The 127,325-nt window shown below is 37.4% G+C and overlaps 3 protein-coding genes and 1 long non-coding RNA gene across 8 annotated transcripts; 2 read left to right on the top strand and 2 right to left on the bottom strand.

The window, feature by feature from the left end:
• The first annotated feature begins 1,558 nt into the window (after positions 1 to 1,558).
• Positions 1,559 to 2,813, top strand: LOC129448422 (type-4 ice-structuring protein). Its single transcript, XM_055210801.2, has 4 exons — positions 1,559 to 1,704; positions 1,820 to 1,888; positions 2,068 to 2,194; positions 2,514 to 2,813. The coding sequence occupies exons 2-4, from the start codon at positions 1,843 to 1,845 to the stop codon at positions 2,728 to 2,730; spliced, it is 390 nt and encodes a 129-aa protein (XP_055066776.1). The 5' UTR covers positions 1,559 to 1,704; positions 1,820 to 1,842; the 3' UTR covers positions 2,731 to 2,813.
• Positions 2,814 to 44,509: 41,696 nt separating this feature from the next.
• On the bottom strand, positions 44,510 to 90,008 carry LOC129448656 (uncharacterized). The gene is made up of 7 exons (XR_012371628.1): positions 89,880 to 90,008; positions 84,413 to 84,588; positions 79,262 to 79,386; positions 78,632 to 78,872; positions 74,277 to 74,480; positions 47,440 to 48,052; positions 44,510 to 44,596 (listed from the first exon to the last, which is right to left on the bottom strand). It is a non-coding gene; the product is annotated as an uncharacterized lncRNA (long non-coding RNA).
• On the top strand, positions 47,733 to 86,339 carry ntrk1 (neurotrophic tyrosine kinase, receptor, type 1). Of its 4 annotated transcripts, none has more exons than XM_055211202.2 (17): positions 47,733 to 47,953; positions 54,836 to 54,910; positions 55,043 to 55,114; positions 60,644 to 60,712; positions 60,890 to 61,041; positions 61,329 to 61,471; positions 62,741 to 62,879; positions 67,135 to 67,467; positions 67,553 to 67,570; positions 68,859 to 68,917; positions 69,000 to 69,102; positions 74,345 to 74,509; positions 74,619 to 74,749; positions 75,564 to 75,736; positions 78,639 to 78,879; positions 79,268 to 79,426; positions 84,366 to 86,339. In XM_055211202.2, exons 1-17 carry the CDS (start codon positions 47,733 to 47,735, stop codon positions 84,549 to 84,551), a joined length of 2,439 nt encoding a protein of 812 aa, XP_055067177.2. In that variant the 3' UTR covers positions 84,552 to 86,339. The 4 variants fall into 4 exon arrangements, with proteins under 4 accessions (XP_055067177.2, XP_055067176.2, XP_055067179.2 ...); XM_055211201.2 differs by having other exon boundaries at positions 68,856 to 68,917; XM_055211204.2 differs by lacking the exon at positions 67,553 to 67,570.
• Positions 90,009 to 90,615: 607 nt separating the features above from the next.
• paqr6 (progestin and adipoQ receptor family member VI) lies at positions 90,616 to 126,805 on the bottom strand. Of its 2 annotated transcripts, XM_055211206.2 has the most exons (9): positions 126,393 to 126,805; positions 105,756 to 106,000; positions 103,697 to 103,717; positions 103,465 to 103,592; positions 99,971 to 100,176; positions 96,139 to 96,265; positions 93,956 to 94,052; positions 93,671 to 93,815; positions 90,616 to 92,828 (listed from the first exon to the last, which is right to left on the bottom strand). In XM_055211206.2, exons 1-9 carry the CDS (start codon positions 126,400 to 126,402, stop codon positions 92,548 to 92,550), a joined length of 1,260 nt encoding a protein of 419 aa, XP_055067181.2. In that variant the 5' UTR covers positions 126,403 to 126,805; the 3' UTR covers positions 90,616 to 92,547. The 2 variants fall into 2 exon arrangements, with proteins under 2 accessions (XP_055067181.2, XP_055067182.2); XM_055211207.2 differs by lacking the exon at positions 103,697 to 103,717 and having other exon boundaries at positions 126,393 to 126,785.
• Positions 126,806 to 127,325: the final 520 nt, after the last annotated feature.

Here is a 127,325-nt window from a genome sequence, read left to right as displayed (position 1 = left end):
AAGGACCACAAAATATAACGACTTAGAGTAAGAAACACCTTGAATATGAAATGCAGACATTTAATTTCATTTGGTATTATTAAAGCCACTTGTGGTTCACTTCCCACAATTAAATAATTGGCTTTTATTTGTTAATCATTTAACTGTAAATATACCTCAGTTTACAGGTAGACCCATACGACAAAAAAATTCTATTTTAAATATATGCTAAATATATGAATTTGGAAATATATTTATTTTTAACCTTCATATATCAACATGTATTTCAAAATGTATTCCAAGGTAAAGCAAATACATTTCTAATTTTACATCCCATATTGCAAAAAAAGTATTCTTTACCAAAATATATTTTAAATATATGCTAAATAAAAGTTCATTCTATAAAGTATATTTTTTAAGTTAAAAATATATTTAATTTTAATCTTTTTAAAACTGTTATGTTTACAGGTTCGTAACATAAACAGAGGACTGTTGATATAGTAGGCTAGATATATATTTCATTCTTCAAAATGTATTTATTTTTAAAATATATTTTCAAAATAAATCAGCGAAAAATCTTTTTTGTAAACATATTCCAAAATACATTTTAGGAAATATATTTTTTGGCCATTTTTTTGTATATATTTTGAAATATATTTTTGCCATGGGAATATTTAAAAAATGTTAAAGGTACAAAAAGGTAAAGATCAAAGATTCAACATAAATAGGCCTACAAATTCTTGAATGTACACCATTTTTGCAAGAACAGAAAGATGAACTTTCTAAAATAAAAAATATGTTATTCATTATTTTTTCTCAAAATGTTTTGCAGAGCAGTTTACAAATGCAAACCCAATATACAAAAAATGGCCAAATAATTTCTTTGCCGAAATATATTTTATGATATGTTTACCAAAATATCTTTGGTATATTTTGAAACATTTTAAAAATAAATATATTTTAAAGCATTCATGTTCATGTCGCATTGAGAGAAAAACCTTATGTTTTATGTATATGTTAAACTGCAAAAATATAGTTCATAAAATTAACTTCACTGTTAATACAATGTATTTATCATATATGTAAAGTATATTTTGGCCAGGACATTTTTTTTCTGTATGGGTTGTAAAATTAGAAATTTATTTGTTGCCTCTAAAATTTATTTTGAAATATATAAAGATAAAGTAAATATGTTATCAAAACCAAATATCTTTACTTTCTACAAAGTGTATTTATAGCATAAATTTAAAACATATTTTGGCCAGAGATTTTGTTTTGCCATATAAGAACCTCTACATTATAAAAACAACAGCAATTAAAGTTACATCTATTTTCTTCTTAATTTTCTGTGGTTTAAGAGTCATAGACAAGTTGTTTAGCCTGTCAGCAGAGGGCAGTGTAAATAAACACAATGTTGTGATTACTCACTGTATGCGTAAGACATTCTGTCTTCTGCAATGTGGCCAAATCAAACTGATGAAGTCATCTGGTGATTGAAAAACAAAAGAAAAATGCACCAATCAAGCACAAAATGAGATTAGTTTTGAACTTTAAGTTGATCGCTTCAGTGTCAGCTAAAGCATAAAGGTTCAGTGTGTGTAGATGATTTCATCAACACAAGATCACCCTTTGCACGTCTGAAATCCTTTTTGGCAAAGGACTATAAAAGCTTGCGGATCCTCAAAGCAAAAAGCATCTTCAGGTCTACAAACTCCTGGACTTCAGGTAAGTCTTCACGCGACCATCTTATTCGAGCAAAGCTTTGGCTTTTTAAGGAACAAAATGGGAAACTGTATAAAATAGATTATTATAATTGAAACATATATGATTTATTTCACAGATAAGTCTTACCCAGCAGCAAGCATGAAATTCTCTCTCATCGCCGTCCTTGTTGTTGCTCTGGCCATCGGTAAGAGTTTACACTGCTAACTACCATGATCTCAGGACGTGTTTTATATCTGTGGATGTAACATACTGTAGTAACTTTATAAACTTATTTTGGTTCACTTTGACTATACTGGAGGTAGTGAGAGTAAAGCTATTTAAGATGCAAGACTGTATTGTTCAACATCTTTGTTTCGGTTCCAGGTTCAGAATCAGCATCTCTGGTCAAGAGAGACGCTTCAGCCGAGCTTGAAAAGATCGCCAAGTACTTTCAGGACCTCGTGGACAACCTAAAAAACGTTGAGGCCCCTGAGATGGCCAACAAGGCCAAGTAAGTCCATGAGCAAAATGCAAAAATAAATGGTCAAAAAGTGCTCCCTGGCTTTCTGTCACTGGGACGGTACCCTTTAAAAAAGTAGACTAAATAGTTCATAATAGTAGCCTACCTTAGATACCAAAGAGTGCATATTAGTACATATTTGTACCTCATAGGTGTTTACTGGTAGCAAATGTATACATATCTGTAACCAAATGTTACATATTAGGACCTTTTTAAAGGCTACTGCCCCAGAGACCCCTTATTTTTTGTGAAGTCTGACCTGTGATTGGTTAATGTTAAACATGATTAATTCTGTGTTTTGTGTTTTTAGGGCTTACTTTGAGGAAAGCCGAGCTCAGATCCAGCCTATGGTTGAGAAGCTCCAGGAGCAGCTGAAGCCTCTTTCCAACATCGAAGACCAAATCAAACCACTGGCCGCCTCCGTCCAGGCTCAGGTCGCCCCTCTGAGTGATTTGGTGCAGAGCCAAGTTGATGATATGCTTAAGTTTGTGGTTGAAAAGACCAAATCCATCCTGCCCCCCAAGTAAACACAGGATGGACCATTCTTTATTTTGACACGATATGTTCATGTTTATGTATGTTTGAAATAATAAAAGGGCTTGAAAGTTGACATATTTATGCTGGCTGGTTATTTACATGCAAGGATTAAGTAAATCCAGGAATATAAGACACAACAAACAAATGTAGGCCTGCAACTTACACATAAACGGAAGAGAAATTTAAAGAGCACCTATTATGGCCTTTTTACAAGATGCAAGTCTCAGGTGTGCCCAGAATGTGTCTGTGAAGTTTCAGCTTAAAATACCCTACAGATCATTTATTATAACATAATGCCCCTATTTGGGTGGGAGCAAAAATGCGCTGTTTTAATATCTGTACCTTTAAATGCAAATGAGCTACAGCTCCTCACTTCCTTATAAACATACAGTGAGTGCTTTAGTTCAAATAGATCTGATTAATACAGTCTGAGACAATAGTATCTAGTGAACAGAGTACAATTCGCTGAGGGTGGAAACTAGTAATGCTGTAAGTGGGCGGGGCTTTATCAATGTGACCTCACATCGATAAGAGAATCAAAACAGCATGTCTAATTAGACTACTTTGGTTTAATAAGGAATAAAAAACAAGGAGCGGGTAGATTTTTTTATCGTAGGGTGGTTTGCAACACCTTGCAAAAATGGATTTTGCATAATAGGTGCCAAAGTCTGTGTAAAGTCTGATAAAGTTGAATGATTAAAAAAACAACTAAATAAAATAAGACAGTATTCTCTGCTCTCTGCTCGTGGGAAATATGCCATGTCTTTTAACTTTCAAATACCTACAACCTGAATGGATGCTTGCAATTGTGTTAGAGGCGGAGCCATGTTCTGTGGCTCCAGTGTGTCATCGAGCCACCGTTTTAGCCCCGCCCTAATAATCCTGCACTGCAAAAAATGATTTTCAAAAAAAAATTCTTAGTATTTTTGTCTTGTTTTTAGTAAAAATATCAAAAAATTCATAAATTAAGATGCTTTTTCTTGATGAGCAAAATGACACAAGAAAATAAGTCTAGTTTTTAGACCAAAAATATCAAACTTAAGTGATTTTGTGCATAAAACAAGCAAAATGCCAATGGGGTAAGCAAAAAAATCTTAAACACTAAATTCAAGAAAAAAATGCTTGTTTTAGGCTCAAAATCAATTAAATTTTATATTTTTGGTCTAAAAACTAGACTTATTTTCTTGGGTCTTTTGCTCATCAAGAAAAGCATCTTAATTTAAGAATTTTTAGATATTTTTACTGAAAACAACACAAAAATACTAAGAATTTTTTTTCTTGAAAATCATTTTTTTGCAGTGTGAACACAGAAATATGAAAAAACTGTTTAACGGTGTAACTCAGTACTACATAGTTCACAGTCTTTGTAACGTGTTTAAGCAATACATTACTAATATTTATAATGTGTTTAGAAACAATTCCCTGAAATGATAATTTCGTTAAACATTGCGAGAAACAAATTTGTATTATTTTTAATTTCAATTATTTAGAAAAAATATTTTGTGCATGAGCTTAAATAAAATGTAGTTTAATTTGATTTTACAGACGGCATTTAAATAGCCACAATATTCATTTGGTGTTTGCTTCAGCGAATACACTGTTTGTCATGCTTGTGTTTCTTTAAATGTTTTTTCGGAAGATGTTTGCAGAACTGTTATGCTACAGAAACACATACAAAATCCTGTTGCTGTACTTTATATATATATACATATTTGCTGATGTCACATTGAATAATTTAGGATGTTCTGTCATCATTACCAAAATTAACTGCATTTATTCAGATCCACTGCTGATAGATTACAAAGAATAAAAACAATACAATGAGATCAATAAAACATTTATTATCATACATATTTTATGCTATAAAACAAACTTCCAAACAATAACAACAAATAGATAGAAAAAGTTGCATGTGTTAGTTTAGCTATAAAGTACATCGAATACACATTTACATCATAAAAGATTCCAATAACCACACAAGCAAATCTGACTTCATTTATTAAAATACACGTCAATCAATTAGTTTGACAGCAGAGGGCAGTGTACATAAATAAACATCATTTGCAAAGATGATTTCATCTCAGAGCTGTGAGGTAGACTATGATTTGTTGTTCTCTTTGACAATAAAAACAACAAAATCACTAGTCTTCCAGACGGCAGTGGACGTCAAACACCAAGTTTAATACCAAGTGACTTACAGTGCATTACAAGATATCATTTTTTTTATCATTATGTGTGTTCCCTGGGTTCAAACCCATGACCTTTTGTGCTGTTCATGCAATGCTCTACCAATGAGCAATCAAGTTAGGTTAAGTTTAAAGTCAATGCCATTAAATAATACCTAAATATTGATACATTAACAGATTACAAATCTTGTTTCGGGGTCTTGATTTGGTCTCTCAGTATAGGTGTTGACCCCTCGTTTAATCCAAACAATGTTTAATAAAGTGAATATGCAACAAAAATCTGATTTCTGTCAGCTGGCATCACTACCAGCATGAATTTTGTCTCTCTGAAGGTCGCACTGTCGTGAAGGACACACTGTTAGTCCGCAGTGACCTTCTCCTTGTACAGCGAGATAAATACATCAAGCTTTGCCAGTTTTCATAAAGCACATTTTCAGTATATGCTCCTATTGAACTCTACACAGGTCCAAAAAATAGATATTTTAATAAATTAAAGATAATTTATAGTAAAAAACAAATAAATGTGTTCATTCAGTGTCTCAGATGATAGTTGAAAGTATATCTCTAAATTGATTTAACCCCTTATTAGGCAACATCCAACTTACCAGAAGGCAAACATTTTAATTATTGACGCAGTTCATGCACATAAAAAAAAAAAAAAAAAAAAAAAAAAACCATTATTGGAACAAACTGTGTCTCTCTTCTGAATCATTAGTCCACATCAACTTGGTCCATATCTTCTGCAATACAGTAAATATTCAAATTTCTTAATAAAATGGATGATTTATAATAGATGAATTAGAATCAACAGATTGTTTTACAAATAAAGCCTGCATGCATGCATTAGTCACCATTCGTATAATATCGGCATTATTAAAGCGTAGAAAATAAAACGTTTGGTACTCACCATTCTGCGTCCCTCAAAAGAATGGGTTTGGAGTCGAAAGGACTTGTCTTGACAAAAAGACAGGAAAACCGAAAAAGAAAAATACGGCTCCCGCTGATCATTTGAGGAGTCTCCGCAGCACTTGAAAATAAAACAGAGGCCGGTTGAATAGAGTATTGATACCAACTCCAGTTTGGGGGAAATCTACAGGTTTGCTTTGGAAGGACCGTAGGACCAAGGGTCTCGGTCTGGTGGTCCTGATGAGGTCTGTGATCTTCAGGGGCCTCTGCTATAAAGAACCTTCTCCGTCTCTGGTCAGCGGTGGATACTAATGGGTAGGTTTTGCAGACATGGGTTATGTTTTTAACTCAAAGCTGACAGACAGACAACCCCCCCTGCACACAGGTGCTATTCAAGGATATTGTGTAAAAATGACGTCAACCAAATTTTACTCAGAAAACCTTTTCAGCGTAAAAGTCCCGTCCTCTCTTTCCGGCGTATACGAGTCTGTATTATAAGACATCTAGTGTTTTCCTGACTGCTATGACATCTATATATTCTATATGTTTCATTTAAAGCACACAATTCATTCATTTATCCATCAGGATGTTTTTTATCTGTCAATCATTGTTGTGTATTTACATACAGTATTTTAAATAGGCCAAACATTTATTTTAGTTAAATCTAGAGTAGTACATTCAGATGGATTTGAAGACAAACAGAGGCAATGCAGGCAATCCTGTGCCTCAGCAACAGTGAAGCGGTGGCCTTGGTGATGGTTGCTAAGCGATGGAGGAAACACAATGGCATCCTTGGAAACCAAAGGCCATTTTTGGGCGAAAAGGAGCAGCGCCGAGCAAATTAAAGTTGATGTAGCGAACTAAACAGCTTCTGAATGAGATTTTAGCAATGATTTAATAATAATTCAGTCACCAAACAAATCATAAATGTATCTACATGAGTCAGTTTTAATTTGAACATTTTAAACAAACAATCTGAATGAAGTTAAACAATAAAATGACATCTGAGTCATCCATTCAATGCATTATCACTAAATAGAAATACATTTATAGCACTGCCAGTTATGGTTTTCAGAAATTCACAATAAAAAATACACTGAAAAAAAAATGATTCATTCAGAGGCGGTTTCCCAGACAGGGCTTAAAACTATCTTAAATGTTAGCGTTGTCTTGACAAAAACCAACTTGCTCTGACATATCTTAAAATATATCAGTATGAGTGTTGTATCTGAAAATGCACATCAGTAATGTTCATTTATAAATTATGATTTTAAAAAAATCTTAATTTATCTAAGGCCTTGTCCTGGCTTAAGCTAATCCCTGTGTGGGAAACCGCCCCTCAATTTACTCACTTATTTTTAGGTAAGTGGTTGCAATCAATTTATTTAAGCTACATTTAAACAAAAGTTTTTTTGTTTTGTTTTGCCTTTCAATTTTTTTTTTTGTTTAAATGTACAGTGTAGGTTATTAAAAGCCCAACAAGATTTTATTAAAAAAAAAAATATTTTTTTTTATTATTTCTGATTAACCACTAATTAATGAAACCGAGAGCATCAATCCACGCATATCTTTCCATATGAAATCAAAATCCTCTCAAATAAAAGCTATATTCACATATTTATTGCATTAAACAGACAATTGGCATTGCCACATGAATTTCATTGTTTCTTTAATATTTCTTAATTGACTAATAATGCTGGCGAGCAATTTAAATGGTCAGATATTGTTAATACATTAATTGATGATTATGCTATTTATCATTTATAAATCATGCATTTATTTATTTATATGTTTGACAAAATCATGCCAATAATGTAATCTACACTGTAAAAAATACTTTGCTGCCTTTTTACTCAGATTTACAAGTCATGTCAACAGAAATGAGTTGTCACAACTTATAAAATATAGTTGATAAAAGTCAACTTAATTTTATAAGTTATAGCAACTCACCTGTAGTTATAACAACTCATCTCTAGTCAAGATAAATAATAGTAAGTTGAAATGACTTGTAAATCTGAGTTGATTCAACAAAAATTTTAAGGCAGCAAAGTTTTTTTTAATGTGTACAGATTCTAATCCTTCGTTCTGTATGATTACTGCACGGATTGATGAAAACTGAGAAGTTTTGGAAGCCAATATGATTGAATGGCCGATTCTGCTTTTGACATCAACGTCACTTGCAGATCGTAAAAAAAAACACATGCGAATGTAACAATCAATCCCAAACTTCACCTAATTCAAGTTAAATGTATATTCTATCAAAAGTATTGAGTTTGAAACCAGAAAATACTCGCCTTCAGAGCGGATTTTGATGCCAAACACGAGAGAAATTTTGCTTCGCTTATAACTTTCTTTTTACGGCAGCGATCTTGGAAATTTGAACGTGAGAATCAATGTGAGGAAGTAATTTACATCACTAGTATACACTGAAAAAAAAAAACTTGTAAAATTTACTTAAAAAAATCCTCGTAACAATTTGCATTAACTTTTTTTAAGTAAAATTTACTGCTTTTTTATAAGTAAAACTTACCTACTAAAATCAAATAAAATTTACCTAAAATTGCATGATAAAACATATGTTAAATAATTAATTAAATGTTACTTAATTATTTTATTTAGAAGTTAGATTTTATTTTAATCGTTTAGGTAAAGTCTATTAAGTTTTTTTTTTGAAAATTGAAGCATTGCTGTCCTAATAATATTAAATAAATCGTATTTTCTGTTTGTTATTTTCTTTAACATATTCCTATGGACCTAGTTATTTTTAGTGTTATAAATGGCATTATAACACAAAATTCATGACTGAAAACAAGTCAGTCATTAAATAAACTTGATTCAGAACAGAAACGCACACAAACTGTGTTTCTGACATGCATTATCAGCACTGCGGAGAGAATTACAATACAATGTTCTGAACAGTGTTCATGTAAAGAAACACAGATCACCTGAACGGTGACTTCACAAAATTATTATTTACAACAAAACAACATCAATAATATAAGAGCTTAAACCTTTATGACATTTTGCTAACAAATATTTAAGTAGTTAAAGATCTTATCAGTTCTTATTCTGTGATAAAGCTTAAAAAATTAAAATATTCAGGCGCAAAGAATTGTGGGTATTCCTTACAACATGTGCAAATAAATGAAAGTAAATTTTACTTAGATTTTTTAGTTTAATGGATTTAATATTTTTAAGTAAAATTAACTAAGATTTTTTTACTTGAATCTGCTAAAGTTTTGATTAAAATTTACTTAATTATTTTAGGACTATGTGCAGTGACTATAAAACAGTTAAATAATACAAGAAAATATCTAATAAGACTTAGTATTCCCACAGAGTTCATTTTTTACATAAATTAATTGTGTATTTATCATCATTTTACTTAGGAAAATCTAGTTCTCAATAAATGTTAATATTATTATGTAGAAATTATGAGAGTTAATCTAATAAATATTTCTACACCAAAAAGTTCGTTTTTTCAGTGTATGGGCTTTATAAGTATTCACAAAGCAAAGATATGACAGATTTCCTGAGTCACCAACGCGTCTGGCGCTGATTACCTGCTGGGAACACAGCCCTGGGTGCGTATATAGGTCAGTTTGTCACATACCTATTCAATGGTTACAATCAGCTGTGTGCTTACAATTATTTATTATTTCAATTATTTCTTTTATGTTCATAAAAAAAAAAAATCATACGGGTTTAGAACAACATGTGGATGAGAAAAGGATGACACAATTTTAATTTTGGGGTGAACTATCCCTTTAATAATTTTTTTGCACTTGGCAGATTTTTATCCATATGTGTTCCCTGGGTTCGAACCCATGACCTTTTGCTCTGCTAACGCAATGCTCTACCACTATACAGGAGCATCATTACTTCTTTAACATTTTGTTAAAAACTCTGTTAAATGTAGTGATCAATTTGCTAATTTTTTAATCATTTTCTATTTATGTTATGTACAGTGTCAACAAGAGCAAAGTCCACCCCAAAAGCTTAAAATCAGTTCACCGGGTCCATTTCTAAGACTATTCTAAGCTTTTTCTTTTCTGAAGTTATTCAACTTAACTTATGCGGTAAAGACGTGCAATTTTCTAAGGCAAACGCGTCGCAATTAGAAGACCATTCTTTCATTAAGTTGAGGTCACTCCATTAACGGCAGAAAAAAATGAAAAGCGTAATGCAAGTTTGACGCACCCCAGCGAGTTTTAGACAGCTCTCTAAAATAGGACCTGCAGCAAAATGTAAATTACACTAAATTGCTCTAATACACATCCAGTGGTCCTAAGAGGCACAGTGGGTCTTTTGTGTCCGTGACTGATGGGTCCAGCTACAAAGTGGAGGTGAATTAGAGCATAGACTTGAAAACAGTCAAGAGTCAGTGGTTGAACAGAAGTCAGACCAGTGAAGGATTTTTCCTTTGTATTGATGGAGGAAGTCGGTGCACTTTGCGAGACAGTAAGAAAGACGTCGACTGGGTAGGACATAGTGCTTCTAAGATTAAAAAGGACAATTAAACAAAACGTGTTTACCTGGAGTGATCCACATTTCATTATGGAAATTTAATGTAAAGGGTTAATGCTTTACAATGCATCACCTGCACTGACAGAAGTGGGCATCGAAATATACAGTACTCCTTAAAAGTAAAGGTGCTACAAAAGGTTCTTTACACCGATGCCATTGAAAAAACATTTTTGGTTTAAAGGTTCTTTAACTCTTTTGCCGCCAGGATTTTTCATGATTTAATGCCTTCCAGAAAATGTTCTTCTTAAAATATATAAATATGGGTCGGTTTCTTCAAAAACACAAAAAAAGCTGAGATAATTCCATTTTTGTGAAGGACTTTTGATAGAAAACAGATTCAGCGCGATCCTCAAAACATACACTGAGTTCTTACTCTCATGCTGCGTTCAGACCAGCCGTGGTAGATGCGCCAAACGCGAGTGATTTCAATGTTAGGTCAATGTAAAGACGCGTTGACGCACATCTACAGGTTTCACAGCGTGAATGAGGCGTTTTGCGTGGTGCGGTAGACGCAATTCTGCCTCAACGGCGCGAATTGAGTGTTGCCGCGGCGCGTTAACCAATCAGGAGCTTGCTCTAGTAGTGACGTGATTACAGGAAGCGTACTGAGTCGCAGAAGCTCCTCCCATGACGCGAATTTCCACGTGAATGTCCCGATGACTAGAATTTCACCCACAGCTCAAAATGTTCAAGTGGCAAACTAGATGCGGTAGACGCGAATTGGACCCCCCAAACGCAGCTGGTGTGAACCCACGGTTACATGTGAGGCGTTACTTCTGGGTTGCATAAATTCCGGTGGATAATAGCGGTATTGCGGAAATATTTGTAATTGGCAGTGAAGCGTTTTCTCGTAATTGATAAGTTAACTCGACGAGTTAACTCGTCAATAGCGAAAGAGTTAAAAAACATTTATTTATTACATTGTTATAATTTAAATAACTTTTGTTTCGCACTTGGTACGTGCTTTATAAAAACTAAGGCTGCAAAACGATTAATCACGACTAATCGTTTGCAGAATAAAAGTTTTTGTTTACATGTTTGTGTACTGTGTATAATATTTATGTATAAATAAATACACACAGATGCAAGTATACATTTAAGAAATATTTACATGTGTACAGTATATACATTTTTATATTTATATATAATTATATATTATATTATATATAATTATAAATAATTTTCCCCTTATAATTATACATGCATGTGTGTGTATTTATATATTCATAATTATTATACACAGTACACACAAATATATGATGAAAACAAAAACTTTTATTCTGCGATTAGTCGCAATTAATCGTTTTGCAGCCCTAGTAAAAACCTAAAAAATTTAGTATTAATCGGTTTGATATGAGGATTAATATGTAGATATAAATAAATAAATGCAACCCTGTCTGTGAAAACCCAGTTGAAGTCATTTTTGTGATTTACATTATTTAAGAACATTCTGTAAAAAATATAACATTGATATCTTTAATATTGACTGAGTAAGATCATGTCAAAGATTGAAATCAAACTTTGATGCACATAATCTCAAAAATAAATTGTAAAACTTTAACCTCGACTTCACAGGCAGGGTCACAAATATTATAAAATAATAAAACCTATAAAAATCTCCATGTTATTGTGTTTGAAGGAAACGGCTGAATGTGCTCACAATGCATCTCCATTAAAGCTTCTTGTACCTGCTGCTCTAATACTGCAATTTCATTTTCCTTTTGCCCGGCAGCTAAAGGAAACACTGCCCCCCCCAATCCCCGCCCTCCCATCAGCACCACACGCAGCCCAAACCAGAAGTGTTCCAGTCTTTTAGGGCTCTTAATGTAAATTCCATTTCAGTGGCTATTATCTCTGCTTATTTTCCAGAGCTTGTGTTAGTGTACATGCATCTGCCCCCGTGGCACCCTTTGAAGCGTCCTCGTCCAGCATCGCCCACCCCGGGGAGCCCTGCAAAATGCTTATTCAACAATTGCTTGCCATAAACATGCGTAATGACATTTTAGAGGCAAAAAGGCCTGTGTGGTTTTTAATTCATATTTAATGACCGTCAGGCTAAATAGGTCCACTATCCTAAATGAGGACTGTGCCTCTCTCTCTTTCTCTCTCTCTCTCTCTCACTCGCTCGCTCACTTTCACTTAGGCCTGATGCTGTAAAATCTTACAAACATCTGAGATCACTCATTGAATCTAATTTAATACATTTTCATTACAATTTTTTTCCTAAATCAACAGAAGAAAAGTTTATTTGAAAAATTATTTTAAAAATGCTGTAAATTTCTGCTACAGTATGACCCTCATTTGCTTTAATGCCAGCATACTTGGGCTGATATGGACTTCATGAGGTTGTACAAAACCTAAATGTTAATCCAGGATCTGAGGATGTTCTAATATCTTAAGTTTGTGTTAAGCCAAGATCTTATTTAAGGCATTTAACTAAAACCCCATTTAAAAAATACAGTGACTTCATAACGAGAGAAGTGTAAGGGGCTCATTATAGTTGTGTGTAGGTCCCTTTGTTGCAGTTTGAGTCCAACCACCCCTCAACCTGGCCCATCCCCGCTCTTAGGGGTTGTACACACCAAAACGTTTAAACACGGCAACAAAAAAAATGCTTGGACAACGTTGAATGCTAGCAGTTTTTCAGCTGAGTGCCAGCTTTCTTCAGCTGAACGCTTTGGTAGCTGTGATACTTCAGCTGCAAGCCGATTGGTTGCTGTGGTAATGGCCCATCCCTAAAAATCTCTAATTTCTTTATAGGCATTTCCGCTTGCGACGATAAGAACAAAGATGGGCCAAGTTGAGGAGTGATTTAACTCAAACTGCAACAAAAGTCACTGTTTATTTACTTCCATCATTGCTGGTCTTCTCAAATCATAAACATGATAAACATCATTGCTGTTTCTTCTACTTTTGTGGGTTTATTGGCCAAGCTGCTGCTTCTTTGGCTGTTGCACTGCTACTGTGGGTTACACGCATGGATACTGCCTACTAGTGGTCTGCATGTGTAATTGCACATCGACGCGGAAGACGGCCGAGGTGCAACCTTCCTGGCTGCATCCGAAAACTTAAGCAGCTGACCCGTGAGGCAATGACCTCAGAGGCACGAAGGCAGCTCAGAAAAACGCCCTCGGACACACCCCACAGACAGCATGCTTGAAATACAAACAGAAAAAACGAATCACATATTTGAAAACTACAATAGTAATTGCTCGCTATAAATGCAAGTAAAAGGTGTAAAAGTGAAAATGTACATTTATTTAAACTAAATTTGTGCACCAGACGCTTTCTTGGCCGCCATTTTGCTTCTTCGAATAATGCTTTTTTCTGCACAATTAAGGACCACTTGAGTGACAGTTGAACAGGAACTGCTGTCACCAGAGTTGAGCTAGGTGGGCGTGGTTTCAGCAACCAGCCACTTCAGCTTTACTCACGTCCCGCCTATTTACCCATTTTCGGAAATCCGCGAGCGATGCGCGGCCAAGATGGCGATGGCAGGAACCGCCTACTATTGGCTTCAAAAACAATCTTCAGTAACCTTTGGGTGACATCACGGACACTACGTCCATTATTTTTTACAGTCTTTGAAGACAGCGCAGAAGTATAGAATGAAAACTGATGCGTAGAACCTATGCAGAACTATAATGAGCCCTTAAAGGAATAGTCTACTCATTTTCAATGTTGAAGTATGTTGTTGCCTTGGCTGGGAGCTGTTGGTGCATCCCTCTGTCGTCTGTGTGCGTGCGCGTGGGCGCTGGGGCGCGCTGCGGCGCTTCGATGGCGTTTGGCTTGGCCCCATTCATTCGGTGGTGCCATTTGGAGATAAAGTTAGAAGTGACCAAACACATCAACGTTTTTCCTATTTAAGACGAGTAGTTATATGAGCAAGTTTGGTGGTACAAAATAAAACGTAGCGCTTTTCTAAGCGGATTTAAAAGAGGAACTATATTTTATGGCGTAATAGCACTCCTGGGAGCACCTCGACACGGCGCAGTAACACCCTCCCTCTCCCATTATGAGAGTGAGAAGGGGAGCGGACTTTTCAGGCGAGTCGAAGTACTCCCAAAAGTGCTATTACGCCATAAAATATAGTTCCTCTTTTAAATCCACTTAGAAAAGCGCTACGTTTTACTTTGTACCACCAAACTTGCTCGTATAACTACTCGTCTTAAATAGGAAAAACGTTGATGTGTTTGGTCACTTCTAACTTTATCTCTAAATGGTACCATTGAATGAATGGGGCTAAGCTAAATGCTATCGAAGCGTCGCAGCGCGCTCCAGCGCTTACGTGCACGCACACAGATGATAGAGGGATGTATCAACAATTCTTAGTTAAGGTAATAACATATTTTAATATTGAAAATGAGTAGACTATTCCTTTAAGTGCTAAAATGCTTCTAAGTTTTGATATCATAAAGCATCTGTGGCTATCTGTATCAAGCAGAAGTGGTATCTTAGAAAAAAATGTCATATTGATGACATTGAAGATTCACAGGGAAACAGATTTACATGGAAAGAGTTGTGTATTATGCCATCAAATGGCATCCAACCCATTTGACTTCTGTTTTCTGACATATTTCTGAGTAAAACAGCAAATGCAATATGACAAAAAGTAGGGTGGGATTCTATTTTATCTAATGGGAATTAACCAAATTGTGAAAAGAGAGTGTTACCTACAAAAATGAAGGTGGATGACTGGAGTAGACTAGAAACATAGCTTTCTAATGCATTAAAAAAACTATTCAAGCTAAATAAGACCATAAATGCGCATAAAAAAATGTAAACAACGTCGATTCAGATGTCATGTTTAGAGTCTACAAGAAAATTAGATGTGTAGCCAGCACAAAGAGCTTCGAACAAAACATGATTATTGCCAAACAATGCCATCTCTATTGGTCTCTCTCTCTCTTTCCAGACATGGTTGAGGCGCTGAAATGTAAATAAATCTATCAGGGCCAGCAACTCTAATATCACGTTACCACTCCTTACAATCAAGAGGCTTTTCATGCCACCCATGAGGCCTATTCTTGTAATGCTAGCACACAACAGAGGTCTGCAAATCTCTCTCTCTCTCTCTCTCACTTTAATTTCTCTTTATAAATTCTCCTTCGATATCTCCCTGCTCTCTCTCTATGTAGACATCTTGTTTGTTTTTGCATAACAGATGGCGATAGAGTTGGTTGGGCTCCTTATCTGGACTGTGATTGATATCTGCCTGAATCTACTTTGGGCTCATGTAGACACTACACAAACATGTTGGAGTACATCTGAATGATGAGACTATCTCTAGCCATGATCAATGTCAGGCTCGGCCGGTATTGATCTGTCCTTGTTGGCACAGCAGCGCTCTGACCAGGAGCGGTAAAACTGCTTACAAGGGTCAGCGCTGTTTAGACAGACAATTCAAGAGGTCAGTAGCTACTGGTAAACACGGAGCCGGGAGGTTTTTAATCACATCCTGTGTTAAGCATGAAGTAGAAGATCAAAAGAAGGGTAGCTTACTACATTTATGCATTTGGCACGGGGGTTGGAATATTTGGGGACATTTGTATACTGGGAATCGAACCCATGACAAACCTCTTAGCACCACCAGCTAAGCTACAGTATAACAAAGCATTTACATTACGTTTACATTTGGGCAAATAGCAGACACTAAGTCAAATGAGATATCATTATTGATTTCAGAGAGTTTTTTCTGATTACTATTTCATAGCCTGGCTGACACCACACCAGTCTCATAGAGAATGAGACGTGATCTGGGAACCACATGCTAATTTTTTCGTATTTGAGGCGTGGTTTATAAATGCCCAGAGCCGTTTATTGGGCGCTACGAATGTCTATCAAATACAAAGCTCATAGCCAATCGTTTTAATTATACCAGATGACGTATGTAGAGTGACATAAATTCAAACGTAAACAACTTTTATCGGGTATGTCTGCACACAGCTGAAAGCTATGCAACTAAGCTGTATATTAATATTGAAAAGCAACACAACTTAGTGGCACTGTGACAACCAGGCATAAATGACAATATGATATTAATAAATACCATTTACTATTTAAAAGTTAATTGTACTTCGTTAACGACAATGTCTAGCAGGTTGGTCCAATAAAACTCAGTGGCTATCATGTCTTCCATATCCAAACATCGTTCTTGGATATGAAATTGTTTAACGCAAAAAGTTGCTCTTTTTTTTAAATAAACGTGCGTTCAAAACTACTTAGAACACTATCTAAGGCTGCATTGAAAAGTAACTTCACGTTGGCTGCCGTGTTAGATAAACAAAACTGCTTCGGTGTGTCGCGTAGACGTCGTCATCGTCTTGCTGCCCCCTCCCCGTTCTGTGATTGGTTCCCTATTTCAGGGGCAAAACTGGTCCATAGTTTCCATGCTAAATTTGCGCGCAAGGCAGCTTGGGAAAACCCAGGCTAACAATTTCAGCTGATCGTAAAATCAATAGCTGGGTTTCCATCACCCTGATATTATGTGCATTTTGAAGTATCGCATAAGAACCGAGTGATGGAAACCCCCAAATTTTGAATAAAAATCCCATAATTTGCAAAAAGTTTTTACGCTTGATTAAGGTGGTTTTTGATTGACGAGGAAAAAGACTACATGCGAATAATGGGAGATGAACACGCATTTAATTCGCAACGTTACTTCTGACGTAGTGAACATTAAACCCACGTGACTGATCTGAAATGCCTTCATTGTTCTGTCCCACAGTTCTATGTGTGGAAGTGCGCAGGGAATGTGATTGGTCGACCCTGGTCGAGTTCGAAAAAATAAAATGGCGACCAAGAAGCCTCTGGATCACAAATTTAATGTAAATAAAACTTTTTACATCTTTTCATTGCATTTCTAGCGATTTTTTTAATTGTAGTTTTCAAATATGGGATTAGTTATCACAAAGGGGCTCTCTGTTTATATTTCAAACAGAATTCCATTACACTGCCTATGAAGGCTGTTCAAATGTGTTTCTCGGAGCTGCCTTCATGCCTCCGAAGTCATTGCCTCATGAGGCAGCGAGGCTGCCTAAATGTACATTGACATCATGGGCCCTATTTTAACGATCTGAAACGCAAGTCCGAAGCACAAAGCGCAAGTGACTTTGTGGGCGGATCTTGGGCGCTGTTGCTATTTTCCCGGCGAGAAATAAGTCTTGCGCCGGGCGCAAATCAATAAGGGGTTGGTCTGAAGTAGGTTCATTATTCATAGGTGTGGTTTGGGCGTAACATCAAATAAACCAATCAGAACGCTATCCAACATTCCCTTTAAACGCAACGGCGCAAGTTCCATGGCGGGTTGCTATTATTGTGACGGATTTGACAGGCGCACGCCAGGAGCGGTTCACAGCCGAGGAGACCAACGTTCTTGTAAGAGCAGTCAAAGACAGAGAAGTTGTTTTGTATGGGGATGGGAGAAACCCGCCCAAATCAGCGTCGGTTAAACAGGCATGAGAGGAAATAGTCTCATCATCTGCGCCAAGCACTACAATGATGTCAGGAGACGGGGGGATCCCAAGCTTGCCAGCATAAATCGGGCACACCGGGCACACAGGAGGACATCGCTGCGTCCACCCTCACCGCTGAAAGGGTTTGGGAGCTTTGAAATCGGACACAAGAAACGCAAGCAAGGTCCAACCCCAAAGTACACTTACAAATCAAGTTCACATACATGAATGTTTCTTATGAAAACATTTTAATTATTATTTAGATAAAATAAACGTAATACAGCCACACAACAAACTTATGAAAATATTTTAATCGTTATTTGCATGATAATTGTTTAACGCTGCCACACAAAATAAATAAAAACTATCACAACAATGCTCACCACAATGATTTCCCTTATCTCATGTATTAATATTTTTTATTGTAACAATTTATGATTTAATTGTCACGGTAGGAAAATCCATTGTTTTCCTCCGTGTCATGTTTGTGTGTGTGTGTTGTTCACTTACCCTGCCATGTGCTCGTTAGAGCGATCCCTTTCACCTGTGTGTTGATTGTCTCGCTCCAGCTGTTCATCATTACATCATCTCCATAAAAACTCACCTGACTTTCTGTTCCCTGCCAGATTCTATTGTTTGCTCAGTCTCCGTGTTGTTTGGTTGTTCCCTGTGCTTTGGATTACGTGTTTCAGTTGGATGTGTATTGTCGTCGTCGTCTTCGTGTGGATGTTCCGTGTCAGCCTGGATTTCACCACTGCTCACCACTCCACCAACGTCGCACTCAAAACACCAACTTCCACTGTAGTCATCGTCACCATTGCCATCAACAACACCGGACTGGATTACTTCCGCATTTGACTTTGAATACTCTCTCTTTGTTTATATTTAATAAACATTGTTCATTTTTACACCTGCGTTTGCTTCCGTCTTTTACAAGTCATTACAGAAGAATCTGGCCAAACATGGAAGCAGCAGGTGGCCAGCCGATCTCCGCGTTGGAGGAGTTTCTCCAGCGATCTCTGGCTCGTATGGATCATCAGGATCAAACCATCGAGGACATGCGGAGGGCCGTCCAGGCAATGGTGGCGAAGGTTTCCGAGCTCTCTCAGCGATCTCCGAACATCACGCCTCCCACTGCGCCACCCATGCCGCCCGCACCATCTTCACCTCCAGGGGGTAGTTTCATCCAGGAACCGAGACTGCCAATCCCGGAGAAATATGCCGGTGAGCCCAACTACTGTCGTACTTTTCTCTCTCATTGTTCTCTACATTTCGCCCAACAGCCCCGGACATTCTCGCTCGAGGAGACCAAAGTGGCGTTCACGCTCTCGCTGCTCTCGGGCAAGGCTGCCCTCTGGGGGACGGCGGTATGGGAAAACCACGACAGCTGTTGTTCCTCGTTCGCCTCGCTTTCCGAAGAAATGAAGAGGGTTTTCGATCGCTCCGTCGCCGGGAGGGAGGCCGCCCGGCTCCTCACGGATCTCCAGCAGGGGGAGCGGTCGGTCTCGGACTATGCCATCGAGTTCCGTACCCTGGCGGCGGAGTGCAGGTGGAACGAGGAAGCGCAGTGGGACCATTTCCTGCATGGGTTGGCGGATCGGATCCATCGAGAGATCATCACGGCGGAATTACCGAAGTCGCTCAACGGTCTGGTGGACTTGGCGATCCGGGTTGACGCACGCCTGTCTACCGTTGCCAGAAGGAAGACTCAAGTTCTGCCCCTACGTCAAGCAGAGTCCACGGATCCTCCCATCGAAGTTTCCGCCGGTGGTCTCTCAGATCCGGAACCCATGCAGGTGGGTCGAGCTCGGTTACCCTGGAAGGAGAGGAATCGGCGGAGATCCTTGGGTCTTTGCCTATACTGTGGTGAGTCGGGTCACCAATGTCAGAGGTGCCCGGTAAAAGACCAAGCCCGATAGTAAAACAGAGGCTACTATCGGGCAGGATCTCCGCACAGAAGACCTCTACTACATCCACTCTCCTTCCGGTGAGACTACGGTGGTCCACTATGTCACACTCGGGGCACGCACTTCTGGATTCGGGGGCGGAGGGCAACTTCATCGACAGCTCACTAGCACGTACGCTCAAGTTACCTTTCACTGCACTCACCCACCAGATTGCGCCCTTCGCCCTCAATGGACATCAGTTACCCACTATCAAGTACACCACAGCACCTATCACACTCATCACTTCCGGAAACCACACAGAGACTATTTCATTTTTTATTACTGACACTGCTCTTTCTCCCATAGTTCTTGGTCATCCGTGGCTTCATTCCCATAACCCAAGAATTGACTGGAAACTGGGTTCTGTTACCAGCTGGAGCGAGGAGTGTCATAAGTCCTGTCTTGTCTCTGCTTGTGTTTCTGTGTCTGAGTCTGTGTTTCAGGGGAAAGCAGTGGATTTGTCTACCGTGCCCGCGGAGTACCATGACCTGAAGGAGGTGTTCAGTAAGTCGCGGGCTGATTCTCTTCCTCCTCATCGTCCCTATGACTGTGCGATAGACTTATTGCCAGGTACGTTTCCGCCTAAGGGCAAGTTATACTCTCTGTCTGTTCCGGAGATGGAGGCCATGGAGAAATATATTTCTGATTCTCTGGCAACGGGGTTCATTCGCCCTTCCTCATCTCCAGCGGGGGCGGGGTTCTTTTTTGTGGGGAAGAAGGACGGATCCTTGCGACCTTGTATTGACTACCGAGGGTTGAACAACATCACGGTAAAGAATACTTATCCTTTGCCGTTGATGTCTTCAGCTTTCGAGAGGTTGCAGGGAGCGTCCGTTTTCACTAAATTGGACTTACGTAATGCATATCATTTGGTTCGCATCAGGAAGGGGGATGAATGGAAGACTGCGTTTAACACCCCTCGTGGCCATTTTGAGTACTGCGTGATGCCTTTCGGTCTCACGAACTCGCCGGCAGTCTTCCAAGCACTCGTTAATGACGTGTTGCGAGACATGGTAGACCAGTTCATATATGTTTACCTGGATGACATATTGATTTTTTCTTCGTCTCTCCAGGAACATTTGCAACACGTACGACGAGTGCTTCTGCGGTTGTTAGAGAATGGGCTTTTTGTCAAGGCGGAAAAATGCGTTTTTCATGCACAGTCTGTTTCTTTTTTAGGACACATCATTTCGACTGAGGGTGTTCGCATGGATCCTGAGAAAGTTAAGGCTGTGGTAGATTGGCCATCCCCAGAGTCTCGCAAGGCCCTGCAGAGATTTCTGGGGTTCGCCAATTTTTACCGGCGTTTCATTCGCAATTTCAGCCAACTAGCCGCACCTCTGACCGCTTTGACTTCCCCTGGTTTGACGTTCAGGTGGTCAGACGCAGCTGAGGCTGCGTTTGCCAAACTGAAAAGCTGCTTTGTTTCAGCTCCCATTCTTGTAACCCCTGATCGTTCACGTCAATTCATAGTGGAGGTCGACGCGTCAGAGGTGGGGGTAGGAGCAGTGTTGTCCCAGCGCGCATCCTCAGACGGAAAGGTTCATCCTTGCGCGTATTTTTCCCATCGTTTATCTCCTGCGGAAGTTAATTATGACATTGGCAATCGAGAGTTGTTGGCGGTCAAGCTAGCACTGGAAGAATGGCGTCACTGGCTTGAGGGGTCGGGTGTACCTTTCATTGTATGGACGGACCATAAGAATCTCGAATACATTAGAACTGCCAAAAGACTTAACTCCAGGCAGGCTCGGTGGGCATTGTTTTTCGGACGTTTCGATTTTACACTTTCTTACCGGCCGGGTTCCAAAAACATCAAACCCGATGCTTTATCCCGTCTTTTTGAGCGTTCCGATCGTACTGCTACTCCCGAGCCTATTTTACCAGAGAGAATCATTATCTCTGCGCTCAGATGGGAGGTCGAATCGAAGGTTTTGACAGCCTTAGAAGGGGTAACGCCCCCGGCTCGCTGCCCACCGAACCGTTTATTTGTGCCGGAAGGGTTACGGTCAGACGTTCTCCAGTGGGGTCATGGTTCCAGTGTTGCTTGTCACCCAGGGGTTAGTAGAACTAGGTTTCTAGTCAAGCAACGATTTTGGTGGCCTGGTATGGCTCGTGACGTTCACGACTTCGTCTTGGCTTGTTCGGTTTGTGCCGTTGGTAAGACTTCCAATCGTCCTCCAGATGGGTTACTTTTACCGCTGTCTGTCCCTTCGAGACCCTGGTCCCACATTTCGCTAGATTTTATTACCGCCCTCCCACCCTCTAAGGGTAATACGGTGATTTTGACCGTAGTGGACCGGTTCTCGAAGGCGACCCATTTCATTCCCTTGCCCAAATTACCATCAGCCAAGGAAACAGCGGTAGCTGTCATTGACCACGTCTTCCGAATACATGGCCTCCCGACAGACGTGGTCTCTGACAGGGGTCCCCAGTTTGTGTCCAAATTTTGGCGAGAGTTCTGCAAATTGCTAGGGGCGACTGTTAGTCTTTCATCCGGGTTTCATCCCCAGAGCAACGGTCAAACCGAGCGAGCCAATCAGGACGTCGAAAGGGTGTTGCGATGTCTGGTTTCCAAGAATCCTTCGTCCTGGTGTCAGCAACTCTCAATTGTGGAGTACGCACACAATTCTCTGCCGGTGTCATCTACGGGCATGTCTCCATTTAAGTGTAGTTTAGGGTACCAACCACCTAATTTTGTCAGTACTGAATCCGAGGTGTCGGTTCCCTCCGCAAACGCACTAGTCCAGAGGTGCCACCGCACCTGGACCAGAGCTCGCAGAGCTCTGCTCCAGGCAAGGTCACGCACCAAGGCCAAGGCCGATCGCCACCGGTCGAAGCCTCCCCGATACGTCGTCGGTCAAAGAGTGTGGCTTTCTACCCAGAATATTCCGATGCGTTCCGTCTCGAATAAACTTGCTCCCAAATTTATTGGCCCGTTTTCTGTTACCAAAATCATTAATCCGGTAACAGTGCGTCTTAGCCTTCCTCCTGCTTACAGGAGGGTTCACCCCGTATTTCATGTCTCCAAAATTAAACCGGTGATTTCTTCCCGTCTTAATCCGCATACCCCGGTTCCCCCTCCGCCTCGTATCGTTAATGGGGAGACCACTTATTCGGTTAACCGTATTCTGGACTCCAGACGGAGGGGACGCGGATTTCAGTACTTGGTGGATTGGGAAGGTTACGGTCCGGAGGAGAGAAGGTGGGTTCCTGCTCGGGACATACTGGATCACCGCTTTATTGATGAGTTCAATCAACAGGTAAAGCAGGCTGGGAACGCCGAGGGGCGTTCCTAGGGGGGAGGGTACTGTCACGGTAGGAAAATCCATTGTTTTCCTCCGTGTCATGTTTGTGTGTGTGTGTTGTTCACTTACCCTGCCATGTGCTCGTTAGAGCGATCCCTTTCACCTGTGTGTTGATTGTCTCGCTCCAGCTGTTCATCATTACATCATCTCCATAAAAACTCACCTGACTTTCTGTTCCCTGCCAGATTCTATTGTTTGCTCAGTCTCCGTGTTGCTTGGTTGTTCCCTGTGCTTTGGATTACGTGTTTCAGTTGGATGTGTATTGTCGTCGTCGTCTTCGTGTGGATGTTCCGTGTCAGCCTGGATTTCACCACTGCTCACCACTCCACCAACGTCGCACTCAAAACACCAACTTCCACCGTAGTCATCGTCACCATTGCCATCAACAACACCGGACTGGATTACTTCCGCATTTGACTTTGAATACTCTCTCTTTGTTTATATTTAATAAACATTGTTCATTTTTACACCTGCGTTTGCTTCCGTCTTTTACAAGTCATTACATTAATGATTTCCCTTATCTTATATTTTTTATTGTAACAATTTATGATTTGCAAAAATAACTGTTGCATCTGTGTAGATTAGATAAGCAATGCGCGTTGTGCACGCTATACATTATGGTCAAGCATGCGCTCTTAAAATAGCATAATGAACCACGCGCAACGCGCCACTGACTTTAGACTAGTTTTTTTTGGTTAGTAGCGCAATTGCTTTTTGAAACTGCAAAATAGCATAAGAGATGGTTTGCGCCGGAGCACGCCTCCTTTTTTGCGCTGAACCGCCCAGGGAGCGCAAGTTCATTCCCTAGTTTGCCGACGTGCGTCTGTGGAGGGAAAAACACGCTGTGCGCCAGTGCAAAATACGAAATGATACATGCGTCACTGACAAAGTCAATTGCGCTGGGTGCAAGATAGGGCCCTATAAGCGACTTCGTCGCTGTGTCTCGCTTGTCTCTTTCAAAAAAGGGCATTTCTAAATCTGGTTGTCATAAACAAATGAGTACCCTCCTGTCTAGTAACTGACAAGAGACGGATAACGTGAACTCCACTGCTTCTCATTGATGGTTGCTCCAGAAAGTCGCTCATAATTTGTATAAAGTTAAACGTTGATGCGTGACTGGACACGCCCCATCCAGCTGCCAACGGTCACTGTCGCTCGTGTTGCTGAAAGTCGGCAACCTTACATTGAAATCAATGAGATCGTGTAGCTCGGCTACTGCTAGTCGCTGCTTGTCTGAATGCAGATTAAGCTTTCGCAGCCGTTGTCTTTGCCATATATGAGCCTGACGTTGTCGTAATGCATTTGCCTGCATCAAAAAGTCTGCATTTCTTCTGTTCACAGCACTCAGTTTGGCAATTACAGTAAATTTATAACTTGCCCAATCATAACTAAATGCATTTCTGTCTCCATTTTCAAATCGTGTGTTGTTTTATTTACTGTTGGTTACTAGGTTACTACCAATACCACCGTAAAACTACTTGATGGAAACGCACATAATTTGCATTTCCTTTATTTTCTTTTTTGCAAATTTTGAAAACGTTTGGATGGAAACCCAGCTACTGCACCTATAGCAAAACCGGAGTGTCCAATATCTCCATGAACTACATCTCTGTTTCAAAATCTAGCGAGCTGTCCTACTATCTGTCTCTTAGTCAGGCACCTGCAACATTTCATGTAGAACAGCCTCAGTCATTGTTTTTGATTCAAATCCAGTCTGATCTGTGCAGATTTGTACCTTTCAGTGGTTTTGTATAAACTCTAAAAAGAAGATCTCACAGTTAGTCATGAGTGATGTCAAAAACAGAGCACTGCTAATGCAGGAGATCTCACACATCTGTCAGAAGAAGCTCTCAAAGACAATTCATGTCCATTTAGACCACATTCAAACTTCAGATCCTCTTTAAAACTGCACATGACTCATAATTTTTCTTTTCTAGACACACAAAATGGCTGTTTTTTAGCATGAACAAGTGTACCATGCAGCTCTCCATCTGTGTTTTATTCCCAAGAGAGAATCCATGCTGTCTCACTATTAGCTCATGGTGCCATGTAACATTCCTGCCTGTTTCCACAAACAACACATCAGGTCCCATTAATTATCCCAATGTCAGCTTATGCATTCATATCAGAAAGGAAAAACAAGGAACTCAGGTTCTTTTTCATGCAACTCAGTTCTGACCGTATAGTACACCAGGACATTAGCGCAAAGTTTTAATAGGAGAAGAGTACCATCATCGTCAGGCCGTCGCCATGCTCCGCTCATCCTTTATTAAAAATGATTTGTGTCTTTTCCCAGCAGTTCTCTATCCTGAACCTCGCTGACCTCCGCCGGTCTGTGCATCTGCTCACCTGCACGAAACCAAACACAGTGGAGATAGATATTATGTTAACAGCACAAGTCAAATTTTCCAAATTATTATTCAAACAGCTTATTAATCTCATTCTATTCATATTTATTTACTTTAAAGGTGTAATAGGTGAATCTCTATAAAATGATTTTCTGTTCAGCTGGTTGAAAGTCTCCTCATATCCTGACAGCAATCAGTATGTAAGTGATCTAAATGTATTTTTTATAAATATATATTATCTGTGGACTATAAAATCTTCGTTCAAACATTGCATTCGCCTCAATTGTTATGATAGTATTTGTTCACTGTCAGACAGTTCGTGTTTGCATACCACTGCGCAGCCTGTTCACGCAGTCATCTGCCCGTTCATGCACTGCAAAAAATTACTTTCTTACTTAGTTTTTTTGCCTTGTTTTCAGTACAAATATCGAAAAATTCTTAAATTTAGATGTATTTTCTTGATGAGCAAAATGACCTAGGAAAATAAGTCTAGTTTTTAGATAAAAAATATACATTTTAAGTGAATTTGTGCTTAAAACAAGCATAAAAATCTGCCAATGGAATAAGAAAAAGTTATTAAGAATTAAGTGTTTATAAAAAAAATGATTATTCTATTGGCAGATTTTTTTGCTTGTTTTAAGGACTAATTACCCAAAGTTTATATTTTTTGTCTAAAAATTAGACTTATTTTCCTAGGTCATTTTGCTCATCAAGAAAATACATCTAATTTACATTTTTTTATATTTTTACTGAAAACAAGACAAAAACTAAGTAAGAAAGTCATTTTTTGCAGTGCGTACGCCAGGGTTTCCCAAACTGGGGTTTGAAAACCCCTTGTGGAAGAGGTCTACACAGAAGACCCGAGACCCGGGACCTAACCCGAGACCCGTACGGGTTCGGGTCTATATTTTAAATGATCAGCCGCGTCCGGGTCGGGTCTCAATCTATTACTTCGGGTCCCGGGTCTGTTTAACATTGTGGGTAATACCCGAGGTCGATCGGACTCGGAGAAAACACACTCACATTTAAATAAAATTTTTCAAAAACAGCAACAAAAACTTAGATGAAATGTCGCATACATTTTTTCTATGATGCTAAAATTGCGTTAAAAAGTTTATATTTGGTTGCTCCAACCAGGCAGCTAATGCGCATGCGCTCTTGTAATGTTTCTCTGGCTACCAGTCAGAAGCTTCTGCAGTGAGACGCAATGACTTCACCTTTGACAATTGGCTCTTTTATTTAGAAGGCGGGACCTATTCCGCCGTACCGCGCATTTTGCACTGACTTCTCTCATTTTTATAATAATATTATAAATTGACCATCTTGCTGTTATATCTTAAGTTTTCGCGATCTGCTCAAAGAGCACAGAGATGATAGCAAAGAAGTAAAGCTAACGAAAGCAGCCATGGCACTGAACGAGCAATCGTTATTTTAATCCAAATGGGCAAACATTATTAAGCAAGTTGACCCGATACACAACAAATGACTGTAAAGTGGACTTTTAAAGCTGGAATAAGCATTAAACATTTCAATCGTCAAGAGAGGAATAACATGATGGAACTTTCTTGGAAATAAGGATTGTGCATCACACAGTCAGGTACAAGGAGGGAGAAGACTTACTTCTATGGGTAAGACAAAAAGTTTAAATTTCGCTACTTGTTTATTGACTTATTAATAACATTTAGCTAAAGAATATTTGCCGGTCGGGTCTGTGTCTTCCCGGATGGGTTCGGGTCCAGATTTTAAATAATAGACAGGTCCGGGTCGGTTCCGGGTCCAGCTTTCAAAACAACAGACGGGTATGGGTCGGTTCAGTGTAGCACATTTACGGGTCTGATCGGGCTCGGGTAGGAATTTTTGGACCCGTGTAGACCTCTACCTTGTGGTTCGCAAGGGAATTGCAGTGGGTTTGTGAGTGGATGAAATACATTTAATTAATTACTTAAAAATAAAAAAGAATCTTAAAAAAAAAAAGTTTTAACAAAGTCGATTTTTACCAGTTAAGGACATTTATTATTTGTTTAATCTGCATGTCATGTGGCCATTACACAACATTACAAAAAAAGACCGGGGGCGTCATTTATATAGCGTGCCCTGACATGACGCTAAGCACTTTTCATTAAAAAAACTTTTTTATTTATGTGAATGTTGCTCTGGATTTTTGCGTATGCACACTCTACAATCAAATCTGTGTGTACGCAAAAATCCACGTTAACGTTCACATTTATAAAAAACGTTTTTTTATTTTGACGTGGAAAAGGGCTTAGGGTCACGTCAGGGTCTGAGCATTTTTGCTTGTCCGATTGCTGCAGGTTTTTGGAAATATAAGCCATTCTTGCTGCTTGAAAAGGATTTGAACATTGACAGTCGCTCTTTTATTTGTCAATGACATTAACTGGGCATCGTTTTAAGGCGGAGATCTGAAACTGCTCAGCTGCGCACAAGTTCAAGATCATTTGCACTTTATAAATTTCACATCTGAAATAAAAGGGGTACGTGCGTTTTCTGTGCATAATTGTGATTGTGAGATCAAATTTAGGATGGCTTCTACGCAGCATTTTATAAATGAGGCCCAAATGAAGGTAATAATAACAATAACTACTTAAAATGGATGAAAATGTAATAAAAATTAATGAAGTTAAAACTGCAATTGTGCAATTAAATTATTTTAATATTTACTTTGCTTCAATGCCACGAGGCTAAATGGGTGATCCTGTAATAACAAACAAAAAAACTGATTTTACTCTATAAACACTGATCTCCTTAATAATATAATGAAACAATCATGTGTTTGTGTGGAAGAGAGAGAGGCAGAGAGAGAAGACTTATTATTGAATTCAAAGAGATTTTCCCGATTACAATATGATACAATTTCAGCTGGTCTCAGGAGACTCGTGTGACAATCGCTTTTTGATGTTTTGCATGCACAGGCCGATCTTTCTATAGTATGCAATGGCACACACATCCCTAGTTATGTTTTAGACAATAAAAAAAAAACATCCCGGCTGTATTTTGGAGTAGCTTCTGTTTACTGCAAAATCATTGTGGACTTATGAATAAATCATTATGCATAAGATTATAATGCACCAAGCTATATTGCACCTAGACCTTTAACCCTTGGTAGTTTACGAGATTAATCAAAGAAAATGCACTCACTCACATTTGGTTAATGTTTGAACCCAAATATCAAAGCACTGAAGGGATTCCCAAGACACTTGACGAGATGTGTTTTCCTTCAAATCTCATTAGATCATCACCAAAACATTGAATTTACTGAACCTACACTCTTGAAAGTTAGGGGGCATGTACACTAAAGCATTTAAATATGGCTGCAAATGCCAGGAAGACGCCAACTGTGGGCGCTTGCCAGCTTTTTTTCAGATAAACGCTTTGATTGCTATGATACTTCTGCTTTGCATTTCAGTCGTAGAACGATGCACCGGTTGGTTGTTGGGATATTTGTCTCGCCCCTGTTCCACTGTGATTGGACGACCAAGAAAGCATGGGCACTCAAAAATGCCAGCTGCTGCCGTTTTTTAAAAGCGCGGTGCATCCTTTGGAAACAATTGAAATCATACACCACCAGTCGCCGGTGTCAGGGGCGCTGCTAAGGATTTTGGGCCCCATGAAAAGAATCTTGACAGGGCCCCCAACACAGCTGAGACTTCATATTAATTTACATAATATCATGCGCTTTTATGGTATTTTGACTACCAATGGGGTGAGAACATTTTACTTGAATTAAGTGTTTAAGAAAAAATAAATCTTATTTCACAATTTCACTTAAATTGTATATTAATTTGTCTTAAAACTAGACTGATTTACTTAGGTCATTTTGCTCATCAAGAAAAAGCATCTTAATTTAAGAATTTTTAGATAAGTAAGAAAGTCATTTTTTGCAGTGTTGAATGTTTAACTAAAACTGTGTATTGTTATTTTTTCCAGCGTTTTCTTGACCTAACATGAGGAGAAAATTGAGTTCCCTTATCATGGACTTTTAACACTAGAAGGGCCACCAGTAGTCATTCTTAGTATTTTTTTCTTGTTTTCAGTAAAAATATCTAAAAATTCTTAAAGTAAGATGCTTTTTCTTGATGAGCAAAACGACCCAAGAAAATAAGTCTAGTTTTGAGACCAAAAATATTAAATTTAAGGGATTTTGTGCATAAAACAAGCAAAAAAATCTGCCAATGGGGTACGCAAATTTTTCTTGAATTTAGTGTTTAAGAAAAATGTTCAAGATTTTTTTGCTTACTCCATTGGCAGATTTTTTTTGCTTGTTTTATGCACAAAATCCCTTAAATGTAATATTTTTGGTCTAGAAACTAGACTTGTTTTCTTGGGTCGTTTTGCTCATCATAAAAAAGGATCTCCATCCAAGCAATTCTAGATATTTTTACCGAAAACAAGACAAAAACACCAAGAATCCTTTCCTGAAACTCATTCTTTGCAGTGTGGTAATTATCTTTAACACTAGAATGAACAAGGCGTCATTTTGACAGTTTGAAATTTGCAATAACTTTGTCTAAATAAATCACGTGCATAAATAAACGTGCTTACTTGTCTAAAAATGCTACCGTAGAGACCTGGGGCCTTGTGTACAAAGCGTGCGCGTTAGCACAGAAAAGTGCCGTAGGCTACGATCATTGTCACGGACGGGCGGTCCACTAACAATTTAGGCCTACTTACAAACCCACCTTGGTAACATAATGTCGACCCTTTGCTTCTTTCACTTCTTATTTTTTTCTCTTTCCGTTTTTGACTTCCAGATTTTTTAGGCATTTTCACTTCCTTGTCAGTGAAGTTGATATTCTGCCGGCACTATAAGTGAAGTCAAGCTGTGTTGCCTGGATTATACAATTTGGGCGGACTAAACCATTTTATGACAATTGAGAGGGGGGAAAGGGGCCCACAGACGTTTGTGTTTCCTAAACAAAAACATTTTTTGATACCAGGAAACAGCAAATAGAATAATTTAAAGTTAATAATTTTTACTATTAAATATTTTAGCACCACAATTTTGGGGGCTTCTCTGGGCCCCCTCTTACTCGTGGGCCCCGAGAATCGTCATTGTTTACCCCCCCTTTACAGCACCCCTGGCCGGTGTTAACGCCTTACGGTACATTCACACGGGACGAAAGCGTTAACGCTTGACGGAAGGCTTGTCTGAAGCGTGGCCAATAGCCAACCATAGTGGCCGCAACACATGCTCTGGTCTTCCATAAATGTAATTGGCTGGCTCTGCCTAGGTTATTTGCATAAGGCGATCTGAATTGCCTGACGCACGCATTGCCGATTGAAAAGTTGAGAAATGTTTAACTTCTTCCGCGAGGAACGGCAGTGACGTGGCGCCGACGGATCCACAATTCAGTTCGGCAACGCATGATGTCACCCATTAAAAGTGAATGGGAAGCGTTAACGCTTAAACCCCGTGTGAATGTACCATTAGTGTACACGCCCCATTAAGGCGCTTAAAGGTTCTTCATAGTGATGCCATAGAGGAACCATTTTTTGGCAGAAGAACATTTTCTTTCATACCTTCATATAATATAATTTTGTGGAAGTTTACTATAGACTTTATAAAATTAGATTGTAATATTTTATGAAAGCAATTTGCTGTTATAAAGCACAGCAGATGCAAAATGCATTTTAAAAAGATGAAGAAGAAGATGCAGCACATCTTCTTGTGAGCATCAATCGACCCCAGACGTTCTGAACCTTTATTCAGACTCACAAACAAGCCGGTTGTCCGGCCTCGCGGAGGACCTTGGGTTTTTTTTCGAGCTCATTCATTTAAACAAAATTGAAAACTATTTCTACATTGAGGTCAATCACATAATTGGGCTTTTTCATAATGATGCATTCTTATAATTGAATAGATCCGGATCAAGAGCGGCTCTCATGAGGTACGCGGGATCAGTCGATACACAGGGAATCGTTTTTGATTACTCACCGGACCTTTTTAATGCCTCTTTTATTCGAATATTTACAAGGATGAGGACAGTACCTTCTTGAAACTACAGTAGAAAGGCACATAATGAATTCATTATGCTTTAATTTTAGTTAAGAGGGGCTGGGGAAACGAGATTGTATACGCGTGAGCTGATAAGTGGGAGAGAAGCAAGGAAAGCAAAGAAGGTTGAGATGGAGAGAGCGAGCATGAAAGCTGGAGAGATGCTGCATGTTCATTAGTCTTTGGTGAACTGCTCCTCTCAAAAGCTCCTCGGGTTTCGGTTCATCTGCATGAAGACGGGTTCTTGTGTCCCTAATGAGAGAGCTTAGATACAGTTACATTACCAAAACCCCCAGCAGCACGAGTCAATCGATTCCCAGGTTTACCCCAGTGAGGCTCACTAACGCTGCTCTTCTGAATATGATTTCGGTGTTGATGGGTTTTTGTTCCTGGTACAGAGTTGTGGCAGAGGCCGGTGGAGGGGAGTCGGCCACACCCGGTATGGCTCACAATGCGGTTTATCAGACTTTATATCGAATTAATACATTTGTTAGTTTTCTTTATAATAATATAATGTTTATCTAGTTTCAGTGCATTTATAGGCTATGATATTTGTCACTTTTTGTGTTAACTGGGAATCTTTCTTTCTTTCTTTATTTTCTTTTAAATGTCATGGCTAAATTCATGGCAAGAATATTATAAAAAGGAAGATTAGAGGTGTTCAAAATTAATTCAATTCTAAAAATCATGGAACTATGTTTAAAATGTTAAAAACTTTTTCAAAAGTATCAACAGAAATATAAGGTTTCTCACAGGGATAAATGTAATACAATAGTAGAATATGTGTAATAGACGCATAATAGACGTGTAATAAATTCTGAGAAGTTGAAGTTTACTGGGAATTAAATGCATAAACTGCCGTTGCTAGTGCTATGCTTTACCAGTAGAGCTGCAGGAACAATGTTACTGGTTTAATAATTTTGCATTTCAGGATCCAACATGATTTCACAAAGTTCCGTGGGATAGTCACGGAATTTTGTGCTCGTTTTTCCGTGGCAATCTCGCGGATCTCCGCATTTTTCCGTGGCCCTGCTGCGGACTTTTTTTTTCTGTGACATTCTTGCGGATTGGTTGCTCAGCTGCTTTTTCCTATTTTCAAACCATTTTCGCTTCGGTTTAGGGTTAGATTTGGTGTTTGCGTTAGTATGTCACTTTAAATATTGGTTTATACTATTTTTCTGATTTATTCTTTTATATTTTCTAAACTTTAAACAATTGTTGCCTGGCGTTGGGGTTAGAGTTGGGTTTGGGTAGGGATGTCAATTCATGTAAATCTAACCCTAAACCGAAGCAAAAATGGTAAGAAAATAGGACAAAACAGTTGAGTAAGCAATCCGTGAGAATGCCATGGAAAAAGACAGTCCGTAGCAGGGCCACGGAAAAATGCGGAGATCCGTGAGAATGCCATGGAAAAAGTAGCACAAAATTCCGTGACTATGCCGCGGAAATTCATGAGATCAGGTTGCATGATCATACATACACACTTAAGAAGAGCCAGAAGAACCAAAGAACCGTTCTACAGCAAAAACATCACTATCACAGTAAAAGTATTACAAAATGAAACTATTAAAGGGGACATTTCACCTGACTTTTTTAATATGTCAAATAAATCTTTGGTGTCCCCAGAGTACATATGTGAAGTTCTAGCTCAAAATACCCCATAGAAAATTTTATATAACATTAATTAAAATTGCAACTTTGTATGTGTGAGCAAAAATGTGCCGCTTTGGGTGTGTCCTTTAAAATGCAAATGAGCTGATCTCTGCACTAAATGGCAGTGCCGTGGTTGGATAGTGCAGATTAAGGGGTGGTATTATCCCCTTCTGACATCACAAGGAGAGCCAAATTTCAATGACCTATTATTTCACATGCTTGTGAAGAATGGTTTACCAAAACTAAGTTACTGTGTTGATCTTTTTCACATTTTCTAGGTTGATAGAAGCACTGGGGACCCAATTATAGCACTTAAACAAGGAAAAAAAAGATTTTCATTATTTGTCAGGGGCGCAAATTTAAAATAAGTGTTCGGAGTGTCATGTGTGTTGCTTGTATTTTCAAAATATGTGTTTGTTGCGTCATGTGAACCATGTGCATCACGTGTTTTGTGCTGCACACACATCAAAACCGTTTATGATAAAAAAGACGCTCATGTTCACAAAATACACGCAAGACACTCACTTAACAGTAAACTTTGATTATGCATGAGATTATGCGAGTATCTGGCAAACGTGAGCGTCTCTTTCACCATAAACCCTTTAGAAGCGTCTGCAGCAGGCACTTATTTTGACAAGACACGTGATGCACACAGGATCTCTCAACGCACAGAACACATATTTTGAAATAAGGAAACACATACATGACGGGCTACATACATGTTGTGACGAACTTCGCATCGAGTGCCCTCGAAAAAAGAAATCATCAGCCACCACTGTTATATGTCCCCTTTATTTTGGTGAGTAAACTGTTTCACATGTTTGTGGTTCAAACATGAGTAAAACCCAACTCGTTATTCGTCTTGTAGAAGATAGGTATGCATTTTTTCATGAGGGTTTCCCAAATGGGTGCATCGGTGCCAATCCCATGGGTGTTCTGGGGCTCAAGGGGTGGAGGGTAGTGATGCGCAGGTCAGGGTTTTTTCCAACCCGCGGGACCCGCTTTTTATGAAATATTCACAAATTCCCTACCTTAATTTCTCCCGCAGAACGTCTTTCATCTTTTATTTCTCCGTTTGTTTTGTTGTTGTGGGTGGCAGCGGGAGCTACTTGGTACAAATATTCCCAAATATTTCATATATATGCTAAAGGGAATTAGACGCAACATATCTGCTTTTTAATTTTGTTTTTAATGACCCGCCCCAACCCGCCCGCGTTAAAGTTACAATTTCTTTACCCGCCCCAACCCGACCCGCGGGTTACGAGACGACCCGCGCATCACTAGTGGAGGGCATTGTAGGACTTTGTGTCAAGCACCCACCAGCGAAAAAGAAATCGGTGCCACGAGGGAATTGCAGGGGTTCGTGAATTACAATTAAATTATAAAATGTAAATAAATAACTTCAAAATTAAATAATAAACACTTATCAACAAACCTATATATTTTATTTGTTTAAAGGTGTAGTGTGTAATTTTTAGAAGGATCTTTTGACAGAAATGCAAAATAATACACAAAATGAAATTATCAGGGGCGTATAAAGACCTTTCATAATGAACCGTTATGTGTTTATTGTCTTAGAATGAGAAATTTTATCTACATACACAGAGGGTCCCCTTACATGGAAGCCGCCATTTTGTGCAGCCATGTTTCTACAGAAGCCCTAAACCAATGTTCCCCAAATCTTACCCTGGAGGGCCGGAGCACTACAGAGTTTAGCTCCAACCTATAATCAAACTTACCCACCTGTGATTTCTAGTGATCATAAAGACTTTGATTAGCTTGCTCAGGTGTGTTTGATCAGGGTTGGAGCTAAACTCTGCAGTGCTTTGGCCCTCCAGGATAAGATTTGGGGAACCCTGCCCTAAACGAACCAACTTTTTTACTAAGTTTTCCCCAACGATGGCATGTTTGACCGGTGGCGGCTACCGTAGCTTCTCTTATGCGTTTCAAAAGCAAGAGGTGAGCAGTGGACTGAGCCGTTGGTTGCAATTCGCAACCGTACCACTAGATGCCGCTAAAATGTACACACTGCACCTTTAATCTGAATGGCATAATAACTATGTAAAATACTACAGATAAAAACTTTAAAACAGATGAAAAATAAATGATTCTTAAGTTAAACATGCAAATGTGCTTGTAGATTAATAAAATATTTACTAAAAATCTCTAGGTCAAGGTTGTTCGGCTGACAAAAAAGTTTGAAAACCCCTGCACTAAATCATTGGACAATAAAGACAATTCCAAAGTCTTGTGGTTCAGAGTATTTTTTGGCTTCGGTTTTCCATAGCTCAACTGTTAAAACGTAATGTAGTGGCATTGCCAAGGTTATGAGTTGATTACTAAGAGAATACACATATTGATCAAATGTACACTGTAAGACCTTAAATATAGTGTAAGTAACTTTAGATATAAGATGCCAAATGCAAAAGTATAAATGGCTCTTTAAAAAATTTACACTGTACAACATTATTTGATCAATAAGTCCTGACCTGTACAGCCATTGATCATAATTCTACCCAAAAAAATTGAGGCAGCAAAAATGTTTTTACAATGCATTAAGCAATACGTTATCTTAGCATTTCTCAACGGAGGCTATACCACCTCCCACGGGGGCATTCAGAGGGTGTCGAGTGTGGATTTTTGAAAGGGGGGCGTTCAGGTGTGCTTGGGGGCGTTTGAGAGTTAACATCAAAAATCAAGGCAAGACTATATTAAAGAGAACCTATTTCATTGCTAAAAAACAACGATATTTTGTGTATATAATACAATGGGCTCTATCTTACACCCGGCGCAATGCAGCGCCAGGCAACTAAATTAGACTACGCCATTGACCAACAAAAACCTGGTCTAAAGTCTAAAGTCAATGGCGCAATATTTTTTTGTTATTTAAAGAGCGCATTAGTAATATGCGCCTATAAACGGGACCATAAGGCGGGTTTGCTTAACACATGAATGCACAGCAGCACAAAAACGCTTTTAAATATGAAATATAAATATAAATATGATTAAAGGATTGAATGTAAAAGATTATTATTAAGTCTCTTGCACATAAATGAGGACTAATTATAAGACGTTAGAAGGCACAAAGAGCTGCTTCACCTGCAGCCTGGTAAGTAAATAAATGCTTTGCTTTAAACAAATGCATCTGTTTTTAAATGTTTTTTTTTAAATGCTACCTCACGGATTTATTGTATATGATGACTCTGTACCTGTGGATATGGTGAGATGAGAAACATTTTTAAGTAATGCTTAAAAAAAAACTGACGCTGTCCAAGTGCTGAAACGTGCGGAGAGCCGTTTGTAAATTATTTATTTCCTGTTTGTTACAAATAAAGTATTTTTAGAGTACAAACCTTTTCTTACATACATATATTGGATAGCCATACATTTAAAGCAATTAAAAGCCTGCTTTTTTACTTCCATGACTAAAAGAAAACGGGATTTAAATGGCGCACAAACCATTTTTCCCATTATTAAATTAGCAAAAGTGGATTCGGACACGCCCATTTAGACGTTGTGCTGTCCGCTTTAGACAATGCGCTTAGATCGTTAAAATAGGGCCCAATATGTTCGCGTAGTTTATGTTTAAGAAAACACATTATTTTTGTATCTCCAGATTTCACTCTCTTCCTGAAACGCACAGATTTGAAAATCTCTTTGTCCCTGACTGGCCAGCTAATCTGTACGTTCTGATTGGTCTGAATACCTCTGACGTCAGCTGGAAACGTGACGCTCCTTACCATGTTTGAAAGATTCGGTTGCTAACAGGAGTTAGCAGACTGTGAGTCCGAAGCAGGATAAATTATGATAATGTCGGTCTTGTCTGCATCACCAAGGAAGTAAACTGTTGCCTACAATCCGTGGGTTTGTTGTAATCCAAGAAAAGAGATTTATGTTGGAAAAGATAACTCGCGTCATTGTTTACTTTTGGGGTATGTACATTTTGCATAAATGGTACACATAGGACCTTTTTAAATGGTACCTTTCCAGTGTGACTTTTGCACCTTATTTCTAAGATTGTAAGATTCATAACTTTATTAATCTAAGAATCAAGTTCTGCACTGAACCTAAAAATCACCCCAGAAACATCTTGAAGTCACTCCTAAATACAAGGTAATTAATATGTTTTCCCTGTGATTGAACCCACAACTTTGCTCTACAGGAACACTTCTAAACAACACCCAAAAAATCATAGCCAGCACTGGCATGACTACCTGGCCTCCACCTTGACCAAGCAATGTCATAGCAACCGTTCTTTAGAAAGCTAAAAGCGGCCATGTTTTGGGGGTTGCATTGCATTGCATACACAAAGCTTACAGCTTGACATTACTCATAGGCTGACCAGATATGCAAATATAGTATCTGCAGATCAATCATTTGCTTTATTGTGGGTGGCAGTGGATAGCAGTATAGTCTAGATCCATATATTAACCACTGCAGGTGTAAAAGGCTTTCCTTGTACCAGTTCCAGGAGAGCTTTTACTTCGTTCTCTCTCTCTCTATGTGGCAGAGCATAAGATTGATGTGGATTGAGTTTTGTTTTAACATCTGACACATACGGTACGGCCCCTGTAGTGACGTTACTTCCCCTACCACGACATCTATAGCTTCAAAATCACAGCTTTTTATGAAAAATGACACGTATGCTTACACAAAAGAGTAAAGACTATTATTATTATATATTAAATATATGCTTGAAAGAAACAGATGTATAATTTTACTTATAGATTAAACACATGGGTAACACTTCACAGCAAGGTTGTATTTGTAAACATTAGTAAAAGTATTAACTAACATAATGAACAATATAGTTTTTCAGCATTTATTAATCTTTGTTAATGTCAATACAGTCATGTTAATTCATGGCGCATTAACTAATGTTAACAATGTTTGATTAAAAAAATTTATTAGTAAATGCATAAACAAAGATTAATAAATTATGTATTGTTCAAGAAAATAGTCAAAATATGTACCCTAGCTGTCACTGGGGCAGTACAGATTTGAATATATGAAATTCAGAATTTAAATGAATGTGTATTGATTTGTACCAAGGGAGACATGCATGTGAATAAAAAAAAATTGTATTCATATATCATAATGTGCGCAAGCAAAAAAGGAGATGGGCAGACTTATCCTGTTCTGTTCATTTGGATTTTGATATTTTCATTTTGCCATTTAAAGCATTTTATGACCCAAATACATATCATCAATGAATGAACCAAAAAATGCCTTTCATTTCGTGTGAGCGGAATTCAATTATGTGCATCAAACAGGATGAATGCACATGCATTGCCTGATTCACAAATGCACATTGGTGTTTTTGCATGCAAAATTTTTGCTATTTGTGATTTTCATTGATTATATTTTATATTTTTATTATATTATATCAGTATATTACAATTTGTTCATGCAAAAACATCAATGTGCATTTGTGAATCAGGCGATGCACGTACATTCATTCTGTTTGATTCAATGCAATCCACGTAACGAAAGACACAATTTTTTGTGTTCATCAAAAAGGATGAATGCACATGCATCGCCTGATTCACAAATGCACATCTGCATTTTTGCTTGCACAAATTGAATATAATGATACAAAATCACAGAAATTCATAAATATGTCTCTGTTTGTACAAATCTATACACATTGAAAAGCATATGTTTGGTTTATTCATTGATAGATGTTTGTATTTGGCTCATATAATGCTTTAAACAGCGTTTATTCTGAATAGAACAGAATAAATGCAGGCGTGTCACCACAAATGCACATCTCCTTTTTTGCATGCGCAAATATGATATATGAATACAATTTTATTTATTCACATAAATTTCTCCATTTGTACAAATCAATACAAATTCATTTAAATTCTGAATTGTATTCAAATCCTAAGACATTTGTTCGTGGATGGTAAAATACATTTATAACATGCATCAAGTTTGCCGGTAAATGTGCATATACTTGTTAATCATTTTGAGTCTACTTTCAACCCATACTGCATTTTTTATAAACCCAGTCTGAATTAAAGGAACTGCCGTGGACAGTTTTTATTTTTGGCAGAACAAAAACTTTAAAATCTTTATCTAGCTAATTTAGATTTTATTGTTTTAGTATATGCTGCTTTTTTGGTAACTAGATCTTCTGGTTGTTGTTTTTTTAACAGAGAAATTGTGGGCATCAATCCGGAAACTTGATCAAAAGTTGCTGCTGGAAAGAGAGACAAATAAAGGCATGGAATGAACCCAAATTTATGCACACTGCTACGAAAACTAATGGACTTTGAATGGCTTGCCAGTTAATTCCAACGGAATTGAAAAAATAGACTCTGACAAGATTTTCAAGCTTGTGGTTCATTTAAAAGTTTATCTTCATAGATAAGAAATTTAAAGGTAGGCACAGTTAAAACCATTTCTTGTGTGTTTGTTTAAACTGTAAGTTTATGACTGAAGTTCGGTCACTATGTAGTAATCTGTTCCTTTGTGGTTAAATAAATGCTGCAGCGCTTAGTGGTATTCGTTGTTATATTTTCAACCCTAAAGCCTTATTATGTGATCTGCATTGTATGTTTTAAAGAGTTTTGGAAATTAGTACTTAATATCTTAATGTATTGGAAAGTTTTGGACTATTGCACAATAAATGCATTTGGCTTCTTCTATGATATCCTGTTATTTAGGCTTTGTCCACACGGTGTAGTATATATGCCCGACCAGTATGGGGCGCTGTAATTCTGCCACAGATATACACTATACACGAAGAAGAAGACTTTGAGCATGCGCATAACCAACGTATGATGTTGTCCATTATCGCTTGTTGCTCACCACAATTGCATAGAAGCAATAGATTTTGCTGTAATAAAGCTAGTAGGCTTTAGTAGCTTCTGTTGCACGAACACAATCACGTAGTCCGCCGTTATTGTTGTTGCTGTTACGTGTGACGCTTCCGACACGTGATGTTATGACGTTTTCGCTTCACAAAATATACGGATTGGCTGTACACACGAAACCGCAAGGGTGTCGATTTCAGATTTATCCACTTTAGGACCCGGTTTCAAAAAATAGCGGTTTCACTCTCTCAAAACGCTGGATCCGTGTGGACGAAACGGCAATACGATAACAAATTTATACGTATACAGTGATATGCGTCTCCATGTGGACAGCCCCTTAAAGTGTTTTATTTTACATTACATTAAATGTACTATCACAGCAGTTAAAGCAGTTAAACTGAACTGTAGTAAATTTCACAGCAAATGCTATGGTTCACTATAAAAGTAGGCTATACAGTAACAACCCATATGAATTCACAGTTGCTCTCTACACTTTTAATTCTACATTGACAGCAGTAAAAAAAAGATATTGCTGCTTGTATATATACACAGAAATGTATTTACAGATTTACAGTAAACTTGTAAAAAACTACAGTCTTACTGGCTTGCTGTAAATTTTACAGTCATTTTTTTACAGTCTAGCCTACTTATTTGCAAGCTGCATTGTATTATCAGTAGTTGTGTTGTGTGGGTGTGATGAATTTGGCCTTTAATTGAATTAATCTCTGCTCTGATTGGCTTAGCAGACTTACGCAGCATATCCTGTTTACACCTTCATTACTGGAGATATCATATTGTATGCCTAAATGTCACAAACTGGGAAGACTTGGTAAAAAAGTGACAGCAAAAAAAAGCATTCTGTTTCATACCAGGCTTAACAAATCATGTCAAGTCTGTAAATGTGTTGAATTATAGTTCGGGTGCATTATGGGTCACTGGACTTGTAAAGCAATATGTTCCTTATTACAAAAGTAAGAAATATGGTCATGATTTACTCACTCTGATGTCATCCTATTTGGTCATTCGACTTGTCCTGCGTGGTCTATCTGACCTGGAAAAAAAACAAACAATGTGTTAATATGTAACCCTGTCTGTGAAAACCCAGACCAAAGTCATTTTTTCTGGTTTACTGTTTTTGTTTTACATAAAATAATCCTATACATAATATAAAGAACATTCTGTAAAAATATAACCTTGATATCTTTAATATTAACCGAGTAAGATTATGTCAACGATTGAAATCAATTTAAAACAACATTTGATGTTTAAATCTTAAAATTAGATGGTGAGACTTTAAAGGGGACATTTCACAAGACTTTTTTAAAATGCAAAATAAATCTTGAGTATGTATGTGAAGTCCTAGCTCAAAATACCATATAGATAATTTATTATAGCATGTTAAAATTGACACTTTGTAGGTGTGAGCAAAGATGTGCCGTTTTCGGGTGTGTCCTTTCAAATGCAAATGAGCTGATCTTTGTACTAAATGGCAGTGCTGTGGTTGGATATGGCATTTTAAAAGGCAGTTTACAGGAAGATGATCCCCTTCTGACATCACAAGGGGAGCCAAATTTCTATAGCCTATACATACTTTTTCACATTTTCTAAGCACTGGGGACCCAGTTATAGCACTTTAACATGGAAAAAGTCAGATTTTTATGATATGTCACCTTTAACTTGAATTTCACAGACAACGGCGCATTTTTCCTAAAATTATTCAAGATAAATAAAAACACACACAACTGGTGACATTTGAGCACAGAACTATGAAATAATGTGAGGCACACAGTTTTTTTGGGAGGATGTAATGAGGAAAAGCAGCAGACAGGGAACAATATTTTAATTTTAAGCTACTAATATAATGCTATACATGCACCTAAAGGACTATTAGGAACATCTGTTCAATTTCTCATTAATGCAATTATCTAATCAACCAATCATATGGCAGTTGCTTTAATTCATTTAGGGGTGTGGTCCTGGTCAAGACAATCTCCTGAACTCCAAACTGAATGTCAGAATGGAAAAGAAAGGTGATTTAAGCAATTTTAAGGGTGGCATGGTTTTAGGTGCCAGGCGGGCCGGCCTGAGTATTTCACAATCTGCTCAGTTACTAGGATTTTCACGCACAACCATTTCTAGGGTTTACAAAGAATGGTGTGAAAAGAAAAAAACATCCATTATGCGGCAGTCCTGTGGGCGAAAATGCCTTGTTGAGGCTAGAGGTCAGGGAGAATGGGCCGACTGATTCAACCTGATAGAAGAGCAACTTTTACTGAAATAACCACTCGTTACAACCGAGGTATGCAGCAAAGCATTTGTGAAGCCACAACACGCACAATCTTGAGGTGGATGGGCTAGAACAGCAGAAAACTCCACCGGGTACCACTCATCTCCACTAAAAATAGGAAAATGAGGCTACAATTTGCACTAGCTCACCAAAATTGGACAGTTGAAGACTGGAAAAATGTTGCCTGGTCTAATGAGTCTCGATTTCTGTTGAGACATTTAGATGGTAGAGTCAGAATTTGCCATAAACAGAATGAGAACTTTTAAATGCCACAGCCTACCTGGGCATTGTTTCTGACAATGTCCATTCCTTTATGACCACCATGTACCCATCCTCTGATGGCTACTTTCAGCAGGATAATGCACCATGTCACAAAGCTCGAATCATTTCAAATTGGTTTCTTGAAGATGACAATGAGTTCACTGTATAAAATGGCCCCCACAGTCACAAGATCTCAACCCAATAGAGCATCTTTGGGATGTGGTGGAACGGGAGCTTCGTGCCCTGGATGTCCATCAACTGCAAGATGCTATCCTATCAATATGGGGCAACATTTCTAAAGAATGGTTTCAGCACCTTGTTGAATCAATGTCACGTAGAATTAAGACAGTTCTGAAGGCGAAAGGGGATCAAACACAGTATTAGTATGGTGTTCCTAATAATCCTTTAGGTGAGTGTATTTGCAATGTATATGCGTCTATAAAATGTAAATACGTGACTACTTTTGAATGTCTGTCAATGGATAAAATGGCTTTTTGGGTTCATATGGTGTAGTTGCGGCGCCTGCCTGACGTGCCTGTACTGGTAGGTGCCAACTGGACCATTCCAACTACCCAAATGTTGTCTCCCTGGAAAAGATTTTAAAATTTACAAATGCAAAAACATTTGAAAGATGTGACTTCTGTGAATTTAGCATTTAGTTGGTGCATTTTTGTGAGATCCATCAGTGTGACCTTTCTTCCAAAATTCTTCTATTTCATGCCAGACAATATAAGGAAGAATAATGAAGATTGAATATTTAGGTAACCTCTTATAAAATTCACAGGATCAATCTATGCGGATATATAAGCGGAGAGGGCTGTTTTAAAGCATGCGGCCGCTCCTCGTGCTGACAGTTTTAGCTCTTTCAAAAAGAGTGCGACCGGCGCTGTAGGAAATCAATGAATCGTGGTAGCACACAGGTACGCTGCTAGATGTAAAGAGGTAAACAACTGCAGCAATAATAGAGTCCAGAATCTATGAAATGGTCTTAAAAGCCTCTTCACCAGCTGAGCTTTCAAAAAGCACGAGATATCCGTCCAAACTCCAAAGATGCTGTTAGGGACCACGGGACCCAACACCACCATAGATGGATTTCTCGCTCCCTCGTTCACTCTCCAGCCATATTTCTGTCTTGGCTGATCCTGATGAAGAGGGAAAGAGCGAGGTAGTCTGGAGCCATCTGAACAAGAGTCGACTCTGATCCTGACAGTAATTGTGGTTAGGGCACTATGACCTTTAGTGGTGTGTGTATGGAGATTGACACAAATGGAGGTGGAGGTACGGCACAATATTTATCCACATGGGAGGATGAGACTGCAATCGCAGCAGTCGGCCGCCATCATCCATCCTTTGATTTGATTTCGCTCATTGATTTCACAGTGATTTTAATCTTGACATGGCCTTAAGCCAAAGGTAGGCTATGCTAGGGCCGGCCGCATGACGCATTTTTGTGATCAGGAGGGTCCGCGTACAACAGTGTATGCGCAAGAAAATACTGAGACAGGACACTCCACTATAAACAATTACACAAAGGCAATAGACAGCGATTGTCGTCCTTTCTTCTTTTATTTTCACTTCTTCCCAGAACAAAAACTGTGAGGCATTTTCGTCACCATAATGTTTGATTCATGTTCTTTGTTTTCTTGTTGTTTGTTCTAAATGATCTGCATATGATACGCCAGTCTTTCCCATTCACTTAAACGGCACATCTTTTTTGTCATTTTATTTATTGGTTTCTAATTTTTTTCTGTTTTAAAACCATTTTCGCTTGGGTTTAGGGTTAGAACAAGTTTTGTTATATAAAAATGACATCCTAACCCAAACCCCAATTCTAACCCCAACTTCAAGCGACCAAAAACATGGAGAAACCTGTATATTAAATAACCTCCTAGAGCAAATCTCAAATCTAACCCTAAACCCAAGCGAAAATGGTTTAAAAAACAGAAAAAATTTAGAAAACAATAAATAAAACGACAAAAAAAGATACGCCGTTTAAGTGAATGGGAAGGACTGGCCTATCATATGCACGCCAAAGTGGAATTTGGTGTATGTATTGCACGATTGAGAAGACGTAATCTCACACAGGTCTACAGAAGTTTCACCAAAGCTCAACAATGTCTCAACCACACATTGGCAAAGATATCAAAGTCTGCAATGAAACTCAGAGATTGTAACATTATTGACAACGAGACAGTAGCTGTTCCTTTATGTGACCCTGAACCACAAAACCAGTCATAAGTCGCACAAGTACATTTGCAGCAATAGCCAACAATACGTTGTATGGATCAAAATTATCAATATTTTTTAATGACAAAAATCATTAGGATATTATGTGAAGACCATGTTCCATGAAGATATTTTGTCAAATCAAAACTTCAAGTTTAAACTCATTATGTGCAAAAAAAACCCCAAATATATAACATTTTTCAACATAACGTGCATTATTTGTACATATTAGCACTGTGTTATTGTGCTTTGTCTTACAGCCAATTCTTTATTCAAAGAATAAAGTCACTTTTTTCTATTAATAATTATGTACATTTACAAAAAGCACTGTATATTAACAAGAGTCTATTGTGTATTTGTAAGTGAATAGCAAATGTATGTAAATAGCATGTATAATTATAGCACGCACTATTGTTTTATTGTCTATTGTATTATTGTCCTACTGTGGGTACTTTACTGTAATACTGTATAGCTGCTAATGCATCTCAATTTCCTATCTAAAGTATCTATCTATCTATCTATCTATCTATCTATCTATCTATCTATCTATCTATCTATCTATCTATCTATCTATCTATCTATCTATCTATCTATCTATCTATCTATCTATCTATCTATCTATCTATCTATCTATCTATCTATCTATCAGCTATTTTCTTGCCTCGCCTAGTTGTATCCCGGCCAAATATTCTCCTTTCCTAACAGATCATACATTAATGGAAATTATTTATTCAGCTTTTAGATGTAGTATAATCTTAATAAATCTTATGGTCCAGGGTCATATATTGTGTATTTTAGGACATTCGAAACTGAACTGACCAATCAGCATTCATGGTTTTTAAGTGTGACTTAAGTGCAGCATATGTAGATTTAAAATGTTCAAATGATACGTGAAATAATAAACCTTATACTGGATATTATGGCATGCTAAACCTTTTGTACTTTGCATATATGGGTGGCACTATAGTAGTGCTGCCTCACAGCTAAAAAGTCCCCGATTCAAGCCTTGGCCTTTTTGTGTTGGGTTTGCATGTTCTCCTTGTGTTAGCGTGGGCTAACTCTGGTTTCTTCCTACAGTCTAAAGAAATGCAGGATAGGTGTATTTATGATGTCAAATTGTCCTTCGCCAACTTGTATATGGATTATCTGGTGTGTAGATTACAGGGTTCCCACACCTTAGTTAACTTCAAATTCAAGGACCTTTCAGGCTTTTCCAGGTCCAATACCCTTAAATTCAGGGACTAAATGTGGGGACACATTTCAAGTGAGAGCAAGGTTACATCGTGTTACCTTTTAAGATACATTGTTATAGTTCCCTTTCGAGGGAACTTGTGCTGCGTCCCTGTGGTGACACTTTGAGGGGACGCCTCCAGTGGCAGTGTTGGGAAAGTTCACTTTCTACATTAACTAGTTCAGTTCACAGTTCACAAATTTTAAAATGAACTAGTTCAGTTCATAGTTCATATTTCCAAATTTTGAACTAGTTCACAGTTCCAAAAATGAACTAATTTATAGTTATTTTTCCCCATATTATTTAAAAAAAAAATATTGACATTATAGCCCATATAGAACCACAGACAGCAATTATTTTATCAGTTTTAACACTGAAGGTAAATGCATCAGATTTCATCTTGATATCCAACTTTAAACCCTTATCCAACCAGGGTTTACGAGCATTGACTGTCTTTTAATTTTTGTATTTGCTTGCACATACCTTGAAAGGCTAGCCGGGTGCTTCAAGGGGGTTTTCCGGGCGAGAAGCGATGCGAGGCGTTGCGTGTATGACAACTCGCAGGTATTGCACACCGCACGTGCACGTTAAATAGCGTGAGCTTAGTCGAAGTCTAATTCAAGATCCAGAATATGCGTAAGCAGCCTTTGTTAATCGTTAACGATTTAGGACAAATATGATGTTATTTAATGTTAAACTATGCGCGCAGGGATTTGGATAGCAGCGTCCAGTTAGTGTTGTTTTGATGACGTATGCAGCCTGGTGGCTGGTGTTGCCAGATTGGGTGTTTTTCCGCTACACATTAAGGCCTGTTTACAGTGTGTTTTAGACGGGTTTGCCCCGGGAAGACTCTATAGAAATCTGGCACTACTGAATGACGTTAAAGTGAGAGAACGTGCCGTTCACAAGCCCCAGAATGAACGAGTTCATCTTGCGTTCATCAGGCAGTAATACAGTACGTTCAGTTCACGTTCGCCCAAAATATGAACTAGTTCATGAACTTTCGTTCAATGAACTCGTTCAGGCACAACACTGTCCAGTGGTAAGTTTCAAAAAATTTTATGATATTGTCCTACACTACACAGGGAATAATATGTTTTTTTCCAGAAAACTTGCATAAAATAGATTCAAGCACTTTCAATGACCTGTATCTATGTATGTATATTTTCAAAAACTTCTCAGGGTCTTGAATTTTTTCCCCAGATTCACAAACTTTCAAGGATTTCAAGGACCCGTGAGAACCCTGAGATTAACCAGTTCTCACCATTAATATAGCCCTGGATGCTGAAATGGTGTTAAAAAAACAAGAGACAAATAAACTTTTTTAAAACTAGAAATAAGATGATTGTCGTAGATGCTTACTTTACACAGACCATCTAACAGCATTTCAGGGTTATAAAACAGACAGCTAATAAGAAGAACTTATATTTAAAGAGCATAATAAGCGACATATTATTTGTTGTCTTGTAAACTCAAAAGTTTTTTATCCCGATTCTAACAGGTGTCCAACTCCGTCCACCTGCGGCATCACTTACCAGCTCACTTCTGCAAGTGTCACAAAGGTGTCTGGTGACCATTGCTTTCTCCCATCTCACACTCAACTAATGGACTGCTCGCCCCTCCCCTCCTTTTCTCCATCTCGGACTGGGAGGCAGTGAGAGGAGGAGAGGAGGCAACAGCCCACCGTTCCCCTGGGCCCCGCAACACGGCTCAATAGCTCAGCTCCTGGATGGGATCATAACCCTGAGTGCTGGCCAAGAGAAGAGCCGCCTCTCCTTACGCCCAGAGTTTCTGCTTCAATCCCTGTCGCGTCTGATGTGGAGTAGAGATGTCCCTGGATACAAACTCACTTGAACTCGTGATGGCAGCGAGGGGTCACCGTAGGTTACCCCTGGTTGTGGTACTGCTTCTCTTTCTGGTCCCACCAGCCCTGAGCGGATGCCCGGGTGCCTGCCGATGTTCCTTTGCCATGCTGCAGTGCCTGGAGACGGACGGCATCATGAGCATCCCGGCGCTGGCGCCACAGGAAAGCGAAAACGTCACGGAGATGTGAGTTGAGTTTGAAACTTTGAGCAATCATTATTAGTAACGGTGCTTGATGAAAGTTGAGGCATGTTTTGGTTGGTGCTTGACACAACAAGTGTGACTCTGAAAAAGATAAAATAGTTTGTGAGTTTAAATGAACTTTTATGTAATGTTTAATGTATACAGTTTTAACCTAGACAACAAAATGATTGAGAAAAGAGGAAAGTGGCCTTGTTCTGCGTGGTGTATTGTGGAGCTCGTCCTGCTGAGCTGTTTGTAGTTTCTCTAAGAGCTTTAAAAAGTGTTCGGTGACATTAACATGATATAAAGGGAAATGATTGTAAACATTTAGTTTGGAAGAGAGTATTCAGACAAGCGTATATTTTTGAAGTCTTTGAGAATACTTTACTATGATGAGATCACTTCAGCGTCCTTCATTTGTTAAACAGCTTTAAATCAAAGCCGACATTCATGCCTATAGTAGGTGACATAATCACCACACCACTAACACTCTCTCACTCATGCATGCTGTCTGACTCATTTATTACTGTAAATATTGTCATCTTATTGAAAAAATATTGTAAAAATGCTACAGCATAACATGACATTTAATTATTGAATCATATAGAGACAAAATGCCATATAATAATTCGAAAGTTACAGTACTTTAATGATATGTGACCATTAAAAATCCAGCCTAAAGTCTCATAATCTAATTCTGTGACTAATCACTCCTAAGAGCATTAAAGTTTGTTTTGATTTCAGTCGTTGATTTCATACATGACTTTAGTAAATATTAAAGATATCAAGATTAAATTTTCCTAGTGCTGGGCAAAGATTAATCGCGATTAATCGCAAACAAAATAAAAGTATTTTTTGCTTAATATTTGAGTGTGTGCTGTGTGTAATTATTATGTATATATAAAAACACATTCATGTATGTATTTAAGAAACATTTACAAGTGTATATATATTTATTTATATTTTTATATATTCTATATGATATATACATTTAATTATATATATAAAGAGATAAATCCGTTTTTTTTTATTGTTCAGAAATCTCGTTTTTTGGTTGTGCATTCCAATTAATATCAATTCAACTGCAGTTGGTTTGTTTTGATTTAAACCTTCATAACTTAAAAAATACAGCTACGTAGCACTATAAAACAAAATAATAACATGATAACATAATAATAAACATGTTTTGACAAAAATGCTAAAAAATGGATTTATCTCGTTTTGCAACGAAACTCTTCATGTATATATGTATGTGTGTGTGTGGGATTAAATATAAATAATTATTGTACAGACATAAATTATGCAAAAAAATCACTTTTATTTTGTATGCGATTAATCACGATTAATCTTTGCCCAGCACTAACAGAATGTTCTTTACATTATGATTTGTGACCATGGACCACAAAACCATATTGAGATGTATATATTATCTGAAAGCTGAATAATATTAGCTATCCATCAGTGTATGGTTTGTTAGGATAGGACAATATTTGGCCGAGATACAAGTATTTGACAATCTGTAATCTGAGGTTGCAAAAAATCTAAATATTGAGAAAATCGCCTTTAAAGTTTTCCAAATGAAGTCCTTACCAACACATTACTAATGATAAATAAATGTATTTGATATATGTACAGTAGAAATTGAAAACATTTCCTCATGAAACATGATCTTTACTTAAATCCTTATAATCTTTGGTATAAAAGAAAAGTGTTAATTTTGACCCATTGCTACATAATTTTGGCTATTGCTACAAATATACCCATGCGACTTATGACTGGTTTTGTGGTCCATGGTCCTATTTTATATAGAAAATGCTAAAAATACTTTTTTTATTGGTCATGTATTGTTAAAATGATCCTTTAAAGGACTAAACTGTACATTATCAACAATCAAAAGCAATACAAATCACATCTGTATGCATTTAGTTGTTTTACAGTTATGCTTTTTATTGACCAATAACATACAGTTGTCATACTGTAAGGCCTAAGACATAAGCATGATGTTTCCCCTTTGTACTTTCTAAGCCCCTGGCATCCGTGCCAAACCCGATTGTTGTTTGTGTTCGGTACACCTGATTCTCTGAACTTCGACAGTCTCTACATTAACTACAATCATTCAATCGATAAGCGAGAGGCTCTTTCGCCACATGTTTACAAAGTACACCCTGTGCCCATAAAATTGCAGCATTTGACTGTATTAGCGAAATGGGGTACAGTACATAGAAACACAGCTTCTATTAGGGATGAAAACAAGCGACCATTAACTTCATACCAATGGCAGAAATTCATCATCCATCTAGTGCATTCCATCCTGTGAATTGCTAGCGAATGCCCCGCTGAAAACAATAGATGAAATATTACCCACTCGACGCGATTCAATAAGCCAAAGCAGTTTGAGATGTCGTCCCACCTGCTCTGTAATTGCATTACAGCTCTCCGGGTCAATCAGACGCTAATAAATATGTGTTGTTCCCAAACACAACTCGACAGAAGCAGGAGAGATGAGAAGATTCCATTAAAGTCAAAAGAAATGTCTGTATAGCTTGCTGTCTATATAATGGACTATAGAGAGATGCTTTATACTGCTCTGTATTTTGTGAACTTTGTGAACTAACATTTGTTTGCAATGAACAGACAACATGACCAAGTGTTCATATCCCATTTCTTAAAAAACATCAGGAACTATAAAAGCAAAACAGTTCAATGTTCACAACATGCAATAAACATAATGGGATCTTATTTCAGCTTGCTATACAGTGAATGTAATCATGTGCACATATGGTCGTGCTTTTACTATATTATAAAAAGCGGCTTGTGCTGATTATGTATTGACGGAGCTTTAAAAGTAATGACCAGAAATATCAAAACATCAGATTGAATTGAGTTTTATCAAGTCGGCACGTCATATGAGTCTCTGGACTCTCTGAAAAATGCTGGCATAGAGGCAAAAAAGGACAAACCCAACAGGTTGGGTTGTAATTTAACCTATTTTGAGATTTTCAACAAAAAAATTATAGATTGTTTTAAATCCATTATTGTCTTAAATATAACAACTTTCTGGGTTATTTTAATCCAGCGTCTGGGTTCGTAATAACATAACATAAATAACAAAAAAATTGTGTATATTGTAAACACAAAGTATTTTTTCGGATGTCATCTAATGTGCTGCTTTCAGCTGAAATGAAATATTCTGGATGATAAGCTTTCTAAGTTTATTTTATACTCCTCCCCCTAAGGGGTAGGGTTGAAAATATTCCCCTAAGAAATGGGACACCACTACTAGACCGTTACACGTCATCATAAGTCGTCGCTAGCTCCTACGTCATAGATGCACCAAAGTAATAATACAATAAAATTTTTATATTACAATAAAATATCAAAACATCTGTTGTGGAACTATCAAAAAGTCAATAACAATAGCAAACTTTTTTCACAGCGATTTTTACAAATCTTTTTCGGAGAACATAACCGTATACATGAACACAAGATTAAAGGCAACATAAAACAAGTGATTATTTGTTATTAAAATACTTTATAATTTAAAAATTACATATATTGGTCTCCCTGCTCGCTCGGTCGGCCATATTGGAAATTTATCATACCCCTTCGTCTGAAGTGTGGTCCCGAAAAATCTTTGTTTGAAGGGCTACCTGGCCCTTACCACTACCCCTTCCCCTCCAGCCAAAAGAGAATTGAGACACCCCTTCATGTGAATCCCCGAAACAAAGGGGAAGGGGTAGATTTGGGCCTTTATAATGTCAAGAAGGACCCCCAAATATGATGAATCGTTTGTGAGGGATCCCCTACCTAATAATATATATATAAAATGTATAACAAATATATAATTTGCAAAAAAATGTTTTCATATTTCTTCTGGGGATCTACTGTAGGCCCCTGGTCCCCAGACCCCCATTTGAAAACCCCTGGTCTAGTTTACTGGATCATGATGAAGACAACAATTAAGCATTTTCTTAAGAAGAATCTAGATCTACTTCCTGAAACAGAAGTAGTTTTCACAGAAAAACTGCTTGTGTGGAGCAGAAAAATTAATCGATTTCATAATACTTCACTAATGGTGCTCATTCTTCATATTAACAGCTGCAAGGGAACAGCAGCATTTCATTTAGCTCACAAAGAACTGAAAACAAAAAGAGCTCAGAGTTTTAAAGTGCTGTTAAAAGAGAAATCAGGTGAACATTAAAGCTTTGCCATTTAGACGTTTATACAATCCAATTTCTGGATGAAATGTTTTATCTGGGTTGGTGTTGTTCATTTCTTTTCTTAATAGTTTAAACCCCTTCCTGAAAAAAATGCCTAAATGGACACACATTGTACCTGCTGTGTTGATTGTCTCTTAAAACAGTTTACATCGTTAGAATCACAAGAATATCAGCTTTCCAAAGATATGTTTAGTTTTTTGTTTTTGAGTTGTTGTTGTTGTAGTTGATGAAGTTTTCTGTCAAATACTGCGGTGTCCCTTCCACGGTACACTGGAATTTTAAGGGGTAACAGAGCAATATAGAGTCATCATCACAGTGACATTTCACAAGCAAGGACAACCATGACTGTTTGAGGATTATTTATTAAATAGGATGTCAGGGATGAAAGGGAAAGTGGGGGGTGGATTCAGGTTGATCAGGGAATCTTAGTATAAGTAGGCGCTTATGACCCCCAGTACAACATGAAGGGAAAGAGAAAGAAAATGGTAAGAATGGGTAAAGGATGAGAGGGTTCGAGAGAATGAATGAGACAAATGAGCAACCTGATTTTAAAGTCGGCATGAAACGGAAGTTAGTAGCCGGAAGTAGTATTGTCTTATTTTTCCAGCGGTGACGTATATCCGAGTGGAATGGCTTCTCAAATAATAAAGCTAGAGCTTCGTCCATCGATAACTGTTTAGATCATTTGAAGTTGAGTCATGTTGCTATTTCCTAATCACTGGGATCTCTTCCCGGACCCCACCCACGTGCCATACCATATGACCGGAAGTAAAGATGAGAGGAGATCGTTTGGAGGAGATTTGCGTTTTTGATTTAAGATTATGAGTTCACATAAACTTGTAAAAAATAATGAAGCACACAGATTTGTAAAAAATACCACAATTTTTTATTTTAATTTCATTGCGACTTTAAGAAAGTTTTGGGAAGTCAAGTGATGGGTTTAGGCGTGGCCTTGCTGTTAAGTAGCTAGCTCCCTTTATTTTTATTCATTTGGAAATAATTGGATTTTGAAAAGTGGGCGTTGCGTACCAAAACGTAGACAGGTTGTTGGTGAGGAGAGGCTGAAAAGTGAGATTTCTGATGTTAGCAGAAAAGCAAAACTATTCAAAAGCACAGTAAGTTAGCACAATTTGATAAAAAATGATAAAACACATTTTCACTTAGAATGACTTTCAGTAATAATCCGGGAAAAATAATAATAGGACTGTATTAGAAAGTAAACTGTGTAATGTTTTGTTGTACAAGATGTAACTGATATTGAAGATTACTTTCTCTATCTTATGAATTGTATTCAGGAGACAATCAAATAGTCAAAGAAAAATGACCAGAGAGTACCACAAAACACCCTAGCAACCACTCAGAACACCTTAGTAACCATTAGCCACCCATAACACTTGAGCATCATGTCAGTGAGTGAGATTATACTCTTAAAAATAAAGGTGCTTAACTCTTTCCCCGCCAGCTTTTTAAAAAAAGTTGCCAGCCAGTGCCAGTATTTTTCATGATTTTCACAAAAGTTTAATGCCTTTCAGAAAATATATATAACAAACAATATATCAAATGAAAGAACAGACCCTCTGCTTTCATTAGTTCTCTTTTTATCACCTCTCATATGGGTAGGTTTCTTCAAAAACACCCAATTTTGAGCAAAAAGCTGAGATAATTCCATTTTTGTGAAGGACTTTTGATAGAGATCAGAAGCAGAGCAATCTTTAAAACATACACTGAGTTCTTTCTCTTTCACGTGAGGCGCTACTTCCGGGTTGTATAAGTTGTGGAAGACAATTTTTGTAATCTAAATAACCTTTTTTCATTAAATGGTTCTTCTACGGCATCTTGAGCACCTTTATTTTTAATAATAATCATAATAATAATAATAACAATTAATTTGTTAAATTTATATAGTGCTTCTCTGCAGCACTTAAGGCGCTTTACATTTTACAAAGGCAGATTTTTCTCAGCCAATGTGCAGCATCCACCTGTATGATGCGACGGCAGCCATATTGCGCCAGAATGCCCACCATACACCAGCTTATTAGTATATGAGCAGCCCAGTTTCATGAAACTACCTACCTATAGTAACATAATTTTGGTATTCTTTTTTTGTGATACTGTCACAAATTTCCAAGTTTTTTCATGATCGTATCACGAATTTCTGTTTATGTGACATTGTCACTTATTGGTTACTCAGCTGTTTTGTTATATTTTTAAACCATTGTCGCTTTGGTTTAGGGTTAGATTTACATAAAATGACATCCTAACACAAACACCAAATCTATCCTTAAACCGAATTGACAATGGTTTGAAAATAAGAAAAAGCAGTTGAGCAACCAATACGTGACAATGACACATAAAGAGAACTCATGAAAGATCCTGGAAATTCGTGAGAGTATCACGAAAAAGAATCAAAAAATTACGTGACTTTAGATAATTTCGTGAGACTGGGTAGATATGAGGAGATGGTTAGTAGGCCAATAGGCAAGTTTGGCCAGAATGTCGGGGCACACCCCTACTCTTTTTCGAAAGACATCCTGGGATTTTTAACGACCACAGAGAGTCAGGAGTTTAAGAGATTATCTTATTAGGTTCAGTTAATATCCTGCAATATTACTTTAATTCAATTACTGATAAATAAAAAGAAACATTTCTCATTTCAATCCACCAGCTACATAGAGAACCAAGCCAACCTGGAAAATATCACAGACACGGACCTCGCCAACTACAGAGACCTAAAGAACCTGTGAGTAAAAGACTATAACTGTGTTGTGCTGTTATATCATTCAATATTACTGTATGATTATCAATATAACAATGTGTGTCATTTATAATCTATCTAGATCAAGTAATGATTTTCTTAACACGTGTTTTTCAGTACGGTAACAGATTGTGGGTTGCTGTATATCTCTGAAAACGCCTTTCAGCATAATTTCAAGCTGCAGTATGTGTAAGTATTCTTTACTGGCTTTCCCGCAATACACTGGGGTCTTACGGCTTGTACCTGTCAATCACTTTAAACTATCTTCCCTTCAGATGAGTGAAGCTATCTGATTGATCTCAGGTGGTGAAACTGTGACTTATGTTTACAGTTAGTGACAAACGTCATGTTTTACTCCCAGAAATCATTTTGTTACGTTTATTTTCCATCCTTATTTAAAGTAAATGTGGAGATTTGTTGTTTATCATCCTTTATACCAGTAAGGGAAGATCAATCGTATCAGCTAGGCCTATAAATATTAATTACCTGACATGATTTCCATCCTGAAAGGCAGGTGTTAAATGGCACTGCCTCCATCCATTTACACAATGTAGATGTAATTAAAAATTACATGACACATACTAATATGCAAATGCTTCGAGCTACGCAACCTTGATTATGAATTTGTAATGGATTATAGGTGCACACTGTTTTATCGTCTATGTTCGGCTACATAAAGTAAGTTTATACTTCTGGCCAAAATACAACACGTCATAAGTTACGAGAAGATAAGTAAAGTATTTTTACTATATGGAAAATAATGATTGCCACTGATATCAGCTATATGTATCAATCAACTACCCCGTCGCACAAAATTATGTACCTATAGTCACGTAATTTTTGCTTCTTTTTCGTGTTACTGTCACAAATTTCTGAATTTTTTCGTGATCGTAACACAAATTTCTGTTTACTTGTCATTGTCACGTGTTGGTTACTCAACTGCTTTTTCCTATTGTCAAACCATTTTCGCTTCGGTTTATGGTTAGATTTGGTGTTTGCGTTAGTATGTCACTTTAAGTATTGGTTTATACTATTTTTTCAGATTTTATTATATTTTCTAAATTTTAAACCATTTTCGCCTGGCGTTAGAGTTGTTAGGGTTGGGTAAGGAATAGGATGTCATTTTATGTAAATCTAACCCCTAACCCGAAGCAACAACGGTAAGAAAATAGGACCAAACAATTAAGTAACCAATACTTGACAATGACACATAAACAGAAATTTGTGATACGATCACGAAAAATTATCAAAAAATTACATGACTATACGTACGAAATTTCGTGTGACTGGGCTGGAATCAAATGCTATGCCTACCACAAGAAACCTTACAGATCCTGGCATCAAAAACAAATTGGCCAAATAGTTTTATAGTATAGTACAGTACAGTACAGTATGGCATAGCATAGTCCATTTTCAAAAATAAAATGGTACAAAAGCTGTCAATGAGCCATTCCCTTTCAAAAGGTCCTAATATGTATCATTTATATATACATATAACTATACTATTCTATATTTCTAGTATATAATTTTATGATTTAATTTAATAAGTCGATATCTGTAGCAGCATAATATCAACACATATTAGGGCAAAAAGAGACAAGAACTATTATCTCCTGAAGGGAAGATTTCCAAGCTCCACGTCAACAAACTGTAATGATATTAGCTCTGTGCCTCCGAAGGTTGTTGACCCATATCTCCACTATCTTGTAATCTTTATCTCCAGTGTGTGTGACATGCCCACTGTTGTTGATGTGAAGGAAAGCGGTCACACAGGAGGGTGGGGTGGGAGTCCTGGGGTGGGGGTTTGGGGAAACATGAGAGCATATCCAGCAGTCACCCTTTACTCGCCCACTTTGGCGTATTATTGACAACTGATGCATAATAAATACACTCCACTAAGGGTCCATTATCACCCAATCAATATTTCACAGAGGGTTGTGTGGAAGAACAGATGTGTCTCTAAGGTCTGGAAGCATTACGTGGTGGGGGATATACAGTAGGAAAAATCATGAGTATAAACGAATCTACTTTTTATTCGTCTGACCGATTCATGGCTTTTGTTTGCTTCTTTGATCCATGCCCCCTCCTCTCAATGCCTGGATGAAACAGCAGCTGCTATTCTCAGGCGTGCTCTCCCTACGGTAGAATCGAACTGTAATAGATAGGCCCTGATGGCCGACCCATCTGACATGAACTTTTGGGAGTAGCGAAAACAAATATTTGAACCCTTGCTGGCCCCCATTAGCCCTGCCACCGAGAATCTATATCAGTGAAGGCATTACTGTCACCGCTGCCTCTCATCTGTGCGTTCCTTCAGCTCTGGTTTACAGCTTTCACCCCTGAGGGTGTCTCATAAATTCAATTACACAGAAGAGTACATTTCTCTACATCAGAAAACGTTTCTGTTAGACAACTTAACAGCTTTTTAAAGCATGTCGTTTTCAACACAATTTGTCTGTGAGCTCAGCTTTTTTCAAATTAATTTCCTTATCTATAAATACAAAACAAAACCATCTGTCTGTCTATCTGTCCATTTATCCATCCATTCTACCTACCTACCTACCTGCCTACCTACAGTAGCATCCATCCATCTAAACAAAACTGTCTGTCTGTCCATCTATACATCCATCATCTAAACAAAAGCTTCTGTCTGTTTGTCCATCCATCCATCCTACAAACCTACAGTACTATCCATCCATCCATCTAAACAAAACTGTCTGTCTGTCAGCTGTCCGTCCTTCCGTCTATCCATCTATCCATCCATCCATCATTTAAACAAAACCATCTGTCTGTCCATCCTACCCACCTACCTACAGTACCATCCATCTATCTAAACAAAACCGTCTATCTGTCTGTCCATCTATGCATCCATCCATCTAAACAAAATCGTCTATCTGTCTATACGTCCGTCTGTCTGTCCATCTATGCATCCATCCATCCACCATCTAAACAAAACCATTTGTCTGTCTGTCCATCCATCCATCCATTCTTCCCTACCTACCTATCTACAGTACCATCCATCCATCTCCATCCATCCATCTAATCAAAACCGCCTGTCGGTCCATCTATGCATCCATCATCTAAACAAAAGCTTCTGTCTGTTCGTCCATCCATCCTACCGACCTACAGTACTATCCATCCATCCATCTAAACAAAACCGTCTGTCTGTCGCCATCCGTCCTTCCGTCCATCCATCTATGCATCCATCCATCATCTAAACAAAACCATCTGTCTGTCCATCCATCTATGCATCATCCATCTAAACAAAACCACCTGTCTTTCCGTCCGTCCATCTATGCATCCATCCATCATCTAAACAAAACCATCTGTCTGTCCATCCATCTATGCATCCATCCATCCATCCATCCATCCATCCATCATCTAAACAAAACCATCTGTCTGTCCATCCATCTATGCATCCATCCATCTAAAACAAAACTGTCTGTCTGTCTGTCTGTCTGTCTGTTCGTCCGTCCATCCATTTATCCATCCATCCTACCCACCTAACTACAGTACCATCCATCTATCTAAACAAAACCGTCTATCTGTCCATCTATGCATCCATCATCTAAACAAAAGCTTCTGTCTGTTTGTCCATCCATCCTACCGACCTACAGTAATATCCATCCATCCATCTAAACAAAACTGTCTGTCTGTCCGCCATCCGTCCTTCCGTCCATCCATCTATGCATCCATCCATCATCTAAACAAAACCATCTGTCTGTCCATCCATCTATGCATCATCAATCTAAACAAAACCATCAGTCTGTCGTCCGTCCGTCCATCTATGCATCCATCCATCATCTAAACAAAACCATCTGTCTGTCCATCCGCCCGTCCATCTATGCATCCATCCATCCATCCATCCATCATCTAAACAAAACCATCTGTCCGTCCATCCATCTATGCATCCATCCATCCATCCATCATCTAAACAAAACCATCTGTCCGTCCATCCATCTATGCATCCATCCATCTAAAACAAAACTGTCTGTCTGTCTGTCTGTCTGTCTGGCTGTCCATCTGTCCGTCCATTTATCCATCCATCCTACCCACCTAACTACAGTACCATCCATCTATCTAAACAAAACTGTCTGTCTGTCCATCTATGCATCCATCATCTAAACAAAAGCTTCTGTCTGTTTGTCCATCCATCCTACCGACCTACAGTACTATCCATCCATCCATATAAACAAAACTGTCTGTCTGTCCGCCGTCCGCCCTTCCGTTCATCTATGCATCCATCCATCATATAAACAAAACCATCTGTCTGTCTATCCATTTATGCATCCATCCATCTAAACAAAACCATCTGTCTGTCCGTCCGTCCATCTATGCATCCATCCATCATCTAAACAAAACCATCTTTCTGTCCATCCATCTAAACAAAACCATCTGTCTGTCCGTCCGTCTGTCCATCTATGCATCCATCCATCATCTAAACAAAACCATCTGTCTGTCCATCCATCTATGCATCCATCCATCTAAACAAAACCATTTGTCTGTCCGTCCGTCCGTCCGTCCATCTATGCATCCATCCATCATCTAAACAAAACTGTCTGTATGTTCATCCATCCTACCTACCTTCAGTACTATCCATCCATCCACCCATCCATCCATCTAAACAAAACCATCTGTCTGTCCATCAACCGTCCATCTATGCATCCACCTAAACAAAACCGTTTGTCTGTTCGTCCGTCTGTCCATCTATGCATCCATCCGTCCATTTATGCATCCATTCATTCATCCATCCATCATCTAAACAAAAACATCTGTCTGTTTGTCTGTCCTTCCATTTATCATCCATCCTATTCACCTACCTACCTACAGTACCATCCATCCATCTAAACAAAACAGTCTGTCTATCCGTCCGTCCGTCTTTCTATGCATCCATCCATCCATCATCTAAACAAAACCATCTGTCTGTCTGTCCACCCATCCTACCCACCTACCTACCTTCAGTACCATCCATCCATATAAACAAAACCGTCTGTCTGTCCGTCCGTCCTTCCATCCTACCTACCTTCAGTACTATACATCCATCCATCTAAACAAAATCATCTGTTTGCTACCTACAGTACAATCCATCCTGTCCGCCTGTCTGTCCGTCCATTTATCCATCCATCCTACCCACCTACAGTACCATCCATCTATCTAAATCCATCCATATAAACAAAACCTGTCTGCTAGTCCATCTTTCTATCCATACATCCTACCTACATACTGTCTGTATGCCTATTCTGTCCGTTTGTCCATCCGCCCCTCTATCCATCCATCCTACCAACCTACAGTACTATCCATCCATCCATCTAAACAAAAGCATCTCTCTGTTTGTCTGTCCGTCCATCTATGCATCCATCCTACCTACCTATCTACAGTATTATTCTTCTACTTACCTACCTACAGTACCATCCATCCATCCATCCACCGATTCCTACCTACCTACAGTACTATTCATCCACCTATCCACTCATCTACTGTATCTATCTCTAAAATCCACTATTAATACCTGCACATTAATAGTGGGTAGTTGTTTTGTTACAATAACACCAAGCAGCCAATCAGTATTTAAAATTATAACAGAATTATAACATTTAATATTATTTCTTCGAATGAAAGTGACCATCTGTCAATAAATTCTTACAAGGCTAAAGTGAATGGAAATATGTCTCTAATGTTTCATCTTTCCTGATTAATCACGCATTCCTTCTTTTACAGAAATCTGGCCTCCAATTTTCTGATGCATATCAGTTGGAGGGTTTTTTATTCTGTACCTCTGTTGAGTCTGTGAGTATGAGATTCCCATATTTGAGTCTATTCTGTTTTGGTAATTTGGAGCTGAAAATGTGAACAATTTATTTCTGCATGAGAAATGTAAATGATAGACTCAGTGCACAAACTAGATCTGCTTGCTTTTTTGGAAACAAGAAATAAGCATGAAATGTTGCCTTTTTGTCTGTGCAGAATACTGAGGGATAATCCTCTCACCTGTTCATGTGATATTTACTGGCTTCAGCAATGGCACAGAACACGACAGGGCGACATCGACTCGCAACAAAACTGCATTTACAATAGCAACAGCATTCCACTGGATTTATTTGAAATGGATAACTGCAGTAAGTGGACCTATCTGAAATAAAACCCTTTTCAAGAGAAACATCACTTCTGTGTAACCACAAAAAATTGACTGCAATTCTGTTTGGTGTCATTTGTGGGGAAAGAATTGCTGTTATCATAAAATTGATAAACAAACGCTCAGAAAACTGGTTAAAGTGAGATTCTGAACATTTAAAAGGTCCTGATTCGATTCTCCCCATTATTTCTCGTCCTATATCACTCCAATGCAAACGATGCAAAACTAAGAAAAAGCAGCTAGTAGACTTCAGTTTCTTGTGGTTGGCAGGTGTTCCTGAAGTCACAATTCACAACTCTACAGCGACCACTCAAGAAGGTGAAAATCTGACATTCACATGCCGGGCAACTGGAGTACCCACACCTGTTATTAGCTGGAGAACAGAGCAGTTACTGTCCAACTGGACCCTACAGGTATGTCATACTGGTTTTATACAGAAACTATGTTTCATGAAGTTGTACAGAATGAAACTTTTGACACAAAATTATTTAAAGGACAAGTTCGGTATTTTACACTTAAAGCCCTGTTTTCAGGTTTTATCGTAGTTTTTGCCAACTCCATTGACTTGTATTAGATGTGCTGTGAGGTACGGTATTACTCCGCGCCGGGAACTTTGTTTCTATTTCCTGCAATTGGCAGGGGCGGATTAGCGCCACCACCTGGGCTGGAGTGTCTATTATTCAAGCTCTCAGCGGAAGAATGTACGGGTGTGAGGCGTTTGGAAAAATAGGTCCACAAGTTAACAACGAATGTTTAAACACCTGTTGGAAAGCATCTTTTGCAGCAATTTTTGTGTGAGCATATCAGTGAACACCCCTGACCACTCGGTGAGTTTCACGTCTTTGTAAACGAAAGTTTAATGCATTTTAGGAAGGATTGTTCCAGTGCACCTATACACCCATTGTAGAGGTGGGAGGTGAAACACAAACACCCGAAAATTCTCGGGGCAGCCGCATATGTCGAAATTTCAGTCAAAACCCTTCTTATTTCATCATAAACAATCTGAAAACAGGGCTTTACGTGTAAAATACCGAACTTGTCCTTTAACCTTTGTTAAATTTGAAATTCGTATTGAACAGTCCTAACCCATACCCCAAGGATGATTTTGACCTTCTTCCCAGCACAAAGTCTAATCATACACTCTAAAAAAATGCTGGGCTATTTTCAACCCAGTGTTGGTTTAAAAACGGATAAACCCATTTAATTTAGTTTACCCTATGTTTGTAAATTACCCTATTTTTATCAACGGCTCAGTTCACAACTCACCCCTCCCTTTCGAAATGCATAGAGAAGCTACAATAGCTGCCACAGGACAAACATGTTGTCGTCTGAAACGATGCAATGATGAAATGTGCTCTGTAGAGCAGATTGTCCATATAGGGCTACTGTAGAAGCAGTGCAAAATGGCGACTTTCATGTAAGGGGACCCGCGATGTACTTAGATAAAAAAATCATTACGTTTTATTATGTTAGGTCTTTATACACCACTGAAAACATAGTTATCAACAGATCTTCCCAAAAGTTACACAGTGCACCTTTAACCCATGGGTCAAATATAAACATCTTCTGGGTTTGTCCCTATTTGACCCAAAGTTTGGTTAACTAGTTTGGATAACTAACATCTAAATAGTACAATGTATGATATATGTCAATCAGTTAAATGTTTTCATCTTTATTCACAGCGGGGAATCTGGGGTTCAACCCTGGAGCTAGTGCTCCATATGTGGAACGTATCTTCTAAAGATAACCTGCACAACCTCACCTGTGAAGCGGAGAATCGAGCTGGTCTGGAAAAAGCTACGGTCCAACTGGACATTCAATGTACGTCCATACACTCACATGTCTGCTTTATTAATCTTAGCTCATGTCCAGGTGAAAATAAAGTACATTTCCATAATGGACAGTAATTAAATTGCTCTATTTTCGCACAATAATTTTGTTCATTATATACTACAAAATCTTCTTTAGTACTTTTTAAAATAATCTTAAGAACATCTAGGTGTACTTATTTGTGCTATTTTAAGACACAATGAATGTAAACCAAAATGTGCTAAAAATTTAAAAATGTGTATAGGAACCACTTGTCGTAAATTTGAACCCATCTTTCATACAAAAATAGGTTCAAATTTACTACAAGTGGTAACTAAATTTTTTTTAATACAGAGATAGTATGTTCAATTTTTTGAAAATATGCTAATTTCCCAGCTCCCCTAGAGTTAAACATTTGATTTTTACCGTTTTGGAATCCATTCAGCTGATCTCTGGGTCTGGCGGTACCACTTTTAGCATAGCTTAGCATAATCCATTGAATCTGATTAGACCATTAGCATCGCGCTAAAAAAACCCAAGAAGTTTCAATATTTTTTTTCTGTTTAAAACTTGACTCTTCTGTAGTTACATTGTACTAAGACTGACAAAAAATTAAAAGTTGCGATTTTCTAGGCAGTTATGGCTAGGACTATACTCTCATTGTGGCGTAATAATCAAGGACTTTGCTGCTGTTACATGGCTGCAGCAGTCGCAATTATATTACGCAGCACCCAAAAGTAGTCCCCTTGGTAACTTTCAATAGGGGGACTATTTTCGGGCACTGCGTAATATCACTACGCCTGCTGCAGCCATGTTACAGCACCAAAGTCCTTGATTGTTGCGCCAGAGTGAGAGTGTAGTTCCTGGCCATATCTGCCTAGAACATGTTTAATTTTCTGTCTTTGAACATGTTGTAACTACAGAAGAGTCAAATTTTTAAATAGGAAAAATATTTAAAAATTCTTTGGTTATTTTTTAGCGCAATGCTAATGGTCTAATCAGATTCAATGGATTATGCTAAGCTATGCTAAAAGTGGTACCGCCAGACCCGGAGATCGGCTGAATGGATTCCAAAACGGTAAGAATCAAATGTTTAACTCTAGGGGAACTGGGAAAATTAGCATATTTTCCAAAAATGTGGAGTGTCCCTTTAGAAGCACATTATAGACGGTTTCATCGGACGCATGTGATACACGCCTGGATCCGAACCTTACTTCCGGTTTCATTTTTTTTAATGGTCTGACTAGCTGCTAAACTGATCTCTTGAACAAATGCCTCGTCGCAAATAACAAATGGTTTGGTTACCTAGGTAATCGATGTGTTGTTGTTTTTGTGCTTGTTATATAAATAAACTACGTTTAAAGAACTTTGTTGTTATTTATTCTTAGCGGAGTTTACCGGAAGTTACGTGTGGACCGCGACAGCCGCTTGTTTATGTTGTTACTGCTGAAATGGTCTATAGTTCCTATTGATGTTGCCCTAAAATAACACAAATAAGTACATTTAGATGTTCTTAAGAATATCTTAAAAAGTACTAAAGATGAATTTTTTGTATATTAAGTACAAAATTTGTCTGCAAAAATAAAGCACTTTAGGTACATTAATGGAAGTGTACTGTTTTTTCACCTGGGTGTGTAGCCAGATAAAATTAGGATTATACAATTTTTTTCATAAATTTTCTCTGTTTTTTGACCATATACTTTCAGTTTTTCCATTGAACACTAAAGGAAAATGTTTAAAGAATTTGTTTATCCCATACAATAACAGTTTATGGCGACTGCTTCACCATCCAAAAAACAAATGTATTCTCATTATTCACAAATGCTTCCATCACAGATGCTCTCATTACTCTTCTGCTATAGCTCTCTGACTGTTTCTGAATCTGAATTGAGTCAAAGCAACATATCTACACAGTCAGAGAAATGGTCAATATATGTATTCTAGCCGTCACTTGCGTAGTACCCTCTTAAAAAGTACACTTTTGTACCTAAAGAGTCCATATTAGTAGCTCAGAGGTACATATTGGTAAATACATATTTATATCTCCAAGGTACCAAATGTATACATCTGTACCTAATAGTACATATTATGGCGCTTTTCCATTGCATAGTACCCCATGGTTTGGTTTAGTTTGGGTTGGGTCAGCTTACTTTTGGGAGCTTTTCCATTAGGTGCAGTACGTGGTACCCGATACTTTTTTCGTACCACCTCGGTTGGGGTTCCAAGCGACCCCGAGCTGATACCAAACGTGACGCGAAAACACTGTAGATTACTGATTGGTCTGAAAGAAACGCCACTAACAGCGTCATCGCTAGCTTTACCTGTGCTAGGCTAGCTTGCGCTGTCTCGAGCAAACATGTTGTCATCTGTGCTCTCCTATAAGTTCCCAAACTCCCTTTTAGCGACGAAAAACATACACAGGTTGTGAATCAGGAACACCATAACAGTTTTTCCCAGACTTGCAGTTTGCGGCGGCACATTCACGACGAGCACGTCAGCATTATATGCTTAAATACAACTTCAGTGAGGCTCAGCGGAGCGCCGTCGGCTGACGCCGCGGGTGTTTGAAACTGTCATGTGATACAGAGTTAGTGATAAACGCGATGTGCAAACATCTATTTGTGGTGGCCAATTTTAATTTTGTGGCGGACAGAGAAATAAATAAATGTATGAGAATGTACAACAACGCTCTCCTCTCACTTGTATGATGTCACAGCTGTGGGCAGCGCAAATATAACGACCCGCCAAAAATCCCTCCCACTACGAAGTGATACTAAACTCAATGGAAAAGCTAACTACTCACTTAAGTGAGGTGAGCTGACCCGACCCAAACTAAACTAAACCGTGGGGTACTATGCAATGGAAAAGCGCCATTAGTCCCTTTTTAAAGGGTACAGCCCCAGTTGCAGCTGAAGTACATATTTTATACCTCATTTTTTCTAACACTGTAACCACTCAAACACAAGATTATCCTGAAACGTACAAGGCTACCCGACTAAGCTACGTTTAAAGCACGACAAACGAGTGTAAAGTTTCTTAAACCCAGACACACAAGACCCTTGACATTGGTAGCAATGTTGAGACTGTCGAGTTTTTCATCTGAAATCCTCCCATATGACCGCACTCCACACCACAGCAATTACCACTATTTATCACCTTCTCTTGAGAAGAAGAAAAACAATGCTTGACTTCAGACAAATGTATCGCCATCAGGGGAGCGATAATGACTGTCAGGAAAATGGCATGATAACCGTCTTCAGATCTTGTTTGTTCTCTGCTAATGGATTTCTCTCCCCCGAAGTCCGGAAATATAATTGTGACGATTGATTGGCAGATAGCGAGTGTGTTAGCCGGCAGTCTATCAGAAACATCCGACTGGTGCGCGAGGGGTTCGAAGACGGCTGCTGGCTCATTAGGAGCGCGCGTTATCAACCCACATCTTAGTGTGCAGGTGCTATGGAGTATCGCGCAAAAGGTCACGCGTTCGATACACACATGCTGATAAAAAATGTATACATATATGTCCATTTGGATACTAGCATCTGTCAGATGTGTAAAGTAAATATTACGATCTATTCTAAGCCTCCAGACTGTAATCAATAATATAATTCCCTAGCTTTAATTATGGTCTTAGCGTACTTACTGCTAACCGTAGTGGATTCCACTAGTAGTTCACCTAACGTAACCGCAACACGCTTATTGTATGCGGTAAGTTGACTATTATAATTTAAGACTTAACATCAGAGACTTATTTAAAAGGTAAACTTTAGAGTTTGACACAAATAACTGCGTGTCTGTGTGCGGAGTGCTTTCTGGAGGCAGGGTCACGGGTTAAGAGCACTGTAATGCTTATGGAGCGCGGCCGGCCTGTGCGCATCAGCATGTTCCTCCGACTAAATGAACCATTTCCTGTATCCCACCTTTGCTAAGCTCTCAAGTGCCTCTTGTGGTTAGGTCCCCTAAACAGACCGAAATGTATTATTTATAACAGGTCAACAGGTTTACTGTAAAGATGGAGCACATTGATTCATGGAAAAAATTATGACAGATGTGCCAGTCATCAGGGCTATGATGATGTGCATAAGTTATTTTTAACAAACTGTACGAACGCCAACTACTGCAGAACTTGATGAGGTATAAAAGTTTTGAGAAACAAGAAATAAACCAGCATCCAAAACTCATACTAGTGAAAGCAATGCCTGTTTTTTAAAAGTAAATAAACTAGCTGCCCACATGGTTAAATGCTTAGCACTGCATCTGTGTTTAGTTCCAGTGCGGAACTTGACTCTAAAAGATCCAGAACCTCAACATCACTGGTGTGTCCCGTTCAGAGTGGACAGCAATCCTCCAGCCACTATCAAATGGCTGTTCAACAGCCATCCTCTTGTTGAGAATCGTTACGCCTACACGGAACTAATCAGAGACGCGGCCGACGGCTCGGTGCAGCACGGCTGTCTCTTCCTAAACAAGCCCACCCATCTGAACAACGGCTATTACACCATCATCGTGGAGAACAAATTGGGGCGGGACGAGGCCACGGTATATGGGGATTTCATGAAAAATCCGTTCGGCTCCGCAGATCCAGAAGGCATCATTCTCGGTAAGAGCACATCATTGGAACACAAATTGCAAAGCAGGTCATCTATTACATTAGCTAACTTAATGTTATCCTCTCCACATGCCAGTCCACACGGACAAACCAAGTAAGTTAACCTACCTTTGATCAACTCTTAATACTGAAGTGACCAAATGCAAAAAATGATTTTCTTACTTTGTATTTTTGTCTTGTTTTCAGTACAAATATCTAAAAATTCTTAAAGGGGACATATCATGAAAATCTGTGCTATAATTGAGTCCCCAGTGCCTCTATCAATCAAGAAAAAAAAGTTCAACCCAGTAACTTAGTTTTGTAAACCATTCTCTGCAAGCATGTAAAAAAATAGGTAATTAAAATTTGGCTCCCCTTGTGATGTCAGAAGTGGATAATACCGCCCCTTAATCTGCACTATCCAATCACGGCACTTCCATTAAGTGCAGAGATCAGCTCATTTGCATTTAAAAGGACACACCCAAAATGGCACATTTTTGCTCACACCTACAAAGTGTTATAATAAATTATCTATATGGTCTTTTGAGCTAGAACTTCACATACATACTCTGGGGACACCAAAGATTTATTTTACATTTGAAAATAGTCTTCTGTAATGTTCCCTTTAAATCAAGAGTGTAGTTTTGGGACAAAAAATATAGAATTTAAGTGATTTTGTGTTTAAAACAAGCCAAAAAATCTGCCAATGTGGTAAGAAATTTTTTATTGAATTAAGTGTTTACACACTGCAAAAAATGATTTAAGAAAAAAAAATCTTAGTATTTTTGTCTTGTTTTTAGTAAAAATATTTAAAAATTCTTAAATTAAGATGCTTTCTCTTGATGAGCAAAACGACCCAAGAAAATAAGTCTAATTTTTAAACCAAAAAATATCAAATTTAAGTGATTTTGTGCTTAAAACAAGCAAAAAATCTGCCAATAGGGTAAGCAAAAAAATCTTGAAAATTTTTCTTAAACACTAAATTCAAGAAAAATTTTATATCACTTAAATTTGATATTTTTGGTCTAAAAACTTGACTTATTTCCTTGGGTCGTTTTGCTCATCAAGAAAAAGCATCTTAATTTAAGAATTTTCAGATATTTTTACTGAAAATAAGACAAAAATACTAATGAAATAATTTTCTTGAAAATCATTTTTTGCAGTATAAGAAAAAAGTTAAAGATTGACACTTTTTTTTCTTTGTTTTAAGCACAACTTCACTTTACTTTTTGGGTTTTTTTTTTTTTTTGTCTAAAAACTAGACTTATTTTCTTTGGTCATATTGCTCATTAAGAAAACTTTTTTGTAGCTATTTGTACTCAAAACAAGACAAGAATACTAAGAAAGTAAGTCATTTTTTGCACTGTAAAAATAGTGATAAACAAATGCTATGATTTTAGCAGTGCCAACCAACCAATCCACAGATGACGTGACAGAGAAACTGGAAAACAGAGTTTTTGGGGTAAGAGACAAATCTCATATGAGCCCATCTATTAGTTATTTATCATATCACCCTACTAATGGTCTTTGTATGTTACTACCAGGTATCCGTGGCAGTGGGTCTCGCAGTGTTCGCATGCACATTTCTGCTTATCACGGCCATTGTCATCAATAAATGTGGCCAGCACTCCAAGTTTGGCATCCACCGTAAGTTTAATAGTCAAGCTTAATTTTCTTCCAAATAAATTGTTTTATATTTTTATTTCAAGTTATTGATTAATTTATTCTGCAATCAAAATAATAACACCTACTGAAGGAGATAGGACAAGTGATTAGCATTTGTCTGGTCGTGAAATCTCAACATGGCGGCTACCATCCAGAGGGACAGACCATATGTAAAAAAAACTGTAACTACACTTTTCGAAAATTTGTAACTACACTTTTTGAAATTAAAATGGTTAATAAATGGTCCCAAGCTGTACACCATTCAGATATGTACACTGCAAAAAAGATTTTCAAGAAAAAAAATTCTTAGTATTTTTGTCTTGTTTTCAGTAAAAATATCAAAAAATTCCTAAATTAAGAGGCTTTTTCTTGATGAACAAAATGACCCAAGAAAATAAGTCTAGTTTTTAGACCAAAAATATTAAATTTAAGTGATCTTGTGCATAAAACAAGCAAAAAAAAAAATCTGCCAATGGGGTACGCAAAAAAAATCTTGAATATTTTCAAGTCAAGAAAATTTTGATTTTTTTTTGCTTGTTTTATGCACAAAATCACTTAAATTTTATATTTTTGGTCTAGAAACTAGACTTATTTTCTCTAGTCGTTTTGCTCATCAAGAAAAGCATCTTAATTTAAGAATTTTTAGATATTTTTCCTGAAAACAAGACTAAAAAATACTAAGAATTATTTTCTTGAAAATCATTTTTTGCAGTGTAGGCTACATTTCATACCATTATGTACCTCTGCGGTACCAACATTAACTCTTTAGGAGCAGAAGTGTACTTTTTGAAAAGGTACCGCCCCAGTGAAAGCTAGAGACCATTTTTTTCAGACAGTGTATTTTACGAGGTGGCTACATTTAGTACAATATGCCTTTTGCATCAGTTTCATTGGGTCTAAGGGTGAGGTTTCATTAGTGTTTATTTCTAGCAAATGAACAATCATACATTTTGTTTGATTCATCATAAAAATTAGCCACCTAGTAAAATAATGATGAATTCCTGTGATCGGGCGGTGTAACAAAGGGCTGGGTGAGAAACTACACCAAATGACTTATTTACATAAGATAAGATATACCACTAAAAAAAATTGTTTAACTCATTTGAACTATTGCATTAAACTGCATTGCAGAACAAACAGTACCATAAGCCGCAGCAGAAGAATGTTAGCCTTAAACTAAGATGCTTTCTTCATCATCATCATCATTATTATTATTTCGGAATGGAGTTGCTGCAGGAGGCTTTGTGTTGCTTTTGAAGCAATGTGCAAAAAGGCATCGAAATAAGGGTCTCTTCTAAACTGCAACTTTGTACAGTGTCAGCCTAACAGCTCGGCAGAGTGCTGGCCGGTCTTAATTACAGCATGCAAAGTAAATAGCACGGAGAGCCCCAGCCGCGAGCGAGCCATTAAAGAAGAGTGATGGAGCCATGCTTTCAGGTCCACTCGCCGGGCGCACAAAGTGCTTAAGTGGACCTGATTGCCTCCCTCCCCTCTCACCCTTTATTCCCCGCGTTCCTCTTTTCTGCCCAGTCTGGGGTCTCTGTGGTTACAGCTTGAGTGGGTTTTGTGATTTGAACGAGAAGCTTTTGCTTTTAATGTTGCTCCCTAAATCCGATGTGATTTGCTTTGAATATAAGTAAACATTCTGATAGATCTTTTTGGATATGATGTGTTGTATGTCATGGAAATCGACTGCAATCCGCAGTAGCTTAATTGTAAACTAAGCATTATTAGCGGTGCGTGCTAAGACGTGTAATTCATCCTACCCTTAACCCCCAAGTAATGAACTTGTTGCTTGTGCTGTGAAAATGAATGATTTCTGAAAAGGCATCAAGTATTAAGGTTTGCTTTACAGTTTTAAATATCCATGCAACCTTAAAACAAGAAACATTTAAGAAGCAAAATTAATGTCACAAGCATTGTTTACTGAGACATCAAACTCAATTTAATGAGTTTTATGCTTAAAACATGAAATGGGTCAGTGACAAAAACGGTTTGGCAAGATCAGAAATTCAAAAGAAAAAACAAAAAAACTTGTTTTATAAGCTTGCATCAAGTTTATTTCACTGCACATACTGTATTTATGTCAATTTTATAAATAAAAAATTACATTGGCACCATTTTTATGTAAGTTGAGACTTCATGGACCTGAAAATGTCAAAAGGTGTAACCGCCAATTGCGCCAAAGAATGAGAAATATTAAATATTTTATCCACCTTGATGGTATGTAAGCGTAATCATAAAAAAATCATTTTAAAATATAATTTTATTAGTTATTTCTAAACGTGAATTTTAATGCATTTGTGTAATATTTGTCCTGACATATGATGAAAACAGCTCTGTTTTCTAAATAATCTTTGACAAAAGAAAACATGCAAAAATGTATGTAAAAATAAATCATATTACAATAAACTAGATAATTATATTTTATTCCACATTTTTTAATTAATATATTTATATTTTCATTAAAAAAAAACTAGTTACACCAATTGACATAGACCGGTTAGACACCACATACATTTTTTTGTAATAATCCCCCAAATATTTTTTCAAAATGAAATAAATCCAGAAATTTTAGACTTGGTCCTCAAAAAAGAGAATGTATGCAAGTAATCTGCAAATTTATTTTGAAATTGTAACCCTTTTTACATTTAATTGAACCATACCCTACTGAAAAATCCAGCTTAAACCAGCATAAGGTGGTAGCTGGTTTTAGCTGGTCCTCCCAGCCTGACAAAGCTGGTCATGCTGGTGGGCCAGCTGGTATTCCAGCATGACCAGCTAAGTCCAGCTAGACCAGCTTAAAATGTGACCAAAACACAGCTAGACCAGCTTGCTACACCAGCAAAACCAGCTTCCTACACCAGCAAAACCAGCTAAAACCAAGCTGGGGACCAGCTAAAACCAGCTCACCAGCTTATGCTGGTCTTAGCTGGATTTTTCAGTAGGGTATGGTCACAAAATAATTGACGTCAAGCAGTGGCGGATGCAGAACGTGACATATGGGTGGGCATGGATTAAGTCCGGGTGGGCCTGAATCTATGGGCATCACTTTTGAATAAGAAACTATAACAAGTCTATAAATTTCGTCAAAACTTCAGAACACTAATTTAAACAGCATACACAGACACCCGAACTGCACATCACATTTTTGACATTATTGATACTTTAAATTGTAATGCAACGTGACATTTATTAAGCCTTTTTGGTAAAAAAAATATTGGGCTCTCATAGCCTACAAAAAAGAACCTGCACACAGTGACAGGAAATATAAATGAACCCCAAAAAACCTTATACTTTTTTAAATAACCTATTAAAGTGTTTAAATAAATACGGCTACTAAATGCTTAAAATGAAGCTTCTAACATCATATTCTCTTCATGCAAATCACTAAAAATATATTTTCGTTCTCACAAGTTAACTTACTAAATAAAGAAAGAAAAAGGGAATTGCTAGAATAATGTTAGACTCTGGGGTTAAACGAAATGACAAATAAATAAACATTTAATATACTTTTTGATGAGCACAAGAGCAAGCCTACTCGTGAAGAGCGGAGCCGAGGAGCGCGCATATCAGACGTGAACGAAAGGAATAATGGATTTAATGCTTTCACTTCATTTCCTGACAGTTTCACTTGTTAGTGAGGATAGTAATGGCTAACAAGATGACGCCGAATTACATACAACATAATTACCTAGCTAAATCTGAGAGAATGCAAACACATTACAATATTTTTTCCTCCGCCCGACGGCCAAGGCGCATCATTTTTTTTTAGCCCGACAGGAATTCGCAAAGCCCGTAATGGACGTCGGGCAAGCGATTTTGCGAGGTTTGTTTTGTAGAAAGACTTTCTTTAAAGTGAATTTCGTTTTGTATAAATTGTATCTTAATATTAATCAATGTTTGATCAAACAATTGCCTCGATTTAATAAATAAGAAGCAAACCAAGAACGTCTGTGGTGTGGATTGAAGTGAACCCACTATATTTCCCAGCCTACACGTCTTTCTGCTTTTAATGCATTTCTTAAATTAATGTCTCAATTACACAGTAGGCTTATAGGTTGTTATGATAGGCTATTTGTTGCTTAAAAGCAATAGGCTATATTGTATAAAGTGTAGCAATAAACGTGGCGTGACTTATAGTGCTGCTATATCGCTATATCAAACAACATCACTATGATCAGATGTTTTCTTTCTATTTTTTACCCCGCTGTCATATTTGTTGTGTTTATGTTATTGAGAGGAAAGCGCGCAGCACATATTTATAACGTGTTGTTATTCAAAATACGTTTTCTACTTGCTTGCAAAAAAAGTTCTCAAAGTGATCATGGCTGAAAGCTGCTCGGGAATATTTCATTATAACGCAACATTCAACTGCTTTAATAGTTTTTAAATAGTTATCAGGCTTACTTATAATTTTACTGTTTTTAACATAACATGCAATAGATAAATTACACCACATAAAGTAGTATACATGTCTAACTATACAGAGTAGTATTTTTTACATTTCTGATTGGGCGGGCCAGCTTTCAATCTGGGCGGGCCCATGCCCGCCCAGGCCCGCCCATAGCTCCGCGCCTGACGTCAAGTCATTGACGATGGCATTCGGGGTTTTTTCTGATGTTAGGCACAGACTTTACTTTTAATTTTGTATAAAGTAGCCTAATAAATCTTGTTTTAAGGATGTAAGCATAAATTGCATAGTGGTCAATGCAATGAATGAAAATATTTAATTGACTTGACACAAGCCATAGGGACCAGAATATCATAATGACATCCAACCTCTTAAAAACAACCAAGCAACAGCATATCAATATGCTCAAAAATACATTTACAACATCTTAGCAACACCAAAACACATTGGCGACACTCACATCTTCTTCGTAAAATGTACCCAATTTGGGAGAACGTTCGCCCATGGGAAATTAGATAGTATTGTATGATTTTTATTTACTCAAGTGCTTGAAAACAGCACGGATGACGCAGGGGTATATTTTTACTATCATGAAAATGAATTTCTGTTTGTGCAACTATGGACGCAGGTTATTTCTTTCAATTTTCTGATTTTTCTGGTTATTCGAAACCAACCATGTGCTTTTTTAGAGAGTGTGTAATATTTACCATGTACAACTTGTATCCATTCAATTTCTATTTACCTTCTCTTGTCTCCATAGTGCTGTCTGCGAACCAATATTTCAGATTCAATGTTGTTTTCTATCTCCAGGTTCGTCTGTTTTGGGCACTGAGGATGATCTGGCTGTGTCCCTGCGCTTTATGAATTTCGGGGTGAGTCCTCCATCTTCAGATGAAAGCACGCTGGATTCTGGATTGTCCAGTTTTGTGGAGAATCCGCAGTACTTCTGTGGAATTATTAAAGAAAAAGACATGTGTAAGTAGAAGCCAATCCCACAATCCCTTGCACTAACACACAGGCAATTCAACGCATAACATGTCTAATTGGTAACAAATGAATGTGACTATATCTGTCAATATTGCAGGTGTCCAGCACATTAAAAGAAAAGACATTGTTTTGAAATGGGAGCTGGGTGAAGGAGCGTTTGGTAAAGTCTACCTGGCCGAATGTGCCAATCTCTGCCCTGATACTGACAAGATGCTGGTTGCCATCAAGGTATAATAATAATATTATGATGGAGTGCTACAATTTTACTATCACCTTGTGAAATATTTTGCTTTAAAAGTGTACGTGTGCCTAGGTTATTTTACACTTTAATAAAGGCTTTTTTTTTAATTTAATTTACTTTTTCTAAACAAGAATATTTCCTGGAGGAAATTGCCATAAAACACAATGAAATATAAAGAAGAAGCATCTAATGTAACCCACTGTGGATTGGATGTCCTTCATCAAAAGTGTTCACATAAATGTCTCCTGGTTTGATATTTAGTTATCTAATGCAAAGCAACTAATACATATTTAGGTGCACTGAAAAAAATGATTTTGAAGAAAAATATTTCTTAGTATTTTTGTCTTGTTTTCAGCAAAATGACCCAAGAAAATAAGTCTAGTTTTTAGACCAAAAATATAAAATTTAAGTGATTTTGTGCATAAAACAAGCAAAAACATCTGCCAATAGGGTAAGCAAAAAAATCTGAAAATTTTTCTTAAACATTAAATTCAAGAAAAATTCAAGAAAAATTTGCTTACCCCATTGGCAGATTTTTTTGCTTGTTTTATGCACAAAATCACTTAAATTTGACATTTTTGGTCTAAAAACGAGACTTATTTTCTTAAGACGTTTTGCACATCAAGAAAAAGCATCTACATGTAAGAATTTTTAGATATTTTTACTGAAAACAAGACAAAAATAGTAAGATTTTTTTTCTTGAAAATCATTTTTTGCAGTGTGTGACTTAAGTGTCCAAATACTTTTGGGGACACTGTGCATTCAATGCATTTCCATATCTGATTGGCTGTCTTCATTTAGACCCTGAAGGTGGCCAATGAGTCAACCCGGCAAGACTTCCAGCGTGAGGCAGAGCTCCTCACCGTGTTACAGCACGAGCACATTGTGCGTTTTTACGGCGTGTGCACAGACGGAGAACCTCTGGCCATGGTTTTTGAGTACATGAGACACGGAGACCTCAATCGCTTCCTAAGGTCAGTCTAAAAACCACCGCCTGTTCCCAAGAAAAAATACTTATAGCACTGGCGATGTGGTGTGGCGGTCAGAAACCGACCACAGTCCTTAGTGAAGAGCTTCAAAGCATGCTGTCTCAGAAATACCAAACAAATTATAGCAAAGAAGGTACAGGAAAATAGTAGGGAGACAACTGTGTCACCAATGCATTAATGTCTACAGTAAGGGTCTTAAACTTCTATTTATTTATTTTTACAGCATTTTAACAAACCAACTGCACAATAAAACCAAAAAATCTTGTTAGTAGTTGAGACAATGTTGCTATGCTAGGCTGTTCGGGAGACTCGCAAACAGCAATGTTTTAACAAAGCCAAAGCATCACGGTGGCGGCCATCTTGGCTGCACCCCTGAGGAGCAATTTTCTGTGTACAGTAGATTATACATTGGAAATTACCAACTTTTTGTCAATATTAAGTATTAATGATGTGTCAGATCAGTAATATTACAAGACAATAGCTGGTATCATAAATTGATCACTTAAAAATCACCAATGTAAACTCTAACAAGGTATTTTAGCATCAGTAAAACTACACAATTCACTTTTTAAAGGGGACATATCATGTAAATCTGATTTTTTCATGTTTAAGTGCTATAACTGGGTCCCCCAGTGCTTGTATCAACCTAGAAAATGTGAAAAAGATCAACCCAGTAACGTAGTTTTGGTAAACAATTATCTGGAAAAATAGGTCATTGAAATTTGGGTCCCCTTGTGATGTCAGAAGGGGATAATAACACTCCTTAATCTGCACTATCCAACCACGGCACTGCCATTTAGTGCAGATATCACCTTATTTGCATTTAAAAGGACACAGCCAAAACATCATATTTTTGCTCACACCTACAAAGTGGCAATTTTAAAATGATATAATAAATGATCTATATGGTATTTTGAGCTAAAACTTCACATATGTACTCTGGGACACCAAAGATTTATTTGAAATCTTGAAAAAGTCTTGTGAAGTGTCCCCTTTAAGACATTTCATTTAACATTTTTCAATCTCCTTTCTCATTCATATCTTCTGACAGCTGAAGCCCTTTGAAAAACCTCAACAGTGAGAAACAGCAGATTTGGTTTGTGATCTTCAAGTCTTAATGAAGATGTAAAGTTCACTTAAGTTTAAGATGGTGGACCATATGTCCGGCACAGCTGAATTTCAGTGCGTAAAGATCCAGTCTGCTTGCCAGGTGGCTGCTGGGGCCAGATTGGGAATGGGAACATGTGAATGTTTGAGGGGGAGATGAAAATCACATTTTCACAAGACACTGTATGGATGTGGCTCCAGTCTCAGATGCAGCTGCCCCATCCTGCCACCTGCCTGCTAAACTAATAGGGACCACATACTAAACCAGAGAGGAGGCGAGCCAGTGGCAGAGGGCTTAGACATATATATTAGGATGAATTGAGACAGTGGGTTGCTCATTGATGCTTGATAGACATGCGAGGCTAGGGTGACCCAGGAAAGAGGTAGGAGGCTTGAGATTTTTGCAGATGAATGGTTCAGCAGAAGGCATATGTGACCCTGTCTGTGAAAGTTTCATAATCTAATTCAGAGGCATCAAAGCATCAAAGTTTGATTTTAACTCAAGTGATTTCACATTGATTTCCATCTTTGAGATCTCTTAAAAGATACAGAGGTTATGTTTTCACAACATGTCATTTACATTATGCAGGAAATCACAAAAAAATATTTAGCTGGGTTTTGATTAGCAAACTGCCATCTGGGTGATTCTCACGAAATCTAGATTTAGAAGGTGTCCAGCATCAAAAAAAATTTAAAGCCAATGAAGCCAATTTTTTTGCATGTAATAATAAGATCTGAGCTTACTATCACCATTATTTTTAGAGGATTTAAAAATATTTTCTATATAATTATTTACATTTTTTAGATTATCATTATCAAATATTATCATTACTGCAACATGATATTACATTAAATATATGCATTTACAAACTCATGTTCGGTAATGAGAACTAAAAAGTTTTAAATTTTGACAAACCAAATTTAAGCTTTTATCTGCAGAGAAAAAAAAGAACTGCTTACCTGGTAGCCATCTTGAGTGTCACAGTCAATTATGTCCCTTCCAACAAATTTTTATTTTTATTTTTAAATGTTAGTTCCTTGAGAGCTTAAACGATGATTGAAAATTGTTGCGGAGGATGAGAAAATTGGTCTTGGACACATTTCTATTCCTTATTATTGTCTCTACATTTACCAATGATCCTCACATACCACATGTTTCTTTACTATAAATGTTTATAGTATAACATGCACTGAAGCTTTTTATTTTTTAGATTTTTTACTTATAAATATTTCCATGTCAAAGAACCAAAATCCACTCATGGACACGTTGCGGTAATGAAAATTTTCCCCTTAAATGTGGAAAAAACAACACAATTGGTTTGCATGATGTCATTTGAAATCATGTGCAAAATAGTACATGAAGAGATGTTTGTAACTGTATGCTTCTTATTTTAATAGCATTTACTTTTTTTATTAAAATGTTTCATGATACCTCATAAGTCTATTTCGCGAGAATCACCCATCTGCATATTGTGCAGTATTGTATATAGACAACCATGTAGTGTCATGGCATATGGCAGTCCCATTAATTTATGGTTGATAATGGTTATGGTTTATTCATAACTCTTCAAATGAAAGGTTAAATTGAGCTAATTGCGTTATGGGATAATGTCACAGCGTGCTTTGTATGTATACTGCACATTTTGGCACATATAATAGGTCATCGGGGTATTCACATATAGAACAAGGAGTAGGATTGTATAGCATTCCAAACATATCCATCATCTGTTTTCTCAAGTTTATGTCTTTCAATAACGTTTATGTGTGTCTTACTGTACAGAGCCCACGGTCCAGATGCGCGAATCTTGGATGAAGTTAAGGTTCCTCCATTGGGACAGTTGACCCTTCCTCAGATGCTTCAAATCGCTGCTCAGATTGCTTCAGGCATGGTGTATCTAGCTTCTCTGCACTTCGTACACAGAGACTTGGCCACCCGAAACTGTTTAGTTGGAGAAGGGCTGGTGGTGAAGATCGGGGACTTTGGGATGTCGAGAGACATTTACAGCACTGACTACTACAGGGTAAGAAAGGTTCATTTGAATATATATGCTTTGTAGGCTTTGCATGATGATTCTTCTAAAATTCATTAAATAAGGAATAAAATAATGACAGAAACATAGGACAGCTGTTGACGAACATGTGGGCAATGTCTGAGATTACTAAAATCTCTTAATTTAGGATTTTGGCGATTTCAGGCATTTAATGAAGAGGGCGGATTATTTAAATTCTAGAGCATTTGATTGGACAGAAATTAGATGAGAAAGTTGTCATAAGAATTCTAGATTTTTGGGACTACTGAGATAATAATGATATCAGATTTGAGATTGGACAGACTTATGTCAAGTTTCTGATATTACAATATTCAGATATTTGACTGTAATTTTTACATTTGGTTTATTTTACCATCAGGTTGGTGGAAGGACAATGCTGCCTATTCGTTGGATGCCACCAGAAAGCATAATGTACAGGAAGTTCACCACCGAGAGTGACATCTGGAGCTTTGGAGTGGTGCTTTGGGAGATCTTCACCTATGGCAAACAACCGTGGTATCAGTTATCCAACAGTGAGGTACAGCACCAAATTTATTTGAATCAAGTTAAAGTCTGATCCTAAGCAAATGCTATACAGAATTCACTCAATTCCCAAATAGCGATGAAAATTGCAGTGTTCCTGTATAGCACAGTGGTGGGGAGGTCATCATAGGTTATACCCAGTGAACACACATGATAAAAAATGTATACCTTGTAATGCACCATAACTGTGCATGCATACCACCAGTGACTTCACTGTATGTCTCTCTTTGAATGAGGTTGTTAAGAGGTGTTCCTAATTCTGATTGTCCTAGTTACAACTATAGACATTATATACGTAGACGCCTCATTACGTGCTGGAACGTAACCAGCGTCGCCACCATATTAGATGGGTCTCCTCACCCTACGCAAGCACCAGAGTCAATAGGAGTCAACGGAGAGCGAGCAACTATGCCGTATTTTTTGCAGCGTACGGTTGCAATAACCGGTGCAGTATTGATACCAGATCGCATGGGATTACCTTTCAAAATTTTTTTTGTTATTTTACCATTTATAATATTATGCCATCGTAACTAAAGTTACTTGCATGTAAAAATTTGGGGAGTTATGATTATTGTAGTTGGGGATACACCTTCCTCAGTAGAAATAAATGCGCGGGGGGCATTGGTGACCCATCCAAGATGGCGACCACGCTGATAAGTCAGCTCCATTAGGCAGGGTCAGTCTATAAGGCGTTTACATATATAATGTCTATAGTTACAATTACAAACAAATAAGTAATTGTCCTCTCAGTAAATGATGAGAGACGTGAACTTCACTGCTTCACACACTCATTGGCAGTCACTCCTGAAAGTCACTCATCGTTTGCATAAAATTGAACTGTTCTCAACTTTGTCACGCAGCTGGACCGCCAACTTCCTGTCGTCAACGGTCACTATCGCTCATGTTGCCGGAAGTGCCCAAGCTTCTATTGAAATGAATGAGATTGCGTCGCTCTGACATTGCTAGTCGCTAGCGGTGTTCACACTGCACAAGTCGCTTTGGATGAAAGCATCGGCCAAAATTATGTTACTAAAAATTGATAAGGGGCCGTTGAGTTTCTCGAAAATAATACACACCCAAGGTGGTAATGTGACACGATGCAAAGCCGAGTCAGTTATATACCAACGTTACCACAAACATTGCTCTGGTGCCTAATTTTAAGACATTTTGATGGTTAGGTGTGTGGTTTACAGAAAAATAATCAACACCCATGGAACATTTCTCAGCCAAATAATAGCTCAAAATAAAGCATTCAACAGGACCGTGGTATAAATGAATTAAACCATTCGATTGTCTCTTTTTCACTTTTAGATGGAAAGATTAGTTAGAAACGCAACAGAAATCATACAGCTTTATCACATGAGGACAAGCAAATGATGTCAGAATTAAAAGTTTTGGGCGAACAATTCCTCTAATGTTTAACGGCAATCGCTAACACTAAAGCAATTTCGACTTTCTGATGAAATGTTTCACAACAGTTTCATCAGTGATGGCCATTAACGTACAGCAAACAGACTATTCCAACCTTCATCATGATGCAAACATCCATTTTGCCTCGAAAGCGTCAGTGCTCTTAAGCACTTATGAACGAAAAGATCAATAGATTTTTAGGTACCAGAACGATCCAGATTAGGCACCAAAAAGTGGATCCTGGTGTGACCACAACTCCACTACTGTAGAGAAGAGCCTCTCTTCTTTCAAGAGAGAGGTAGATCACTTTCCCGCCCATTCGATTTTAATTCGATTACAACTCATCTTCGCCTTGGGCCGACGTTGTTTAACCTTGTTACCCTAATCCTTCCCGAGCAATGATGGACACTGCTAATTATCATGAGTCTAATTGTAGGGGACAGAGACGGATCGTTCCTGATTTTCCATCTAAGTGGAAAGAAGGGGCCAGACTTTCAGAAAGGGTCAATGTGAATTTTTGTTAATTTATTGCAGCGATTGAAAGCCCATTTCAGTATGATGTTGCGTGGAGCTGACAGTCTCTTAACCTTATTTAATTAAGAGGCAATGCTATAAAGGCTAGAAGTCACTGCCGTTTTAAATAGACACAGACCAGGAATAGCTGTACTGAGTGCTTGAATCTTTAGTCACGGCTGGACATAATAAAGTAAAAAGGGTAAAATCATAAGGAATTAAACTGTCCTTGATCTTTTGAGATGAAGGAGTTCAGTGCCCTATGATAACATACTTTAAGTGAACTTTTTACAACTTTAGTCCAAAGGTGCATTTATTGACACAAATATTCCCTATTCCAAAGCATCTTACTGACATCAGACAAGTAAATAGAGTCGATTAGGGAGGTAAATCGACCCACACAGTCACTATGAGGTGATGCAGAGAAAGCAAGATGAATACCACAGGTGCGAACAATAAAAGTAAAAAGTGGAGTGTGTCTGTCAAAACTGATCCTGGCTCTGTACTGTATATCTAAAAAAAATCATTTTTCCAGTATTCATTTTTCTAAAATTTTCCAGTGCATTTTAAAACTAGCAATCCGCAACTTTTATGTTTACAAATATACTAAACTTAGATCTTTATCAAGCATGTAAAAAATCTGTGATAAAAACCATTGACGTGCCATACCCCATTCACAATGCTAAGTTAAAGGGACATTCCACTTTTTTTGAAAATATTCTCATTTTTCAGCTCCCCTAGAGTTAAATATTTGATTTTTACCGTTTTGGAATCCATTCAGTCGATCTTCGGGTCTGGCGCTACCACTTTTAGCATAGCTTAGCATAATCCATTAAATTTGATTAGACCATTAGCACCGCAGCAACCAAAAATAGTTCTCTTAGTAACTTTCAATAGCAGGGACTATTTCCTGGCACTGCGTAATATCATTTCGCCTCCTCCAGCCATGTCACGCAAAGTCCTTGATTATTACACCAGAATTGCAACTTTTAATTTCTGTCGGTCTTAGTACACGATGTAACTACAGAAGAGTCAAGTTTTAAATAGGAAAAATATCGAAACTCTTTGGTTATTTTTAGCGCGATGCTAATGGTCTAATCAGATTCAATGGATTATGCTAAGCTATTAGCCTGGGTGCCAGCCGATCTTAGCCCCGCCCACCACAATTTGAAAAACGGGGAAAATCGGTCTGGGGATTCACCGTTGAGGAGCTACTATGCGAATACCAAAACCGGCCGACGAATCAAATTGTGAGGGCGGGCTTTATACGATGATGGACAGATGATCAACAGTAACGTATCAACCACGTCACCAAAGAGCGCGTGTGTTCAATCTGTTTACAATGAAATGGCTGCCGCTGGTGAATTCAGATGTGTGGATTCTGACATTGAGTCTGTTCTAAAAGATATCGACAGAGCATTGATTTAAAAAGAGGAACAGAGAAACGCGATCAAGGCATTTGTTTATGTTTTCGCCGTCCTTCCTATGGAGGACAAAGTTAAAGAAGCAACTGAAATGGGTATCATGGCGATGCAACTCAGCGTGCACGACGAGATGGATATAATTAGCGGTCGTTGCCAGCTTCTTTTCGGAAGCCTGGAATCGTGACTGCTGAATAAGTGGAGGGACATGCTAGGCTCCGATATTTTTCAAGCCAACGTAATGGGTAGCTATCGTCATGGATGAAGTTCACCTAACGTACATGGTAAGAGATAGTCTTACTGTATGACTTAGTAAATACTTAATGTTGTGATATAAATGAAATGTTGTAAACATAGTAGGTGTTGATGTACCTTCGCTAACTCAGACTTAGTATAATTACAATGATGTTAGTATCATTGTAGCGAAATTACTAGCAGTTCGGTCAGGCTGCTAAAGACGCCATTTCAACTTAAGTCACACACTCCGTTGCTCTGATTGGTCGTATGTCTATCCAATTGAGTGCAGAGGCATTTTTCGGTTGAGACACGCCTCATAACTTTAGCTCAATGGAGCGGTATCAGACTCAAATTCTGACTAGAATTGAGTATGACAACGTCAGGCTACTAAGCTATGCTAAAAGTGGTAGCACCAGACCCGGAGATCGGCTGAATGGATTCCAAAACGGTAAAAATTTAATGTTTAACTCTACGGGAGCTGGAAAATGAGCCTATTTTCAAAAAAGTGGAGTGTCCCTTTAATAACTATTTATAATTTGAGTTGTCAGGTATGATTTTGTGTAAAACGTCATGTAAGTGCATAAAGTAACCGGCAGTATTATGTTTTAAACAGAGATGGCGATAGAGAGACGTTATGGACTACAGCTTCAAAGTCATGAAACAGAAGTAGCGATCGTCTTATTTTTCGCATTGTGGTTTATATCAGAGAGAAACAACTTCTGAAATGAAAAAAAAAACTTAGGACTTGATTTCATCTATTGAGAACTGACTGGATCGTCGCCAAATGCATGTTGCTTATCCAAATGCTAATCGCCGCGATCTTTTCCAATGCAGAAACAAGTCTCCAATAGCCGCGCCTTTACGCCATTCCTTATGACAGGAAGTGTAAAGAGGTTGTTTTGAGGAGGAGGGAGGTTCACGTTTATAATGAAAGATTATACATTTTTAATTTCGTCATGATGACTAAGTATAACGGAAAATTAAATAACGTCAAAGTATGACATAACCCCCTTTAAAGATCTTATAATTCCATTTTCTATAAAGGTTTTTATTGTGCAACCTCAGAAAGGCTACTTACAGAGTCTATTTTCAGGTATTTTAGAGAATGTTATGCATTTAAAACTACTGCTATTGGCTCAGCCTAGAAACGTTGCTGAGAGCTGGCAAAGAGCTCTGTCTGTGAAGCCCTACTCTCATTAGTGCTGCTTCCTAAAGCAAGCATCACAATACTATTACTCATAGGGATTTTGAGTTTTCAACAACCTCCAAACTTTAGTTAGATATTACATCATGCTAAATGTACAAACTCCTTCTTAAAACCATCTATTTCATTTTAAATTGACGTCTTTTCAGGCAATCGAATGCATCACACAAGGACGAGAGCTCGAACGTCCACGTACCTGTCCGAAAGAAGTGCACCTCCTCATGCAGGGATGCTGGCAAAGAGAACCGCAGCAGAGGCTTGTCATCAAAGACATCTACAACCGCCTTACGGCCCTTGTCAAGAGCCCACCCGTCTATCTGGACATCCTGGAGTAATGGCATGCAAGGACGAGCTGGGAAATACTCGCTTCTGCTGGAAAGTTGGAAGAAGGGGAAAGTCAGATGGGTTTGAATGGATGGAATTGGAAAGAACGGTGTTGTATGAACGTTTGTTGATGTGTATGTTAAATCCACTACAAATTGAAAGATTGCTTCCAAAATTATCATGGGTAAATAAGCTAATACTCGAATTAGTGGAAATTGTTTGTGGATCTTCATGATAAGCTTCGACTCACCCTGAAAACACAGAGTTTCTATACAAGATATTGAAGTCAGGGTCTTTCTCTCTTTAGGTATTAAAGGTGATGTGTGTACGTCTTTTTCAGTGTGGAAATACTTTCCCCAATCCCAGCTTAATATTCAAAGACAACTATAGTGATCTGTAGGATGTTTTAACACTGTGGCGCTACCAAAACATTGCTCTGTTTGTTTGAGCAGCCCAACACAGCAACACTGGTTCAACCAATGGGCTTAACCAATAGAAGACGAGAACGTTACGTTATTTTTGTAGTTCTGTTTGGCGATGCTGGTGGCACAAAAATTACACACTTCACCTTTAACTAATACATTCATTTTCTTATTACTGCGAACCCCAAAGAAAAACTTTTTAGGTTTTTGCCGTTTTCATGGTGTGCCAAGTTGACTGCATTTCTTTCAGGAATATATTAAATCAACCTGTTATGCGTGGTCTAAACATGCATGTATTGTTGTTGTACAGCATGCATGTTTAACATCAACTTCCTGTTATGGCTCCTGAGCTTTGCATTTCTTTCTCATATCAACAGCATCAACAAGGTCAGCAACAATAGTGGAGACACAATGGGCTGTGTACTCTATGAAATACTGCATATATGCAGTATACTGCACATTATACGCTGCATACTACTTTTTAAATAGTATGTTAAACATCATGCAGTATGCAATGTTAAATATTCTGACAGTTCAGTTTTGCATGTCTAATTCAGCAAATGGTAGCTAGATTTCGCCTCACGAATAAAAAGTTACTTTGTGTTTGTAATTAAATTTTATGTAAAAATGTCTCTTGGCTGTCATTCAAATAAGAAAATAAAAAACCAAGGGCCCGTAATACTCCTGGATCGTGCATTACACTGAAAAAGCTCAAGGAAAACGCTTTGCATTGTGGGATTTAATATATTCCATACTGCGTGCTCTGGCTGTATGCCGTTTCATTTTGGTGAATAAATGCCGCATACTGCCGAGCAGTATTCTTCCAGCATGATATTGGTGTAAGGGCAGAAATCAATTAAATTTTAATTGGCTTTTGTTTCTTATTCTATTCTTTTATTAATTGGTGTTTCACTTTTACATACTCGTTGTGCCTCATGTACATAAGCTAGCAAGTAAACTATATAATTTTTAACATCTTGAAATGATTCCATACACTATAAAACTTTAGGATCACTGGACTGGATGACTTGAAATTTTTTTCATGAAAACAAATTATTCTATAATGTGGAAAAACACAACAATAAGTTATCCTTAACTTTTATCCAGTAGTGTATATACTGTATATATACATTAAGAGGCATATAAAATACATAACTGCCTCTTATTGTCATTAAAAAAGTGGTTTATAGTTTGGATTCATTTATAAAACAGTACATTTTAAAAGAATGTCATTAAAATGTCAAATCAATAACATCCACAAAGAAGTCTGACATCTGACAGAGAGCAAAATTTGTGTCACTGTGCAAAAAAGTGTTTTTCTTTGTGTTGTGTTGATGGACAATCCAAGACAGGTGTATTAAACTTGATTTTGCTCAATCTTTTTATTTGTGTTTTGTATATGTCATTGTTAAATATTGACCATCTCTGATTATCAATGCATTGGGTTTATGTTGTGTTCTATTGACTCAAAAACAGCAAAATGCCAAAGAGCAGAAATATAGTGTGAATCTGAAGTCAATATTTAAATATATTGACTTCAGATTCAGATTACATAACATCACACTAGTGTCCAATGACGACAAGCTGAGTGAAACAAGTAGTTTAAGTTTAATAGTAAGGAATCAGACACCTTAGTCACAGATGTCCAAAACAAATTGATGCCACTATAAACCTCGAACTTATATTCCCCTACATGGTGTTTTATACTTTGCTGTCTAAATGAAGACACATCAACATCTATTGTATCTATCTGAAGATAATTATACGACTTAATCCTAAACCTGTATCTAATTGATTTTTTTTTTTTTAAGTATTTAATAATTACCTATGGCGTAGTCAAGTAGTTCATATCTCAGGAACTCTTTCCCATATTGAAACCAAACTTTGTACATGAACTTGGGACTCCAATGTGAGGACGCCCAAGATAAAAAAAAACATTGTAGAAACATGTCTATATTATGTTATTTTCACTTTAAAATATCCAATTGAACCCTATGTAAATATAAAAATTGCAATACGCCTTTACCACTAGATGGCAGCCTTTACGTCCAAGCGTGTTTAATTGCCTTCACACGTGACTAGACAGAAACTACCCTTACTGTGTGATTATTGAAAAACTATATTGAGTATTATTTGATACTAAATCCGATGGAATATTAATATTTATCATTTATATAATCTTCAGAGAAGAAGATAAATCTATATATAAATCGTATGATTAGCTACTGTTGAATGGGAACACGATCGATTGCATTATGCTGTCAATCACTGAGTGAAATATTTTCTTTTATCGTAAATTTCAGAGAAACAGTTGTTACAAGCCTGTATAAATTTCGGTGTGTGTCTCAGGAATGCTTTCATGTATTGAAAGCAAACTTTGTACATGAACTTGGGACTTTATAAATCACGTTAGTGACCGCACCAGAGCAAGCACACTTTTGCAGTTCCTCGGGAAATCCATTTTCTAGTGTTAGTTAATATCAATGCTAAGGCTGGGCAAAGAAATCGATTGAAAGATCAGAATCGATTTTTTTCATATTTATTTCTGCAAACATTGAACGTAAGATTAACGTTAATCTAGTCTTTTTCACTAGATGTCACCCTCTTTTTTTGCCTTGCGTGATGTTACCAGGCGAGTGTGTCATTCATTCATTCAGTGCTTAAGCCGAAAGTATACTAGGGACGTCCGCGTATGCGCGCCGTCCGCATGACGTCATTTTCGTCATCAAGAGGGTCCGCGACCGGCCGCGCGGACCGTCCGCGTGCAGCCCAAAATTTGAGACCGCGCGGACAGTGCGCGTACAGTCCGCGTACAACAGCGCATGCGCGTGAACATATTTAGACAGGGCACTCCACTATAAACAATTTATACAAAGGAAATAGACAGCATTTGCACACACACACTCGTTTTTCTTCTTTAACTTTTACTTCTTCCAAGAACAGAAAGCCCTGGAGCATGTTTGTTTGATTCCTGTTCTTTGTTGTCTTGTTGTTTGTTCTAAACTGTGTTTGCAATGGTGGATCAGTTACTTTTCTTCACCTATCCTAATGTTTTAATGTACTGTAAATGTCGCCAAATCAGTGCTGCCCTGACAGCCTGTTAGACTAATAATTTGAATAAGAAATCATTTGTATTGCGTATAGTGTCGAACGCGGCCATCCGCGTGTAGCCGCGGGGACTATACTCGGAAAGCTGCGCGGACGCGTGCGCGCGCGAGCCGGACGCGGACGCGGAAAAAAAGTATACCCGGGCCTTTAAAATGGCGGTTTCAGGTGCTTAATCGACGTTGATGCCACCTTCACATAAAAAGTCAGAGGTATGGAAGCATTTTAGATTTCGCAAGCAAGACGACGACGATAGTGTTGTGGCTTTTAATTTCTTTTTATTAATTAGTTAATAGTTGAATTGAGAATTGAGTATAAAAACCAACCCAGAGAACCAGAATCAAAATTGAACCGAGAATCGAAATTGAATCGATCCGATAGATTGTGAATCGAAATCGAATCGATCTGGAACATCTGAATCGATACCCAGCCCTAATCAATGCAATTGTTCATGTAAGTTCATTGTGCATTAACTTATGTTAACAGTTACAACTTTAGATTTATAGTCCAAGAAAATAGACTTACGTTGGAGACGATAACTCGCGTGATTGTTTACTTTGGAGTATTTACCTTTTGCATATTGTTAACATTTACTAATACACACTTACTGTACACACCAAAGGAAATGTAAAATCGTGAATCTGACCATTGGTGCTCTTTAACTAATGTTAAAACAAATACAACCTTATTGTAAAGTGTTAACATTTTTTTCTTTTGAGGACCCAAAAATATCTTTGTAAAAACACACACCTAAAAAAACTGAGAAAGTACACCTAAAATGTTTACTTTAAATGTAAAATAAAAATGATTGAAAACTAAACAATTAACATTTCAGAGATGAAGAGAATTGTTGCATAGGTTAACAGATGGACACAAGAGGAGCTATGAGAAAGTAACAGATGGAGGTGAAGTTGAAACCACTTCTCTTCAGATTACAGCATGCATACATACTATAACCATATTGTCTATAGTGAGCGAAAAAACGTATTTATAGTATCAGTCTGTAAATTAAAATGTGGCATCTGTGATATATGACAACAAATCTGCCATCTTTGGTCCCTAATGAGTTCAAGTATGCAACAAATTGAACAATTTAGGTAGTTTAGTAAGATCCCAACAAACATACAGTACACAGATACAGTATGGTTGGGGGGTGGGTCGACATTTATTTTGTCTGAAATCTCCGCTAGGAGACTCTAGAGAACCGTAATGCATTCTGGGTAATGCTATCACTGCCTCTGCGGTGCTTAAACTCAATTCTCTCGGGTTATTTGTGTCTGGACCACTATACCGTTTCAGCTGTTTTCCTGGCAGTGCCTCAGACGCTAATATGACTAAAGATACACAGTGAATATTATCATAAAGGATATAGACCTATTATTGACATGTCTAAAGTTTACAGACGATTATGAATTTAAGGTTAGCGTTTATCTGAATGTGTACGTGTAGGTACATTTCACATTCACATACTAGTTCACCTAAACATTTCAATTCTGTAATTAGCAGCATACTTACTTTTACGTCATGTCGTCCCCAGTATGTACGTTTTATAACCGCGAATGTGAGAAAATGACGAATAAATTAAGTCCATATGACACATAAGTTACACTATACTTCAAGTTTGGCTCTAAATGAAAAACAGGACACATTTTTAAAAGTCTTAATTTGTTAAAAATTGTCCCTCCGCAAGTTAAATGGCGCGTGGCGTTTATAAAAACGGTTTTGTTGTGTGTGCTTCACCCCACAACCATATATGGAAAAACAGGAATTAACGGCTAAAAGTGAAGGGAATTTTCTTATGAAGAAACATACGTGCGTGAATCCTGCTAGGAAAGTTGCATTTCCCGCGTTGTTGCGTTCCGAAATGTGTCTGGAAGGGAAATGTGCCATATGTTTAAAAGATAATGCGTCACTCACATGTACCTGGGGTGATGGACTTCATGGAGTGCTGCGCAGATCTATCGGTATGTGATATCATAGTACCGCGAGAGCGATGCGAACGACCAGTTATTGATTCGGTCTCGCGGTACTTTAATATTAAATTTACAAAACATTAATTTATATAACATTTTAATGCTTTGCATGTCAAAAGTTGTGTTTTTCTCAGAGGCAATGAAGATAAATATAGGTGAAAAGCTCGCAAAAGTAATTTATTTGCAATTTAAAGTTTTCTACATAAAATCATCCTGCATAATGTAAAGAACATTCTGTGAACATATCTTTAATATTGACTCAGTAAGGTCATGTCAAAGAGTGAAATTAAAAGTGAAATCAGTGAGTAAAATTAAACTTTAATGCTTTTATTCTCATAATGAAATGAGACTTTAGTCTGTCACATAGTGAGAGCATCATAGCAAATTTCTAAAGGTTTTAAGCGACAGTGCCTTAGTATTACAGGGCAAATGTCCTTCAAACAAACAAAACATTAAACTGTGACTATTCATAATATATATATATATGTATATATATATATATATATATATATATATATATATATATATATATATATATAGGCTATTCAAAAGGACACAATAATGATCAGGTGCTGTATAGTGTACGAGTCAGTTTTATTCTATTATTTAAAAACATCTTGTCACTATATCATCATCATATTTTTTACATTTTCAAATATTACAAAAATATTTCAATTATGCCAATTACAAATATGAGGCATTTTGGTAAAATATCACTTATTTTACTACTTTGATTTAAAGGGAAATACATTTATTGTAACAAAAAATAATCTTTGAACACAATCTAAAGGGCTTGTCTTTCTCAAAGCTTACACCCCTGACCTTTCAAAAACTAAAATGATTTCTTGTAGTTAGATATCATTTTCCTTGGCAATTTTAAATGCTACATTGTAACATCAAAGGACACTTAAATGCACAGTTTTTAACTGCAATACATTCATTTGGGCCAACAAACACAGGGATTTGGGTACCGATACCTTTTACATTTCATTTCTTCTCTAGTGTACCAAATACTGTCGTTGCCGATCATATTCATATTTAAAGATGACACGTGCACACATACACACACACACACACACACACACGCAAACACACACAATTTAGCAAGACTTCTCTGCTTCCAAACTACAAATAGGCATGTGAAGAAGTGCAGAATCTATCCACCACTAACCTTCGAAACACTTACTATTCCTTTTTAACCCAAAATCCCTTTCATAAACACCCATTCAAATATTATTACCACTATGTGACCGTGCTTTAGAGCTGGTTAGAAAAGGTTCTTGCCTTTAGGCGGCTTTAATTGCACAGAATTATTTACCAGTCATTCAGCATTAGGTCAGACTGAGAAGCCTGTACTCTCCTTAAAGGAAAAATAACAGCCAGAGGTTAACAGCTTAATATAAAAAAAATGGTTAGTTTTGACTTCTGGTTTGAGAGCAGCAAGTATTTAGTAAAAGGAGGAAAATGCTATACATGACAATAAACTTGTTTTGAGTTATGCACTGCATGGATACAAGATTCACTGACAGTAAGTAAATATACAAACCTAAAACGTTCTGCTTTGTTAATATGTAAAAAAATGCAAAAATACACTGTATTGTATGCCATAATCCTGCAATGAACAAAACAATACCACAGTAATGTAACAAATGCTTATTAACTGTATGTGACAAATATTGTACCACAGCCCAAAGTCCAGTACAGTCCCATATTACCATGAGATGAAAAATATTTGGACAAAATAAAATAAAAAACATCTTATCCTTCACGGTGTTAAAAAGTAAAAGTGTAAATATTGTTTTGGCAGAAATATAGCCCTTTTCCCCCTTAACTTATGCTGAGTTTTTCAAAAGTGGTCCAGTATATCAAAATAATTTTGCACTAATACAGTACAAATGTATAACAAGGGACGGGGAATGAACGATAAACACAAATACAGATATTTAAAGGGGCAAGACTGATTTTCATCATCTTTAGTTTTTTATCAATAAGCATCACATTAATTACTGATGCATTTATTCATTACATTAATTATGTTAATATTGACTATATTAATTTGAATGTAAAATACCTGATTAATGCTACTTATCATTTTCCAGTTAAATGTTATAGCATAACATTTATAAATGATTATTTTTTTGCTTATAAACCTCTACAAGGTTAATATATACCTACAACTTTGTTAAAATATAACCTGTAACATTCAACATTCACGTCATTTAACCCCTGACCTTTCGTGTTTGTAACTAAAAAAGGCACAATGGTTTAAAGGTACACTTGAAAGGTCTCGATTATTATCAGGGTTATCGGCTTAGTAACCATAAAAGGGACCTACGCTGAATACACTCCAAGAAAAATACAAACATTTTGCTTTTAGTAGAAAATAAGCAAAACAAGAGGATTCAAGATTAGTGACTGTAAAGTGTGCTAGTAGTAAAATCCTAGAAAAAGTGCTGCACATGTCATCAAAGGTGCGAAGCTTCCATTGGCTGTGTCAAGAAAGCGTTTTACTCTTCCTTGTCCCCACAAAGTGCCTTTTGTGTGAGGGCGGCACCGGAAGACGAAGTGCTTTGGCGGGGCGTTCGTAGTAAACTGGCGCTGAAGAAACCGATGAGAGCCAGGTTGAGGAGGACACCCAAAGCGAACGCCCCCAGGGTGCCCTGAAAAGAAGGCAAGGCCGACTGGGACGTGAGCCACTCTTTGCGAGACCTCATGTCAGCCAACACTGCCTCCATCTGGAAATAGGTGCCCACTACCGCACACACGTGAAACAGCTGGTGACTGTGACCTTGGAGAAGAATGAATGAAAAATGAGAGTCAAAGATACTGAAATGGAAGTCTTTTCATCTTTTATATATACAATGATGATGGAAATAAAAACAAAAACTCAGAAACCAATCAGCTGCCTACACGCTTAGCATTTTAGGACATTGCAGAAATGAAACATAAACTGTTTTAGATGTAGGCGGGTGAATGCATTGACCAAATTTTTCCAAAAGCAGCAATGCACGTTTCATTTGCAGATAAGCCGATCCCATAATGCAATGAAACAAGTGCATTAAAAATAAAAAAGTATGTTATTTTGTGTATTTGGTGTAATGCAATGTGTTTACAAAGTTTACGTTAAAAAACATTCTTTTGCACACGCCATACATTATTGTTGGTCCTCTATGCCCCGCCTTTTAATTTTTACAAAGCTTATCATTCTAAAAAAAAGTGTAGTGTGTGCTCTGATTGGCCAGCTATACTGTGCATTGCATTTTGACATTTTCATCTCATGCATTTGGCAGATTACCCAGTGCGACTTACAGTGCATTACAAGCTACACATTTTTATAAGTATGTGTTTTCCTGGGTTTGAACCCATTACCTATTGCACTGTTAATGCAATGCTTTACCATTGAGCTTTAAAGTAGCACATAGGTTAAATAAATACTTTAATTAAATACTTTAATTAAACTAAATATATATATATATGCATTAATGCTATTAATGCATAAATCTATTGATATCAGTTGTCAGTCAGGACTCCTGTGTGCTGCACATGAGATATTTTTTTACATATTTGTATGATGCCTTTGTAGAATAACGCAACCGTTAAATGAGTTTAATTAAAAGTCTGATGACGTACCAAAGTAGTCAAAGCGACCGGGAGCCAGTCTCTCGGGGAGGTGAGATGCAAAAAGGAAACATGTGAGAAATGCAAAGATCAAATGGTAACCATGGTTGGCCAGAGCTTCATTCGGACTACAGCTCCCCCAACAGCACGACAGCACCTAAAAACACAAATATAGTAGAAAGAAAGGAAATTGTTGAAGCAAAAACTGGTATCCAAAGTGCTCATGCCTACATAAACATACATGGGCACTTGCATGAGTCTTTTGTAAGTTTAATTTAGTGTGGATGCTAAACTTACTCTGTAGAAGAGTGGACAGCTGTCAAACAGAAAGGGAACGACGAATGCGCTCGTCCGCATGACTTTACTTCTCTGTGGACACTGCAACTCTACAAACCTGTTGTAAACACACAGGTAAAATATACACTCAAATTTGACCACTCTAAAGGATTCCCTGGGTCTTTACCGACCATTCATTCAATTGCATTAGACATATTCAATCTAGTTATTATTAAAAATTAGGACTGTCAAAAGATTAATTGCGATTAATCGAATACAAAATAAAAGTTTGTGTTTGCATAATATATTTGTGTGTGTGTGTGTGTGTGTGTGTGTGTATTGTTAGTAATAATTTTTTATATATATAATTATATATAAAATTTAATTATATATAATACAAAATATATCAAAATCTAAATAAATAAATAAATAAATATACAATATACAATTATTTACATATACAAAACAAGTACACACAGTGCACACACATATATTGTGCAAAAACAAACAATAAAAAACAAAAATGTAAAATGTTTTCTAACTAATTTATTGGATAATGTTTGTAGGGTCGCCAGTGACCTGAGGTTTAAAGGCACAATATGTAAGATTTTTGCATTAACATTTTTAAAAAATTACTAGCATAGACTTATATATTTTGTTTCCTTGAGTACTTACATTACCACAATTGTTTTCAACAATATTTAAATGCAGAGAATTTGAAGTTTTAAAAAGCACTTTAAATTTACATAACGCAACTTTAAACCATGAAAATGAATTCAGACTTAATTACAAATTATTAAATATGATATATTTCATGATTTTTCTTTTGTTATTGCAACTAAAATTAATTTATGGAAATTTTGCAGTGCTTGGGTTATTTTGGGTTTTTTTGCATATCTTTGATGACAAATAAAATGTCAGAACATAACAATGCTTGGTTTTTATGTTATTTATTTATTAATAAAATATTAGGAATGTTTTATAGGAATTTGGGCAATTCAGAAATCCAACCACATTAGATATACAGGCTGAGTATACCGAATATGTGATCATATTTGGAAAACATTTATTTAAAGGAATAGTTTAGTCAAAAGAAAACTACACTGTAAAAAAATTGCAGCTGGGTTGCCCGTAACTTACCGTAGATTTAAATTTATGTTTTTTCTGGCAACATTTGGTTCAAAGTTCAATGAACATTAAACATTTACAAGTCTTTGTCTTTACAGAGTAAAACTAAAAAAACAGCATTAAGCAAAACATTCTGGGAAACAAAATCTGAAGCAAAAACAGAAAAAGATTGATGATGATTTCTGGTTCCCAGAATGCTTTACATGAGGCTGTTATTGTATAGTTTTATTCTGTAAAGTTAAAACTTGCTAATATTTCAAATTAATTTAACTTTGAACAAACTCTTGCCAGTAAATAACATACATTTAAATCTACGGTAAATTACTGGCAACCCAGCTGCAATAACATTGTTATTTCTACGGAATTTTTTACAAAGAACACGCTGAAAACGCACTCTCGTAAACATTAATATTTTTCATCATCAGAAGGCCTTTATTAACCCCCTGGAGCCGTGTGGATTGCTTCTGTGAAGGATGGATGGATATTTTTGGGCTTTAAATCAGAAGCACCATTTACTACCATTATAAAGCTTGGAACAGCCAGAACATTTTCTAATATAACTGTGATTGTGTTTGTCTGATAAAAGATAATCATACACATCAAGGATGGCTTTAGGGTGAGGAAATGATGGGGTAAATTTCATTTTTGGCTGAATTATCCCTTTAAGCCTAAACAGTCTTAAAGCAGGGTTATACAGTAGAAACATTAAATTTAAGTCTAAAGCACAAGTTTTAAGGGAAACTTTTAACCCTCAGTATGTGCAACTTGCAATTCTTGCTTTATCAAGCGCAAGTAATTAATTAAATTAAAACAACCAATTACCTTTTTATTCAAAATAGTAATTTATTAAAATACCTGAAACCTTTTATGCATTCATCATACTGGCTGTTTGGTCAAGACAAATAAAGGTCTACGTGCCTATTAAAACTGTAATAAATGTGAGGCATTGTTCTGCATCAGGCTTTGAAGCGTGATTGAAATGACAGCAGCTTAGTGTGACTGCATTAGGCTTCCTTTAATTACAGGCTTTAGTAAATTACTCAATAGTCTTAATTGCACACTAAAGTGACTCTTACCTTGAGTAACAAGACATGCTGGTACAAAAGAGTGTGTTGCAGATGGCGATGGGCACGAAATACTGATGAAGCCAACTGTTAACCCAGCAGTCGGGCATTGCGTAAAAGCCGTAGGTGATGGCACAGCCTGAAAACAGTATGAATACGGTCATTACTGTCAGAACATGTTTTGTTGCTAGAAATTCATTAAATTACATTAATAAGCCAAACTTTCTTTTCATTTTGAGTATTAAAAATAAGCTTTACAGGCAGACTTGTTTAACGCTGACTTTAAAAATAGTTAAAGGATTAGTCCATTTTCTTAAAAAAAAAAAAATCCAGATATTTACTCACCACCATGTCATGCAAAATGTTGATGTCTTTCTTTGTTCAGTTGAGAAGAAATTAAGTTTTTTGATGAAAATATTACAGGATTTTTCTAATTTTAATGGACCCCAATGTCTTTGTGTCAGTTTATTGTTTAAAATGGTCCGCAAAAGTCCGTTTCATATATGTAACACGTGACCTTTCCACGTCATTACGCAATTACTTGAGGTTGCGCTGGCGCGTCACAGGACTGAAGATAGACGAGAAGTTATAGTTTAAAAGTGCATATGTTTTATTTTTCTTGCCAAAAATGACAATCGTTTCACTAGATAAAACCCTTATGCCTCGTTTGGGATTGTTTATAGTCCTTTGAAACTGTAATTTTAAACTGTTAAGTGTTGGGGTCCATTAAAGTCCATTAAAATATCCTGGAATGTTTTCCTCAAAAAACATACGTTTTTCTCGACTGAACAAAGAAAGACATCAACATTTTGGATGACATGGTGGTGAGTAAATTATCTGGATTTTTTTTAAGAAAATTGACTAATCCTTTAACCGTGGATCTAGTTGAAATTACTTTGCTGCTGTAACATGGCTGCAGGAGGCGCAATGATATTATGCCAGCTGCAGCCATGTTACAGCAGCAAAGTCCTTGATTATTATGCCAGTTTAAGAGTATAGTTTCTAGACATATCGACCTAAAAAATCCAAACTTTTAATTTTCCGTCGGCTTTAGTACACGATGTAACTACAGAAGAGTCAAGTTTAAATAGGAAAAATATTGAAACTCTTTGGTTATTTTTAGCGTGATGCTAATGGTCTAATCAGATTTAATGGATTATGCTAAGCTATGCTAAAAGTGGTACCGCCAGACCTGAAGATCAGCTGAATGGATTCCAAAACGGTACAAATTAAATATTTAACTCGGGAAAATGAGCTGGAAAATGAGCCTATTTTCAAAAAAAGTGCAGTGTCCCTTTAAACATGCCTGGGGTAGATTTCAAAAAATGAATGAATAACATTATTGGCCTAAAAGAGCTTGCAACAACACTTACTGCTCTAAAGGGAAAATACTAAAAAGCTTAAAATTTCATCTAGTATACATGATAGTTGCAGCAATAGCCAAATAAAAATACTGCAAGCATTTTCTTTTCAAATTGAAGGTTGAATTCTTTCCAGAATATGTTTCTCAAGAGAACCTTTAAACCTCTTTAATGTTTAAAAAGCTAAACTTAATGGAAGGTCAGGTGTTTCATATTATACTTTGGCTCTTCATGCTTAAGAGGTCTGAACAATGCATATAGTTCTTCAATCTTCACTTCTTTATCAGTGCAGACATTAAAGATTCTCACTGAAGCTTCTCTGTCCTTTAAAATCACACAATAAACTGCCTGCAGTGTGAAAGATGACTCATTTACTCAGAACTCACATTAATCGTACAAATACAAAATGTCTTTATTTTCTCCACCGGCCCCCTTAAGAAAATCTCATGAATGCTTTTTTATACAAATTATATATGTATGTTTTGAATCAACTCTATTTCTACTTGTAGAAATTAGTTTGAATTCTATGCGTATTGTTGGCTACAAATGTTTAAATGCTCTCTCTCACTGAAATCTTTCTGTTAGGAGAACACAAGGACTGTTGTGTGTTAGCAGCACAATATGTGTCTGCATGTCATAATATAAGAAAATCAATGTGACCTGACCTAATGTCTCCATTATATGTAGACGACATACAGTTTTTGTCATGCCAATAAAGCACACTTATCAACCCTCTGCTTTCAAACAAAATATCTTTATTTGTTCTCTTTTTATCACCTCTCAAATATGGGAAGGTTTCTTCAAAAATACAAAATTTTGAGCAAAAAGCTGATATAATTATATTTTTGCGAAAGATTTCTGATCAAAACATATACTGAGTTTGAACTGTTTGACGTGATGGGGTTGCATCTGGGTTTTATAAGTTGGGTAAGAGCGCCATCTGGTGAATAATAGCGGAAATATGAATTGCCAGAAAAACTCGTCTTTGGCAGGGATGCGTTTTCTCTTAACTAGTCGTCAATGGCGGGGAAAGAGTTATTGTGCAATGTGGGCAATTTAGCGGCATCTAGCGGTGAGACTGGGAATTACAACCAACGGCTCAGTCCACTCTCCCTTTTAAAACGCATAGTGAAGCTACGGTAGGCATCACAGGACAAACACGTCATCATCTGAGACAATGTAGTGACAAAAAATGCTTGTTTAAGCAACTTCCATGTAAGGGGATCTGCGGTGTACGGAGATAAAACGGCTCATTTTAGGGTCTTTATACAGCACTCATTATATAGTTATGTATATTATATTGCATTTTTGTTGCTGTAAAGGCATGTCTAGTTTAACATGAAGCCTGTTATTTATTATATCAATTGATCTGAGCGCAATAAATTTTCCGATAACACTATTCTATTTTACATACTACGTATTTAATTTGTGTTTTTTTCTGTCTTTCATGTAAAGCTGCTTTGAAACAATGCAACATTGTTAAAAACTATATAAATTATTTTGACTTGACAGAACTGTTTTTTCTTACATTTAAAATAGTCTGTAGGACCTTTATTCACTACAATTAACTCTTTCTATGCCATTGACGAGTTATCTCGTCAATTAAGAGAAAACATTTGCATAAAATAAACGTGTTCCTGATGAGGTTTTATGTCACATCTCTAATACCATGATTATCCACATTGCAAAAAATTATTCTCAAGAAAAAAAATTCTTAGTATTTTGTCTTGTTTTAGTAAAAATTTCTAAAAATTCTTAAATTAAGATGCTTTTTGTTGATGAGCAAAATGACCCAAGAAAATAAGTCTAGTTTTAGACCAAAAATATCAAATTTAAGTGATTTTGTGCATAAAACAAGCAAAAAATCTCCCAATGGGGTAAACAAATTTTTCTTGAATTTATCTTGAATTTAGTGTTTAAGAAAAATGTTCAAGATTTTTTAAATTTAATTTGAATTTAAGCTTATTAATTTAAGAATTTTTAGATATTTTTGCTGAAAACAAGACAAAAATACTAAGATTTTTTTTCTTGAAAATCATTTTTTGCAGTGCACTTAATGGCTTACCCACTTTATAAAAACTGAAGCAAAAAGTTATTTACTAATTTTAAACTCTGAAAAAAATATAGATAGAATGAAAAGTTTTTTGTCCCGTTTTGTTTGTTTGTTTGAAAGCAGAGGGTCTGTTCTTTCATTTGATATATTTGTATGTTTATATATTTTTAGAAGAAAATTTTCCTGGAAGGCATTTTGTGAAACTTTTGTGAAATCACAAAAATTGCTAGCGGTTAACTTTTTAAAAAATGGCTGGCGGGGAATGAGTTAATATTTAGTCCAACTGAAAGGTTCTGTGGATGTTACACGTTCTTATTAGAACCATAAGCCTGACAAAGAGCCTTTACTTTTAAAAGTGTACTGTTAATTCATTTTGTTCATGAGGATTAAACATCAATAATGAAATCACAGTAAGAGAACCGAATCGTACCAAGACTGTACAGGCTGAGCGCTGCGTAATCGAAGAAGTAACAGATGTGACAGGCATCTTGTGACATGGTGCTGAAGGTGTGAGCGCAGCAGGAGGTGAAGGGATACAGGCAGACCAAAAGCATGTAGACCAGCAGGGGCCAGGTGTAACTATCCGACAAAAAGTCCACAGTGCAGCACAGCAAGCAAAATCTCCACAAGTAATACCTGCGGGAGCACAGATCACAGACTTTAGACAGAGCAGGAATGCCAGTTATTAGACTTTTAGCTCTTTTTATGTCTTTAAATAAATCGTTTATCAAAATATTAAAAATTATCTCATAATTTACACACTCTCATACAATCCTAGACGTTTATGGCTTCCTTTATTCAGTTGAACACAATTTTATATTAAAATGCCGTTGTAATATTCTACTTATATTTGGGTAAACAAGGCGTTAAATCTCCTTAGTTGTTGTGTGTGTCATAATTAAACATGCATATGACAACTAGTCACAAGATGTGAGAACCAATAAGATTTGCTGTTATTGATGTTGATATTGACACACAAACTTGCATATTTACAATAATATGTGATGTACTGATCACCTAATATGCTTTTGCTTTAAAGGTGCAGTGTGCATATTTTAGCGGCATCTAGTGGTGAGGTTGCGAATTGCACCCCTCCCTTTTGAAGCACATAGAGAAGCTACGATAGCCTTCACAGGACAGACATGTCATCAGAAAACGTAGTGACAAATGTGCTCTGTAGAGCAGTTTGTCTGTTTAGGGCTACTGTAAAAAACATGGCGGCGCAAAATGGTGGCTTACATGTGGGGGGACCCGCAGTGTATGTAGATAAAACGGCTCATTCTAAGGTAATAAAAACAATACAGTTTATTATACAAGGTCTTTATACCCCACTGATAATATAGTTATCTATATTATATTGCATTGCTCTCAAAAGATCCTTCTAAAATGTACACACTGCACCTTTAAAAGACATTTGTGAACCTGGACATAAGAGTAAATTCTTTAAAAATGAGATTTGAAAAATAATCTTAAAGCTGAAAAAATTGCTTTTCATTGATGTATGATTTGTTAGGATAGGACATATTTGGCCAAGATACAACTATTTGAAAATCTGATATATGAGGGTGCAATATTTTTTTAGAAAATCGCCTTTAACTCTTTCCCTGCCATTGACAAGTTAACTCATCATTTATTATTAATATGGGTAGTTAACTAGTTGTAAATTTTTCTGGCAAACCGTATTTCCACTATTATCCACAAGATGGTGCTTTTATCCAACTTATAGACGGTTTTATCAGACAAACGTGCGGTGACGCGATTACGCGTCGGAACGTTACTTCCAGTTTCTGTTTGTTTAATGGTCTGGCTAGTTGCTAAACTGAACTCTTTAACAAATACCTCGTCGAAAATAACAAATGCTTTGGTTTTCTAGGTAATCTATGTGTTGCTTATTTTGCTTGTTATATAAATAAACTACTTTAAACTCAGCACAGTAAAACCTAAAAGTTAACTCAACTCAAACCATTTAGGTAAACCGGTTGCATTAGTTTTAAAACACATACATTTAAGTACTGTGAACTTAAACAAATTGAATTATATGCAGTTATGCACTTATATTTAAGTTCACACTACTTAAATATAAGTGCATAATTGCACATGACTCAAGTTCACAGTACTTAAAGGTGCAGTGTGTAATTTTTAGCGGCATCTAGAGGTGAGGTTGCGAATTGCAACCAACGGCTCAGTCCACTGCTCACCTCTTGATTTTGAAAGACATTAGAGAAGCTATGGTAGCCACCACCAAACAAACATGTTGTTGTTGGAGTCAACTAAGTAAAAAAGTTTGTCCGTTAAGGGCTTCTGTAGAAACATGGCTGCACAAAATGGCGGCTTCCATGTAAGGGGACCCTCTGTGTATGTAGATAAAAATGTCTCATTTTAAGGCTATAAACACATAACGGTTCATTATGAAATGTCTTTATACACCTCTGATAATTTAGTTTTGTATATTATTTTGCATTTCTGTCAAGAGATCCTTCCTAAAATTACACACTGCACCTTTAAATGTATGTGTTTTAAAACTTAAATGGTCTAATGCAACCGGTTTACTTAAATGGTTTGAGTTAAGTTAACTGTTAGGTTTTACAGTGAGTGTATGTTTTGAACATCGCTCTAAATCGGATTTCTATCAGAAGTCTTTCACAAAAATGCAATTATTTAAACTTTTTGCTAAATATTTGGTATTTTTAAAGAAACCTGCCCATATTTGAGAGGTGATAAGAAGAGAAAAAAATAAGGAAGTTTGAAACTTTTTTTTAAAGCAAAAGGTGTGTTTTCCATTTAATATATTGTGTGTTTATATATTTAAAGAAAAACTATTTCTGAAAGGCATTAAACCAGCCGCTGACTGGTAACTTTTTTTAAAAACGCTGGCGGGGAAAGAGTTAAAGTTGTCCAAATGAAGTCCTCAGCAACACATTACTAACCATAAATTCATTTTGGATATATTTACCGTAGGAAATTTACACATTATCTTCATGGATCATGATCTTGACTCATACAATGTATTGTTAGCTATTGCTACAAATATATCCGTGCTACTTAGAACTGGTTTTGTGTTCCAGGATCACATTTATCAACAAACTGGAGAAATTTTTATTACTTTAATGATAAATGTGCTTTTTAAAGGGGCCATGTCACAATATTTTTTTAAGTTGTCAAATAAATCTTTGGTGTCCCCAGAGCACATATGTGAAGTTTTAGCTTAAAATGCCCCACAGATAATTTATTATAACATGTTAAAATTGCCACTTTGTAGGTGTGTGCAAAAATGTGCCGTTTTGGGTGTGTCCTTTTAAATGCAAATGAGCGGTTTGTTGCCATTGAAACTCAATTGTGCTGTGAATTATTTTCTCTCTCTCTTTTTTCTGCACTAAATGGCAGTGCTGTAATTGGATAGTGCAGATTAAGGGGCGGTATTATTATAATAAGAGCTCCTTATGACATCATAAGGAGAGCCAAATTTCAATGACCTATTTTCTCATGTGCTTGCAGAAAATGGTTTACCAAAACTGTTACTGGGTTGATCTTTCTCACATTTTCTAGGTTGATAGAAGCACTGGAGAACCAATCATAGCGCTAAAACATGGAAATAGTCAGATTTTCATGCCATGGCCCCTTTAAAGCTTCGCCAAGTTGAGCCACAGATAAGATAACAAGATATCAACTGCAACGTAAAAATATGTACAGCTGAAGAAAAGAACTCATACACATTCGAGATGCCATACGTTTAAGTAAATAATGTACGAATTTTCATTTGTTGGTGAATTAATCCATTAAGAAGTGTTTTAGTGCAGTTGTAATGTCTTAGATCTGATTTTACCTTAAAACAACAAATGCATTATGAATTGTCAGTCAAAGTTTGTCAAAAGCTCATGTGCAGCCAGTTTTGGCATGCAAATGAGATCACACCAGGCGATTTACCAGGTTGGTAGAAAGTGAGTCCAGATATTCATGGTTTCATTGGTCATATGTAAACTGCTGAGGATGCAGTCCAGGGCCGAGCTCCGGGGATGTCGGTACCCAGATATGATATTATCTTCTTGAAACACCTGCAAGACACAGACATGGACATTTAGAAGACATGCAAACATCTGCATGGATAATGACAATATAAAACAAACACATGCCACGATGGCTTTTACCATTTACTTACTCTCATGATCTCCAAATCTTTCTTTTGTTCAAACCCAAAGGGACAAAAAGGATATACATTATAATAGTAGTAGTATATATAACATATATAGTATAAGACTTATAGCATATAGTCACATTATACTTTCATTGTTTTAATCCTCTTTGAAGCTTGATCACTGTGTGCTTTTATTTCATAATAAAGAGCTGAAACTTTCTGGCAAACAGTAAAATTCCTTTTTTGTTCTACGGATGACAGTCAGTCATGAGTCTGGAATGACATGAGGGGGAGTGAAAGATGACATTTTCATTTTTGGGAAACTATTCTCAATAAAGGTCATGCATCTGACGTCAGCATAGCCATAATATAAAAAAGTAATTGGATATTGGGTGTCTTGCAACTACATACAATTAAGTTGTGATATAAAGACCAATAAGACTTAAGTTCTTTTTGTTCTGCCATATTTGATTTGAAAGCAAGTAAATAATTGCAGATTTTGTATTTATGATTCCTATAAAGTCCATGATCTTCAGGTCTGCAGTCTGTATATATCGTAAGGCTATGTTTACATTAATGCGTTTATCCTTTAAAATGGGTTACTTTTGCTACGTTTACACCTTTCATCTACACTACATCACCTCATAAACGGATTCGTTCGCAAACGCTGCAGACCCTGTTTTAGTTTGAGAACTCAGACGTTGCTCCGAGTGTAAATGAACATAGACGGAGTCTTATGTAAATGAACAGCTGTGGCCAGTTGCATAAAACTTAAAGACTAGTCTTAATAGTTAGTCATGAATTTTTTTCTTCAAGACTGATCATAACTGTTTTAAGTATGTTACATAGAAAGGTAGATTGGTCTAATTTAAATCCAAATAATAAGACTGATTAGCCACAACTAATTGCTAGTTAGTCAGAATCATTCTTAAGACGCAGTCTTAATGTCACGGCTACGTTTATGCAACCGGCCACTGATGTTAACGTGACAGCGCATCATTTTCAAAGTAAAAATTATTTTATTCAGGTAAATGGAGGTTTGCAACGGAGGTTTTGCCAACAATAGTAAACATCTACCAACCAGCTATATACACGCTATATCGGATTGTTTTAACATGTATCCTTATAGATAATGTCTATTTTTTATATTTATGTTTTGAGTATTGTTGGGTTTGAATATTGTTGTAATGTGTTAATGTTTTGTTTAAATTTAGTTAGCTTATTACGAAAGATAGACTGTCATTTTAAATGCCATATAGGGCGTTGTAAAGGCCAATATGTAGGGAGAATTGTAATGGGTCAGACATTATTTTCCAGTTTAATTTAAGTTTTGTTTTCTACTTTAAAATGAATTTCGTTTCAGATAATTTGTCTCTTAATTTTAATCAATGTTTTGTTGATAAGTTTTGTGAATATAAATTAATAAAAACAATAAACTCAACGTCAATAATATTTTAATGCTCGTTTAGCCGCTTGTGCTTTTAGCTATTTCTGTGTTGCTAGCGGAGGACGTGCACGGACCTCGCACACTTTTAAAAATAAATGCAATAAGCATTTCTGTAGGCTAAAGCTATACTTCACCTCTTACTATGTTTGATTGAAGTTTGCATTTGCTGAAATTTATTTTGTACTGTTCACTTGAATGCTTTCTTTTTAAATCATAAAACCTTTCTGTTTAGTTATAAAATCTAAATGAACCTATTAATCATATTAATATGTTGTAGGGGGAGCTAGAAAAGTATAAGACTTTCCCAAACACATTTTTATAGGTTCAAAAATAGTGTCTGTTGTAGTTGTCTGCAAAGAATCCAGGTATGAATTTTTGTCAATATCGCACACCCCTAGGCTGCATAAATGCGCAAAGGTAAGCTATTATTAGAGTAATAAGTTATTTTATACTTTTATGCGCATGCCCAGTTACGTGATTGGTCATGTTTCATGCATTTATGGTGGTGTATAGTGTGGATGAAGATTCTTTTTAAAATGCCAGTATAAACAAGGATCGTTTTCATTTTAAAATGCCGTTTTAAAACACAAATGCTCTAATATAAACAGGGCCTAAGATGATGAGATGAGCTCTCACCTTTGGCACCTGGTGGATGTCAAAAAGCTGTGGAAGTTTGAGGCTCAGCATGTCTGCGGGAAGACGCAGCGCACCCTTCCCTATCTGGCAGGCCTGCTTGAGTCGGTCTCTCCCCCCTCGACACAGGACACACCACAGCGGACACTCCAGACCCTGAGACGAGCTCTCTTCTCCAGCTTCCCACCTCACGCACTGAGACCAACCCCAACCATGACCTCCTCCTGCCCCCCGCCACGCAGGTAGCACTGCAGAAAGAGAGAGAGATACATTAACATTCATTTGCTATACAGATAAACATGCAAATCAAGTTTATGCGAGATGCAAATAAAAGTATATTTAATAAGTATATACTTTAATATTTTTAATACGTTTTTCGAGGATGTGGTCATGTTAGTCAAATCTTATCTATTCAACTGCATAGTTTGACACGCTACTTTTTATTGACAAATGAGTTCACATTAAAAACCTAAGATAAGACACAGCTGGTGAGGTTATAAAAAATAAGGAAAGCATGTTCAAGTCAACATGAAGTCTAATTATTTTTCTATTCTAACTATGCATGATTTATGGTCGGTTGTATTTTATTGTTTGCATATTGCTGCCTGGTGTTCATGACGTGTTTATCAGAACAAACTGACAGCCGCTGCTTTACATAATGTTTGCACTTCCACTGATCAAACACAAGAGAATAGTATGTAGGTTTTACAGTAGAAATCTCACTGTAAGAGAAATATATTTTTACTATGTCAGTCTTTTACAACTGCCAAAAAAATCATGCAAAATTGGATAAAAAATTATAAATATGTGTATTTTCAAAATCATAACAGGAAACCGCTCACTGAATTTAACATTTAAAGGAGTGAGGTCATGTGAAGGTAACTAACAAAACATTGACTTTGAAAAGAAAATGGTATTGGGCACATTGCCTTGTAGTGAGACCACAGCCAAAATATCCAAAATATCCCAGTAATCTAACACGTTTAGAGTTTCAGAAAAGAAAAGGTCCCATACCATACCATGCTCATAACTTCCCAAACAGTGCTCATAACTTCCCAAACCATGCTCATACTGTCTGAAACCGTGCTCATAACGTCTCAACACGTGCTCATCATCATGTCTCAAACCGTGTCCATATAGTCTCAAATCATGCTCATCACATTCCAAACCGTGCCCATAATTGCATCAACTTGTGCTTGTAATTTCCTAAACTGCGCTCATAATGTCTGAAACCATGCCCATACAGTCTCAAACCGTGCTTATAACGGCCCAACCACGCCCATACAGCCTCATACCGTGGCCATAACATTTTAAACCGTGCTCATAACGGCCCAACCGCGCCCATACAGCCTCATGCAGTTGCCATAACGTCTCGAACCGTGCTCATAATGGCTCAAACTGCGCCCCCTAACGTCTCAAACTGTGCTCCTAACATCTCAAACCGTGCTCATAACGTCTCAAACTGAGCTTGTAACGCCTCAAACCATGCTCCTAATGTCTCCAACTGCGCTCCTAACGTCTTAAACCAAGCCCCCTAACATCTCAAACTGTGCTCACACTGTCTCAAACCGAACTTACACCGTCTCAAAACGTGCTCATACTGTCTCAAACGGCGCTCATACCATCTCAAACTGTGCGCATAACTTCTCAAACTGCGGTCATAATGTCTCAAATCACGCTTATAATGTCTCAAACCGCGCCCCCTATCGTCTAAAACCGTGCCCCTAACTTTTCAAACCGTGCCCCTAATGTCTCAAACCACACTCCTAATGTCTCAAACCGTGCTCTTAACGTCTCAAACCGCGCTCATGACATCTCAAACTGTGCTCATAACGTCTCAAACCGAACTTACACCGTCTCAAAACGTACTCATACTGTCTCAAACCGTGCTCATACCGTCTCAAACTGTGCGCATAACTTCTTTAACTGCGGTCATAATGTCTCAAATCACGCTTATAATGTCTTAAACCGTGCCCCCTATCGTCTTAAACCGCACCCCTAACTTTTCAAACCGTGCCCCTAATGTCTCAAACCACACTCCTAACGTCTCAAACCGTGCTCTTAACGTCTCAAACCGCGCACATGACATCTCAAACTGTGCTCATAACGTCTCAAACCATGCTCCTGACACCTCAAACCACGCTCCTAATGTCTCAAACTGCGCCCCTAATGTCTCAAACCGTGCTCATAACATCTCAAACTGTGCTCATAACACCTCAAACTGTGCTCCTCATGCCCCAAACTACGCTCCTAATGTCTCAAACCGTGCTAATAATGTCTCAAACCACGCTCATAACGTCTCAAACCGCACTCATATCGTCTCATACCCGTCCCAACCCGCGCTCATACAGTCTCAAACCGCACTCATACCGTCTCAAACCGTGCTCATACCGTCTCAAACTGCGCTCATAATGTGTCAAGTTGTGCTCATAACGTCTCAAACCGTGCTCATAATGGATCAAATCGCGCTTATAACGCCTTAAACCGCGCTTCTAACGTCTAAAACTGTGCCCCCTAACGTCTCAAACCGCACAACTAATATCTAAAACCATGCTCCTAACGTTTCAAACCGTGCTCATAACGTTTCAACCCGTGCTCCTAACGCCTCAAACTGCACTCATAATGTCTCAAACAGCACTCATACCATCTCAAATCGCGCTCATACCGTCTCAAACCGTGCTCATAGCGTCTCAAATTGCACTCATAAAGACTCAAACCATGCTCATAATGTCTAAAACCACGCCTCCTAAAGTCTCAAACCGTGCCCCTACTGTCTCAAACCACGCTCCTAACGTCTCAAACCGCGCAACTAATGTCTCAAACCATGCTCCTAACGTTTCAAACCGTGCTCATAACGTTTCAACACGTGCTCCTAACGCCTCAAACCGCGCTCATAATGTCTCAAACCATGCTCATAACATCTCAAACAGCACTCATACCGTCTCAAATCGCGCTCATATCGTCTCAAACCGTGCTCATAGCGTCTCAAATTGCACTCATAAAGACTCAAACCGTGCTCATAACATCTAAAACCGCGCCTCCTAAAGTCTCAAACCGCGCCCCTACTGTCTCAAACCACACTCCTAACGTCTCAAACTGTGTTCCTAATGTCTCAAACCGCGCTCATAACATCTCAAACCATCCTCATAAGGTCTCAAACCATGTTTATAACGTCTCAAACTGTGCTCATGACGTCTCAAACCGCACTTATGATGTCTCAAACTGCACTCATGACGTCTCAAACTGCACCCCTAACATTTCAAACCGTGCTCCTTACGTCTCAAACCCCGCTCATAATGTCCCAAACCGCGTCCCTAACGTCTCAAACCGCACTCCTAACGTCTGAAACTGCGCCCCTAATGTTTCAAACCATGCTCCTTACGTCTCAAACCCCGCTCATAATGTCCCAAACCGCGTCCCTAACGTCTCAAACCGCACTCCTAACGTCTGAAACTGCGCCCCTAACATCTCAAACCGCGCCCCTAAAGTCTCAAACCGCGCCCCCAACATCTCAAACCGCTCTCCTAATGTCTCAAACCGCACTCATTTCACGAGTTCACACTTACAAATAAATTGGATGGATTAAATTTGTAAACGTATTTGGCGTGCTGTCCGGGGAGAGCGCTCTGAGCAGGGAATGAGCCCGAAACACAAAGTACCCCCCTAGGAAATAACTTGATGAGTGAGAGGAGATGGGGTGGAGGAGGGATTCTGAAAGATGCCAAGGATTTTCGGTGGGTTCAACTGTGATTTATATATGGCTTGCTTTCGAGCTGATTGGGTGTATTGTTGATTACCGATTGTAAGCGGCTGGTGCTACTGAATACTGATTGAAGACAGCTGGAGTCACTTAGGTATTTTATTTGACTTGTTTCAATTCTCCCGAACTTTGTTAATAAAACATCATAATGTCTCAAACCGCGCTTATAACCTCTCAAACCGCGCTTATAACCTCTCAAACCGCGCTTTTAACATCTCAAACCGCGCTCACAATGTCTCAAAAATTATATTGTATAACTACACATGAACTCAAACATTCCTCAACAAATTCCTCTAAGACCAAATTATCTGCACATTTCCACATTCATGATATGATTCCTCCCAAATCATTTCAAAACAGTTTCACACCCAAGGCAATGTTGATGCTTAAATAAACTTTAAGTTGCTCTTTAGAACAGCAGTGTTGAAAACTAGAGCTGTGTAAAAAATATTGATTCTAAGATTTTAATCAATCTTTCATTTAACAAAAACCATATTAAACCGAGAGATCCCTAAATCGATTCTTACTGTGGGTGCTTTACATCAAAGGATGTAAATATTTTTTTGTACTTCCCCTCTTTTCCTAAAGATGGGGAAAGAAAAGGTCGAAAATTTTTCATATACACAAAATACAAAGGCTTAATTGGCCTGTTTTTGAGCAAACTTTTATTTCTTGTTGTTAATGAATTTCATTGTTGCACAATTACCATTAATGTGCATTGTTATTGAATGCGCGCATATGTTTTTTGTCACAATGTGACAAAAACATTATTTTCATGAAATCTTAGGTATTTTGCTTGAGGGTCAAGTGAAGCAAAGTATCATTTCAAGTTATTCCAGATTATGATTTACTGTCTTGCAGAACAAATAAGAAGATATTTAAAGAATGTTTGAGCTGTTTTTTATCCGTGCACTAAAAGTGGATGAAGTCTGCATGTTTCATGCTATACTGCATGTCTTTCCATACACAAAAGATTTCAGGAGGAACAACCATGGAAATGTCAATGCTTAAATAAAACATAACTCAAGGCCCCCTATATGAGCTATTTAAAGTAAAACAACAGTCTTGTGGGAAAGTGAAAGCTGGGGTACATCTGTTTAGTTCCAGCAGACACACTGAATCTTCTTTTAAGGGTTGCTTGCTTTGCTTGTATATGGGCCACTCCTGCAAACTGGAACAGAATGTGCTTTGTGCGGGTCACCGAGTTAACTGTTACACACTGAGCCGTATGAAAACCGTCTCGCTCTCTGAACAAATACTGTATAAACGGCAGCACATAAACAAAGCATATGGAAATGTTTAACCTGCACACTGGAGCCCTTCCTCTGTGGTCCTGCTGTTTGCGGTTTTGGCTGAAGAATCAGGACTGGACAATAGAGTAAAGACATCTTGAAATTCATGCATTTTCTTTTTAAATCATATAAAGCGTGCTAGCAACCATTTTTTGTCCAGCTGATACAAAATGTTTAATGCAAGAGATCAAACTGAATTTTAATAAAAATAATATTTTTTACTAAATAAAGGAAGATGTACTTATTTACACTGACACTAAAAGTGTTGCTGTAACTCAAGTTGAAAATTGTATTAAAGCGGAAATACACCAGTAAGAAAGTAAGTCCTCTCCTGTCTGTTTTCATCCATCTCTTTACCATTGTATCTATCAAGCTCATTCTGGACGACAAACCCTGTGACGACACGCTGCGGTATTGCAATATGGCGGCACCCTTGCATTGAAAACCGTAAATAAATTAAAGGTGCAATTTGTAAGATATTTGCAGTAAAATCTCCAAAAACCACTAGGCCAGTGTTATATATTTTGTCCAGCTGATTACTATCAATATCTGTAATGTTTTCAACTACTTGTAAATCGTGAGAAAGTTGCCATTCAAAACATTGACACGGGGCAGTGCAGTCTCCTGTCAATGACGTTAATATCCATGTGACCCTTTGTCACCGCCTTTACTGACTTAAAAACCACATGACAACAGTGGTCGAGTTCGAAAAAATAAAAAGGCGGCCAAGGAAGCGACTGGAGCACAAATTTAGTGTCAGTGTTGGGAGTAACGCGTTACAAAATATAATATATTACAGTAATATATTAGTTTTTGCTGTAACGCAGTAATGTAACGCATTACTAATAAAATTTTGGTAATATTTTACTCGTTACAGTCTTAGTAACGAGCGCGTTACAACAATGCATTTCAAAATTAGACCGTGTTATTTTTATTTTTGACCAATGCGCGCGACCAGCATCCACACATGAAAAAGCTGCGACTGCGTGTCTGCGTCCCAAACCGCCTACTTCCATACTATATAGTGGGCGAAAACCACTACTTCTCGTACTCTTTGCCTACTATATAGTATGGAAGAAGGCGGTTTGGGACGCAGCGTATGTCTGTTTCCACGTGCTGTATGCAACATGTTCATTTTTACTTTAATGTTGTATTTGAAATGCGATTTGGACGCGGTGCGCGTCAAATAGACATGTTTCTTAAAGAGCCGAATCTGGGAAGTCCTTTATAAGCATTGACTAAAGTGTTCGCAATCAGGTCCAGTAGCGCGCACACGCATAATTTTGCGAATAAGAGCACTAAGTAAAAGCAAAAGAACGTTTCGGTCTCCTGTGCTGCTTGAACCTCAGAAGTAAATATACTTTTACAAATCTTGCCAGTAAAATCCATATCACACCAGCAATGACAAGGTAAGCTTTGCTATGATTACAGTCCATATACATAATAGATTGCTAGGCTATTCCTATGCTATCTACAGTTTTATTACAAACAGCAACCTAAACAACAACATAACATCAGTGAAGACTTAAACATGGTTATCTAAATAATACATTTAAACATCACAGTTTAAAGTTTTTACCAGCCTTTGTATGGGAGCCTATATTCATTGTTTGGCAAAAAGCAGTGTTCCTCTGTTTGTCTGTGCTTTATATGTTAGTCTACATGTAATCCTTATATTGGACTGAAATGAGCTGTATTCCTTGAGACCTAATCCTCCAATAGCAATTTTTGATAAGATGTGTCAATCCAGTGCATGCCAGGTTTGTGCTGTGAATCTGAATTAAAAGTGAATTAAAGAATAGAAATGAAAAGAGGTTGCGTGTCTTGCCATGTTATTAGGCTATAGGTTGCATTATAGTGGGCTCTATTGTGTCTGGTATGTGTACCATAATTTACCAGACTTTTACCAGATCATTTGTCTATGTTTATGATTCTGACAGTGATTGTTATTGTATTTTGCCATAAGTCTTCAGTGCCTATTCAAAGCTCGAGGGCCTACACATAACTAGATTTATAAGCAGCAACAAACTACATTTTAAAATTTTATAATGCCTAGTCATACTTCTGTTCTTTTGATGAAAGTAACTCAAAAGTAACGCAAAAGTAGTGTAACTCATTACAGTTCAGAGACAGTAATATTGTAATGTAACTAATTACTTTTAAATGACAGTAATTTGTAATATATAATGTATTACACTTTGGAAGTAACTTTCCCAACACTGTTTAGTGTAAATAAAGGTATATTTTCACTTTTTACACATTTTAATTGCATTTCTAGCGAGAAATTAGTATTGTAGTTTTCAAATATGTGATTAGTTATCGCAAAGGTGCTCTCTGTTTATATTTCAAACACGCTGCCTTTGAAGTGCGTCCGAAAGTCTTTCTCTGAGCTGCCTTCATGCCTCCAAAGTCATTCATTGCCTCATGAGGCAGCGAGGCAACAAGTCACTGCCTTGAGTTTTCGGACGCAGCCAGTGTCGTGAACAAATGAAGAAGTATGCGTTAGCGCCTGTCGGGCTACGCGCTTGCTTATGGACTTATGGATTACTCTTTACCATCTGCCACTGGTTGTGTCAGCAAAGACAGCTACCGTAAGCGTACAGGCCAACCAAACGACCCAAGAAGAGTTTGGAACAAAACGAGAGAAAGAATGAGGATCAATTTGTTGTTGCACTTCACGTGAAGTTCCGCTTCACGTGCGCACGCTAAAGTTTCACGTGAGTACGCAATAGTTTCACAAGCGCACGCGAAACTAAGCTTGATAGTTTCACGTGCGCACTCAATAGTTTCATGTGCGCATGCGAAACTAATCTTTATTTAATTTTTGCTCCATGTCCCATTAAAATTTTCCTTTTTTTTTATTTTGTGAATTTTTTTTGAAAATCATAATAAAATGCTTGCAGGCAACTTTTCAAAAAAAAAAAAAGGCGGACGGGGAATAAGTTGTCAATATAGGAACAAATATCATTCAGAAAATGAAATCGTCTGAATTAAGTTAATGCAAGTTAATATAACCACAAATCTCGGTATCTGCAATTATCAGTCTGAATAATCTGCGGATAAATTTGACATCGGTGCATCTCTAGCTAAAATCTGTTTGCATAAACCAACACAACTAATACGATTCCTCCTGATTCACAGATCTGAACTTTGAAACAAGCTACCATTAAACTACCAGCTAATGTTGATCTAACAGATTAATGGTTTGTGGAAAATCTCCATCAACTTTTATTGTGGAAGTCAAACATAAACATAATTCATCTGACACGGGATATGAGTTTCTCACTGTAATGTCCGTTGGGAGACATGCAGAGTTTATATAGAAGCAAACAACTCCCAAACATTTCTCATTTTAGCCGCCACCGCGGAGGCTGAACTGGATGTTTTCCTGCCTACAGCACGTCTTTCTGATAGGTGGAGATGTTTGGCTTACAGTCAAACTAAATCCCATGACACACGGTTGTGAGACAGTCAAAACAAGAGTAGCGGATGAGCTCAGCTCAAGTTTGGGATGTCCACCAGCTGTGACCAATGAGACAGCTGCTATTGTCATTTGTCAAAAATAAGCTCAGGCTTTTATTTAAACAATAATTACAGCAATAGCTCACATTCACACACCCAAAAAACTGACCAAACAACCTTTGAGATTGGTATCAGTCTGTATTAACCTGTTTCTTTCTAAAAAGAACTGATTCGTGATGTAAAATGGTTTTTTAATGTTCACCAACGTTGCATAATCCCATCTGGGACATTTAAAAAATATGTTTTACGACCTTGATTTCTATTCGGGGCATTTGCCTCTCTCAATACGTAAGCCCCTTCTCGCCCTCCTCAGCAACTCTCTTTCTCCGGCTCGTGACTGTGTCACAAGATCTGCCTCAATAGACGCCTTTATCGTCGTGTGGTGACAATAACGCGCCTATGCATTTTGTTTGCTAGCGTGGGCACGTTCTGCCCCGCTTGCATGTTGCTGCATATGGATGCAGCTTGATGGAGGAACTTTCCAGCATCTGAACATTCTGTTCACATGTTAATGCTTGATCGCAGGGTGAAGCTGTCTAACTGCTAACTACACGCAAGGGAGTAATAATTATGCAAATGGTAATACTGGGAAAACAGGAATTTTCCACGTAGTCCCAACAATCCCTTTTCAGATAGAAAACAAATCAAGGAGGTGCAAGTTTTATGAAAAGACATTGCTTGTTTTATGGTTATGAGGGAGTTACGCAATAAAAATATGCCCTGTTTATGTTAGTAAAGTGAAAAACTTGTTTTGGAAGGATTGCTTAACAAATTCATTTTGCCTCAGGCTTATTCCTAGAAAATGGTAAGTGAGTAAAGCTTTATTTACAGTACACTGCCCTTACACAATAGTGCTGCAGAAAACATTACTTTATATGTAAAGAGACTCCGTGACCTTCACATACACACAGAAGATATGGACGTTTACAAAGAGGGATCAAATAAGAAAGCAAAAGTGATTTAGAATAAAATAAAATAAAATATAGACATTAAAAATGCTGGGTTGATTTAACCCATTGTTGGGTCAAAATTAAATATAAACATTTTCTGGGTTAATTTAAAGGAACAGTATGTAAGAAATGTATATCAATTAATCGTAAAATGGCCCTGATATGTCACTAGTCATTAAGAAATCATTTTCATTTCAAATACTTATATCACTGACAAAAGTGGTCTGGCCAGGATATTGTCATTTAAAAAGTGGATTTGCAGCCCTCAACTGATGTTTATGTTGTCATTTTGTGTATTGGCCACCAGTTGTGTGATTGCAGTACCAGTTTTAGCCACAAGTTTTGTGATCGCAATACCAGTTTTGGCCACAATCCTACATACTGTTCCTTTAACCCAATGGCTTTCTCTTTTTGACCGAATGCTGGGTCTTCCACACTTCTGCTGTGTTTCATTTTATATTTCATTTACATTTGAACACTGCTCACTTTACTTATATTTGTGAATCATACTGATATGAACAAACAATTACTGAAGGTTTGAATGAATTATTGAATGATTACTATTGCTTATTCAATTCAATTCAATTTTATTTATATAGCGCTTTTCACAATAGATAATTGTTTCAAAGCAGCTTTACATTAATAGATGTATGAAACCGAGAAAAACAAGCATAGTAATAATGTATACAGTAAAGTAAGTTAAGCCAAAGGTGGCGGACTCTCCAGGGGATGAAAAAACCCCTAGGAGAAAAACCCTCCTGGCTAGTCCAGGGGGAAAACTCCTAGGAGGGAAAAAACCCTTGAGAGAGATACATATATATTTATATATATAAATACTATCGGGGTATGTGAACGGCTAAGCGAATTAAACTGGTTCCGCCGGTTATACCTGAGAATAAAGATCACCCATAACTCATCCATGTCTTTGAACAGGAATATCAAACAGAAATGTGAAGTCACATGGGTACATTTGTAGCAACAGCTAACAATACATTATATGGGTAAAAATGATAATTTTTTGTGCCAAAAATTATTTAGATATTAAGTAAAAATATTTTTTAATTTCCGTAAATAAGTATATAAAAAATGTATTTATCATTAGTAATATGTGTTGCTTTTTTTGGACAACTATAAAGGTGATTTTCTCAATACTTTGATTTTTTTGCACCCTCAATTTTTCAAATATTTGTTTCACAATTTCGCATTAACATGTAATCAATAGGGAATGAGATAAAGCGTATTTGGTGTGCTGTCTGAGGGGAGGGCTCTAAGATCCAAATTTTAGCCTCAACCCAGAGTACTTCCACCTTTAACTGGGATAGATGTACAAGCAGAGAGTGAGGTGATGGGGCGGGGAGGGACGCTCCAAAAACGTCACATGACAGAGGTAAAAGACGGCTATATATAGACACCTCTTTACGCTGATTGGTTGGATTACATGACCATGCTACTCCTGAAGTTAAATAAACTTCATATCTTGGCCACATATTGTCCAATCCTAACAAACTATACATCAATAGAAAGCTTAGGCTTATTTTTTATTTTTACCTTTGTGACTGGTTTTGTAGTCCAGGATCACAAATATAAATTTACATTAAATTGATGATTATATGAGACTAAAAGATCAAATTTGTGAAGAATGTAGGATACTGGTAAAAGTTCAGAATTCAAAACTGTGGGTGAAATACATCAAAAGTAGCATCTAATGTATGCATGGGCTGGTTCCCGGTTTTAAGGTATACAGAGGTTTTAAACAGTCAAGCTTTCAAAACCACTGTATGAGCTGTGCTCAAACAAAATTCATTAAATCATTAAATCATGTGATTAAAGGGAAATTCCGCCCTAAAACGGAATTTAGGGTGTTTTTTCGTTGTTAACGAGTCAAACTTTCATTTAAAAGCATATTTATGACTGAAGAGCAACATTTAAGATATTTAAGATGTTCGTTTTCTGGTAAACTTGCCTTTGAATGGGAGCGAACAGGGCACGTCGCACGAGTGCACAAAATCTCTATTTTTACAACACTAAGAAGGCTCGACACAACGTGATACTTTACTCGAAGTATCACGTGGGTCTCTACACATGAACGCGAGCATTGAGAACATTGTTTGTGTACACAGATTTTAGTAAAAGCGAAAAGTTTGGAACAACTTACCGTGCTGTTAAACTGCGTCCAGCCGCCATCTTGCCAGTCATGAGCAATCGATCTCAGAATGCGACATAAGGAGGAAGGAGAGTAAAGATGGATAGCTCCTAAAGCATAGTTCCATATAAATGCACGGTTAATTTGTTGTTTTGTCTCTAGTGAAAAACAATATTGACTCTGTAGTTGAAAAAGTAGCGTCCTATGGAGTCCATTCAATCGCATTCTGAAATCGATTGCTCATGACTGGCAATATGGCGGCGGGACGCAGTTTAACAGCACGGTAAGTTGTTCCAAACTTTTCGCTTTTACTAAAATCTGTGTACACAAACAACGCTCTCAATGCTCGCGCTCATGTGCAGAGACCAACGTGATACTTCGAGTAAAGTATCACGTTGTGTCGAGCCTTCTTAGTGTTGTAAAAATAGAGATTTTGTGCACTCATGCGACATGCCCTATTCACTCTCATTCAAAGGCCAGTTTACCAGAAAACGAACATCTTAAATATCTTAAATGTTGCTCTTCAGTCATAAATATGCTTTTAAATGAAAGTTTGACTCGTTAACAACGAAAAAAACACCCTAAATTCCGTTTTAGGGCGGAATTTCCCTTTAAGGGGCTGTCACGATTATGCAATTTGGCTGACGGTTAATTGTCTAATAAATTGTGACGATTATAACGATTAATTGCCTGTTTTAGGACTTTGGCGATTATGACTATTAATTGTCTGTTTTAATGCTTTGAGATTTAATTCTCATACATTTTGTGTTTGTTCATGAAATAATTTTTACACATTGTTGTGATTATTTAAATGAAATCTTTTGCAAGGTTTACCTGGCAGTAAATATGAATTTAATGAATATATTTTTTAAAAATCTGAAAATTCCTTATAAGAAGTAAACAATAAAGTTTCTTAAAAATAACTGAAAATAAAAATGCAATAAAAATAAACTGACTATACCAGAACAGGCCTTAAATAGTAGCCAATCCTACTAAGGTCATATTAGTACTTGACCATAATTCCTTTCATATCCTTAAGAATTTGAAATTGCTGTTTTGGAAATGTATGTTTTACCTGCAGTTCATACTACTTATCAAAGTCATCAACATTTCTTTAAATGCAGTTTTTTCCACTGTATTGAATGGCTTTGCAATGTATCGCAGTTAAAGAGTTAAAGAGCGCCATCTGATACGGTCTTGTTTACACAGGCGCTGCAGCTCCCCCTTGTGTTTTTTAAAGACATGTGCAATCATTGTGGTGATCTGAAATCATCGCAACGAGTTCAAACAATCGCGATGAGACGATTATTTAATCATTGTGACAGCCCTAGTGATTAATTTGATGTTTACGTTTAATATACATTACAAAAATATTATATTTTTAAAAAGCATATTATAATTTAAAGGCTTTATTTTTACCTGGCATTTGAAAATAACACATCTTAGTGTTGCAATGGCAATACCGCCAAACACTGTGAAACCATACTTGCAGAATCTTATACCGCCCCATGCGTAATCCAACGCCTAACAGACAAAGGCTTGGCATAAGGCTGCGCGGCATACCGAAAAAATTATGGTTATCGTGATAACAGTGTATGCGATATCCATATCGCAGAAAGTTGCGATAACTTACATTTATTTTACGTGTCTATCATTTGTGTGTTCCATGCTTAGATTGTCCAAATCAGAAGAGCCCTTACTTAATAAATACCCACCAAGTAGGTGATTCACATATCGCATCTTTGCGGGCTCAAGTTCATTATTTCAAATGTAGATGCGTGGTATGCATGCTCATAATGTATTTTTTTCCAGGCGAGGCCGCACCGCATCAACATTTCAACTTTTCAGAATGCCGCAAGCGCACCGGAGGTCATGTGACAAGAACCTGCACACTTAGCGGTTTCCGCGCATTTCAGGCGCGACATGTGAAAGGCCCCTTATACTGTTATATTATTGGTTAGACCGCAGGGCAGGCGCAAAGGTGAACCTAGCGGCTCAAAGCAGAGAGCGAAAATAAATATGGCTGGAGTAGAAACGAGCAAGGAAAACTACAGCGACGATCTTGTGCATAAAATAAACGATACACCTGAAATATTTTTTTTACTAAATTTGATTTAATTACATTAGAAGAATATGTATTTGTTTATTTCTGTATTATAATGAAATATCTAAATAGCATTTCTCTATGTAAATAAAATATCGCAAGAAATATTGTTATTGCAGTTTCAACAGTAGAATCGCTTTTCACATATTTGCTCATTACCGTGCAGCCCTAGCTTGGTGGTATATAGAGTTTTGGTAATATATTGTTATCATAATGAAAATACTGTCTATAAGAGATAAATCCATTTTTTTACATTTTTGTCAAAACATGTTTATTATTATGTTATTATTTTGTTTTATGGTGCTAGCTGTATTTTTTAACTCTTTCACCGCCAGCGTTTTTTAAAAAAGTTGCCAGCCAGCGCCAGCGGTTTTCATGATTTTCACAAAAGTTTAATGCCTTCCAGAAAATGTTCTTCTTCAAATATATAAACATACAATATACCAAATGAAAGAACAGACCCTCTGCTTTCAACAAAAAAAAAAATGTTTCATCCTACCTTCAGTAGTTCTTTTGTAATCAGCTTTTGAATATGGGTTTTAAAAAGGTTTCTGCAAAAACACCACATTTTGAGCAAAAAGCAGAGATAATTCCATTTTTGTGACGGACTTTTCATAGAGATCCCATTCAGAGCGATCTTTAAAACAGACACGGACATGCAGCAGCTTGCCATAGGGCAATACTTCCGGTTTTAAAAAGTTGCGGAAGTTGCCACCTAGTGGATAATAGCGGAAAGACGGAAATACTCGTCATTGGCGGGGAAGCGTTTTCTCTTGATTGACGAGATATCTCGTCAATGGCGGGGAAAGAGTTAAGTTATGAAGGTTTAAATCAAAACAAACCAACTGCAGTTGAATTGATATTAATTGGAATGCACAACCAAAAAACTAGATTTCTAAAAAATAAAAAAACGGAGTTATCTCGTTTTGCAACGAAACTCTTCATATGGTCTGATATGATCCTTCTCTGTTTTCAATTTTATTTTTATAATGAATGCTGTTTTAATAAAGTTGATAGTGACATCTCACATCACATGTGGTTTTGACTTGCATGTAAACAGTTATTCCACTTTATAAAGTAGTTAGACATTTATCATATATCGCTATTCAGACAAAAATTCCTGAGATATTTTCAGTCACTATTGCCCAGCCCTAACTAAGCATCCATAAAAGAAACCCAAGAAGTTCCTCCTATCCTGAAAACAGCTGACTTTGCAGGTCTTGTAGGCAAAATTCCTCTGAACAAACAGTGAGAAACCGAAAAAGGGGCGTTCTCCTTCATGAGACAGAGATGATAAGAGGAAACTGGAGATATGGAATGTGTGCAATTCAAGAAACATTAAACTGTTACAAATGCATGATGTTTACATTACATGTAGTTAAGCTGGTAGAGCAAAGAGCTACAAACGCCAAGGTCATGTGTTTCATACCCAGCCAGGGACTACACAAACTGATCAATACTCTGAATGAATTGCAAGTCACTTTGAAAGAAGGGATCTGTTGAATGTACATCTTAAAGGGATAGTTCACCCAAAAATGAAACCTGTATACATTTCTTTGTTTAATCTGATGAACACGAAGGAAGATGTTTTAATGTTTGTTACCAAATCAATCATGAGCCCCATTCACTTCCATAGTAGCAAAAAAGAATACTTTGGAAGTGTAAGGGGTTTCTAAACGGTTGGTTACAAACATTCCTCAAATATCTTCCCCCATGTTCATTAGACCAAAGAAATTAATACAGGTTTGTAACAATATGAGACTGAGTAAATGATGACAGAATTTTCATTTTTGAGTGAACTATCTCTTTAAAAAATTTGAGTGCTGCTTGTACATGATAACACTGATAAGCTGTGCTGTCAGCGGGTTCATGCCTATAGTACACATGCATACTGTATGTCAGTTATGTAGGTGTTTTCACACCTAAATAAAAATAAATACAAATTATTAATCGATATATATGATTATCTTTTATCAGACGAACACAATCAGAGTTATATTAGAAAATGTCCTGGCTGTTCCAAGCTATAGGTAGTATATGGTGTTTCTGATTTGAAGCCCAAAAAAGTCCATTCATCCTTCACAGAAATAATCCACACAGCTACAGAGTGTTAATAAAGGCCTTTTTAGGAAAATCAATGCGGTTTTGTAAGAAATATCTCAATATTTTAAACATTACAAACCAGTTGCAGCAGGTGACTTCTTTTTTCGAGGGTGCATGATGTGAAGTTCGTCAAAACATGTAGCCCGTCATGTGTGTGGTTCGTAATTTCAAAATATGTGTTCGGCGCGTTGACTGAACCTATTTGCATCACGTTTTGTCAAAATAAGTGCCTGCTGCAGATACGTCTAAAGGGTTTATGATAAAATAGACGCTCGCGTTTGCCAGATACTCACATAATCTCATGCGTAATCAGAGTTTAGTGTTAAGTGAGTGTCTTGTGTGTATTTTGTGAACGTGATGGTCTCTTTTATCATAAACGGTTTTGACGCGTGTGCATCAGGCACTTATTTTTATAAAACATGTGATGCACATGGTTTACATGATGCAACAAACACATATTTTGAAAACACAAGCAACGCACATGACCCTCCGAACACATATGTTGAAATTGCGCCCCTCGGATGAGCAGTCACAAGCCGCCACTGTTACAAACTAAAATAACGACCGATGTATTTACATTCGTCACTACGCCACTACGTATCGTACGCTACGTCCTACACTGGAAATGCACTCTCTTGTGAACCTGCATCGGTTGTTACCGGAGGCTAGTTAATTTAAATGCTTCAAATCAGAGGCACCATTTTCAACCATTATAAAGCTTGGAACAGCCAGGACATTTTTACGATATTGCAACACTAAAAAATGTGTTATTTTTTAAAGGCGCTCTATGCATTTTCTGCGTTTTTGTCAAACAGCGACCCCTAGAGTCGCTGGAGAATACTTGCAACTGTCATAATTTCCCACTCCCACTCTAGTACACCTCCGAAGATAATGACCAGGTAATGTTTCACAATTTCATACAAATATTAGGCTACTGCATAGTAGGGATGCAGCGATTAACCGGTTTCACTATTAACCGCGCTTTAAAATGTCACGGTTAAGTAACCGTAAAGCCTCCGCTACACCGCGTGTTTTTATTTCACGCACGCACGCACAAACCAGATCCACGAACCACCAAGAAGCGCGTGCGGCATGCGACATGCTCGTTAGCGCACTGTATGACAAAGCTCCGCGTTCAAAAGAATATGTGCGCGTGACACGTCTCTTGGTTGTTCGTGCATCTGGTGTGTGTGTGTGTGTGTGTGTGTGTGTGTGCGTGCCTGCACGGGTGCGTGAAAGAGCCACACTCCAATCGGTCTGTGCAGCATTAAAAACCTCCTCCTCACGGATCAAATCTGGGCGGGGCTCCTGGTGGTCTGACTGCATTTAATAACGTTGAATTATTTTAACGCGTTAATGATTTATGAATTAATAGCATGAGTTAACACGTTAATGCTGCCAGTCCAAAATGACACGCTGTTGTTGCGCTTGCTTGTAGTATGTCATGCGATTATCATGACTACAGTTGTCAATATCTCACATAATTATCAGGACATAAATAAGTCTAGAGGTTGTAAATAGTGTAAACATGCACACTTTGCAAACGATTATGATAAATAGCAATAATCACGTAAAGTGACATTTATAACGACCAATGTTATGAAATAATGCAACGTACACAATTAACTTTGTCATGGCATTTTGTAATGTTTACATTACAATAAAAGAACACAAATGTCTTTTGGACTGTCTTTTAGCTCACGCCAACGAGTAAAAACCTGACCGAGTGGGACTCTTGTCCGGTTCCTAACGCGGTCAGATTCTCTTTTCCTACTCTCTTCCGAACTCGCTTTCTTAACTTTTAAATCGTTTAGCCTCACGTCTCAAATTCGCGCGTGCAGTTGTTGTTATAGGCTTGATCGACTTCATGCAGCGCTGCAAGAACCGACAGCCGGATGACGTCAAAGTGCCTTCTCGGAGCATTCTCGCGGTACTTTGACGTCATCCGGCGGTCGGTTCTTGCAGCGCGCACAAAGTCGAACAAGCCTAACGTGTGACATCGTTGCCGTAAAGCAAGTCGTGATTCTCGCGAGATTTGTCAGGGGCGGTTCTCTCAAGCTTGCATTGCTGGTTTTGCTAGCGGCGCCCTCCCCGAGCTTCAACAGGAGGATGATTCGCCCTACTATGACTTTGTTTACCACCTAAATAACTTTAAAGCTGTTATATTAAGGTAAAATAACTCCATAGTGTGTCATTTATTTTGTAATATGTATTAAATGTAAACATCAAATCAGTTATATGACTTAAAGATTTAATTAATTTTGTGTAAACACAACCCATACCTTGAAAACACTATCACAGAATATTTTAGTGTTTTTGAAACCTTACTCTTAAGGTATACCTTGAAACCGGTCCATGCAAGCTATATATTTATTAGGGATGCACAATATATCGGCCGACATATCATTATCGGCCGATAACTGCTTATTTTTTAATATCATCAGTTATCGGTCTGATAGCAAAATTAGGCCGATAAATGAAAGCCGATAAATGATGGATTATTTTGGTTTGTTGAACCACTTCACTTGCTCATTGCTGGCCATGTGGAGTATTGATTGGTGCTTTCTGTGACATAGCACGAAGATGACATGTGTTGCGGGCTTAAGAAGAGTATGCTAGTCTAGCGCAAAGACCAGATGTCCAAGGCCTGGGAGTTTTTCATTGTGAAAATAATATGAATATTTATCGGCCTATATATATCGGTTATCGGCCCCCAAATACAAAGAGTTATCGGCCAAAATTTCCATATCGATGCATCCCTAATATTTATCAGTATGTCTTTAATGGGATTGAACCCACAACCTTTTAAGCTGCTGGATTTGCATTTTTTATTAAAGATGTTGAGGACACATTTTTTCTTTTAAATAATGAAGCTCCCAGATAAGTAATTTGTAAGAAATACCACAATATTACAAAACAAATTACAGGTTTTTCATTTTATTTTCACAGCAAAAATGCTCGGTTTCACGGTATTGCAACACTAAAATGTGCCATTTTTTATATCTGCGTATACAAACAACAACTTTTCAACTGGACACAATACATTTTATTTTTAAGGATTTTTGTAATATATATTAAATGTAAACATCAAATCAGTTACATAAAGATTTAATTAATTTTGTGTAAACACAACTCATACCTGGGAAACAGTATCACAGAATATTTTAGTGGTTTTGAAACCTTACTCTTTAAAACCTTGGTATACATCGAAACTGGTCTATGCAAGCTATACATTTCATCAGTATGTGTTTCATGGGATTGAACCCACAACCTTTTGCGCTACTAATGCAATGCTCTGTAACATCTTAAAAATATAATGTTTCAAGTTCAATACAAGTTCAGCACTATAGAATGTATGGGTGGCCATAAAGAATGATTACTTAAAACTATTTTAGCATTCAATTTATATAAAAATTATGTTTACAGTAATGCACATACAGTAGTCTGGTGCAAAGCATTTCAGACGGTCTAAAGGCATTTGAATTTCAACTTATGTGTTATAATAAACACAATTCATGTGGATGGGTTTGCTCCTAATAAACCGTTCTTAGCAGTTAGTTAAATCACAGTAGGATATCCTTCCCGTATCACGCAGGGGTCACTAGGTTTACCTGCTTTAAATAACATCCACAGACACTGCACAGACATGACTGGCCAGAGATTTTATCACACTAGTCTCATGTTATCACGTACAGTATATGATCCCCTATAGACACCCATTGTGAAAGCATTCCTGTAAAGTGTTTTGAATTGAACCCATTCCTTTAAATATCACACATTATCATCCACTTTCCATGTTTTAAAGGTTATTGTGACCACTAATAAAGTAAATTATAATGTAGTCGACACATGACATGCAGGACTTTATGTTATTTAGGTCATTCACATGACTTTCTAAGGTAAAGGGTCACCCATTAGTTCATTCACACTCCCTAGAAGTATGTTAAAACTACAAAACATACACCTCCAAACATATTTAGTAACCACATACATTGAAGTTATCTTAATATCTACATGACACTTAAGTTAAGCATGAAAAGAGACAGATCTAGGTGTGTACAGTAACAGTTACAGTAAAGCAGGAGCTTGCAATAGTCCCTATATTGTATCAGATATAGAAACAGAGGCCTGTTCACGTGCACTATAATGCATGGGCACGGGTTGCATATATGTACTGGAGGAAATGACATGCAGTTCACCAGTCGCCACATGCAGTCTATATTTAATCTGACCCAGGGGAAAGTGCTTTATGTCCAGAAAAGTGTTCCTGGAAAAGCACTAAGTTAGCAATGCAAAGGTCTTGGGTTTCATTCCAGGGACCATAAATATTGTATGCTGATAAAAGGAGTGTAGGGAATTCACTGGATAAAAGACAGTGTCAAATGCATACATGTAAATGTAAAATGCAAAACTGTTCCTTAACTTCCTACAACTTCTGACTGAATAATATACTCTTCAAAACTTCTCAAATAAGTAAATAAGTGCAAACTTTACATCACATAATCATAAAAAGATATACTTTTGTAGCAAGTGTCATTTCAGTTCATTGCCTGTGATATTCTTGATATATAACGTGTTGTGTTCATGGAAAGCATGTTATTTTCATCACATTCCTCGCTTTAAAAAGTTTAAAATCACATGCATGCAAACTTTTCATGCATGCAAATAGCTATGCATGTAAAATCTTATATACTTTATCCACATTTTATGCATCTAAACAACAACAACAACAACATAAAGTGAAGAAGAACATTAAAAGTGCAAACCTTTGATCATGATCTGGTCAATGAGATCATTGGCGCGTGTCAGTTGGAGATGTGAGGGCGCCAGTTTGGGATCCGGAGCGTAACGGTTAATGGAAAAAACGAGCGCGAATAACTACAAATCCATGACCGAATTACGAGCTAAAGTTAGTGGAAAGCCCTGGGAATCGCTCGGGCTTTGTGTGTCTCTCGCAGTCCTCGGAAAGGAGCGCTAACTGCGAGGGAACTCCCACCCTCCGTGCACGAGCACGCGCTCATTGGATGGAGACATGAAAGAAAGTCTGTGTGTTCAGAATCAGGAGACCCAGCCCGAACAAAGCAACAAAACCCGTCTAACTTCTTTTACTGCTCTCTTTTTGTCTCGTATAACGTATCATACTATATTCTTATTCAAGATTTAAAACCGTTTTGTCCTGCTATAGTATCGTGTAGAATAATAAATATTTAAGTACAGTATCGGTGATCAAAAAGTGTAGAAATTACTACTACAGCATACTACAATTTACTACAGTTTACTAGTCAATCGTCAAATACCACATTTACAGTGGTTTTGAGTGACTTTTGAGTTGCTTCTATGTGTAATAAAAATATATGACAATAAATCAGATTAAACCTTACTTGTTTAGGAGTAGATGGTTTCTTCGGAGGCACGCGCGTTGTCGTGGTTACGCATCTGAACAGAACTTAACTTCCGGTTTCTTTTTCTTTAAAGGATTAGTCCATTTTCTTTAAAAAAAATCCAGATAATTTACTCACCACCATGTCATCCAAAATGTTGGTGTCTTTTTTGTTCAGTCGAGAAGAAATTAGGTTTTTTGAGGAAAACATTCCAGGATTTTTCTAATTTTAATGGAAATTAATGGACCTCAACACGTAACAGATTTAATGCAGTTTAAACTTGCAGTTTAAACGGAGTTTCAAAGGACTCTAAATGAT

The sequence above is a fragment of the Misgurnus anguillicaudatus genome, chromosome 10, assembly GCF_027580225.2.
Source record: "Misgurnus anguillicaudatus chromosome 10, ASM2758022v2, whole genome shotgun sequence".
NCBI lineage: Eukaryota > Metazoa > Chordata > Actinopteri > Cypriniformes > Cobitidae > Misgurnus > Misgurnus anguillicaudatus.
Note: the sequence above shows the minus strand (reverse complement) of the source record. Positions and strands in the feature narration are given on the sequence as shown.

Excerpts from the sequence above, each read along its gene's own strand:
- paqr6 (XM_055211206.2), bottom strand. Across the intron at positions 103,718-105,755 it reads ACATCCACCAGGTGCCAAAG|AAAGATTTGGAGATCATGAG; the intron begins GTGAGAGCTCAT and ends TTTGAACAAAAG. Across the intron at positions 103,593-103,696 it reads AAGATTTGGAGATCATGAGA|GTGTTTCAAGAAGATAATAT; the intron begins GTAAGTAAATGG and ends TGTGTCTTGCAG.
- ntrk1 (XM_055211201.2), top strand. The coding sequence starts at position 47,733 with ATGTCCCTGGATACAAACTCACTTGAACTCGTGATGGCAGCGAGGGGT. Across the intron at positions 69,103-74,344 it reads CTCCAAGTTTGGCATCCACC|GTTCGTCTGTTTTGGGCACT; the intron begins GTAAGTTTAATA and ends TTCTATCTCCAG. Across the intron at positions 74,750-75,563 it reads AGATGCTGGTTGCCATCAAG|ACCCTGAAGGTGGCCAATGA; the intron begins GTATAATAATAA and ends GTCTTCATTTAG.
- LOC129448422 (XM_055210801.2), top strand. The coding sequence starts at position 1,843 with ATGAAATTCTCTCTCATCGCCGTCCTTGTTGTTGCTCTGGCCATCG. Across the intron at positions 1,889-2,067 it reads TGTTGTTGCTCTGGCCATCG|GTTCAGAATCAGCATCTCTG; the intron begins GTAAGAGTTTAC and ends TTTCGGTTCCAG. Across the intron at positions 2,195-2,513 it reads GAGATGGCCAACAAGGCCAA|GGCTTACTTTGAGGAAAGCC; the intron begins GTAAGTCCATGA and ends TTGTGTTTTTAG.